At 43.7% G+C, this 139,871-nt stretch overlaps 5 protein-coding genes and 1 long non-coding RNA gene across 11 annotated transcripts; 2 read left to right on the forward strand and 4 right to left on the reverse strand.

The window, feature by feature from the left end:
• Positions 1-18,707: 18,707 nt before the first annotated feature.
• Positions 18,708-40,963, forward strand: DOC2A (double C2 domain alpha; the record flags this gene model as incomplete). The annotated part of the gene is made up of 10 exons (XM_083376886.1): positions 18,708-18,945; positions 26,278-26,357; positions 29,302-29,376; positions 36,035-36,144; positions 36,259-36,385; positions 37,195-37,254; positions 38,708-38,865; positions 39,342-39,423; positions 39,529-39,625; positions 40,824-40,963. Exons 1-10 carry the CDS (start codon positions 18,717-18,719, stop codon positions 40,961-40,963), a joined length of 1,158 nt encoding a protein of 385 aa, XP_083233012.1. The 5' UTR covers positions 18,708-18,716.
• Positions 40,964-44,534: 3,571 nt separating this feature from the next.
• On the reverse strand, positions 44,535-66,067 carry INO80E (INO80 complex subunit E). 2 transcript variants are annotated; one of them, XM_083376876.1, is made up of 7 exons: positions 65,963-66,067; positions 62,419-62,489; positions 59,443-59,495; positions 55,028-55,103; positions 53,501-53,618; positions 46,149-46,277; positions 44,535-44,917 (listed from the first exon to the last, which is right to left on the reverse strand). In XM_083376876.1, the coding sequence occupies exons 1-7, from the start codon at positions 66,050-66,052 to the stop codon at positions 44,714-44,716; spliced, it is 741 nt and encodes a 246-aa protein (XP_083233002.1). In that variant the 5' UTR covers positions 66,053-66,067; the 3' UTR covers positions 44,535-44,713. The 2 variants fall into 2 exon arrangements, with proteins under 2 accessions (XP_083233002.1, XP_083233003.1); XM_083376877.1 differs by lacking the exon at positions 46,149-46,277.
• Positions 66,068-69,247: 3,180 nt separating this feature from the next.
• Positions 69,248-85,230, forward strand: HIRIP3 (HIRA interacting protein 3). Its single transcript, XM_083376869.1, has 7 exons — positions 69,248-69,426; positions 70,732-70,852; positions 70,953-71,109; positions 76,604-78,186; positions 80,377-80,545; positions 81,705-81,803; positions 84,440-85,230. The coding sequence occupies exons 1-7, from the start codon at positions 69,347-69,349 to the stop codon at positions 84,583-84,585; spliced, it is 2,355 nt and encodes a 784-aa protein (XP_083232995.1). The 5' UTR covers positions 69,248-69,346; the 3' UTR covers positions 84,586-85,230.
• On the reverse strand, positions 79,613-84,458 carry LOC310648829. 2 transcript variants are annotated; one of them, XR_014494157.1, is made up of 3 exons: positions 83,300-84,458; positions 82,923-83,026; positions 79,613-79,911 (listed from the first exon to the last, which is right to left on the reverse strand). It is a non-coding gene; the product is annotated as an uncharacterized lncRNA (long non-coding RNA). The 2 variants fall into 2 exon arrangements; XR_014494156.1 differs by lacking the exon at positions 82,923-83,026.
• Positions 85,231-87,173: 1,943 nt separating the features above from the next.
• Positions 87,174-94,568, reverse strand: LOC310648998 (dual specificity protein phosphatase 14-like). 4 transcript variants are annotated; one of them, XR_014494196.1, is made up of 3 exons: positions 93,593-94,568; positions 89,175-91,034; positions 87,174-88,944 (listed from the first exon to the last, which is right to left on the reverse strand). XR_014494196.1 is itself a non-coding variant. In XM_083377221.1 (2 exons), the coding sequence occupies exon 2, from the start codon at positions 91,027-91,029 to the stop codon at positions 90,388-90,390; it is 642 nt and encodes a 213-aa protein (XP_083233347.1). In that variant the 5' UTR covers positions 91,030-91,034; positions 93,593-94,568; the 3' UTR covers positions 87,174-90,387. The 4 variants fall into 4 exon arrangements, 1 of the variants encoding a protein (XP_083233347.1); XR_014494197.1 differs by lacking the exon at positions 93,593-94,568 and adding an exon at positions 92,943-93,086; XR_014494198.1 differs by lacking the exon at positions 93,593-94,568 and having other exon boundaries at positions 89,175-91,399.
• A 7,936-nt stretch (positions 94,569-102,504) lies between these two features.
• Positions 102,505-137,457, reverse strand: SEZ6L2 (seizure related 6 homolog like 2; the record flags this gene model as incomplete). The annotated part of the gene is made up of 19 exons (XM_083376868.1): positions 102,505-102,742; positions 105,721-105,846; positions 107,258-107,360; positions 108,917-109,034; positions 109,887-109,925; positions 110,041-110,232; positions 113,200-113,391; positions 114,392-114,586; positions 115,815-116,011; positions 117,054-117,192; positions 121,371-121,565; positions 123,688-123,851; positions 124,516-124,687; positions 126,096-126,281; positions 128,185-128,377; positions 129,509-129,642; positions 131,054-131,371; positions 131,919-132,137; positions 137,382-137,457. The coding sequence occupies 18 exons, from the start codon at positions 137,455-137,457 to the stop codon at positions 105,817-105,819; spliced, it is 2,862 nt and encodes a 953-aa protein (XP_083232994.1). The 3' UTR covers positions 102,505-102,742; positions 105,721-105,816.
• Positions 137,458-139,871: the final 2,414 nt, after the last annotated feature.

Here is a 139,871-nt window from a genome sequence, read left to right on the forward strand (position 1 = left end):
TCACACTCAGGTTTACCACCTTTTTCCCATGGTTAAATAACTCATTGCAGTTGTTAAGTGAAGCACATGGTCGTTAAACAAATCTGGTTTCCTCACTGACTTGGCTTGTTGAAAGCCAGCTGGGAAGGTCACAAATGGTGATCACATGACCCCAGGACCCTGAACCATCATAAATGTATATGCTGATTGCCAAGCGCCAGAATTCTGATCCTGTGACACAGGATGTATAAGGGTCATAACTGTGAGGACCAGTGGTAAGTCACTTTTTTCAGTGCTGTTGTAACTTTCACTAAATGAATGGTTGTAAATCGAGAACTACCCATAACTGGAAGAGCTCTCTCTCTCTCCTAACTTGTGAACTCAGTATATCCATTCCTTCCTACCTTGAGCAATTTTTCTACCAGACAACTAACCATCTCCCTACTAAACAACTCATAGCAGCAGCTGGATGTTTGTTTGTTTGTTTGTTTGTTTGTTTGTTTGTTTGTTTGTTTGTTTGTTTATTTATTTGATTTATATACCGCCCTTCTCCCGACGTTTAAGTTGATCCTGCATCAAACCAGATTCTACCCACCCGTCACTACAACACACTTCATCTTAGTGGCATTCCTCTCTTCAAAACAGAGTTTTCCCCTGGTGTTGGCTATCCTCCCATCTCCTGCAATTAATATTGTCTTAGCAATATCAGGCATGTCACAGCAACAGCAAGCCTGCCTTTTCTGCACAGCAAGATGGAAGGGACTCTGCTTTTCCTACCACTGTACCAATTGACACATTTACCCTTCCAGTAATAACTCATCTTGCCATACAAGCCGGCCTGTCTCCTTATAAATCAATGTCAGAATCTAAACCTGTCTGTTGGAAAGCTGGTGAAGCTCATTTCAGAGATGACAGGGGTCACAAATTATATTCCAGGGATCTGCTTTACCGGTGGTCTATAAATTGCATTTGATCTTCTGCCAATTTTCCCACTCTTTGGTTAGGCTAGCCAAACGAAAACAGATATCCATCCACATGCATGCAGAAACACACGTTGCTCGCTTCTCTCCTGCTACTTATAGATTCTGCGTTGTAAGGAATTACAGTAAATGCAATTCTGCAAAGACATTACAGAGGTTTCACCTGGATAGGGGTCAGATTAAAGAAAAATTAAAGCAGCAGCAGACTCCAGAAACTCAGCTAATCACAGGTGGCAGACAAGGGCTAGATAGCTCATGTGCCTGATTTGCAATGCGATTCTTTTTTTTTCCAGTTTGCTTCAGCAAGCCCATTAGCACAGGAGTGTTAGGAGGAAACAGCAAAAGAACATTTGAAGATCAGCCATTAGTAGCACAGTTACCTTGTAATTTCCTGGATGGGCAGGTTAACACCTCACAGGGTCATATAGTCCCAGAGTCCCTAAGCAAAAGATCCTTTTGTAAGAGACTTGGAGAGGTCCACGAGGAATGGCACCAGTGAGCATCTAGCTAGATTCCCACTATTATTTATTTATTATTTGGATTTGTATACCGCCCCTCTCCCGAAGGACTCGTGGGCCCTGATGAGCAGGAATGAAGACACACAGCTGAGTACAGAGAAACTCATTCTTTTATTAAGCTGGAACTGTACTGGGGACTTGGGGCGCACTTCGCCATAATATATAGCCAAACCCTCTGGTAGCAACCAATCAGATTGAACCCATGCTTGCCGCCCAAGGTTGACCAATTGCAGGACCAGAGACGTCCTGTCTGGGTTGCTGGAAAGCCATTAACTCTCCAGCAATGCAAGTGGTGAGGTACCAAAAGCCCAGTACATAACACCCCTCCCTCCTAAGATCAGGCTATAATACCTTTGACAATAGTCAAGGCTTAGGAATCACTCCCAACAACAAAAATACATAATAATAAAATAATAACAATAATGCTTGTTAAGCCAAGGCAGTTAGAATGACATTACGTGACCTTTATAGACATGCCTTGTAGAATAGACTACAATAAGATTAAACAATGGATAAATGGCTAGTCAATGCAGTAAAGACTACAAAGAGATGAAACAACATCTCAATGAACATGCTTGTCAGCAGTTACAATTCACCCTCAATTTCTGTAGGTAGTGGTACAAGTGTCACAACCTAATATATCACTTTATTTTACAATATAGTCTGTAAGATATGCTGGGGGTTTGTGTGGTCTGGAGGAATGCCTTGGAGTTCCAGTCACTTTGTGGTCTACCAGCTTAACCGGTGGGCTGGGTAGACCCATGTCCCCTTGTGCTCCATCGTCCAAGGGAATTGGAACACTTTGGCTGGCCTCCCCAGGTTGGCCCACCCCAGAGTCAGTCTGTTCTGCCGAGTAGGCACAGCAGTTGCTGAAATTCGGCTGGTTCGCCTGGTCAGGGGTCCCATGTTGCACTTCCGAGCTTCCCTGTTCTTCCTCGGAATCAAGTTCAGCTGAGAAAGGAAAACCCTGGTGGTTCTGGTGTGGGCTGGCTTAGGTGCCAGTTTGAGAACTTTGGGAGGGACTTATGCCATAGTCCGCACTTAGTGACCGTTCTGGAAACCTCTTCCTAAGTTGGTCGATGTGTCTTCTGACCAGTCGCCCTCCCTCCAACCCCACTACGTAAGATAGGGGTCCGGATGCTTTGGTCACCTGACCAGGAACCCACAAATTTCCAGGCCCATAGTTTCTGGCCCAAACCCAATCACCCATTTGCAGCCCCCTCGGGGGCTTTGGCCTAGAGGCTTCGGATGCCACTCTGTCTGGATGCAACCTGTCCAGTTTAGTAATTAAACGCCTTCCCCAACAAAGCTCAGCAGGTCTTTTACCTGTAGCTGTGCAGGGTGTAGAATGTTGACAGAGCAAGAAATCTGCCAGTCTATGATGCCAGTCACCTGTGATAATGCGCTTGAGTGCCTCCTTTGTTGTCCTCACCATGCGTTCAGCTTGTCCATTCGAAGAAGGATGAAATGGTGCAGACGTAGCTTGTCTGATGAGGTTAACTCTAAGAAAAGCCTGAAACTCAGCAGCAGTGAATTGAGCCCCATTATCAGAAACCAAAACATCAGGCAACCCATGTGTTGCAAAGAGTTTTCTCAACACCTGGATGGTCCTAGCAGTAGTCATATTAGGGACTGGAACTACTTCCAGTCATTTTGAGTGGCTATCCACTACTATCATGAAAAGCTGTCCTTGAACAGTCCCAGCATAGTCTATATGAACCCTGGACCAGGGAGTATGTGTTTTCTCCCACCTATGAACTGGGGCCTGAGGCATTTCAGGCCTAGACTTCTGGCAGGTATAGCAACCATGAACTTGATCCTCTACAGCCTTATCCAGGCCAGGCCACCAAAGGTAGCTTCTAGCTAAGGCTTTCATGCGTACAATGCCTGGATGACCTTCATGTCAGGATTGTAAGACTCTGTCCCTCAATGAAGTGGGGATAATGACTCTGTTGCCCCATAATATGCAGCCCTTGTGTGCAGACAACTCATGTCTCCTGATAAAATAACTTTGAAATTCAGAGCCTGGACTTTTTTCCAACCAGCCTGTGTATACCCATGACAGTACTCTGCTCAGAATTTTATCTGTGGCAGTTTCAGCAGCAATATCCCCTGTGTGGAGGGGAAACTCAGGTAAGTCCTGAATGGACAATATTTTAGCTGCAGGAGCTGGATCAGGATCCATTAGTGGCAGTGGTAGTCTGCTGAGGCCATCTGCATGGCCCATTTCCTTCCCAAGTTTATGAATTAACTTAAATTTGTATGCAGACAAAAATATAGACCATCTCAGCATTCTTGGAGACAGTATGTGGTGAGTTTGCTTATCTGTTGTGAATAGTCCCAAAAGGGGTTTGTGGTCAGTGTAGACAGTGAAATCCCTGCCATCATCAGTCCAGGTTGGCCTGTTGGAAAAGATATGTCTTAAGGTCACAGCGAAAGGACCGAAGGTCTGGGGCCATCCAGAGCTCCCGGGGGAGTTGATTCCACCAACCAGGTGCCCCAACAGAGAAGGCCCTCCCCCTGGGGGTTGCCAGCCGACATTGTCTGGCCGACAGCACCCTGAGGAGGCCCTCTCTGTGAGCGCACAGGGTGATGGGAAAACGTTCCTGGCAGCAGACGGTCCTGCAAATATCCCAGGCCTAAGCCATGTAGGGCTTTATAGGTAAGAACCAGCACCTTGAATCTCACCCGGAGGGCAACCGGTAGCCAATGCAGCTCACGCAGGAGGGGTGTAATATGGGAGTATCAGGATGCTCCCATCACAACCCACGTGGCCGCATTCTGCACCAGCTGAAGCCTCTGGGTGGTCTTCAAGGGCAGCCCCATGTAGAGAGCATTGCAGTAATCTACCCGGGAGGTGACGAGCGCATGAATGACCATACGTAAAGCATCTCGGTCCAGATAGGGTCGCAACTGGCGCACCAGGCGAACCTGTGCAAATGCCCCCCTGGCCACGACTCCAACATCATCTTCTAAACTGAGTCGTGCATCCAGGAGGACGCCTAAGTTGATAATGGGGTTTTTAATTATGATTTTAAATGTTTTTATTGGTTTTAGTGGGACTTTGACACAATTTAATTCTTTTTTTAAATATTTGTATTTTATTGTTGTTAGCTGCCCTGAGTCCTTCGGGAGATAGGGCGGCATACAAGTCTCATTATAAATAAATAAATAAATAAATAAATAAATAAATAAATAAATAAATAAATAAATAAATAAATAAATAAATAAATATAAATAATCATGAAATTTCTTAACTCCAGCCACTATGGCCAAGGCTTCTTTATCAATTTGCACATAATTACGCTCAGCAGTGGACAAAGTTCTAGAATAGAAGGCAATAGGAACCTGTTTCCCATTCTTCTCTATGTGGCTTAAGACTGCCCCCACCCCTTAGGGAGATGCATCACATGCAAGACATACAGGTTTAGACTCAATGTAATGAGTTACAGTGGACTTTTCTGAAAGGAGGGCCTTGAGATCCTGGAAACTTTTTTCATGTAAGTTAGTCCATTTCCAAGGGGCTTTTTTATCAAGTAGCCTGTGGAGGGCTCTGCTATTGCAGCCTTATGAGGTAGAAATGTGTGATAAAAATTCAGGAGGCCCAAAAATGCTTGCAGTTCTCCTTTTGATTTTGGCCTAGGAGCCATTTTGATGGCCTTTATTTTTGAATCAGGCAGTGAATCCCACTAGCATCAATATGGAACCCCAAGAATACCGTTGATGAGACCCCAATACTACATTTGTTTTTCTTTAATTTGAGGCCCGCATCGCGGAGCCTTTGCAAAATGGCCCTGAGCCTATTGGCCAACACTTCTGGGGATTTCCTGGCAATGAAAACATCATCAAAATAAGGACAGACACCCTGAATACCCTTAAGTGTGCATTCCATAATCCCTTGGAAAATACCCGGTGCAACACTGACTCAAACTGCAAGCGTTTGACTTTGAATGCCCCTCTGTGAGTTACTATTGTTTGAGCTGCAGCTGTGGCCTCGTCAACCGGCAGTTGCTGATACACCTGCGCTAAATCAAGTTTAGCAAAAATGGTTCCCCCTTGCAAAGCTAGAATATGGTTGACTATAGGGACCGGGTATGCATGTTGATTTAGGGCCTTATTTAATGTGCATTTGTAGTCTGCGCAAATGTGAACTTCCCCGTTGGACTTAAGTGGGGTGACAATAGGAGTTTCCCACTCCCCCCCATCAACAGGCTGTAATACACCTTGCTCTACTGACTTATCAATTTCGGAATCGATTTTGTTTTAAACGAAGGAAACCCTGCGAGGCTTGACCCTAATCAGTACAATGTTCAGATCTAATTTAAAAGAAATTGGCGGGCCAGTATAAGTTCCCAGTTTTGACTCAAAAACATCCACGTATTCCTCACACACAGCCATGAGGTCTGCTGTCTGAGTCCGGTTAATGCTTGTAATTTGAATGCCCAAGGCCTCAAACCAATCAAGTCCAATAAGACTTGTTCTTTGGCCCTCTACTACGACATCCAGGTGCCCCCAAAACCCTTTAAATTTCACCAATAAGGTGGCTTCACCCTTAACTTTAACGTGAGCATTCTGAAAATCTGTTAAAATAATATCTGATGGCCTTAGTTTAGCCCACTGGTTACTGCGTCTGCACACAAAGTTGAATGTGTGATGCAAAATGATTGATACCGCCAAGCCGGACTCCAACTCCATCTTACATGGAACTCCTTGTTCCTTGCTTCTATCGAGAGCTTGAGTTTAGGCTTAAGGTGGCAACGAGCCCTGGTGCAGCAAACGCTTCTCTGGCTTCTGAAGAACCCCACATTAAATGGACCCTGGGCCCCAGTACCTCTCCTAGTCGGTTCCTCCGACTGGTGCTTGGGTGGCCAGTCTCTCTGGCGGGGTCTGCACACCACCGCAATGTGACTGGTCCTTCCACAAGCTCTACACGTGGCTGAACAAAATCTGTAATTGGCGCGGGAGTGGTTGCCTCTGCACCCCTTACATCTAGGTAAGAGAACTGCCTTGTAATCGTTCTCTCTTTGGTGGTTGCCACGGTTTTGTGTGCTAGGCTGTCTTTGGAGCTTGTTTATTTCGGGTTCTTCGTCTTCTGACGATTCTCCACCACATTTGGCGACCTCAAGGTGGATGGAATCTTCTGCTTTTTGAATATTTGGTGGGCTGCACTGTTTGTACTGCACCTCTGGCTGCTTCGTCAGCCATGACCTCGTCCTGTGCTTCGGCGAATGTGAGATTTGGTATGGCAAACAGTCTCTGCTGCAGGGTTCTGTCTCTAAGGCCACAGACGAGTCAGTCTCTCAGTCGTTCCTCTAAATTCGAAAACTTGCAAAGACGTGCGGCCTGCCTTAGGCCCGCGATAAACTCTGAAGCTGTCTCTCCAGGAAGCTGCACTCGTTGGTCAAATTTAAAACGCCATGCCATCTCTGACATTTTGGACTGAAAATGCCTGGTCAGCTTCTTCTTAAGGTCAGCAAACAATACCGCTTCAATGGGCGTTGGCGCGAAGAGATTTTCCGCTAGATCAAAAGTCACTGGGCCACACACACACAGCAACGTCGCAGCTCTTAGGCCTTCCTCTGCAATCTGGTTTGCTCGTAGATAGTTCTCCACTTGCGAGAGGTAAGACAGCCAATCTACTGGATGTTTAATGTCGAACTCTCTGAGTTTGCCGACCTTCGGCATCTTTTCCTTGATTTCTATGTTCTTGGATCCTGCTTCTTAGGTTCAGGGAATGCATCCTCTGAGCACACGGCCGCTAGTGTAGCTTTACTAGCCGGCCTAGGGAGGGGGGGAAGATGCCTCTTCCCTCCAGCGAGTAATGCTGACCCCTCGTGACGTCAGCCCTTAGGCGGTGAAGCAGGATCCCATCCTTGTCGCCACTATTATGTCGTGGGCTCTGGTGAGCAGGAATGAAGACACACAACTGAGTACAGAGAAACTCATTCTTTTATTAAGCTGGAACTGTACTGGGGACTTGGGGTGCACCTCGCCACAATATATAGCCAAACCCTCTGGTAGCAACCAATCAGATTGAACCCATGCTTGCCGCCCAAGTTGACCAGTTGCAGGACCGGAGACATCCTGTCTGGGTTGGTGGAGAGCCATTAACTCTCCAGCAATGCACGTGGTGAGGTACCAAAAGCCCAGTACATAACAAGATCCTTTTGTAAGAGACTTGGAGAGGTCCACGAGGAATGGCACCAGTGAGCATCTAGCTAGATTCCCACCTCCCCACTTCCATTAACTGTAAATACACTGTAAAGCCCCCATCTGGATGAGGTTTCTTGTAATTGGCCAGTTGGCCATTCGTTCCTTAGAATGTAGGTTTCCAACCTAATGATCAGTAAGCCCTTTGCTTGCAACCAAGTCAAGATTCTCAGAAACCCCCAGTGCAACTTGAGTTATCTCAGCCTGGAGTCTTCCCTGGGAATTCTCAGAGGTCTACACAGCCTCAAAAAATATCCATGGCATTTTCATCCTGTCCTTCTTCCCAAGTCCTGCCTTCCTCCCCATAATACCCTCATGAGATACTTTATATCAGGGGTCTTCAAACTTGGCCGCTTTATGACTTGTGGACTTCAACTCCCAGAATTCCTCAGCCAGCGTGCCTGGTTAAGGAATTCTGGGAGTTGAAGTCCACAAGTCATAAAAGAGCAAGGTTTGAAGACCCCTGCTTTACATTGAGAAGCAGCATGGATTTGAATCCATATCTCATTGGCAAACCTAATCTTCCAACTCTCTCTGATTTGGCAGAATGAGAAGACCGTCTTGAAAAACAAAGGGTTGGAGCGGATTGAAAATAAGATCTCTGCTATGTTTGCAACTTAGCCTGCCTTGTGTGGTCTGAAGTAGTCTGCTATCCTGACACCATCCTGGAAGTAAGATTTAATTCTTCCTTCAAAACCAAGCCGGTTGATTTTTATATACTGTGAGAAGTTTTATATCCAAATATATTTTATTCTTTATACTGTTTGCATCTTCCTTTAAAATATTAACTGAATCCACAATGGTCGGAGAATCAGTGTCTCCAAGTTAATCAAATTAGCAAACTTATTCAAACCCCAGATTAAAGTAACCAGTCCTAATCTACATATCAAAGGATAAGGTCTACAAAACAGAGTTGATTAAATTAGGTCTCCCAGAGGAACTGCATGTTCACAAGAATAAACATACCTACATACCCACACACCCTTCAAGTGTCACCCTTAAATCAGCACATAGACACTTTCACATCCTGGACAAGCTCCTCCTGTAAAAATCTGCTGCTGTATCCCATTTCACTGCAGCTTGCCCCTAAAAGCATTTCTTCTTTCCTCACAGCTGTCTGGATCTCATTTTCATTTATTGTTGTGCAACCCCAGCCGAGCTGGAGCTCCAAATTATTCTTCTGACAATACCAAAATGTCTCTTTCTGTAGCCCTCATACAAGGACTGAAACTAAAATTGCAACCCAAACTGGATTAGACCAGGGGAAACCACAATGCAATTTTTTGGAGGAAAAATGTTTGGAAAGACTCGGTAATGACAGCATGAGGCTGACCTTAGCTGAACTTAAAAAAAAAACAACTAAGTAGGATCAGATCTGGATCACACATGGAGGAAGATCGCCAGAAAATTTCAGGTCATATGCTGGATGAGAAGTTGAAAAAATATTCTGGAGAACACAGAAAGAAATCCCTTACATTTTCTGTTGGGAAAATTAATGGCTACCAAGATGAACTGGAGAAAATCTTTACTTTATCTTGGGGCAATTTAAGTGTACCCAAAGGGACAAGATTCTGGTGGAGATTTGAGCTTCAGAAGCTCGCCTTTGCTCACTTCCCTCAACGCCTCCAGGAACAGGTGTCAGCACCCAGATCCTCAAACCAAAATATCACACTCACACATAGGCACGTACCCAAACACACACCAGCTTCTGTGCAAGATGCTTCCCACCATAAACCTACCCTGCTCCTGCTTCCCCACAATAAACAGCCCCGGAGGCGGGTGTGAAAATGCTTCCAGGAATAGCAGCCAAAGACAGAAATGTGCCATGAAATTTTCACATGTGGACAGTCGGTGCGTGGCTGAACGGGGACTCAGAGAGAAGGGAGGCCAGAATGGAGCAGGGCTGGCAAAGTTGGACACGAAATCATCATTTTTGAGAGATTCCCTATTGCTCCCTCCCCGTCAGCCTGCCACTTCCAAATGCCAGGTATGTCGTGTGGAGCGGCTGGGACAGAAACAAAATGTCACTTGCCACTTAAGCGGCAGCTGCATTTTAATTAGGCTACTAATAATATAAAAGAGATATCTTAAAGATTGTCCTTTCTCCCCGCTTCCGCCTGCCATCTACAGCAGGACTTACGCGGGGGGGGGGGGAGAGTGTCTCACTTTGAGGAGGGGATAAAAAGTTGGGGTTCAAGACCATTGCCACAATGAGACCCCACTCCCCGTCCCTTCCACTGCTCGTCTGCTTAATTAAAGTCACGGAGCTCCTCCGGTCCCTGATCCCTCTCTTCTTTCAGAACTTGACAGATAGCGGAGAAAATGAATGGCTGGTGAGGGAATTAAATTGATCCTTCTTCTCACTGCGGCTGGGTGACAAATCCACCCATAGATTCCAGAGTTGTTGTTGTTAGAGACCACTGCAGCCACTGTCAGACAAGGCGGCTGGGAGTGAAATGATGCAGTGCCCCCTAGAGGGGAAGACCCTCCCAAATCTTACTTTTGTCCCTGCTTTTTCACACATGTCCGGTGCCCCTTTTCGTCTCTCCAAGAGTGCCGGTGTAAATGTAGTTAATGCAAGCTTCTGTCTGAACAAAAGGGGGTGCCATGTACAGACTAGTCAAGCAGTGTTTTTCATTTATTTATTTTTTAAAAAAATCCACAACTATAATATTTTTAAGTGTACCGTAGAAAAGATAGGAGCTTTATTGGGTGGGTCAAAAGCATTTGATTTCAGGGAAATGGGGTCATCCAGCTGTCTTTGGGAAGCTCAGAAGCAGGACATGTAATTAATCACGTGTGCAGTGCACGCACACAAGTAATAACTATCACAACTATGAGCCATAGTAATTTATTTATTATGTTTATTAGATTTTTCCCACCTTTATTACTTTGTAAGTATCTCAAGGCAGTGAACATACATAATACTCCTTCCTTCCCCTTTTTTCCCTCACAACAACAACCCTGTGAGGTGGGTTGGGCTGAGATTGACTGAGCCAAAGTCACGTAGACAGCTTTCGTGCCTAAGGCGATACTTGAACTCACCATTTCCTGGTGACTGGCCAAAAGTCATCCAGTTAGCTTTCATGCCTAAGGTGGGACTACTAGAACTCACCATCTCCTGGTTTCTAGATCTTAGCCACTAGGCCAAACTGGCTCTCCATAAATAAATAAATAGTTATTTTTTTTATTTTTTTATTCCATTTATATCCCGCCCTGCAGCCATAATTCAGCCTTGTGGAACGAAGTGCCATCATTTGAGTGTGTGTAGTGTGAAGTCATTCTTTTATCACTTTTGCAGTTCTTACTTTTTAAAAAATGTCCAAGTATACCAAAATAGCATGCTGCTTCCTCAGAGATAAAGACTTTCAGCCAAGCAATTCTTTAACTCCTGTTGATTCAGTCTGTTGGAGGAACAGTTGATTTGGCTACAGAAACAAATATACATGCACGGACTTGTTCCAGAAATAAGCTGAAGAATTTTCTGGGGGATGTAATGATACAAAGATTTGTATCATTAAACTCACACATATATATACAAAACAGTTGCTGGCATCCACACACAAAAAAGATCAATTTCTAAGGTTTGTTTATCCAGCTCTTTGTACCCTGAGATGATCTCAATGTCCAATCACTCTAAGCCAGTGTTTCTCAACCTTGGCAGCTTGAAAATGTGTGGATTTCAACTCCCAGAATTCTTTAGCCAGCTTGGCTAGCTAGGGAATTCTGGGAGTTGGTCCACATATCTTCAAGCTCTCAAGGTTGAAAAACACTGCCTAAGTAGCAGGTCCCATGATTGTCTTACTGGGGGTTATGGGTGTCACAATTCAGTCATATGCTGTCCAAGGAGTTGACTGATTTATACCGATTAATTTATATTGTTGCTTTTTTTAAAAAAAAAAGTGATTAAAAGCTTCAGTTCATTAATGCTCTGTTAGTTGTCTAAAGAATGCACCCTTAGCCAAAACAAAATATCATGATACATAAAACATATTTGCCTATCCTATATTTCCATTTTTATTTTTTGTAATAATTATTAGATGTTTATCCCTCCTTTATTACTTTATCAGTAATTCAAGGTGGCAAACATGCATACTAATACTGCTTCCTCATATTTTCCCCACAACAACCCTGTGAGGTAGGCTGGGCTAAGAGAGAGGGACTGGGTCCAAGTCATCCAGCTGGCTTTCATGCCTAAGGTGGGAGTAGAACTCACAGTTGCCTGGTCATTGGCACAAAATCACCCAGCTGGCTTTTTTGTCTAAGGTGGGACTAGAACTCACTGTCACCTGGCGATTGGCCCAATTGGTTTTGTGCCTAAGGTGGGACTAGAACTCACAGTTGCCTGGTGATTGGCACAAAATCACCTAGCTGGCTTTCTTGTCTAAGGTGGGACTAGAACTCGCTGTCACGTGGCGATTGACCCAATTGGTTTTGTGCCTAAGGTGGGACTAGAACTCACAGTCACCTGGTGACTAATCCAAAGTCACCCGGCTGGGTTTCATGCCTAAACCAGAACACTCCAAGTTTCTAGACCAGCACCTTATGGAGAACATGGGACTCTATTTTCCAAAGTCAACTAGCGTAAACTTTGGGAGGTTTGGGGCCTGTAGCCCACTTGTCTCAGAACCCAGGCCTAAGAGCAAATTCAAACTTTGGGCTCTAATTAAGCTTTACTTATCTACCAACTTGAGGGGGTGTATTCCAGTCCACCCTGCCAGACCCAAGGCAGGTTTATATGTTTGACTAACACTTGAAATGTCATTTAATAGCATATGCAGCATCACAAACATTTCCTGGTTTGGAGTAGGTCCAGGACAGTGTTGCCATAGTAACTGAAGGAGGGAGGGGGGCAGAGTGGAAAAACTTCAATGCCCCACACTCAAGGGAAGTGATGCTAGTGTGCGGCTTCAAATGTTTTTGTTTTGATTCTGGAAATGCTCCTTCATAGCGAGTGGAAGAAATGACAGCCAGGAGGGAGCAATTATGACTGGGTAACCCTAGTTGGAGCCTTAAGGAGAGGTGGCAGGGTGAGTTGTTGACCCTAATCTATCAGCCCTGCCAACTCCTGGAAATCCACTTATTGGAATAGAAAATTTTCCTTGAGCTCCGTTAGGCTCATCCTAACACTCTTCTGTCTTTCTTCAAGCCTGGCACCTCTTTAAAAAAATCCTGATTAACTACAGACTGCCAAACACATCAGAAACAGGAAGAAAGTAATATTTCTAGTTAAACTTGTGTTCCAGCAGAAGTACAAATAATTATTTCCTTTTGCAAGAAACCAAGTGATTTACTTTTGATCAGTTTCTGCCCAAGTCCTCCTCCTCCTTCTCTGTCCTCCCTTAAAACTGATCTCTGGATATCTTTGTAAATACTTGTAAATTCTCTCTCTCTCTCTCTCTCTCTCTCTCTCTCTCTCTCTCTCTCTCTCTCTCTCTCTCTCTCTCTCTCTCTATATATATATATATATATATATATATATATATATATATATATATATATATATATATAATTTATTTATTTGATTTATATACCGCCCTTCTCCTGAAGGACTCAGGGCGGTGTACAGAGCAATAAAATAAGAATACATTAGTTAAATAATTTTAAAACCCAAATCCATCAGGCCAGGCCAGCTTGTTCGAATAGATAAGTTTTTAGATCACGCCGGAAGGAGCGAAAGTCGGGGGCCATCTGGAGTTCAGCTGGTAATATATATATATATATTAAATGCTGATATTTGTGTAAATTTTAGATTGCTAACAAAGTGAGATAGAGCTTGTGGCCTAGAGGTTAAAACAACTGCCTAATGTGCAATCAGCCCAGGTTTGAATCTCAGAACGGTATGGCTGACTGATGAAAACAAATAAGTTTGAAATGCATATCAGTCTCCCTTTAATTCTTTGTTAGCAATCTAAAATTTACACACACACACACACGTGTGTGTGTGTGTGTGTGTGTACACATATATATTCATTCATCCTAGCATCTGCACACACACACACACACACACACACTTGTTTCCCCCATAGACCACTTTGGGAATACTTCCTCCCACCCTTTCCCCTTCTCCCCACCTCACTTTTAGCATGTTCCAGTCTCTTTTTCCTCCTCTTTTCAAAACCTCATTAACAATATCACATTATATAATCTGTATAATACAATTGTTATATTATGTAATTTCATAATCATAGAAATGCATTCCATTCCATTCCATTCCATTCCATTCCATTCCACTCCACTCCACTCCACTCCACTCCACTCCACTCCACTCCATTCCATTCCATTCCATTCCATTCCATTCCATTCCATTCCATTCCATTCCATTCCATTCCATTCTATTCTATTCTATTCTATTCTATTCTATTCTATTCTATTCTATTCTATTCTATTCCATTCCATTCCCTTATTCTGCCCTGTATTATTATGGATATGCCTTCAACCATGTTTTGAGTGTAGCTTCTTACTTTTTTTGTTTGTATTAAGGAAATGCACCCACCTTAAGCCCAAGGGATATGGCAGAAGTATTTAATAATTCATCGTTCTTTTACTCTCATCTTTCTCCTGTTCTCTTTAGGAGAAAGAATGAACAAAGCTTAAAATATATACCTCTCTTTGTCCAATTAAAACTGCAGAAGAGAGGGGGGGAAATTTATCATTATTCCCCCAAAGAACACACACACACACACACACACACACCTAGTTTATCTTGGTAGTTGATTTACCCGTGCTAGCCTCTGATTACTTCTCTCTTTCTCTCTCTCTTTTCTTTTTTTCTTTTCTTTTTTGCTACGGCTGAGTACACACACAAAGTCTTAATAGTTTCGCCTTTTATCCTCTAATCTAATCTATGTATTCCATATCAGATCTCTGCACCGTCCCCCTCCCATTCTCAATAGAAACAATAGTCTCCACCTCTCGACTGCAAACCCCCCCCTTCCCTTGTGCGCTCTCTCTCTCTCCCTCTCTCTCTATCTCTCTCTATAAGTCCGTGGGATCCCCATCGGTCCCCTCCGCTCATTCCTGGCGTCGCCTTCTCCTCGCTGGAACCTGTTGACGGGATCTGCACCCAGGTAAGATGGAGCGGGGAGCGGAGGGGGGGGGATCCCGTGGGACCGAGTGGGAGAAGGAGGGGTGAGTGTGCAGCCGTTGGAGGAGGGGTGTGGGGTGTGTGAGGATAGTTGCGGGGTGCAACTTGGGGAGAGACAAAAATGTGGGGGGTCACGATCTGGCAGAGTTTCCAAGAAGGCAGAGACTTGGCAGAGTTTAGTTCGGCAGGTGATATTCGGGAGATGGGAGTGGGGGGGGGGAAAGGATGAGACAAGTTGGGGGAGACTGCGATGGGGCCGAAAGGGGAGTTTGGGGGGCAGTGGCTGGAATGTGGGGGGGTGAGAGGGGGAGTGAAGATCGGCGGATATCAGGGTAGAAAGCAACTCAAACGTGCTTCTTCAAAGGATGAGAGGCATTCGTGGTGTAATCTGGAAAAATGGAGGGACATCAGTTGCACAGAGGTGGGATATTCAGGGGGAAAAGTTGGGGCGCAGACAAAGGTGTTAAGAATCGGGTAGATGGCTAAATGGATTCCCTGCGATGGGAATCGAGGCGGAGAGCAATTCTGGAAAGGTATGAAACTGATTGAGAACTGGTGGACCAAGGCAAGGTTGGTTCAAGAAAATACTTTTATGCAGATCTCTCTCCTTCTCCCCCTCCCTCTTTACAAAAAGAAAAAAAAAGAAAAGACAATTAATTCAGTTCAGCAAATTCATCCTGTGTCTACTGTTTAAGAAAACAAATTCATGTAAAATTAGCTCCCGACCAGTACTAATTTCAAAATATTCTGCTGTGTTAAAATGTCATTAAGTGTCCAACAGAAAGAAATTCCTAATTCACTAATAATCATCTCACTATTGCTAAAAATTGGGGAGGGGGGGGAAGAGAGAGAGGCCACTGCTGCAAAACATGCTCTAAATTGGAGTTGGAAATTTTGTTGACTGATATTCCATTTCTCAGGTTGCATTGATCTGGTAACCTTTGATTTCGTGCCTGTTTGCCCTTTTTTTCCTTGTTTTTATTTAAATGCAGATCTGTCCACCCAGAAATAAACCTTAGCTCAGTGAATTCAGTGGAACTTGATTCCTCTAAAGTGGGTAGACCACTGCAGTCTTGTAGCGCATCAGGCTATTTCAAACAGTACAGTTCGGATGTTTAGAATAATGAAAAAAAATTGTCGTCAGTTTTGTTCACTGCACCAACATTCTAACTTTTAACCTGCTTGCCACAAAGGAAATGGGAATTATGATTTTGAAAAGATGGGTTTGACAGTATTAACGGTATTTCAGCAACAATATCTGTTGAAATGTTTTCTGTTAGGAGAAAGAGATCAAAAGGAAATCTCTTTATAACACCATTTGTTTCATTCACCCAATCAGGGAAAGTTTTGGTAAATTTGGGAACAGCCAAAAAAGGGTCCCCAGCTCAAATTTTGGGAAGTGAGGAAGTGATTCACAGAGTGGATCATGAGAAACTAGGATGGGGAGAAATAAATCTATGTAAAATCATGGAGTTTGGTTCAGAAAAATATAACCAAAGGGCTTGGGTCCCCTCCCTACAAGAAAAGGCATATGGGTGAGGTAAAGTTATGTAAAACATAAAAAGATAAGTGGAGATAGAATCACTAGGATAGTCTCCTCGTTTATTCAATTTTTATGTAACATTTCCTGCATGCATTGATGTATTAGCTTTTTCCTAGAGACAAAGGTCTGTAGATGTTAGATTTACATTTGCAATAGAAAAAATGAAAACATCTTATTTCCCTGAAGTCATCATTCAGAATAGAAACATGAAGGTGCTTTTTTAATGTGACTTGTAACATCTAATTAATTGATAGAATTGATTGATACAGAATGTAATAGTGGCTTGGGGCATATATAGGAATACAACAATGTTGTGGAGATAACATACTTTTTGGGGTGAACTATAGACTTCTTCTTTGGTAGTAAATTTAATTGATGAGTTACTGAGAGGACTCCAGCTAAAGTAAATTACTAAGGACTAAATGTAATCTGTTAGTAGGCTGGGAGGAATCCTAAAATGTCAAAAAATAAAACAAGCAAATGAACAAACACAAGCATGCTTAAAAACATTGCAATGAAGGCTGGACAGGTCTTTAGGAAGCCCACAGTTCTACTAAATCAATTCTCAGTCATCATTCAAACTTTATATAATGTACCAAGACTGGCTGGGGAATTCTGGGAGTTGAAGTCCATGCATCTGAAAGCAGCTCAGTTTGAGAAACCCTTTCTTAGCCCATAACATCAAGGTTGCTGTGATTAAGAGAAGTGCATTTCCTACCTAGAAAATATCAATTTTTTCTACCAGAGTTTTTTTCCCCCTGAAACCTACTTGAGATACCTTATAAAGAAAATAATGAAATGTTCAGCTCAGAGCTTAAACATTGCTTATTTCTCCTGTGACCCAAACGGTAATAGATATTTCTTACCTAATACAAATTGTAGTTCACCATCACAAGCAGAAACACTTGTTCACACAAAGGAATTTTTTTATTTCTTTTAAAAATAATGCCTGATTGAATTTCTCAATTCTTCTAACAACAAAGAAATATTTGCCTTGCCTTTTGTCTCCCTGCGAAGTAGCAAATTTGACCTGCCAATCATTATAGTTTAGAGGGAAAACTAATCAATAATATTTATTTGCTCAATGACAAGCAAAATTTAAAAGTACAAAAACAGTGCAAAGTAAATGAATACAATAATATACTAACAAGCAGCAAAGTAAATCACACAGTATAACATTCACTCCTCTATTACTATATTAATACAATTGTTACCCAGATGATAAATCTAAAACATCAACAGGTATAAAATAAATATATATATATATCCCCTAACAATTCGTCAAACAACCAGCCACTTTGATTTAGTGGTTAAGGCTTTAGACTAGAAAGTGGGAGATCATGAGTTCAAGTTCTTCCTCAGCCATGAAAACCAGCTGGGCAGCTTTGGGCCAGTCCCTCTGAGCCCAATCCACCTCACAGGGTGGTTGTTGTGGGGATAATAAGAGGAAGAAGGTGTGTTGGACATGTTTGCCTCCTTGAATTAGGAGTGCTAGTTTGGTGGTTAAGGCACCAAGCTAGAAATTGGGAAAGCATGAGTTCAAGTCCTACCTTAGCCCTGAAAGCCAGCTGAGTGACTTTGGACCAATCACCAGGAGACGGAGAGTTCTAATCCCACCTCAGTCATGAAAGCCAGCTGGGTGACTCTGGGCCAGTCACTCTCTCTGCCCAACCCACTTCACAGGGTTGTTGTTGTGGGGGGAAATAGGAGGAAGAAGGTGTGTCGGATATGTTTGCCACCTTGAGTTATTTGTAAAAATAATAAAGGCAAGATATAAATAAATAAATATCAGTTAAGATGTATCAAAGCCAAGGTATTGCTTAAAACAAAGGTAATTATGTCTTTAACTAATTTTATCTTGCTTTGCTTGCAGCAGCACAAAATTTAGCTACTGCCCATGTAATGAATGGTTTTAAATCTTGAAGGAGAAGGTTCATGTAAAATTTATCTGACCTTGCAGGGAATTTATAAATTAGGAGCACAAGGTAGATTGACCTGATGTCTCTATAAAATTTATAATGCAATAAGGGCTCTGTGAGGGAGATAGGCAGCTTAAAAATGTGGTAGATGATTGATAGATAGAAGAGAGAGAGAGAGAGAATTTGTGAGATGTTTTCAACTTCCTTGTCACCACATGGGCAAATTTTCAAAAGTTTACATACAGTAACCAAAACATTAGGCTGCATTTTAAAGTTTCCCATTTCTGGAGAAGCTAGATGCCACTTATTAAGAACATACCTAGAGATGTATTTTCTTGAGAATCAAGGCCAATCTGTTTTATTCCAGCAAATTTGCTTAAGGCAGCTTTGCATATCAACATACCATTGAGCCTAGAAATAAAGGATGAAAATTAATGAGTGAGGTTTTCTCCCCTTTCAGCACAGTTGACTGTTCCTCCAATGACTGTCCGCCGTGGAGATCGTGCACCAGTTCCTATCCGAGAGCACATGGCCATCGATGTGTCCCCAGGACCGATACGACCCATTGCCCAAATCTCATCTTATTTTCCACATCCTGGGCTGGAAGGGGTGCTGACAACACAAGATAGGATGAGGGGTGAAGGAACGACTGTACCCGCAGGGACTGGGGAAGGAGAATCTACTGAAGGATATGATTCTGATGACAACAGTAAGTATAATTCCCCGTGTCTGTGACTCTAGAGAAGACTTGAGCTTTCATCAAACTATCTTTTAATCCAAGAGAAAACAGCTGGCTACATAGCACATTCCATGAAGATTCTCTTACATTGACTGTCACTTCACATATCAACTTCTCCTCTTCATCTACCGCATCCAGTTGTGGTCACCATGATGTAAAAAAGATGTCGAGACTCTAGAAAGAGGGCAGAGAAAAGCAACAAAGATGATTGGGGGTCTGGAGGTTAAAACATATAAGGAACGGTTGCTGGAATTGGGTATGACTAGTTCAGGGATAGGCAACCTCGGCTCTTTTATGACTCGTGGACTTCAACTCCCAGAATTCCTGAGCCAGCTATGCTGAGGGGAAAGGGAGAGGTTTCCAAGCTGAGCCATGCTGGCTCAGGAATTCTGGGAGTTGAAGTCCATGAGTCATAAAAGAGCCGAGGTTGCCTACCCCTGGTCTAGTTTAATGGAGAGAAGGACGATGGGTGACATAATAGCAGTCTTCCAATATCTCAGCGGCTGCCCCAAAGAAGAGGGAGTCAAGCTATTCTCCAAAGCACCTGAAGGCGGGACAAGAAACAACGGATGGAAACTAATCAAGGAGAGAAGCAACCTAGAACTAAGGAGAAATTTCCTGACAGTTAGAACAATTAACCAGTGGATTAATTGTGAATTAATTGTGAATGCTCCAAGTTGTGAATGCTCCAACACTGGAATTTTTAAAGAAGAGATTGGACAATGATTTGTCCGAAATGGTATAGGGTTTCCTGCTTGAGCAGTGAGTTGGACTAGAAGACCTCCAAGGTCCCTTCCAACTCTATTATTATTAGTAATAGTATTAATATTAGTATTATTAATTTTAAGATAGAGCGCATAGATGCTTGACAGCTGGCGGTTGGATGTGTACATTGTTCTATGTACCCTACTATAACTTTGTTTGATTTTGAATTAGCAGAATGTGTGAACTAACTCACTAATGGTCTGTTCAATTAACGTGAACACAACCATTATAGTTTGTCAGCTGTGGTTTACGACTTAGTAAGATGTATGATCTTAAGTCACTATAGTTTGTTCAATAATTCAAACAAGTCAAAGAATGTTGTGTGAATAGAATAGGTGAATAGGTCTGCCTCTTATACGACCATCTACTCCAGGGGTGTCAAACTCAATTTCATTGAGGGCCGCATCAGCATTGCAGTTGCCCTCAGAGGGCCAGATGGGCGTGGCCTACTGGGTGGGCATGGCTAGAGTGCGTATGGCCTACTGGGTGGGCGTGGCCAGCTCTACATCGTTTGAGTGGGACAGATCTGAGGGTCTCTGGCAGGAGGAGGGTCTCTGGGCCAGGGCCAAGGCAGTGGGGGCCGTTCCCTCACTGTTTCCAGGATGGCATCGCGGGCCGCATGAAACCACTTCGCGGGCCGGATCTGGCCCCCGGGCCTTGTGTTTGACATGTCTGATCTACTCACTCATATTTAGATTTTTTTTCACACATCTAAAAAGGCATATTAAAGTTTTGTGAATGGCCATCCAGAGCCTCATCCTTCACTTTAATGTCAACTTATATCGACACTGACATCCATATGCTCTCATATGGTTATCCAAACAATATGTTTGTCATAAGCAAATCTGTCTTACAAAACAGTTCTCAAAAATATGGACAATTGAATCTTCACTGATTGATTAGGTGCCACTGACTCAGCATTAGTTCCTTTCACAGATAAAAAAAAATGTTCATCTTTTCAGCTTGTGCCTAACAGAAACTCATAACTCTTTGAGGGGTATTCACTGGAGGTTTTTAAGAGGAGATTGGACGGCCATTTGTCTGGAATGGTATATGGTGGGGTCTCCAAACTTAGCAACTTTAAGACTTGTGGACTTCAACTCCCAGAATTCCCCAGCCAGCCATGCTTGGAGACCCCTGGTACAGAATATCCTGCTTGACTAGGGGACTGGATTAAAAGACCTCCAAGGATCCCTTCCAATGTTGTTATTCTATATTCTGCATTTCCTTGATCCCCTCCAACCATCATTTCCATTGTTTCCCCTTTCTTCTTTGTTTCTCAATCTTACCTGGAATACTGTATCTAAATCCACCATCACTCACATACACCTGCCCAATGTGAGATTCTGATCTTTTAGAGAGGTACATTCTTCAGTTCCACTTCTTTCAAAACATTCATCCACATATACCGTTCACTTGAAAGTGGTGTTTGTGTGAGCCCTTGTCACATTTATAGCCAATGTTCTGGGGAGAGTTTTGTGAACAGGTCTGCCATCGTGACATTTAAGGTGTAACCATCATGTTGTTCTGGATATTGCTCATTCTTTATCATATATGCTACAAAATGTCCTTTCCATTCCGACATCTCCTATCTCCTATCATTTGCACAGTGATCTGGGAATAAAGTCTAGTGAATCTCCTGAGGTTTTAAGCTGAGCGAATGCAGGCAAGAACTAAAAAACAGAATCCTATCTTTGCCCTGAGGCAGTCATACTTAATTGTAAATAGCCACACTCGGTGCACAATAAAATAATACATGCACACTGGTCCAGAGTAAAAGATAAACTTAAAAGGTCTGCAGAACATGACTTGGTAATTTCTCTTCTCTAAAGCACAACCGCAATGGGGAAAGTTGCACTTTTGAGCAAACCTACTTAGATGATTTTATAAATTATATATATAATATATATTTTATACTATATATTTTTATAATATGATTTTTTCCCCAAATCAAGCTATTTAGTATCAGGCAAGATTTAATTGACTCTGGTAACTGGGTTCACATCTGGAAGGACACACGAAAGCAACTTGTCTCAACCCTCTGGGCTCTTTTTGGACACAAAATTTGAAACAGGCATGTGCACAGACTCATGCTTATCTTTCTCAGAAGCAATTCTTGTGTTCTACCAGGCCAGCTTCTGCAATAATTGTTTCAGTACTTATAATCTACTATGATTAAATGCTCTAAATCAGGCATGTCAAACTGCCGGCCCGCGGGCCAGATGCATCATACTCAAACCGCGCCCAACCCATTGCTGGCAATGGGGGGAAAGTCACGTGATGTCATGAGTTTGACACGCCTGCTCTAGATTGTCAGGCTCAAAATCAAGAATGACATATAGCAATCCTTCCAAGCTGAGTTCTTTATTGTTTCACCTCTGTAGACAAAATCTTGCTAGACTGAGGACTCTACTGTTTGCATCAACAGGATATTCTGTGAAGCATCAGGGCGGGGCTGTCTTCACCCTCTTTCTCTCACACTTGATCTCTGGGCTGAATTGCCTGTTACTCCTCTGGAATGCACCTTCTCCCTCTTGGGGAACTACCTCCTCATTACATTAGATCACAAGGTATCATGAGCTTATTCTCCAACCCTGCTACCCATCAGAGCAGAGCTAACTTTAGGCTAAAATTGAGCAGGCATTGGCTTAGAGTGCTAAACCTTAGGGCAGGGGTAGGCAGCCTTGGCTCTTTTATGACTCGCGGACTTCAACTCCCAGAATTCCTGAGCCAGCCATCCTGGCTCAGGAATTCTGGGAGTTGGAGTCCACGAGTCATAAAAGAGCCAAGGTTGCCTACCCCTGCCTTAGGGCATACCAATGCCTCCTCGTCTCCTTCCAAAGGAAATGCAAATCTTGCATCACAGTTCTCTCAATACAGGGACTAGACCAGGGGTCAGCAACCTGAAACAGTGAAAGAGCCACTCGGAACCGGTTCCCTCACAAAAGGAAAAACTGGGAGCCGCAAAAAAATGTGTGCACATGCGCATACATGCGCGCATGCGCAGAACAGGGTTTGACTGAAGAGTGGAGCCAAGGCGAGATATGCACCTACCCTGCATATTTGAATTGATTGGTTGAACTTTTTTAGTCCCACTTTTTTTTTTTTTTTTGGACTGCACATGGCAGAGGACTGGGAGCCGCAGGAGATGGCTGAAAGAGCCGCATGTGGCTCCGGAGCCGCGGACTAGACAATGATACGCACCCGAGAATCCCAGTCACTCAAGCCCAGACCAGTATAGTTGGCACTTTGAAAGATGTTCCTTTGTAAATCCAGCTGTGGGATTTGGAGCTGGCTTGAGTGGTCAAAACAGCTGAGGGGAACCTCAAGGCTTCGTGGGATTATCATGTGCTGCTTGGGGGCAAACATGGGGAAAGGCTACTTGGGCTGCCTGTGAATCATCCAGAGACCTGGGATTGGCAAACAGATTCTGAACAAGAGTGCAACTAGCAAATCTGGGTTGCAAAGATCTGCCTAGCCACTAGATGGCAGTAAAACGATACAGAAAACTCTCTGCTGACCTCTAAGGGATCCTCTGAATCCCTGCAACCTGGATCTGGTAACTGTAGCTTTCAGCTGCATGCTGTTCTTCTCACAGTAGGATGGGGTGACCTGCTGCAGCTGGCATTCTAATGGGAGAGGAATAGATGAAGGAAAGAATTTGTTCCCGCGCACATTTGTTTTTAGGACTAGGAGGAACACTAGATAGCCATTGGATAACCAAATGTTTTGGAAACATGCTCTGCTCTCACCTTTTTGTGCTTGTTCTTGTGCCGAGACAAATAAATATGCACAGGCTTTGCCAAGATTCAGAGCCTCAAGCAGATTTGTGTCAGCACAAGCACAGGCCTACTGTACATGTGCAGAGGGTTCCATGAGCGACGGTATCAGCAGTCCTCAGAAATGAGTGCCGTGGCACTAAAAAGTCAAGATGTCAGTTTTTCCCCTTGAATCTGCACCATAAGAATTATTGAGGGCCCCCCCCATACTTTCTGGGACAACCCATGCATGCAAATGTCCACTCAGGCATCTTCTCTAATAAAAACAACCTCACAACCCCACGCCTCTCCTATTAACACAACCCAGCATAAAAGAGACATTACATTCATATGCTCTCCAACAGGTGCATGTACACACGCACACATGCAGACACTGACGCCCATAAGACGGAAGGGAGGTTTAATGAATAGTAAGTGCAGAGCGAGGGAAGGAAAAAAAGGTAGCTAGCATAGGAGTGGGTGCTGTAGATGAACGGATCACAAGAGAGAAGGAGAGATCTCCATGTTACCAGACAGAGGCATGCGTCGAAACGTAAACCCATCCAGAAACCCTTACAAATAAATGTATCCCGATACAAAGAGGTACAGTCTGATCAAACATGTGTAGGGACGTATAAGCCCTTTTCACTTGGGCTTTAAAATTACGCAGACTATTCTGAAGGCCAGGGGTGAGGGGGTGGGGAGGAAGAATGCATCACGTTTTTTGCTCTTGATCTCCATGCATCATTCATCAGCAGTTTGTGCATGCTCGCCATGCGCTCCGGAATCTAGCTTTTCTCAGGCATCGAAAGGAAGCCTAACCGCTGACCGCTAGCGCACACCTAGCGAGAAATGCCCAGAATTGATGAGTGAGGACAGAAAGCCCATCCTCATCCTCCTCCTTCTCTTCCGGTTGAGTTTTACTTAACTGCTAGATCCTTTATATCAATAACTAAACCATGGTTTATTGAAGAAAGCTCAATTGGTAGGGTGCATACCACCTGCTGAGCTGTTAAGTGCCATAAACAGGACACAGTGGCTATGCTTACACAACACAGCCAAGCCGGAAAGAATTATGACTTAGCACAGTGAACAAGCCCCATTTGTGAAATGGGGCAAGAATGATAGGCTGAAGGCTAAGCAAGTAGAAGTGAATTTCCTGCCAAAATTTGACAAAACACATGTCCACGGCCCAGGCCAAGAAACCTTTTTACTGTGGCAGACTATTGATCCATACAATTTATAGATCAATCACAACATCTTGGAACACATAAAGGAGAGAATGCTTTGTTCTTGCCACCGAGAAACTACAAATAGATCCTATATGGCTCAGATTAAGGCTTCTGGCTTTAAAAGATGGGACTTCTAGAGATGTCTGGGCTGGTTGGATGGATTTATTTGCTCACCCAAATGTACAGTAAAAATGCTTTTATGAAGACAGAGATGGTTCTAATTCACAAAGGCCGACGTTCTCCAGGTCTGGAGAAAAACAGAAGGAGAAGTAAATGGTGGGTCCCCAAGGTATGATCAAAAAGTCAATATGGCAAAAGCAATGATGTGATCATAGCTCTGCCTGGTTTTTAGGTGTGTCACACTTAAAAAAACAAAAAGAGCTTGAATTGCACTGTCACAGCCACCATCTTGACTGTTGTTGTTTTTTTTAAGCATTCCTTGCAGACACCCCTGTGGGTCCTGAATAATTAACAAGTGGGCAACTGTCCCAGAAAGAAGACACAGTATCCTAGCAACTTTACTTTGCAAGAAAAAAGAGGCAGTGATAAACAAAATAGACTTACCTTTGTGGAGTCCTTGGTCCTCTCTGAGCTTGTTTGTTTGCAGATGTTTCATTATCCAACTAGGTAACATCCTCAGTGCAAGAGAGTGTGGGGTTTGCGCCCTTTTTATACACAGTAGCTTGCCCTGCCAGTTTTGGTGGGGGGTATGATTTTCTCCTTGGTAGTTCCTTAATTAGGGTATTGTTTTTTGCTTGATTGTTTGTCTGGTGTTAATTCTTGCTTATCTGGTGTTGGCTGCCAGAGAAGCTGTATTCTGGTCTTTTTGTTTCCTTCCTCTCTTTTGAATGGTGTGTAAATATGATTTATTTTTATGTGTCTAGTGATGGCTGATTCCGAAACATGTCCCATGTTTCTCCGCTTTGTTCCATGAGACACAGAAGTTCAATTACTATGCATCTTTAGACACGTCTACTTTATTTCTGCAATTAATTCAGGACATCACATTCAGTTTTCCTGGTGCCTAAATTAGATTATCAGAGGGAAAGGGAAGGGGGGCACTTGAGATATTCAAAATGAAAGTGTGCACTCCTGTGCATAGCTCACAGACAGAGAACACTTACATAAAGATTTGCAGAATTTGGGGTAGGGGAAGATTTTGACAGCCATCAACATAAGAACACCTTTTGGTATTATTTGAACTCACAGTCGATCTTCATTCAATTGTATACAAGTGTGCAGATGCAGCAATACAAAGCAATTCAGAGATGGCTATGCTGGCCAAGCCTGATGGGATTTTTAGTCAGTTCATCTGAAGCAAGGTTGGCTGGGGAAGGTTAATCTGGATCATGACTGGCTGGGGAATTCTGGGAATTGAAGTCCACATGTCTTAAAGTTGCCAAGGTTGAGAAACACTGGTCTGGACAGATGGATGGCGCTGAATTTGCAGATTGTGAGTGGGATTGGGAAGACAGCTTGAAGGAAAACACTGATAAGATGGATCTCTTTTTAACATTTGTTTTCCTTACTGCCTGGCCTTTTTCTAGCATCACTTGGGACTCTTGAATTTGATATTCTCTATGATCCAGAAAGCTGCACCCTTGACTGCACCATCCTACGAGCCAAGGTAATCGTGTTCCTTTACCGGGCCTCAAAAACCTCTTCCGAAGCAGTTTCTCCAAATTGGTGGGGTTTGGACAACTCCTGTGATTTATTTATTTTTTTGCTAAAGGAGACACAGCCTGGGCTGGCAATGAGGGATTATGAGGGCTGCTACTCATCTTACTTGGAGCACAGTAGGCTGTAGAAGGCTGCTGAAAAGACACTGTTTTGCTTTTCTAGCACCCTCCATGCCTTTGGATTCAGCTTTTCTGCATCACATGTTGCGTTTTCACAATAAACGGCCTTGATTTAATAAAAGAGGCCACACTGGGGTGGAAAATCTCATTATGGAGCTAGCAATGTTCATTTCAGCCTCTCTTTTCTCCTGCCACACTCAGCCCTTTCTCTCTACCCCATCTACAAGGCCTTTAGAAGTCAGGCAAGTGCCCTTCAAGTGTCAAACCAAACCTCCGGGGTCTTCCCCCTGACCCTCAACTCACACATCAGCAATATACAACACCCCCCTCCTCCCTTTCTTCCTTCCCAGCTGGTGGGCTTGCAGCATCTTCAAGCATCTCGGCGGCGACGCGCCAGGCAACCGGGTATCCGCAGGCATCTGGCGTTGCTGTGGCAACAGAAGAGGGCAGGGGGGGGGAAGCATGGGAAATACTGCGGCAGTTCAGAACCACAGCAAAACTAACCCAGAGCCCGCCACTTTGAAAAGAGTAGATGACCCTTTTTCCCAACTGGCAGGTTCCTGTTTCCTTGGCGTCACCCTCTGCATCTCTAGAGATTGTGTGCAAACTATTTAGAGGATATGTTTACATGAGTGCTATTTTAAAAAATATTTTTTCTGACTACTGTATCGTTTTCCCTGTGGCCATTCACCAACGAAGCCAATTTAGCTGGAATTTCTGCAATGACTCTGAACAGGATTAAAATGCACGGCACCAATAGTTCTGGGATTTAAAGTGACATAAAGGTCGCCTTCCTAGCTTCTGAAAAGGGGTTTCAAAAAGTCCAGCTGCGATTTAGAGATGAATTCCCCACATCTGCAGTGAAAGTTAATCCAACTATCCTGCCTGGTGCACCGGTGCAAAGATCTCAGAGTTTGTAATCCTGGAATAGTCCAACAAATTCATTGCTGGATGGAGAATTGTTTGTAATCAGCAAACACCTGGAAAGTGCCACTGGTCAGTATGTGGAGTGAAGATATTTTACGAATGTGGAGGAGTGGATTTATACCATGCTAGTGAGGCCACACTTGACTTGGAATACTATGCACAGCTCTGTCACCATGATACCAGAAAAAAAATGCTAAGAACCTAGAAAAAGTGCAGAGAAGAGCAACAAAGAAGATAAAGGGAGCTAAAAACTGTACAAGGAACAGTTAAGGGAACTAGGTATGTCTTGTCTAACAAAGAGAAGAATTAGGGAGGATATGATAGTTATCTTCCAGTATTTGAGGGACTGTCACAGAGAAGGGGTCAACTTAGTCTCCAAAACACCAGAAGGCAGGACAAGAAGCAATGTTTGGAAACTTTTTAAAGAGGGATCCAACATATAAGTAATGAGAAATTTCCTGACAGTGAGAACAATTAATCAGTGGAATGGCTTCCCTCCAGAAGTTGTGGATGCTCCATTACTGGAGGTTTTCAAGAAGAGACTGGACAACCATTTGACCAGGATGGAATAAGGTTTTCTGCCTAGAGCAAGGGGTTAGATTAGAAGACCTCTGAGGTCCCTTTCAGCCTATGATTCTATGTTCTAACCCCCAGACCTATTCCAGGGTGGGAGTCTTAATCATTTAGACTCTAACGGACTTTGCAGTTTTGCTTTTTCCCTATGAAGGGCCCTCCTCCTCCAAGGCAGAGCTGAAGAATGTACAGGTGGTCCCCAACTTACGACCACAATTGGGACCAAAATTTCCATTGCTAAGCAAGGCAATCGTCGTGAGTCACGCCTCATTTTACAACCTTTTTTTGCCAGGCTTGTTAAGAGAATTGCTGCACTTGTTAAGTGAGTCACCTAGTCGTTAAATGAATCAACTTCCCCCCATTGGCTTTGCTTGTTGGAAGGCCACAAATGGTGAGTGTTGTGACTCCTGGTGCGGCAATTGTCGTAAATACATGCCGGGTGCCAAGCACCTGAATTTTGATCCCATGGCTGTGGGGAATTTTGCTGCAGTGGCTGTAAGTGTTAGGATTGATTATCACTTTTCCCAGTGCTGTTGTAACTTTGAACAGTAGCTAAATGAATGGTTGAGGCCTATCTGTAGTAGGTCGAACGGCCGGCCCCGCTACATGCAGACACCAATTTCTCTCTCTCTCTCTCTCTCTCTCTCTCTCTCTCTCTCTCTCTCTCTCTCTCTCTCTCTCTCTCTCACACACACACACACACACACACACACACACACACACACCCCTTCTGTTCCTTTTTTTCTTTCTCTGTCTTTCTTTTTCCTTTCTTTTTTTCTTTTCTTCTCCCTCCTAAATTGCAGATTGTCTTAGTGAAAAAACGAATGGCAAGAACTTCTTCCTCCAGAAAAGACTGCCTGTGGAGAAAAGACAAAGATACCCTTTACCAGAAATCTGAGCCAATCTCTTGCGGAAGGATTTTAATAAATAAATCCTGCCACCCTCCCTTCTAATCAGCAAGTCATTGCGAGGAAAGGATCAAGCTGACTTCGCTGCTGATCACGCTTACGGCTTGAAGGGAGGCTCAGCCAATCTCAATGTATACATGTTGCACTTTTAACAATAAAGGTTCACTCATTCATTGAATTGAAATTAGCCCAGAGTATCACAACCATAAAGTGGAGCGGGCACACCAATATCTACTTTTCAGCAGGAATTTTATAATTTTGAGAGGGGTAGAGAGCTTTCTACAGGCCTCTGAATAGGTGGAGATGTAAAAAGAACAAGGAAGTATAAATAGAGTGGAATTAATGCCTGTGTTTGTTTTTTCAGGGACTAAAGCCAATGGATTTTAATGGCTTGGCTGACCCTTATGTCAAACTACATCTCCTTCCAGGTGCTTGTAAGGTAAGCACTAGGGGGGGAGGTCTGTCGGAAGGGGGCCATAAAAGTCAAAATGGTGGCTACAAGCGTGTGATTGAAGCCCTCGCCCCCATTCATATCCAGCATGACATTTTGATTTTTTTTACTCTTTTTTTGATACCTTTGGTAAGCATAGCCTCAAATTTACATCCCTGTTATTGTGTCTTAATTCTGGTCCCACGTAGCCACAAAAGCTTATGTGAGTATATAATATCAAGTCTCCTTCAACACGAGCTTGACTCCTTACGTGTGTATTACATGTTGGCTTTGGGGGAGGAGCAATATGGAAGCAGCCTTGTCCTTCTCTTGGGATGCTTGTCCAACTTCCCAGATGCCGCAGGCCTCCTGGAACATGAAAGTGTGGACAATGGTTTGGTCTAGTGGGGAAGGCACCAGGCTAGAAACCTGGGGACAGTGAGTTCTAGTTCCACCTGAGACATGAAGCCAGCTGGGTGACTTTGGGTCAATCACGAGGATTCTGTGAGTTCTAGTCGCACCTTAGGCATGAAAGCTGCCTGGGTGACTTTGGATCAATCACCAGGTTTAGTTTTTAGTCCTGGTTTAAAAGCATGAAAGCCAGCTGGCACCAGCCTAGCTGGCTGGGTGACTTTGGGCTGTCTCAGCCCAGCTAATCTCACAAGGTTGTTGTCCTGGGGAATATAGGAGCAGGAAGGAGTATTCAGCCATTTGTCTGAAATGGTATCAGGATTCCTGCCTGAGCAAGGGGTTGGACTAGATGACCTCCAAGGTCCCTTCCAACTTTATTATTATTGTTGTTGTTGTTGTATGCTCACCTCCTTGAGATATTTATAAAAATAATGAAGGCCTAATATAAATAAAATCTCTCAAAATTACTAATATAACACATTTGCCCATTCTTCCTGCTGTCCAAAAAAGCACCTGCCTCCTCTGTCCATCGTACAGCTCTAGGAAAGAGAATTAAGAAGATTCTGATTTAAGGCACTTAGGAATTAAATGGGAACTGAAGAAAAAGTCTTCAGTGATCAAGATTTCTGCAATCCGTTGTTTCTCAATCTTCACAATTTGAAGAAGCGTGGATTTCAACTCCCCGAATTCCCCAGCCAGCTTTGCTAACTGAAGAATGCTGGAAGTTGAGGTCCATACCTTTTCAAGTTGTTAAGGCTAAGAAACACTGCTGTAATCTAATTCCCAGTGCTTTTTTTTTGTAAAAGAAAAAGGTGCCGGAACTCACACGTCATACAGCCCACTTTGCCTGCCCTACAAGGTTCCATCCAAAAAAGGTGCTGGAACTCCGTTCTGGGCGTTCTATGACAAAAAAAGCCCTGCTAATTCCCTTTCCTTTTCCATAAATCCAATTAAAATAGACTTCGTAAAATTCTTCTCCGTTGCTAGGATTTTGACTTAGACAGTTTAAACCTCAGCTGGAGGGGCAGAGAAAGTCAAAATGGCAGCAAAAACCATGCAATTGAAATAACTATCCCTTCTTTAGATATGTCACAGACATTTTAAAAAACACAGAACTTCAATTGCAAGGCGGTGGCTGCCATCTTGAATTTTTGACCTCCTCCTAGTTACAGTAGATCCGCCTGAACAGTTGAGATTGTCTCACCATTTCCCATCTGACCTGAACTCATCCTGCTTACATTTTCAAAATCAATTAAAGCGTAATAGGGGCAGCTGTCTGCCAGTGTGTGTGTGTATGTGTGTGTGTGTGATGAAAGCTGGTGAGGATAAAGTTTATCTTGCACATTAAACATTCTGAATGAGAAATAAAATTTGCCATGTTTACCTGTCAATAAGCCTATCCGCAGATAAGCCAATCCTTGAAGTTTTAACCATGAAAAATGCACCACCTGTGGATAAAGTGATGCTCAAAATGCTTATATGTATTAGATTTTCACAATTGGCTTATCCATGGATAATCCACACATTGTCTATTTCTCATGGTATTTTGATTAAAATTTCAAGGGTCATCTTATCTGTGGATGGGCTTATCGGTGAGCATATTTATTTCTCAAATTCACATAGCTGCCCATCTCACAAAATGTGATCCGGGGCAGTGTACAATTATCAAGTAAAAAACAATATGTAGATAAAAACGCATTTAAAAATACAAAGTGACAACATTAAGAAAATACATTTATTAATCAAATTCATATAGCTCCCGCCTCAAGAAAAATGACCCCATATGCAGGATATATGCATACTGTTATCCTGTACTATAAATACAGGAGATACAGATACTTTTTAAAAGTATATGTAAAAAAGGTAAAAATGCTGTAAAAAAAGTAGGATAAGTCAAACTCATTTGTCAGCTTATTCCTGAGTGTACAAGTAGTCCTTGATTTACGACCACAATTGAGATCAAAATTTCTGTGGCTAAGAGAGACATATGTAAAATGGGCTTTGTCCCATTTTACGGCTTTTCTTGCCAGAGTTGTTAACTGAATCACTGCTAAGTTAGTAACATGGTTATTAAATAAATCTGGCTTCCCCGTTGACTTTGCTTGTCAGAAGGTCACAAAAGGGGATCACATGATCCCGGGATACTGCGACCATTATAAATATAAGTCAGTTGACAAGCGTCTGAATTTTGATAACGTGACCAATGGGGATGCAGCAATGGTCATAAGTGTGAAAAATGGTCATAAGTCACTTTTCCGGTGCCGTTGTAACTTTGAACGGTCATTAAATGAACTGTTGTAGGTCAAGAACTACCTGTATAGCATTTCATATTAATGTTCTCATCGTATTGTATTGTTTGAAAGAATTTATACAGGAATTAATCATTGGGCAGGCCTATTGATTTAATTGCTGCCAAGAATCACAGGGACAAACGTCACTCACAGATTATGAAAAATGTCTTTTCTCCAAACTATCCCTGAACTGTGAGTGAGGAGATCACTGAGGACCATCTCCTTGTGAAGAAAAAGCTCATCCCCTGCCTCTTCTCCGCAGCAACCTACCAGAAATTCCCTCCAAGGCTGAAGTTTAGCGCACACAAATTTTGCATAACGTATTAGATAATAAGAGGCTTTTAAGCCACCTGTAATTGGATGTTTGGAATAAGAAACCTCTGATTGCCGAAATTACATTATCTCAGGGCCAAAAAAAAAAAGATGTGACAAGGGAATATGCGACCAAATCTTCCAAATTAATATTTATGAATATTTATGTATACTCAAAAAATAGCAGCGTACGCCTGATGGTAGGAAGCAGCTGGGAGGAGCAGGTGCTATAAGCCTGTGTTGCTTTCCAACTCTGAATCCCACCCATTTATCTTGAAGCAATTATTAGCCAAGCTGGGGGAAACGGAGAGATGGTCTAGGAAGATATTTCTGATCTTCTTCCCTCCGTGAGTCTAACACTAGCTCTGGGCTCGACCTCTTGAGTGTACTTTTCTGCCTCTGGTTGGCCAAAGGAAATCAACACTTTTCTATAAAATCAAAACCAAAATCAATCCACATCCAGTTCACCGTCAAAACTAGTCTCTTCTCGGGAGCTCCTAGCACACATCTGGGTGCAGCTGTTTTACCTATGCCAAGGGCAGAAGGGGCAACAGGTAATTGACTGGCGAAAGGAAAGAGATTCAGAAAGTATGAATCCCTACTAGCTGTATGAGAACAAGAGGCAGAGCCTGGAGGCAGAGTCAAGAGAGAACTCAGCCCAGAATCGTTATATGTCCACAAATGCTGCAAGTCCCCCCCCCCCCACCACACACACACACATACACACACACCCATGAATTCCATTGAGTCTTAACTGGCACCAATTCAGTGCTGGCCATTAGTTGACCAGATTCTTGTGTACAGCCTGAGCAATAAATCAGCTTAACTGGAATCTGTGGTCCTGATTCTTTGCCCCTGACGTTAGCACGTGTATAGGGGGAGCAAGAAAAGAAAATAACAAATGTATCATAAGAATCTCTTCTTAACAGAAGTTGTGATGTGGCATACTTGCATGAAAGGTGCAGAGTTCACATTACAACTGTGCAAGGCTACTTTGGTCATCTGAATGAAAACAATGGATCCTACAGATGCTCGGATCCCCAGCAACAGGATTCAGATCATTCAGAACCACAGGTGAACAAAGAACATTAGGCTACGTTTACCTAACACACTAAGCCAGAGTCCTTCTATTTATCTATATACTACTAAAACTCTGATTCTCGTAGCCTTTGACTGGATGAAACGGGGCATCTTAGAGCAACAATTGTTGAACCAAGGTACCTCAAGTGGGCTAACTTACAAAATGCATCCAAACCCAGGACCCATGACTCTTGTGGAATTGGCAAATCTTATAAAACATTTCATGACATCAAAATTGTCATAAGGCATTTTATTACATAATAAAAAAGGTCATAAAACCTTTCCTCTGCCGATGTTTGTGCTATAACAGTGATGGCGAACCTTTTAGAGACTGAGTGCCCAAACTGCCACCCAAAACCCGCTTATGTATTGTTGGGCGCCGGGTGGGCGTGGCCTATTGGGTGGGCATAGCCCATTGGGTGGGTGTGGCTTCAGTGGTAACGGCAGACTGGGTGGGACTAAAAAGTTCAATCAATCAATTCCAACTTTGCGAGATCTTTTTTTTTCCTGCGAGAAGCTGAAATTGATTGATTGAACTTTTTTTGGGGGGGGACACGGAGGCGGAGGCCTAAAACTAAAAGGTTTTATAAAACCCAGCTGAAGGCCTAGGACTGGGGCAACGGCGCACGTGCCCACAGAGAGGGCTCTGCATGCCACCTGTGGCAGGCGTGCCATAGGTTCGCCACCACAGTGCTATAAAGTTTTTATTTTTTAAAAAAAAATCTCAGTATAAAATACAACGGGGTGAGCTTCCGTTCCTTGCCCCAGCTCCTGTCCATCTAGCAGTTTGAAAGCATATAAATGTGAGTAGGTTAATAGGTACCACTTCAGTGGGAAGGTAGCAGCGTTCCGTGTGCCTTGGTGTATAGTCATGCCAGCCCCATGACCTCGGAAGTGTCTTCGGACAATGCCGGCTCCCTCAGATAAGAAACGGAGGTGAGCAGTGTATCCTAGAGTCACACACAATTGAACAAGGAAATTTTTACCTTTCAGAACAATGTGAAAAAGGGAAAGGAAAGGGATAGAGGATTAGCGTGAGGGAGGGGGGAAAGAAATGAAAAAAGAAAGAAAAAGCAGTGACTTCTGACTTTTTTTGGTACAATAAGATACATAACAAGTTATGACAGCAACTTCTTAGCTACACCAAATCGTAACTTCTAGCCATTTCTCTATCAATAACCCACTTGATTGTCAAAACCCAAAGTCAATTTTTTTCCCTCTTTCACACAGAAGGTCCAGAAACGGTTTCCAAGTAACCACAAAACTATTTACATTCTTATCCCTAATTAGCACAGTCAACTTTGCCATCCCTGTCTGTTTCATCATCTTTTCAATCCATTCCTTTATTGAGGGAGTTTAACACTTCTTTCCATTTCTGGGCATATAAAATTCTTGCAGCCATCAACATGTATAGCAACGAAGTTCCATTCTCCCCCCCCCCCCCGCATTTCTTTATCTAATAGTCCTAAAAGAAAAAGTTCAGGTTTCTACTGTACGTCAATTTTTAAAATATCCTAAATTAAACCATGGATCTGTACCTAATATTTCTTTGCCTTGTCACATGTTTACCACATGGAAAAAAAAGTACCCTCCTTAAACATGAGCTAATTTCAAGGTAGATATATTTCTGAATTTCTCCCTGAATTTTTAGTAACATTTCTAATACATTAGGAACTCTGCCACTCAACAAACTGGTAAGGACTCTGCTAAGGAAATATTTCTGAACGGATGACATAACATGAGGTAGCTCAGCAACACAGCTGCACTTACAGCCATGACTGCATTTTGTGATGGTTTTGCCAAAAAACAGCACTTACTTCTGTTTTGGGCAAAACTGTGCCCATAGTGAACTATTGGTTTGCTTAAAAACTGCAGTGTTTGCTTAACAATAGCAGCCATTTTATGACTGCCACATTCACTTATGTGACCACCATAAAAAAAGTTCATAAAATTGGGTCAGTCACATTTTTCAACTGTCACGACTTAACGGCTGCGATGGGCCAGCTCCATTATAGTTGTAAGTCGAGGAATATCTGTAGCTTAGCGGTTTAGCAGGATAAAGAAGGAAAAGCATTACAAATCGATTTATATCCTATGACACTGTTTCCCAGTCCTCAGAGCAGGGAACAGATTCAGCTGCAGGCTTTGCTGTACAGGTAGTCCTCAACTTACAATCACTCATTTAGTGACCATTCAACGATACAATGGCACTGAAAAAAAGTTTTTCACACTTAGGACTGTTGCAGCATCCCCATAGTTGTGTGATTAAAATTCAGATGCTTGGCAACCGATTCATATTTATGATGGTTGCAGTGTCCTGGGGTCATGTGATCACCTTTTGCAATCTTCCGACAAGGAAATTCAATAGGGAAGCCAGATTCGCTTAACAACCTTGTTACTTACTTGACAGATGCAGTGATTCACTTAACAACTGTGACAAGTAAGGTCATAAACTGCAGCAAACTTCACATAACAACTGTCTCACCTAGCAACAGAAATTTGGGGCTCAGTTATTATTGTGTAACCCTTCTCTACTGTTCTGTTCTTCCCGTTCAATTCCTTTTTCTGTTCAGGCCAACAAACTGAAAACACGCACCCAGCACAACACTCTCAATCCTGTGTGGAACGAGGTCCTCATCTACAATGGGATAACCGCAGAGGACATGGCTCGGAAAACGCTGCGGTGAGATAAAACCCACCTTTTGCTTCAGAACTCATGCCACAGCCCCATTGCCCTCCTGCGGCTCTCTTCCCTCAGCACAATTCTCCATTCTTCCTTTCTGTTTCTGCCTCCCAGAATCACTGTCTGTGATGAGGATAAACTGACCCACAATGAATTCATCGGAGAGACTCGGGTGCCACTGAGACGCCTGCGCCCTGGCCAAAAGCGACACTTCAACCTGTGCTTAGAACGGCAACAACCGGTGAGAGCTAAGTCAAAGAAGGTTGTATAACTTGCGATGACTCGGTGATTATCGGCATTTGATTCATAGTAAGACTTCTTAGACATTCAGAGACATCTTTAGTTACTTCTTTGCTGGTCACTTTGGATGTCTGCTATCCTCCCTCTTAAAGAATCCTGCCTTTCTCTAAAACTTTTGTGAGATTTCCCTCTGCCCCTACCCACCCACCCACCCCAAACCCAAATCTCCTATTTTTACCTGCATTTCACAACTATTTCTACCTTTTCCTCCTTTGGAATGACCGAATATTCCTAGTAGAACAACGCAAAGACAAGAAGAAGCTTACACACAGCAATCTATGAGCCAATTTATTTTGTAAATGAAGAGCTGTGCCTGATCCTCAGAGTCAAAAACTGTTGGGTGAGAGAGATGATAAATCGGGATCTTTCTCTTTGGGGGACAAATCTCCTCAGCCCTTGACAATGGCTAAAGAAAAATTGTCCAAGTAACCCAAGAACACGTACAGTTCCCTATCATAGCCAGTTGTGTTGTCCCACAAAACATCATTCCACATCAGAGCAGGGAAATCTGCATTATAGACTCAGTGCCACCCGTAGAATTCAGATTAGAGGCAAATTAATAAAGGTTAATTTTTTCCAGCACCACCCAGAGGCCCTTGTACAAAACATACATTGGTTCTAATGGGCCTATATTAGATTTCTTCACCAATTTCTCCTCTTCTCCCTCACTCCTCCGTGGGGCCTTTACACTCCTTGACTTTGCTGGGGCCCTTGTTTAAAAGTTCGCTAAATTCTCTCCTATCACAACAGCTGGCATCCCCTTCTTCCATGACTGCCGCCCTGCGTGGAATCTCCTGCTATCTGAGAGAGGTGAGAGTTTTTCTCCCATCCTACTCCCGCCCCAAAGACGGCACCTGAAATTCCTCAGCAGAAGGTTAGGTCGGGGATGGACCGCCTCTGCCCTGCCAAGGGCTGTTGCCCCATTGCGGGGACCTACGTGCTGAGTAGCAGGGCTGGACCAGACCCCAAACAGAGCCACCCCATCTGTTTCTTCCCCTTCCCCTTCTCTTGCCAACTTGCAAAGCAACAGCTCATTCATGCAAGCCACCTGAGCTTGTCCTACCAGGGTAGGCAACCTCGGCTCTTTTATGACTCGTGGACTTCAACTCCCAGAATTCCTGAGTCAGCATAGCTGACTCAGGAATTCTGGGAGTTGAAGTCCACGAGTCATAAAAGAGCACCGAGGTTGCCAACCTCTGGCCTAGGCTCTCCAATAACCCAAGTACCCGATGTGAACTGGCCCTCCCCCAATTTTCCTTCTCCACCCCCTTCCCTAGCAGGCCCTCCTCCAATGTGAAGTTAGGTTGAGGGCTGGAGGTGGCTGTCCCTGACAAGGCAATAGGCTAGCGAGAGGGTAGGAAGAGACTGTCTTTGTAGCAGGAATTGGCAAAAGAAAGCCCACCGTTGAGATAACATCCCAGGTCCAGTTTTCCAAATCTGATGCCTTCCAGCTGTGGGGGGAAAACTACAGTTCCCAGCTAGCATCACTGTTGACTCTGCTGGCTGGAATATTCCTTAGAGGTACCTCCCACCTATTTTCATTCAGGAGTTCAAGGGGTGAACGCAGAATGCCCTTGTCCAGTTCCCTCCTCCCCTCCAATAAACCTTTGGGGTACCTTTGGGGTCACCCACTGAGCTTCTATAGCTGTGGTGGAATCTGGGTCTCCCTGCTCTTAGTCCAAGACCTTAACCATACATCATCCTGGCATGTGGTTCAGAGCAGCTGGAAGATGCTAAGATGGGGAAGGCTGCCCCTGGGCTCAAGGAATTCAAAAGCCCAAGGCTGAATGCAAGGCCTTCTAAACGTTTCACCTGGGTCTCAGAATGTCCAAGGCCTAACTGAGGCCTAGATCACACAACCAGCTAAGCCCGGGGTCAGCAAATGTTTCGAGCAGTAGACACCGCCAAAATTATTATTTTTAAAAATGAACGGAAACATAACAAATTACATGTAATTATGGATAGAGTTTATGTTTTACCATTCTGCTCGCCTTGGAGGTCATGGTGTCTGCGGGACCCCTGCAGTAATCCATACAATGCTTTACTTGGTTTGTGTACTCAAGTTGTGGTGCTTAACAAACCGTGGATCGATCATGACCTAGCACTTTATGCAGAGCTAGGCCAATGTGGCTTATTCAGCAAGGCATGGTTCAAAAAAAAAAAGATGCACGAACCCAGTTGCAAAACTTTGTTTGGGAAGGCCGGAGGGCGGGGCATTTGACACAAAAGCATTCAATAGCCTTTCCTTTCCCCCACTGCATAGTTGGAACCCCCAGCTGGCTGGGCCCTGGAAGAAAGGGGTCGCATCCTGCTCGCCCTCACATACATCTCCGAACGTCATGGATTACTGGTGTCCATTCTCCGCTGCGCCCACTTAGCTGCTATGGATGTATGCGGCTACTCGGACCCTTATGTAAAAACGTGAGAAATGCGCACATACCAAGGGAAGAGAGGGGTTCTGATCCTTGATTAAGGTCAACCGTACTTAAGGATGCTTGGGGGAGCGGGGAGAAGTCTAAGAGTTTTGGGGAGGGAAGGAAAAGATGCAGTTTAGTCCCTCCCGTGTCTACTACGGACGTGAACGCCTTAGGCTCAAGAGGGGCTCTTTTCTTTAGCCTCCAGTCGATCAAGAGACCATGTGTAATGTTCCCATTTAGCAAAGCTTTTAGAGACTCGCTTTAACAACCCTGGAATTAATGTTCGGAAGATGTCCCATTTGCTGTAGTCATTTCACATTTTCTCTCGGTGCTTTGGATTTATGACTTCTTGTTGAGTTTTTATGGTGGCGCTTTAGCGCTTGCACAGGCTGGTTGTTTTCCTGAGAAGGAGGACGACTGTCTTTATGTACAGGCTTAATCTCCCATTCTCCCGTTCCCTCTTCTTCTCTCTTCCGGCAGCTACCTGAAGCCAGACGAAGAGAAAAAATCGAAGCATAAAACAACTGTGAAAAAGAAAACGCTAAACCCAGAGTACAATGAGGTAAATGAAGGAGAGCCAAGGAAGGCATTACTTGATTGGAGGAGCGAGGGGGCGGTGGTGACCCTGTATATTCCTAACTTTTAATCCTTATCTGCCCCATTGCAGGATTTTTTCTACGAGATTGAACAGTCAGATCTTGGTCATAAATCCTTGGAAATCACCGTTTGGGATTACGATATTGGGAAATCAAATGACTTCATTGGTGAGAAGACGGAAGAAGATCACCTAGTTTCAGGGAAGGGTTGTATAGTCTAGGACAGGGGTAGGCAACGTCGGCTCTTTTATGACTCATGGACTATGCTGACTCAGGAATTCTGGGAATTGAAGTCCGTGAGTCATAAAAGAGCCAAGGTTGCCTACCCTTGGTCTAGGAGATGCTGGGTGTGTTAATCTGGATTGAAAGCCTGGGGCTTAATTCTACCAGGATATGAGGGGTCCTTGGTGCTCTTTTGAGCTTGGTTGTTTTCTTGCAGAAGTTTCATTACGCAAAGTAGCTAATATCAGCAATGTTGCCCGATGATGTTGATGATGGGTAGCACTGGTGACGTTACCTAGTTTGGGTAGTGGAACGTCTGCAAGAAAATAACCAAGTTCAGAGAGTACCAAGGGCCCCTCATTTCAACCCTGAGCTACAAATATTCTCCTTTCTTGGTCTCTACAACGATAGCCAGGCATCTTTTGCACATTCCGAAAGTTCCCAGCATTCTTCTCCAGATGTTGAAGGGGAAGTTATAACAGTTACATGGATAGTAAGACAGGAGAATGTCACAGAAAGGATGTCTTGCAATGGAGATTCTTGACGCTCTCTAAGCTTGGCTGTTTCCTTGCAGACAGTTCGTGACCCAACTAGGTAACATCATCTGATTTCATCTGATGTTATCTAGTTGGGTAAAACATCATCTGATGATCTTACTTAGTTGGGTAATGACACGTCTGCAAGCAAATAACCAAGCTCCCGGGTCACCAAGAAGTCCACAACTCCACCTCGAGCTACAAATATTCGTTTCTACTGGATGTTTCCCTAGTTAACTAGAGCAGGGATAGGCAACCTTGGCTCTTTTACGACTTGTGGACTTCAACACCCAGAATTCCTGAGCCAGCAGCGCTGGCTCACGGATTCTGGGAGTTGAAGTCCACGAGTCATAAAAAAGCCAAGCTTGCCTACCCCTGAACTAGAGACTGCATTTTGCAGATTCCACAAAATAATAATAATAAAAGAATATCCAGAATCTCTCAAAGAGAATTTGAGGGTGAGATTTCCAAACTTCATAGCCTCCTCCATTGTACGCAAACACCTTATTGCACGGGGTGGGCTGCAGTATCCCGATGACAGGACTAGGAAAAAGTCAGCTCCGCAGCCAGCAGCTTGGTAACTGCAAGAACCTCTTGTCTCGTTGCAGGTGGGGTAACCCTGGGATTAGGGGCCAGTGGGGAGTGCCGGCAACACTGGCTCTCGTGCCTCCAGACCTCCGACTGCCGCCTGGAACATTGGCACACCCTCACCAACGAGCTCCCAGAATCCTCCACCTTTGGCCCTTGAGGCCCCCCCGTGATCCCCACAGAACTGCGCCCTTCTATTTCGCCTGCCTGCCAAAAACCAACCGGAGGGGCCCAGCACCCAAAGACCCCTCTTTTGCACGAGGACGTTTGCACGTTTCAAAACTACTTGTCGTGGGGGGACCATTTATGCTATGCTCTAGGAGAGGCACTTACTGTAGATGGAAGGCCACGCAGGGGTGGGAGTGGGGAAATTCCAGGCACATGCAGAAGGGCTGGAGAGCCGAAAAGAGCAGGAGGCATTTGATCGGCAGCCTTTGGAATTGCTACGTGTCCCAAGCGAGCATCAGACAGGGGGGGGAGTCAAAAACAGATCCCTCCGTCCTTCCTGTCTTTCTCTCCCCCCCCCCGACACCCCCCCCCAGCTCTTCTTTCTCACCTTGTAACCTAAGAGTGGTCGTGAAAGGCTTCTACTTTTATATAACTCATCGCTGGCTGCAAAACGTATTTTTTTTAATCTTTCAAAAAGAACAAACCAGTCGAAAGGACGAAGTAATCTTCATTTTAAAAGTCCCCGATATTATTATTATTATTATTTTCTTATTTTCTACATGGGCTCTTGTTCCTCTTAACTTAGAAATGTCAGAAGCAATTACTGTAGTATTTCTGCACCATAAAAAAAAAGGCATCTGCATTGATTTTCCATATGGCTCAGTTCTGCTAATTAAGTTGCTGTCTTCAGATGCATATTGGTCCATGCTATGCATCCTTTTGATTTCTGTGTAAAGCAATCCTCTTTCACCCACCACCCACCCCCGTTCCTCCCATTGTTTCTACGTTGTCCTCTTTATTTGCTTTAAGTTCAGTGCTCTGCCTTTTCCTTCAATTTACAAGATATTCAAATCTGAAAAGATTCTGGGCAAACTGAGAGTTGGGGAGGGGGAAACCAAAATGTCAAATCTGAAAGGAGGGTAAAGATAGAGCACATGGATGAATGCAGAATAAAGAACAGCAATTTGGGGGGAAAATATGAGTCTACCAACATATTTGAAATTTATATGGCCTTTTCTTGCACCTTCTTTAAAGTGCTACCTCAGGCTTAACTGGTGAACCATTACAGATACTTCTCACTTTTATTTGTACCATGAATCTCCTTTCTATAAATCTCTTTTTTTATTATTATTTTTTATTTTTGTTTAATAGCAAATAATTTGCATTAGTCTCTTTGAATTTCATTTTCGTAGTTTCAGGGCATTTTTCCACTGAGTTTTAATCCTATCATTCAGGAGAGTTAACTATCTTTTCCAGTTCTATAAGACTTGCAAGTTTATTAAGGATTTTATCACTTTATCATTGCCATTAATAAACATAGTTAGAATCGGCAGCATCATACCTCATGTCTGTGCTTTACAGGAGATTTTTGAAGTTTCCCAGCCCTGAATGCACCAAACGGTGGGAGCTCACACACGCTGAACACATTTGCCAATCTAAACACAATAGGGGACCAATCACAGAATTCCCAAGTGCCATTAAAGTAGTAAACTGGGAAAAATAATTAAGATTAGTGTGAATCAGTCAAATTTGACACGCTTCTCAGGAGGCCTAGAGCCTCTTTTATTATGTTTTACTGTGTTCCTGATATGGTTCCAGCAAACTAGTCATTTTTTTTCCCCTTTTCTTTCTATGGAGCTCCTCTCCTGACACCACAATTACACCCTGTGGTTTCTCAAAACGGTTCAGAGAACACCTATCAATCTACCTTAATGGGCAACTCATCCAGCCCACAGAATTAAGCTAGAAATGTTCTCATCCTCGGTATCAATCTTGAATAGGACTTGTGTTACTTAAAGCAACGTTTTCTGTAACTTTGCTCCAGACAAACAGGGATCGGACAGGTATTTTTTTAAACCAATCAAGTGGCAAGCCCACTATTGCCTTCTCCTTCTCCTAATGCAATCTCTACGATTCACTTACATTTCTGGACTATATACCGTTCTTCTTAGAGCTTTTCTATAATTCTCCCTTTGTTCCTAAAATGTTCAGCAACTTCTCCAATGTCATTTTCTCCACAGCCACATGGTTTTCTCAATATCTGCCACCTCTCTCTCTCTCTCTCTCTCTCTCTCTCTCTGGAATTGCTTGTAATTGTGCCTTTTTAGATGTTCCTAGTTTAGAATGTAAACAACCCTAGGTTGACCATCATATGTTTACAAAACAGACTTGGGCCAGTTCTAACCTGGATTGGGGAAGGGGTTTGTTAAAAGTCAGCAAGTGTGAGGGGCCTGACACATGTACAGAGTAGATTTTGCCTTCCTTTTAGCCTGAACAGACAACCAAGCGGAAATTAACTGTTAAATGCAGAAATGTCCATTTAGCTTATTCTTATTTTAATCACTATGTGAGCGGGAGGGTGGGGGAGAATTACCATTTGAATTTTCTTCCAGAGGGACCAAAAATATCTTGGACCCCCTCAATTAAAACCACTCATTTCCTCTCTGAACAGCATAGCTGTTCACCAAGAGACAAGCAGTACTCAAGTGACAAATCTGTTTGCTTTGTAAGAGGTGAATCAACGCCGCAAGAGAGGTAGTGTCTTCCATCTGTGTTTATACACAATTGTTTCACAGCCAAGTAAAATGAGCTCTTTCTTTTCTCTTAAAGCTGATTCACCCATGCCTGAAAAATATTCTCTTCTTTCAAACCGATAAAAGATTCTTCTTTTATCCTTACAATTTTTACTATGGGACTCTTTCTTACTGTATTCCCACCAGCACAAAAAAAAAATCTGTAGCAAAAACCATGAAGCACTGCAGCGAGCAGAACTTTTGGAGAAACCATCTGGTAAAATAACCTAAAAATGCAGTTACAAAAGAGGGGATGTTTTCAGCTCAGCTAAAACAGTCCCAAACATTTTGAAGATTAAACTGCACTTAAGTTGGGCGTGGAGCAGTGATAGATGTCAAATGTTTACATGTGCAGTAGAAAAACTCCCTAGTTATTGCTCTCTCTTCCAACCTGGACTATGGGTAGTCCACAACTTACAACATTTCGGCCCGGAACATCTGTCACTAAGTGAAGTAGTTAGGCAAGTTGTGCCTAATTTTACCTTTTTTGGGTCATTAAGCAAATCACACAGTTGTTAAGTGAATCTGGCTTCCCTATTGCTTGTCGGAAGCCAACCAGGAAAGTTACAAATAATGGTCACATGACTCTGGGACACTTTAACTGTCATAAACACATGCCAGTTGCCAAGTGCTCAAATTCTGATCACGTGACTGGGGGGGGGGCTTGAGATGGTTTTAAGTGCAAGGATCAATTGTAAGTAATTTTTTTTCCAATGCCATTGTAACTTTTGAATGGTGACTAAACGAATGGTTGAAAGTCGAAGACCCAGCTGTAGATTTGAAGCATTTTTTTTTAGAATCTTTTCTTTTCTTTTGCAGCAAAAGAGAGATTGGCTCTACCTCATCAACAGATGTAATTATTTCGAGCAGATTTTTCTTTTACCAGTGTGTAAACGATGGCATGTCACACAACAGGGTCAGGAAATGTCTCACCAAACTGTTAATAGCCCAAGGATTTCAGGGGAGGAAAGGAACGTAAGAGTGTAGAAATCGCAACTGGACGCTTTTAGTACAAAAACAAAATCCCTTTTATTGACTGTTTTGCATGTTTCCCCCCCCCCGAGTCTGTAAACAAAGAAATTACAAAATAAAATGGAGGGGCACCATCTCCCTCACACGCAACCGAGAGGCCTGGGTCCTTTCAACTGACGCGCCTGCTTTGCCACTTATCACTCGGGGATATCGATGACCAGCTCGTCGTCGCCATCCAGGGGGTCTTCACCGCTTCCCTCCCCTGTGTCACTGAACATCTGGTGGGGCACCGTGCTGAGGATTGTGGGGGGTGGCAGCTTGGGAGTCCCTCTGGGTGAAGGGAATGGCAATCCCACCACGACGGGGGAACAGTCCGAGTGGGAGGCTGGGGGCAGCGGGAGCTGCAGATGGGAAAGAAGAGAGAAAAACTGAGACGGATGTTGAATCCTGCGGCTTTTTTCTTCCTTTCTCCTCCTCCTCCTCCTCACTTCCTTTCATAGACCCATAAGGACGCTTTGGTTCTTTGTCCAAATCCATCTGTTGGCATTTGTTAGTGTGTGGTTGACGGCTTAAGCCAGGGATCCCCAGACTTGGACCTTTTTAAGATTTGTGGACTTCAACTCCCAGAATTCCCCAGCCAATCAAGCAGGAGATCTCATACTAGGGATCTCCAAGCATGGCTGGCTGGGGAATTCTGGGAGTTGACGCCCACAAGTCTTAAAGGTGCCATGTTTGGGGACCCTTGTCTTAAACATAGGGTCGAGTCATTCACAAACCACAGGAGTTCCACCATGTCCCTCAAGAGCATTCCAAGAATGTGCAGCACCAACAATTCTCCCGCCATTTTTCAACAGCTATGGGCTTAAGGGGTAAAATGGATGCTTTAGGGCCAAAGGCCCCTGAAATCTTCCCCAAGGGTCAGAACAGTTATGCTCCCTGCAATCTGAGTAACCATGTGACCATTGCCAACACCTCTACAGCTCCTGGCTTCACACTTGAGTTCCGTGCCTTACTTTATTCTATGGACCACTTAATGAGGGTTTAATATACCATGTTGCACAAATGTATCCTGGTATTTGTGAGCCCAGTCACGAAGATGCAAGGCAGGGTGAAAAATTCCATAAATCAGTAAGATTCTTTTCTCACAATGTAATGCTGGACGTCTTAAGAAACCCCTGAAAACCTGACAACGGCTCCGTTTTCATCTAGACACTTTTTGTGACTGTAGCCCAAAGCACGAGAATCCAAAGCAAGTTTGGATGAGTGAATATCTGCTGTAGGCGTGCAGTATTATTCACAGAACATTTCATAGAAGCCTCAAGCCACGACAGCGCAAGGGATCAAAGTTAATTTGAAGTTTGAAGCATAGCTGCATCGCTTCTTTTATCGTGGCTTATTCACCCCACTCAATCAGGGCAACTTCCCTAAGAACAAAAAAGTTTTTCAGTGTCTGTAAGCTGAAACACATCCATTCTTGCATATTCATGTCACCCACCCACCCAAATGCGAATGCGGTTGTGAATTTAATCCAGCGCTATATTTTCCACATCCAGCATGCCCCCTAAAGCAAGACTGCATATATAGACAGACAGCCCTCGTCTCCATCCACCCCCACCACCTTCCTTGAGGTACCTTGAGCGTGTGGGGCCTGGCTGGCCGCCGGGCAGAGCGAGTAGCGTTGCTGTCAGGCTGGGGGGGAACAGGTTCGGGCCCCAGCGCCAAGTAGTCAGAGGGGAAGGGAGCATAAGTGGGTGAATTCAGCTGGGTGGGAAAGGAATGGCAAGAGGGAAGAGATGGAATAAAAAAAAATCAAAATATGAATGATGAGCAGGTGATTCTCCCCAGTTGGAGAGGGTTGTATTAAAATTGATCCGAACACATCTGGAGGATATCAAGCTAGGGAAGGCCAAGAGTTCTTCTTCACACCAGCAATGGGCCGATCTACTGGCGGTCCAACTGGGCCCCTCCAGATGATTGACATTCTCATCACAGACAGCCAACATGGGTGTTGGTGAGGATGATGAGCATGGTAACATTTGGATGGTGCCAAGTTGGAAAAATCAAATGTAACCCATTTCTTTCCTCCTTCACAGCCCAACTGGATCCTTCCAGAGAATCCACAGCTCTCCCAATTTTCCATATTTATATATTTCTTGTATAGTTTCTATATTCCTTATATACTCACTCAAAGTTTTCTTTGTTTAGATTATTACACTAATTTTAAGCATTAGATTTACTCTTTTTAATGTAAGATGTTCTGGACTTGGGAAAACAAACAAACAAAAAACCTCAAATCTGGTTCCTTAATTATGTTTTTCCCTCAACAGTACAATGCCTAAAATGGAAACCTTTCCAAATGCTTGGATTGCTTGGTGCCCTCTTTTTAACCACTTGTGGAAATAGCTCTCCAGAGTCATCTTTTTTTCTGAGAAGTTATAAATCCACAATTAAATCCCGCAAGACAGATTAACACCAGCATCTTGCTCAGACTCTCATTCTCTACGTGTGTGCATCCGATTTGTACTACGTGGGCCACCCGGGGCTTTCAGATCCCTAGCCAAGATGATGAATGGCCTCAATCTCAGTCAATGACTAATACATAATAACACTCAGCAATGTAAAACAGGTTACATGCATAAGGGTCAGCGCAAATCATAACATTAACTGGATGTATCAGTTAGCTGCAGCTTTTATATATGACATAACTAAACCTAGCCACACTTAACCTAACAGAATTACGTGGATTTGAAAGTAAAACAAAAATGTGAATACAACCAGTCAGAATGACTGGGAAAATTACTGAGATGTGGGGTTATCAACCTGAATGTGTACTAGCAAAAAATAGGGAATATAAGAAGACATATTTCATGACTTCAAAGACCCCTTTGGTGCATGGGCAAACTTTAAATTTAAAAGAGATGCTCTTGTATTCACCTAAGACAGACATGTCAAACACAAGGCCCGGGGGCCGGATCCGGCCCGCAAAGTGGTTTCATGTGGCCCGCGAAGCCATCCTGGAAACAGTGAGGGAACGGCCCCCACTGCCTTGGCCCTGACCCAGAGACCCTCAGATCTGTCCCACTCCTGCCCAGGCCCCCATAGGCTTGATGCGAATGATGTAGAGCTGGCCATGTCCACCCAGTAGGCCATACGCACTCTAGCCATGCCCACCCAGTAGGCCACACCCACCCTGGCCATACCCACCCGGCCCCTTGAGGGCAACCGCAATGCTGATGCGGCCCTCAATGAAATTGAGTTTGACACCCCTGACCTAAGACTACTTAGGACAGACTTTCAGTTGTGCCAGGGAACTTAAATGCCCTTCTACATTTAAGGATTCAAATTTGGTTAAAGAAAGAGCTAAGCTGAAATAGATCCTTGGAAGAGATCTAGGCCTAACTAAATATTAATACCCCTTCATGGATTACTGCCTTGTTGTGGCGAAGGGGCTTGCGTAATTCAATGAAGCTATGAGCTATGCCGTGCAGGGCCACCCAAGACAGACAGGTCATAGCAAAGAGTTCTGACAAAACGTGATCCACTGGAGAAGGAAATGGCAACCCACTCCAGTATCTTTGCCATGAAAACCCTATGAACAGTACCAAAAGGCAAAACGATATGACGCTGGAAGATGAGCCCCTCAGGTCGGAAGGCGTCCAATATGCTACTGGGGAAGAGCAGAGGGCTAGTACTAGTAACGCCAGAAAGAATGAAGCGACTGGGCCAAAGCCAAAAGGACGCTCAGCTGTGGATGTGTCTGGTGGTGAAAGGAAAGTCCGATGCTGTAAAGATTTTTTCTCCATAGAAACCTGGAATGTAAGATCCACAAATCAAGGCAACCTGGACGTGGTCCAACAAGAGATCACAAGACTGAACATCGACATCTTAGGAATCAGTGAACTAAAATGGACAGGAATGGGTGAATTTAATTCAGATGACCATCAGGTATACTACTGCGGGCAAGAATCCCTCAGAAGAAATGGAATAGCCTTCATAGTCAATAAAAAAGTAGGAAAAGCAATACTGGGATACAATTCCCAAAATGACAGAATGATCTCAGTTCGAATCCAAGGCAAACCATTCAATATCACAGTAGTCCAAGTCTATGCCCCAACCACCGGTGCTGAACAGGATGAAATTGACCGGTTCTATGAAGCCCTACAGCACCTTATAGAACTAACACAAAAAAAATGATGTTCTTATCATCATGGGGGATTAGAATGCTAAAGTAGGAAGCCAAAGGATAACCGGCATAACAGGCAAGTTTGGCCTTGGAGTACAAAATGAAGCAGGGCACAGGCTGATAGAATTTTGTCAAGAGAATAGCAAACACTCTTTTCCAACAACCCAAGAGATGGCTCTACACATGGACATCACCAGACGGTCAACACAGAAATCAGATTGACTATGTGCTCTGCAGCCAAAGACGGAGAAGCTCTATACAGTCAGTAAAAACAAGTCCAGGAGCTGACTGTGGCTCAGACCATGAGCTTCTCATTGCAAAGTTTTGGCTTAAACTGAAGAAAGTAGGAAAAAGCACTAGGCCACTCAGGTATGAATTAAATCATATCCCCATTGAATATACAGTAGAGGTGACAAATAGATTTAAGGAATTAGATCTGATAGACAGAGTGCCTGAAGAACTATGGACGGAGGTTCGCAACATTGTACAAGAGGTAGCAACTAAAACCATCCCCAAGGAAAAGAAATGCAAGAAAGCAAAATGGCTGTCTGAGGAAGCTTTGCAAATAGCTGAGGAAAGGAGGGAAGCGAAAGGCATGGTAGAAAAAGAAAGATATGCCCAACTGAATGCAGAATTCCAGAGAATAGCTAGAAGAGATAAGAATGCCTTCTTAAATGAACAGTGCAAAGAAATAGCAGAAAACAATAGAATAGGGAGGACCAGAGATCTTTTCAAGAAAATTGGAGAGATGAAGGGAACGTTTAATGCAAAAATGGGCATGATAAAGGACCAAAATGGCAGGGACCTAACAGGCAGAAGAGATTAAGAAGAGGTGGCAAAATTACACAGAAGAACTATACAAGAATGAGCTTAACGTCCCTGATAACCACGATGAGGTGGTCACTGACCTCGAGCCAGACATCCTAGAATGTGAAGTGAAGTGGGCCTTAGAAAAGCTGAGCAACAACAAAGCTAGTGGAGGTGACAGTATTCCAGCTGAGCTATTCAAAATCTTAAAAGACGATGCAGTAAAAGTGCTACACTCAATTTGCCAGCAAAATTTGAAAAACTCAAACAGTGGCCACAGGATTGGAAAAGATCAGTTTACATTCCAATTCCAAAGAAAGGCAGTGCCAAAGAATGTTCAAACTATCGCACCATTGCACTCATTTCACATGTTAGTAAAGTTATGCTTAAAATCCTACAAGCTAGACTCCAGCAGTATCTGGATCAAGAACTACCAGAAGTACAGGCAGGATTTCGAAGAGGCAGAGGAACTAGAGATCAAATTGCCAACATACGCTGGATCATGGAGAAAGCTAGGGAGTTCCAGAAAAACATCTACTTCTGCTTCATTGACTATGCTAAAGCCTTTGATTGTGTGGATCACAACAAACAGTGGCAAGTTCTTAAATAGATGGAAGTACCAGACCATCTTATTTGTCTCTTGAGAAACCTATTTTGGTTCAAAATTGGGAAAGGAATCCAGCAAGGCTGTATACTGTCGCCCTGCCTATTTAACTTATATGCAGAGCACATCATGAGAAAGGCAGGGCTAGATGAATCAAAAGTTGGAATTAAGATTGCCAGGAGAAATATCAACAACCTAAGATATGTAGATGATACCACTCTAATGGCAGAAAGTGAAGAAGAGCCTCTTGTTGTGGGTGAAGAGGAAGAGTGCAAAAGTTGGGTTGAAATTTAACATTAAGAAAACCATGGCATCCGGCCCTCTCAATTCCTGGCAAATAGATGGGGAAGAAATGGAGGTAGTGACAGATTTTATTTTCCTGGGCTCCAAGATCACCGCAGATGGGGACTGTAGCCAAGAAATTAAAAGACGCTTGCTCCTGGGGAGGAAAGCCATGGCAAATCTAGACACCACACTAAAAAGCAGAGAAATCACCCTGCCAACAAAAGTGCGTATAGTCAAGGCTATGGTCTTCCTAGTTGCAATATATGGCAGTGAAAGTTGGACCATAAGAAAGGCTGAGCGCCAAAGAATTGAAGCCTTTGAACTGTGGTGCTGGAGAAGACTCCTGCGAGTCCCCTGGACTGTAAGGTGATCAAACCGGTCAGTCCTAGAGGAGATCAACCCTGACTGCTCTTTAGAAGGCCAGATCCTGAAGTTGAAACTCAAATACTTTGGCCACCTAATGAGAAGGAAGGACTCACTGGAGAAGAGCCTAATGCTGGGAAAGGTTGAGGGCAAGAGAAGAAGGGGACGACAGAGAATGAGGTGGCTGGATGGAGTCACTGAAGCAGTAGGCGTGAGCTTAAATGGACTCCAGAAAATGGTAGAGGACAAGACGACCTGGAGGAATGTTGTCCATAGGGTTGCGATGGGTCGGACATGACTTCGCAGCTAACAACAACAAATATTAATATCCTAAGTCCATTAAATCCATTGTGGCACACATTTGACTAATTGCAGAGAGTTAAGGAAAGCCCAAAGAGTTCCATTTTTTTAATCTATTGCTTTAGGCCAGGATGAAACAAAATTATCAGTAAGGACCCTACACAGACAAATCATATTTTGGCCCAATGTGTAAAAATATAACCAAATATTGGTCTTGATCTAACTCAGGCTGACCTACAGTGGAAGAACTGCATCTGAGACACAGCAAGAAGTTTGGAAAATGTTTCTAAGAAATTTAGTATGGACTCTTTCTAAAGAAGCTAAGGAACTACATGGACCTAACTGGACATCATATAATAACTATGCTTTAAGTACACTTGGGTGTAGCAGAGCTAAGTGACATCCCTTTAGTGCAAAACGGTATTTTTCAACTGTCAGTTTAAGTTGTATGGACTTCAACTCCCAGAATTCCCCAGCCAGCATGCCAAGGTTGCCAAGGTTGCAAAACCAGGTAAAAGTAAGATTGAAACACTGCAACGTATCTCAGGGTCTTTTGTGTGAGAAAAAAAATCATCATTGTGCCATTCTTCCCATTTAAGCTTAGATGTCTCCCTTCAGCCTCCAGATGATCCAGGACAGCAGAAACATGAAATGCCCTCAGTCCAAAAAAATTCAAAATTTAAATCTTTCCAATGCTTGGGAAGGGAACCAGGGATGCAGAAACAACTTACAGCTCTTCATTTAGGCTTTTTTTTAAAAAAGCAGTTTATATCCAAATGTATTAGAATCGTGTGTTGTGTTCTTCCAGGCATCCAATTACCATTGACTAAGATAAATGGAGGCCTAATTTTTATGCCTATATTCAGCGCTAAGCACTTGGAAATAATGAGGTGAAATGGAAGTGACATGGAAACCAAGCTAAAGAAGAAAACATGGGATGAAGCCAAAGCCTTGTGATACTAGTATCAGTTGGGTTAGCAGGACAAAGTAGAACTAGTAGACTCCCAGCACCTGCAGTTGTAAAACATGCTAATCGTGGTTGTGGGAAGTGGGCTTCTGGCTTAGAATGCCATGTATGCTCAACCCACTTTGGGGTTTTTTTCCGTTTCAATGATTTGTGCAAATCAAAAAACGTGAGTTAATGAAATAACTCAGGGAAGGAAGCACACTGGGCAAACTCAAGCATTCAGTAAATCTTTTTTTGATATTAAGGTGCCCTTTGGGGGGGGGCGTATATTATGGAACAGAACTATTAGGTTTGTAGTAGTAACACCAGCTGCCTGCAATTAGTGCAGGTTCGAGTCCCACCAGGCTCAAGGTTGACTCAGCCTTCCATCCTTCCGAGGTAGGTAAAATGAGGACCCAGATTGTTGGGGGCAATTAAGCTGACTTTGTAATAATGCCGCTTGGGGTGTGTGTGAAAGCCCTAATAAGCAGGCATATACATAGGATGAAGGCTACTGCTAAGCTTGTAAGCCGCCCTGAGTCTTCGGAGAAGGGAGGGATATAAATGGAATTAAAATAAAAAAATAAAAAAAATATTTAGCAACAGTCAGCAGTCCCACTCCAACACACCCATGCTGAGCATTGCACTTACCAAAAACTCCCTTTATTTCAAATGTGGTACCTTAGTCTAGGACAGGGGTAGGCAACCTTGGCTCTTTTATGACTCGTGGACTTCAGCTCCCAGAATTCATGAGATAGCTGTGCTGGCTCAGGACTTCTGGGAGTTGAAGTCCACGAGTCATAAAAGAGCCAAGGTTGATACCCCTGGTCTAGGAAAACTGAAGAAAACCATAAGGGCTGAGAATTCTCTTTGCTTTATCTGACTTAGTTTCTTGTGCAGGCAATCCTTGACTTGTCATCTTTCGTTTAATGACCATTCAAAGTTACAGCAGCACTGAAAAAAGTGACATGCCTGCTTTTTTTCCAGACTTATGACTGTGACAGCATCCTCACGGTCATGTGATTTACATTTAGATGCTTGACAACTGGTTCATATTTATGACGGATGCGGCATCCCAGGGTCATACGATCAACATTTGTGACCTTCTGATAAGCAAAAATCGACAGGGAAGCCAGATTCATTTAACAACCGTGTTACTGACTTAACAACTGCAGTTGATTCAACTGAACAACTGTGGCAAGAAAGGTCGTAAAACGGGGCAGAGCCCGCTTAACAACTGTCTCGCTTAGCAACATCAATTTTGTAGTGCTTAGCAATGGGGCTCAATTTCGGTTGTAAGTGGAGAACTACCTATAATAGATTACAACTTTCAAACTAGCAGAGTCAAAGCGAGAAGAGATCTGATCCAGCACACTTGAAGGAAATCAAGGCTGGGGAACCAATCAATCTCGGTTAAGTCTTTTCCCAGCTTCAGGGCCCACTTTGGACAACTATCTACTCAGCCCTATTACCCAGATGGAGACAGGATTACTCACTGAGGCTAAGTAGGGCGATGATGTCCCTGAAGCTGGTAGCCCAAAACCAGATGTTGGCTGCAGAGAAAGACCTGAGGAGGATGGTGATGAGGCACTGCCAAGCTGGGGGCTTTGTTTTCTGTGAGCAGAAAGAGATGTCATGGATGAACAGCTGCCAAAAACGTGCTCCATGGAATCAGCCTGTCTTGTATACATGGGAACCACCCATTGTGCTAAAACAGGGGTGTCAAACTCGCAACGTCACGTGACGTGTCGCGACTTCTCCATTGCCGGCAACGGGATGGGCCCGGTTTCGTTAAGGATGCATCCAACCTGTGGGCCGGCAGTTTGACACCCCTGGGCTAAAAGCTATATTTTTCAAGAAGGCAGTGGGCAAAAAAAGGCCCCCTGGCTTGCAAAAGAGATCAACTCACGACTGTGCAAAGCCATGCAACGGCTCCGAGGAACAGCTTCGAAAAAGGCAGGCACAGCCCTACCCCTCTGTGTATTAACGATTCAGCTGTGGAGGTGGGTTGGTAGCATCATGTTTCTGGGTGTGCAGCAAACGAGTAGGTTAGATTGGCCGCTCAACTATGAGACACTGGTGAAGCGGGCACAGCAGCGTCTGCATTTTCTGCGTCATATGAGAAGAACACATCGTCCTTCCCCTGTCCTGACCCCTTTCTATAAAGGGGCAAATGAAAGCATCCTGTCCTGTTGCATTACTGTGTACAGTAGTTTGGAAGTAGTACTGCTTCAGACAGGAAGGTGGTGCAGAGAGTGGTGAGGACCAGAAAAGATGGCTGGTACTTCACTTCCTTCTATCCAGGATGTGGCGTATAAGCGCTGCTTGACCAGGGTCTGCAGTATTGTCAGGGATGCTACACATCCCCTCCATGACCACCTCTCTTCGTTACCTTCTGGGAGGTGGCTTTGTGGTATCCTAACCAGAACAACTAAATTTTGTACCATCTAGTATCAACCTTGTTAACTCTCAAGATTCTTTTTTCCACTAGGTATTCAAAATGGACTGTAATTTACATGGATATGTATACATTTGTGTATGTATATGCGTGCATGTGTATATATACACACACATATACATATGTATATGTATACTCTCTCTCTCTCTCTCTCTCTCTCTCTCTCTCTCTCTCTCTCTCTCTCTCTCTCTCTCTCTCTCTCTCTGTGTGTGTGTATGTAATTTCATTTTAATGTGTGCCACTGTGTACACAGAAAAGTGACAGTGAAGGTTATCCTACCTATCTTATCTTTTCTAGCCCAGTTTTTCTCAATCTTGGCATCTTGAAGATGGGTGGACTTCAACTCCCAGGATTTCCCCAGCCAGCTCTAGCCTGTAGGCCTAGTCTGAATCTCTCAAGACCATCCACTTCACCCCACCACCACAGCACTGCATAAAGAAAGTCACTCTGGACGTGTGTTGAAAATGTCTAAAAAAATTCTACCTCTTTTGTCTGCTAAAGAGAACAGGCCCTTTTAGCCTCAGTTAGTCGTTTATCTCCATCCTGAAGCCTATCACATACTCACCTTTTGAGGGATTGAGGCTCTGTCCCTTTTGGCATCTCTCCATCACTGTTATCGGAGGAGGCTGTTGCTTCCGAATCTGATTCCGGAAAAATAAAATCAGACAAAGTCACTCCACCCACTTCTGCCAGAGATTATAGAGTTCATATAATGGTGCCGTGTGTGTTTGCCTCGTTTCCTTGGTTAGGTGATCTGATCCAGGTTAGGCTCCCCAGCGATTTTCATGACTGAGAATCCCTCAAATTTTCTGGATTCAAGGTCAAGATAGAGGTAGTCCTTGACTTATGACCACAACTGATGCCAGAATTACCATTGTTAAGCAAGGCAGTTGTTAAATGAGTTGCGCCCAATTTTATGACTTTTGCCACAGTTGTTAAGAGAATCACTGCTGTTGTTAAATGGATCAGGTGGTTTTTAAGCAAACCCGGCTTTCCTTATTGACTTTGCTTGCTGGATGCCGGCAGGGAAGGTTGTAAATGGTGATCACATGACCCCCGGGACACTGCAACGATTTCACGTACATGCCAGATGCCAAACAAATTATGATCGGGTGACCACGGGGAATGCCATGTCAGTTTTAAGAGCAAGGACTAATTGTAAGTCACGTTTTTCAGTGCTGTTGTAACTTTGAACTGTCACTAAATGAATGGCTGTAAGTCAAGGACTAACTGTATTGCATTGACTCCCTGTTCAGACACTAAATATAGTTTCCTTTTCATAGAAATCCACCTTTTCTTAGCTTGGCTCTCCAAACTACCCAGAATAACAGAGTTGGAAGGGACCTTGGAGGTCTTCTAGTCCAACCCCCTACTCAGGCAGGAAACCCTATACCATTTCAGACAAATTATTGTCCAATCTTTTCTTAAAAACATCCAGTGCTGGAGCATTCACAAGTTCTGGAGGCAATTTGTTCCACTAATTCAGGGGTAGGCAACCTTGGCTCTTTTATGACTCGTGGACTTCAACTCCCAGAATTCCTGAGCCGGCCATGCTAAGGGAAAAGGGAGAGGTTTCCAAACTGAGCCATGCTGGCTCAGGAATTCTGGGAGTTGAAGTCCACGAGTCATAAAAGAGCCAAGGTTGCCTACCCCTGTACTAATTAATTGTTTTAACCTTCAGGAAATTTATCCTTAGTTCTAGGTTGCTTCTCTCCTTGATCAGTTTCCATCCGTTGCTTCTTCCTGCCCTGAGTTGCTTTGGAGAAGTGCTTGACCCCCGTCTTCTTTGTGGAAACCCCTGAGACATTGGAACACTGCTATCATGTCACCCCTAGTCCTTCTCTTTATTATATTAAACATATGGTTTATCATCCAGCCCCCTAATCAACTTTGCTGCTCTTCTCTTTGTTGCCCCTGCACTCTTTCTAGAGTCTCAACATCTTTTTTACACTGTGGTGACCAAACTGGATGCAGTATTCCAAGTGCGGCCTTGTAAAGTGGTATTAGGATTTCACGTGAAGCAAACACTTATCAACCCTATTTACTGAACTATACACCTCCCTGAGGTAAACCGTGATACCGCCTGAATTCTCAGGTACCAAAATCTGCATTTATTTACACTTCTAATCTGCATAATTCTGAACAGTCAAACTGTGTTTTGGAACAAGTCACTCATCCAATTTATTTATACCTCACTTTTTGCTAGCAGCTTGCTCTTTTAACTGAGGTTATCAGAGACACCGCAACAGACCCATTTGCAACAAAATGAAGCCGTCTCCACAACAGCTTCAACATTCAATTTCTAACCATTCATCTTTACAGAGACAGCTTTCAAATAAAGAATGTCATGGGTCATTTATCCAATCTAGTCAAAATCACCAATGGGACTGAGCAGCAAAAAAAAAAAAGTAGATAAATTAGTATAATAGGGAGGCTGCACTGGGCAGCTAAAAACTCCCCTGGCAATTGGATATTAAAATAAAAAGCCAACGTCAGCCAAATATAAAATATAATAGAGAAATAAAAGTGCTTAAGAATAACATTTCCTGGCGGAATCAAATATTAACAAGTAATCAGCAGCTGTATCCTGAAGGAATATAGCAATTAAATTTTAATTTTTACAAGGACCAATATAAAAAGATGCTCTATAGGAGAACTGGAAAAGAGGGACCAGTCACACTAGCTCAAAGGAGGGGAAAACAAGCAAGGAAGATTAACAACAGAATGGTTCATGTACGGTACATAAATACATTTCCTTCTCCATGAAGAGAGATAGCAGCCTCAATGTACTCTCCTAGGCTATAATTTAGTTTTCCCTAGTTAATAGGGCTAGTAATTTTGGAAGTTGTAGTCCAGGGTTTCTCAACCTTAACAACTTTAAGAGGAGTGGACTTCAACTCCCAGAATTGAATGTTGAGAAACACTGTTGTATTCCAGGGATCAGGTTAAGAGAAAGCTCAGGATTAAACCACAACCATGGATAACTATTTGTATGCTTGCTTACACAGTTGGTCCACATTTAATGACCACTTGTTCAGCAACCATTCAAAACATACAACGACACGACATGCAGTACTTAAGACCGGTCCTTTGGTTTACAATCGCTGCATTCACAATTACAATACTGAAGCATCCCCAGTCGCATGAACACGATTTGTAGCCTTCTCTGCCAGCTTCTCACAATCACAAGTCAATGCGGAGGCCAGCAGGTGGTGAGGTCTCATCCCGCGAGGTCCTCATTTAACAACCTGCGTAGTCCTCACATAACCACAGCAACCCGGACTGCTAAAACTGCCATCCACTAAGCAGCACAGTCGTGTGGTTTTTTTTGATTTACGACTATGTCACTTAACGACTGAGTTTCTGAACACAGTTGCCGTTGTTAAGCGGGGACTACCTATAAAAGGTAAAGGTAAAGGTTCCCCCGCACATGCGTGCTAGTCGTTTCCAACTCTAGGGGCCGGTGCTCATCTCCGTTTCAAAGCCGAAGAGCCAGCGCTTGTCGGAGGACGTCTCCGTGGTCATGTGGCCGGCATGACTAGACGCCAAAGGCGCACGGAACGCTGTTACCTTCCCACCGGAATGGTCCCTATTTTTCTACTTGCATTTTTACATGCTTTCAAACTGCTAGGTTGGCAGAAGCTGGGACGAGGAACAGGCGCTCACTCTGCTACGCGGCACTCGGGATTCGACCCGCCAAACTGCCGACCATCTGGTCGACAAGCTCAGTGTCCTAACCCACTGAGCCACCTTAGGACTACCTATATACACTTGCAATATTTTTAAAAACACAACTGTCTGTTGAACCGACGAGTCTAGTACACCTTGAGGCCATTTTTAAATGCCAAGCAGACATAATAGCTATACAGGCAGACCGCAACTCGTAACAGTTCATTTAGTGACTGTTCAAAGTTACAATAACACTGGAAAAAGTGACACGACCATGTTTCAACTTACAACCATCGTACCATCCCCATGATCAAAATTGAGACATTTGGCAACTGAGTCGTATTTATAATAGTTGCAGTGTCCTGGGGTCACGTGGTCATCTTTTGCTTCCTTCTGACAAGCGAAGTCAATGAGGAAGCCAGATTCACTTAACAACTGTGTCAAGAAAGTCATAAAATAGGGCAAAGCTCACTTAACAATTGTCTCGCTTAGCAACAGAAGTTTTGGGGCACAATTGTGGTCGTTACGTTGAGGACTATCTGGTATTCAAGGGTATTTTCTACATGATTTAGCTATTAACTGATACCATCTTAAGCCAGAATCAGAAAATCGACCGCTGTGGAATTTGCCCTGGTTTGATTCCGTAATATCTATTAGCAAGTAAAATATGCCTTGGTATTTTCTGCGGAATATGGACCACCTTTATGTTTAAAGAACAGCAACAGCTAATTATAAGAATGTCAGATTCAGTTAAGATTTATTTATTTGATGTGAAATCTTTTATCCTGCCGTGCCACTGTTTTATTCTCATCCCACCTGAATAGCTGAAATTATATCCAGAACAGCCAAATTAATAGTATTAAAAGGTAAAGGTTCCCCCACACATGCGTGCTAGTCGTTTCCGACTCAAGGGGCCGGTGCTCATCTCCGTTTCAAAGCCGAAGAGCCAGCGCTTGTCCGAGGACGTCTCCGTGGTCATGTGGCCGGCATGACTAGACGCCAAAGGCGCACGGAACGCTGTTACCTTCCCACCGTAGTGGTCCCTGTTTTTCTACTTGCATTTTTTTTACGTGCTTTCGAACTGCTAGGTTGGCAGAAGCTGGGACGAGTAACAGGCGCTCACTCTGTTATGCGGCACTCGGGATTCGACCCGCCAAACTGCCGACCATCTGATCGACAAGCTCAGCGTCCTAACCCACTGAGCCACCGCGTCCCTTAATATTATTAAGCCCCTATATAAAAAGAAAGTGGGGAGGAAATCCTCCCCTTTCTCCCACAGCCATTGAATGGAGGTTGTGAGTCTCACTTTACCTGAGGAATCGTCATCCACATTCTCGTACTGGAGCAGGCGATCAAGCAGGAAACTAGAAAGAGGAAAGAGGTAGGAAAAAGGCATGATCCAATCTGATGCTTAATTGCCAGGAAGAAACCATGGCCTTCAGCTGGCTCCAAAGATTTGCCATTATCCTGGGCCATCCTCTCTTCCAGGACAGGTATCCAGAATTGAGCTGCAATTATTTCTTGGGAAACAATGCAGGTAGTCCTCGACTTACAACAGTTCATTTAAGGACCATTCAAAGTTACGACGGCACTGAAAAACGTGACTTTACGACCGTTTTTCACTTACGCCCTTTGCAGGATCCCCATGATCAAGTGATCAAAATTCAGACGCTTGGCCATTGGTACGTATTTATGACCTTTGCTGTGTCCCAGGGTCATGTGATCACACTGTGCGACTTTTTGACAAGCAAAGTCAAAGGGGAAGCCAGGTTCACTTTAACAACCGGGTTACTAACGGACCAACTGCAGCGATTCACTTAGCAACTGTGGCAAGAAAAGTCGTAAAACTGGGGCAAAACTCGCTTAAACAATGTCTCACTTAAGGCCGGAAATTTTGGGGTCAATTGTGGTCGTAAATCGAGGACTACCTATACTCTGAGCACTTCCTTCCTTCCTTTCTTTTTTTTTTCTTTTGCACTTCTTGTATCTAGAATTCAGCTCTGACTCTGAAGGCGGATTAAAGGGCCAAAGACTAAAGAACCTTGAAAATCTGGTGCAAAGTAAAAACTTCCCCAAACTCCTGGTGACTTTGTTTGGTTTTTTTTAGCAACAATGAAAGTGGTTTGTCAGATTTAGTTTAAAGTATTTTTTGACTTCGCAGCTTGTGCTGCAGCCTGGTACAAGTAGTTCTTGACTTACAGCCATTCATTTAATGACTGTTCAACAGAAATTCTGGCCCCAATTGTGGTTATAAGTCAAGCACTATGTGTGTAGGTAATCCTCAACTTGCAACAGTTTGTTTAATGACCGTTCAAAGTTACAACAGCGCTGAAAAAAGTGACTTATGACTGTTTTTCACACTTACAACCATTGCAGGGCCCCCCGGGGTCACGTGATCAAAATTTGGATGCTTGGCAACTGACTCATAGTTATGACGGCTGCAGTGTCCCCGGGGTCATGTGATCCCCTTTTGCAACTTTCAGACAAGCAAAGTCAACGGGGAAACCAGAATTCACTTAAGAACCATGCTACTAACTTAACAACTGCAATGATTCACTTAACAACTGTGGGGCAAAATTCACTTAACAAATGTTTCACTTAACAACATAATTTTTGGGCTCTATGTGGTCATAAGTCAAGGACTACCTGCACTCCCTGGCAGTCTGAGGAAAATCTGGAACTGGTGGCTCAGCGGCCTAAGATTCATAGCTACAGCTCTTGATAAGAGAGATTATTGACAGATACAGGAAGTCCTCGACTTACAACTAAAACTGGAACCAGAATTTCCATTGCAAACAAGGTGGTTGTTAAATGATCTACACCTGATTTTACGTCACTTTTACCACAGTTGTTAAGCAAATCACTGCACATGCGAAATGAATTGTGTGGTGGTTAAGTGAATCCAGCTTCCTCCACTGACTTTGCTGGTCGGAAGCAAAATCCGCAGACGACGGTCATGTGACCCCGGGATGCTGCAGCCATCATAAATACATGCTGGGTGCCAAGCAGCTACATTTTGATAATGTGCCCGTAGGGATGCTGCAGCCATCATAGGTGCAAGGACCAGCTGTCAGTCACTCTTTCAGTGGCATTATAACTTTGACAGTCGTTAAACAAATGGTTGTAAGTCGAGGATCACCTGCACTAGCAAAGCCATTAATGTGAAGAAAAACAGCAACTGCAATCAGTAAGTTTCAACTTATACACTCTACATGGCAGGTCCAAGATTCAAATCTAGGCATTGCAACTAACTCAGAGCCATTCAACTCTCAACAGAGATAACAGCTGACCTCTCTGTCCAGTAATACTGTAATGCAGAGGTCCCCAACCCTTTGGGCACCAGGGACTGGTTACATGGAGAGAGCTTTTTCCGCAGACCAGAAGGGACGTGGTTGTGTGTGCTGCCTGCATCCTGTGGATGGGGCTTTCCTTGTTTGTGCGGACCAGTTGCTGGCATACTGCAGCCTGGTACTGGTCCACGGACCGGGGGTTGGGGACCCCTGTTGTAATGGACCAATCTGGCTGCAGGCCCTTTGCTCGCTACTAAGACTTTACAGTCTCCACTGCAAATATTAACAGGTTTGATCTTACTTGGTTTCCAAGCCTAGGCTAGGTGGCTGCATATATCTCAAAGACACATTAGCCCTTCCTGGGATTTTGTTGTTTCATTTTGTGTCTTTAAGCCTGTTTTGACTCCCATCTGAAACATTCCATGCAGGGGTTTTTTGGCAGCATCTTTCAGACATGATTTGCCACTGCCACCTGAGTGGCTGGTCCAGCTGAATTTGTGTCCTAAAGCAGGACTAGAACTCCTAGCCTTCCAGTTTCTAGTCTACCGGCTTTAACTACTACACCAAGGCAGTGGTAGATTTCAAATATGTGAACAACCAGTTGTCTGTGTGGATGCCGCTTCCGGAAGTCCATTCTGGGCCTGGGCAATAAAAAATTAGCTACCAGTTCTGCCGATGTGGTGCAAACAAGCTGAATCCCACCACTGTACCAAGGGTGTCCGATCTTGGCAACTTTAACACCTGTTGCTGGCTGGGGAATTCTGGGAGTTGAAATTCATGGGTCTTGAAGTGGCCAAGGTTGGACACCCCTGTGCTCCACCAAATATTTCTATCTGTGACTCAAACTGCCACCCAGCCATCGAAGACTTCAGATGCAAGTGGGAAAGAGCGTTAATTCTGTCTTTCCACCTCCACATTCTGATTCTGATCAATCTCTTGGCTATTTGGTTTGCCTCATTTCACATACCTTCTATCCTTCCTTATCAGATCAGCTTACCTTTTATCCCGTGAAACTTTCAAGAGTTTTCTTTGTGCTTTTCTCAGCTCTTCTTGGAAACATTCCTGTTCCTGAGAATTGATTTAAAAAGGCTAAGCGTGAGCAAGGAAATACTGTAGTTCATTAAATAAATATCCAGACCATTTCAAGTATCCTAAGAGTAATAACAATATGTACATATTTTAAAATGAGACATTATTAAAATCTGATCCCATTACAGGCTTAAAATTTAAATCTAAACCATGGGTCGTCAAACGTAGCCCTTTTATGACTTGTGGACTTCAACTCCCAGAATTCCTCAGCCAGGGCATGCTGGCTGAGGAACTCTGGGAGTTGAAGTCCACAAGTCATAAAAGGGCCAGGTTTGAAGACCTCTGATCTAAACAATGCCATTAAAATCTCTGAATCTTTGTAACATAACACTTTAAAATGTTCAAGAAAATAGAGTAGGAACTTTAACACATCTTGTCAGACTTCTCATAAATAGAAGCATAACATAACTAATGTCAGGCAGAATCTACTACAGATAGTTCTCAACTTACAACCATGTTTAATGATCGTTCAAAAAAAGTGAAAAAAGTGACTGTTGACCGTTTTTCACTGATGCAGCAACCCCGATCACGTAATCAAAATTCAGATACTTGGCAACTGGCTCATATTCACAACGGTCGCAGTGTCCCAGGGTCATGTGATCACCTTTTGTGACGTTCTGACAAGCAGTCTCAATGGGGAAGCCAGATTCACTTAACAACCGTGTTACTTACAGAACAACTGCATAAGATTCACTCAACAACTGTGCCAAGCAAGGACCTAAAACAGGGGTGTCAAACTGCCGGCCCACAGGCCGGATGCCTCACATGGAAGCTCCGCCCACCCCATTGCTGGCAATGGCAAAACCGTCCCGATACATTGCGCGATGTCACATGATGTCACGAGTTTGACATGTCTGACCTAAAATGAAGCAAAACACATTTCACAACTGTCTTGCTTAGCAATAGAAATTTTGGGCTCAGTTGAGATTGTTGAGTCAAGGACTACCTGTATTCCTTTCAACCTTGCTGCCTTAACTGCAAAAAGTAGCAACTCACTAGGTCAGGGGTAGGCAACCTCGGCTCTTTTATGACTCATGGACTTCAACTCCCAGAATTCCTGAGTCAGCTATGCTGACTCAGGAATTCTGGGAGTTGAAGCCCATGAGTCATAAAAGAGCCGAGGTTGCCTACCCCTGCACTAGGTGGTACCTTGTAGGAGAAAATTCAGTTTATTTTCATCATTCCCTCATATCAAGTAATGGGGATCAATAAATGTTTAACATACAACCAGCATTTCAATATCTTTTATTTCACTTTTCCACATACATCTGGGATCTGAAAAGATTAAGCGAGTGCCAGGTGTCACCCCAGACAGTGGCTACCCCTGGTTCATTTTACCCCTTTTGGGGGTTGATCCTCTCCCTCCACAAAAATCATGCAAATAGGCACCGCAAAAATTGCAGCTTTTCTGAGCCACCACATAGCAACAAATTGCTAGTTGTTTTAAGTATCTGTGGAGATTCTCAGTCATCCAGGTCATAGTTATTGCAAAGGTGCTTTTTTCTTCAAAAGGCAACTGAACTGTTTTTGTTTTCCTTGAGGAAAAAGAAAACATTTCGCTTCTCATCCAAGAGGTTTCCATCCCCCACACATCAGAACTTCCATTCCCCCCTCCCCCCGCCATCAGAATTGATGAAATTTCTTGGATAAGAAGTGAAACATTTTTTTCTTCTCCTCAAAGAAAAAATAGTCCAGTTGCCTTCTGGTGAAAAAAGCACCTCTGAGGCTATTTGTTTAAGTTTCAGTTCTTGATTAGATTTTGTTTTGCTGTATTGGCTCCCTTGTTCATTACAGGTAGTCCTCCACTTACGACCATAATGGAGCTGCCCATTATGGTTGTGAGTCATAATGTGGGTCATCCAGTGACCAGCTTGTTTTTGCGACCTTTGTTTGCAGCAAGCGTTAAGCAAATCCATTGTTCGTTATTGGCCATTTTTTGCCAAAAACTGGAAGTAAATGGCGGTCCGGGCAAAAATATAATAAAACATGGTCATATAACCACAGGTGCTGCAAATGGTCATAAATGTGGTCCAACTGCCCAACATGCTCTCATCTGACAACCTCCAACAAACCAGAATCAGTTTATAAGCAGCTCTGGGAACACCTGTCATAACTTCAGTCACTAAGCAACCACTCATAAATTGAAGACTATCTACATCAGACATGTCAAACTCGTCATGCGACATATCAGAGCTTTCTCTCTATTGCTGGAAATGGGGTGGGCGCGGTTTCCTGATGACACATCCGGCCCGTGGGCCAGCAGTTTGACACCCCTAATCTTCTACATCATCAATATAATTATTCACGTTAGCTTTTTACAGTATTGTTTTGTGAAATATTCCCCTATAGGCAGAATTGCTGTTTTAAGAAAATAGCTCTTTAATGTGATAATATTGCTGAATTAAATGGAGATAAATTCTCCCCAAATTTGGGGAGGCCTTGGGGGGGCAGCTAATCCCAGCAACCTGCAAGGCAGATTAGTATTATCATCCTTTTTATACTACTGCTAATTTGATAGACAAGGTTCTTCTTGCACTAGGTTGTTTGCTTATTTTTGCCATAGCATATCATGTGAACCCAGTCATTGTGGTTTGGAAAGCAGGGTCTATGACCCAAATGGGCATACTGTGGGACCAACCCCCTCCTCAAATTCTGTAACCTGTTAGTTCAGTGTTTCTCAACTTTAGCAACTTTTAAGATGTGAATAAAACACAACTGCTGGGTTCACCTAACATGTGATACCTGAACAAACAGTAATAGTTTACCAGGATGGTCAGCAAAATAATCAGTCACAAATTGTAGATGTGTATATTACACGCTGGCCTGTAAAAACTAAAGTTAGTTGGATCTAACTAATTGCTGAATGGGTGACCACTAAGGCTGTATGGAGACAGACAACTCCAAAACACATCCCAGAATAAGGCAAGGGCAAATTATTTCTGAGCTGCTCCCAACAAAACAACTTAGGTCAATTAGGACCTGAGCTTCTGGAGCAGTGCTCCTCCAACCTGGGGAATTCTGGGAATTGAAGTCCACATATCCTTAAGTTGCCATGGTTGAGAAACACCAAACCCTATATTCACCGTTAAACATGTCATGCACCACTACCTTCTTATGGACCACATGGGCAAAATAATAATCTTTTTATAACACCCACCGTCCTAGAAGGTCTTGTCTCTCTGATCATCCTCATCTTACCTGTAATCACACCTAAATTTATTCAAAATCCACACGTGCTGCCTTTCCTCCTCAAATGACAGGATCTCTTTAAATGTTTCGGAGGCATGCGGTCACTATGACTTTTATCATTTATTCTTTCTTGTAAAACTCTCCTTATTAGTCTCGCCCCCACCATGCCCAGGTCTTCTTAAATTATTTGCTCCTCCAACCCACTCCCTTTCTTTCTGGCTGCACCAATTCCCACTCCTCCCCCCAAATTCCCTGCCGCTTACATAAATCAGGAATTTGAGCCTCCTCTTTAAGGCTCTATAACGCCTCTTGTAGCCCCCACCGCCCGGATCGGGCTCTCCTGCTCCGTTCATGCCCGGCTGGGGAAGTAACGTGGAACAGGAACCGCGATACAAAGCTAGAGTGGAAAGACTACATTTCCCGGCATGCTTCGGAAAGCGGGCACGTGGAGAGCTCGGAACTACATCTCCCATCATGCATTGTGAGGGAAAGAACTAACGGGTTGCGGTGAAGGTTTTCTTAATGTTCAGCGTTCTTGCTTTATTTTCTATCCTACCCACGTTTGTTAAGAAACAGTAGTAGAACTGAGTTTAGCCTGGTAATATCTCTTTCCTGTCTCGCTTTGGTTATGGATGAAGGCATTTTCTGCACTATTTTGCCTCATCTCTTTGCTTCCCTTTTTGCTTTCAGTGATTTACTGTAATCTTTGGACTCGTTTAGGAATGTTATTGGCCAACCATGCATTCCTATGAATGGAAATTTGGAGTCATAATCAAGGTAATGCAAAGCCAGGCTAGAAGAAAGCTACAGAACAGTTCTCCCATCAAGTTCACTTTTGCCCCCAGGCTGGGTAAATTAGCCTCAAGAGTTGTGCTGTTGGTCCCCACTCAAAAGGAATTGATGTCCACTTTGTTTGCTGTGTGATCATTTATTTGTTTTACATTTTTGCAGCTCGGCCGAATCAAGCTAGGCAGGCACCATAAAATTAAGAAAACACTATCATAATGCAGTAATAAATCACATTATTTTAAAAAAAACCTCACAATGCTAACAAATCAGATAGAAAGTATCAAGTAATTTCTTACTATTTGCCATATGATAACATGATAGAAATAAACATATACAGCCCATGTTACTAAAACAAAACTTTTAATAACATGCCAGTGGCCTCATAACTGGATATCCAATTCAGCTATTCAGGCAATCTCCTCTGGCATTGCTTCATGTAGATCTAGGGAATCAGAGAACATATGTGGTAGGCAATCTTGCACAATATATTTAATAGTTGGGACCTCAGCACCGTGACTGCAACAAAGGGAATCTTTCCATCCCCACTGATACAGGGCAGAGGCACTTCTTCCAGTGTCACATCTAATTCTGACCAATTTCGAGGTCAAAACTAACTGGTTTGGTAGAGGGATCACTAATGGTCAGGCCAGAACAAGGTATCTTGGACCATTCCTCTCTCTAGGCATTCTCGAGCCGCCCTGAGTCCTTCGGGAGATAGGGCGGTATATAAGTCCCAAAAATAAATAAATAAATAAATAAACTGGGTAAATGTTAACTGTATAGCTGTTTTCCAAGCTGGCCTTTGGGATATCAATCTTGTGATGGACTGTAAATTGTTCTGGTGAATAGAGTGGGCCTTATTGTTCAGCATCCTTGACCATAACCAAATTGGAACTTCTCGTCTTCAATGCAGAGTGGTATGATGTTGCTGAGTACTGGTAACCAATGCACAAAAGTGGGATGCAACATGCCAGAGATGATATGCATTGTCTGGGAAAGTTGGACATCAACCATTTGGAGGCGCCATTTTTTGAAGTACTCATCCAGTTTCTGAAAACCTTGAGAAGAGATTCCTCTGCATCACTGAAGTTGGGTTTTTTTGGACTGTGAGATTGATATCATCGGCATAAATAAATTTCGGAGAAACGGTTTCAGGCAGCTCATGGATGTACAAGATAAAAAGAGGAGGGACATGCGTGTTACAACTAGAACTGTCAACCTGCGGCTAGCCCTCAGCGGCAGCCGCAAGCTGTCAAAGTTGGCGCATGCGCAGTAGCGGCAGCTAGCTGTCAAAACGCCGGCCGCCCGCCAAAACCAGCTGACGGGATTCCCTCCCTGGCTAACCCGCTAGCGTTGTCGCTGGGGAGATTCTGCCCTGACAGCTGACCGATTGGCCCCCTGTTCTTGGCGGGAAGATCACGCCCCGCTGATTTGCTGTCACGTTTGACAGCTGCCTATATAAGGCATGTGTTCCCCTGTTCTGTTGTCCGGGCTGACTAAATAAAACTGTTAAACGAAGACTCGTCTCCCTCGTCCTTCCTGCCGTCAATCTACCTGGCGACGAGGATGGGATCCCGGTACTAGCTGAAGTCACGGCCCTGGAAGTCGCTGTCCGGTCAACGCTGAAGCCACTAGCTAAGTCACCGACCGGACCAGCTAACCATCCGGGCGCCCTAAGTACCGTGGACCCAGCATGGCGAACCTAGGACATGTGAGGGAGTTCGACATCCGGCACCCGGAAGGATGGGAGTCGCATTGGGGCCAGGTTGAGGGGTACCTCCTCGTAAATAAAATCACGGAGGACCGCCACAAGGCCGCCGCGCTCCTGTGCCTCAGCGGGCCGGCACTGATTCTTGTGGTAGTTCATTATTCAACTTGTCAGCATCCATTGTATAGAGCCTTGGTGGAGCAGTGGGCTGATGCCTCCTTAAGTAACACCAGCTGCCTGCAATTAGTGCAGGTTCGCATCCCACCAGGCTCAAGGTTGACTCAGCCTTCCATCCTTCCGAGGTAGGTAAAATGAGGACCCAGATTGTTGGGGGCAATTAAGCTGACTTTGTAATAATGCCGCTTGGGGGGGTATATGAAAGCCCTAATAAGCAGGCATATACATAGAATGAAGGCTACTGCTAAGCTTGTAAGCCGCCCTGAGTCTTCGGAGAAGGGCGGGATATAAATGTAATAAAAATAAAAATAAAATAAAATAAAAATATTCTGTAAAAACTTGAAATAATCTGTTAATGATAGCATGTTGTCAATCTATGTAATGGTGTTACAAGATATAACTGATTAGTTTGAGGAGCCGTCCTTCTCTCCAGACACTATCATAGGCCCCTGAGAGGTCAAGAAAAACGGACATTTTTCAAATTTCCTTTGGAATCCATTCTCCAGATAGGAAATGAACGAAGCACTTGATTGCTGCAATGACGTTTGGGGTAAAATCCAGCTCATTCTACTAGGATTACAGATTCAACTGTGGTTTGTCAAGTAATAAACCACGGAAATAAATGAAAGTTTAGCCAATCGCCTCTTTCTTTTCTTTAACTTCAGTTTTTATTTGCAGAACCGATTGCCCAAGGGGGCGAGCTTCGGAAAGACCCAGCAAGCAGGAGGACTCTGCAGCGTTTCCCAAAGGACAAACTACACTTCCCAAGAAGTCTGCAGGGCAGGCCCTCCATCGTCATTGGCTCATAGATGATTTCCCATGAGGCCGTGGGGTAAAGAGCCTCGGTCATGCGCGTTCCGTTTGTTGCCTTTGCCTCCTACGCCTCTTTACGCACGGTTTGGACTACAATTGCTATGAGACGTCGCAGAGGGAAGGGCTACGTTGGCTCGGAGGTGCCATTTGGCGGGAAAGGATGGCAGGAGGCGCTACTGGGCAGCCGCAAAGGATGCGGGATTTTGTCTCCAGCCTTTTCCAGGGAAGCCCTGATCTCAGGTGCGGTTCAGACTCCGCGTGGTCCTTGGGGCAAAGCAAAGGAAGGGAGGGAACTGAAGCGTGCTTAACCGAGATGGATGGCTCCTTTGCAGAATGCAATACCACTAGAATCGTTTGCCCCTGCAGGCTAGCCCGCAATCCCATCCTTGCCGGCTGAGAATTATGGGTGGTGTAGCGTCCCGTATGGCTGGAGGATGCCGAGTGGCAGAAGCAGAAGTAGTTGGCGATTTTTAGTTCAGGGGTAGGCAACCTCGGCTCTTTTATGACTCATGGACTTCAACTCCCAGAATTCCTGAGTCAGCTATGCTGACTCAGGAATTCTGGGAGTTGAAGTCCATGAGTCGTAAAAGAGCCGAGGTTGCCTACCCCTGGTGCTGACTCAGGAATTCTGGGAGTTGAAGTCCATGAGTCATAAAAGAGCCGAGGTTGCCTACCCCTGGTGCTGACTCAGGAATTCTGGGAGTTGAAGTCCATGAGTCATAAAAGAGCCGAGGTTGCCTACCCCTGGTCTAGTTAGTAATTAAGGCACCAGGCTAGAAAGCAGGAGACCCTGAGTTCAAATTCTGCCTTAGCCATGAAAGCCAGCTGGGTGACTGAGCCCGGCCACTTTTTCTCTCCCCAACCCACCTCACAGGATTGTTGTTAGTGGGAGGAGGAACTTGTGTTGGATATATTTGCCACCTTGAGCTATTTGTAAAAATAGTAATAAAAGGATACAGATTAAATAAAAATAAACCTTTTGGCAACGAGTGCTGAAGATGAGTATCACCTTAAGCATGATGAAAAATTAAAAACCCACCAGCATGTTGGTAGGAAAAAGACTTAGATTGGAAGATGTTCTCAGCATAATCTCCTGGGGTAAAATTGTGATCCCTGGATGACAACATTGGTTGCAGAATTGTACAGTCCTCAGCATGTAAATTTCCCTGGGGTAATTTACAAAGGGAGAACCAAAGAATTGCATCTCTGAAGAGTAAGCTTAAATAGAAGAGCAGATGCGGGAGATTGTGGCTTAAAAAAATCCAGGACTTTAGAGGACAGATTTGGGTGGGGCCCATATTGTGGCCTATAGATAAGTATTTGGGTGGATATGCCTATAGATAGAAATTTGGGTGAGACCCAGCTTGTGGCCTATAGATATTCAGAACTCCATCTCCCCTTATCCAATATTATGGGCAGCTGGAAAAGTCAATTTCTGGAGGACCACAGATTCCCCATCCTGGTTCTTCTTCATACATACCATATAAACAAATATTGTGTGGTTGCTTAGCAGATACTGTCTGACGTTATCATGGTCTGTTGCAGCATCCTCACTCATGCCATCATTCGAAAGAAGTATCTTGACCATGTTGGGCTGGAAAATCTATCTAAACTGGAGAAGGAGCAGCTAAAACAACTGGTGGAGGAAGAACTGGTGCAGATGAAGGTGCTGATTTTAGGAGAGGAGAAAACATACGTGTTATACCTTGGTAAAGAATGAAATGGATCTATATGTTTATAACCTTTTTTAATGTTATGCATCACAGGTTGATCAACCCCCAAGCAATGTAGAATTGAGGACTGAAGCCCAGGATTCCTTCAAATCTGGAGACCGCAAGAGACCCCTTCGTATCTCTCATAGTTCGGAGGAAGAAATTAAAAATGAACAGGAGCATAAAAGGCAAAAGATTGAAAAGAAGTTAGGTAATTGTATTTTTATGTGATGGTGCTTAGCACCTGCTATCTAGTATACCAAATATTTTCTGAACTGGTAGAAGCCTAAATATAAACTGGGCTTTAAAGTTATTTTCAAATTTTGGTAAATGTTCGTGAAAAGTGGCTTTCCTATCTTTTTCTGCAGCTGTGAAGAAATCTACCGTGATATCTGGTGTAATGAAAAGGTACAGAAAAGATTACAGGCTGCAGGGACTTCCCCATAAGGAAGGACCACCACAGTTTTGAGGCTTTGGCCTCTTACACTGAAGGGAAATGAAGAGAAACACCAGAGATATATGGTATCATGCATGGTGTGGAACATGTAGATTTTTTTCTCTCTCTTCACTAGAGCTCAGGTTAGCCACTAAAATTCCATCAAGGGGAATTTAGGACTAATAAAAGAACTTTATTACATGGTTAATTTGCTACTATCAGAGATGGTGATGACTGCCAATTCAGATGATTTTAATGCAGAAATAGGTTCATAGAGAACCAGACTATTAGCCTTGGGGACTCTATGATACTTACTGCTTTTTTTAAAATCCCATTTATATCCCGCCCATCTCCGAAGACTCAAGGCGGCTTACAATTTAAAGCACAAATCAATGTGCTTAGCACTAGCCTTCATTCTATGTATGTGCCTGCTTATTAGGGCTTTCGGGGGGGGGGGCAAGCGGCATTATTACAAAGTCAGCTTATTGCCCCCAACAATCTGGGTCCTCATTTTACCTATGTACCTCGGAAGGATGGAAGGCTGAGTCAACCTTGAGCCTGGTGGGACTCGAACCTGCACTAATTGCAGGCAGCTGGTGTTACTTAAGGAGGCATTGGCCCACTGCTCCACCAAGGCTCCTATAGACAATAGCATGGCATTAATGTTCTACACTTAACTAGAATAACCCTCAATTTACTTTTAAAAATCCATTATAAATGGAAGAAAAACAAAACTCTTTTAGTAAAGCAGCAATTGGTTTTCCATACTTTCCCTGAAAATTGTCCTCCCTACTGAGAGTTGACCTCCTTTGAGGCTCTCTCCATAATAGTATTTTGATGATAGATCGTGACAGGTTTATTTTTCTGTGAGAAAGAGCTGATTTATAATTTCTTGGGATTTTTACCAAAAGCATATGTTCTTCAGAAGGCATGCTTAAAAGGACCAGGAAATGAAGAAAAAAAAGCAAGCAACTTTCTGTGGATTTGTAGTACATACAATAATTCACCGGGAACTTTAAAACAATGGCTCCATACATATATACATACAACATGTTAAATTTGCTTAGTAACAACGGTAGTAATATTTAATCTGTGTTTATGACTAAGTGCAGTACATATAAATCAAGATAATAATAGCTGTAAGACTTTTTGTACTACAAAGTAATAAACAATTTAAACAATTCCCACAACTTTAGTATAAACCTAACCGTGAATAATAGGAGGCAAGATTTTTTTCTGGCTTCATAAAGATCCTGTGGGCAAAAAGTGCTGTAAGACTTTTTCAGGCTTCTAGAGATCAGATTCCATACACAATTGATGGAGTGGAGAGTAACAGCTAAGTGGGGGAAAGCCCTAAAACAGACATGTCAAACTTGCAATGTCATGCCATTGCCAGCAATGGGGTGGGTGCGGCTTCCAGATGACGTGTCCAGCCCACGGGCCGGCAGTTTGACACCCCTGTCCTAAAACATCAGGTGATTCTAAAAAAGGAAATACTAATCAATCTTGATTACAGATAATCCTTGACTTACAACCATTCATTTAGTGACCATTTGAAACAGCACTTGAAAAAAGTGAAGTTTTTCATAATTAAAACTATTGCAGCATCCCCATGGTCACGTGATCAAAATTCAGACTGTTACTAACTGGCATATATTTATGGCAGTTGCAGTGTCCTGAAGTCATGTGTGATCCCCTGTTGTGATCTTCTGATAAGCAAAGTCAATGAGGAAGCCAAATTCACCTTTCAACCATTTTGCTAACTTAACAACTGCAGTGATTCACTTAAGAACTGTGGCAAGAGTGGAGCAAAACTCAGTGTCTTGTTTAGCAATAGAAATTCTGGGTTCAACTGTGGCTGTAAGTTGAGGGTTACTTGTACCGTGTTTAGTTAGACACACAAGAATGTGAAATCTATAATAAAGTTTTTCCAAAATAATGGGGGTCCCTGAATACAGATAGTCCTTATAGCCCCATGGTGGCGAACCTATGACACGGGTGCCACAGGTGGCACGCAGAGCCCACTCTGTGGGCCCGCAGGCCATCGCCCCAGTCCTAGGCCTTCAGCTGGGTTTTAGAAAACCTTTTCACTTTAGGCCTCTGCCACCATGTGCAAAAAAAAAAGGTTCAATCAATCAATTTCAACTTCTCAAGGGGGGGGGAAATCTCGCAAAGTTTATTAATTAATGGGACTTATATCCCGCCCTATCTCCCGGGGTACTCAGGGCGGCTAACAACAACAAAACTTAAACTTTGGTCTCTGTACAGTAAATTAAAAATTGGAATTGATGGATTGAATTTTTTAGTCCCACCTAGTCTGCCGTTACCAGCGTAGCCACGCCCACCCAATGGGCCACGCCCACCCAGCACCCGATGATACATAAGTGGGGTTTGGGTTGCAGTTCGGGCACTCGGTCTCTAAAAGGTTTGCCATCACTGTTATAGCCATTTGTTCAGCGACCGTGCGAAAGTGCAGCACTGTTGAATGAAGGGACAGGACCTGTAGCCAAATGAAGGGACAGGACCTGTAGCCAAACTTACGACCGCTGCAGTACCCCCAAAGTCAAAGCAAAATTTGGCAATCCTCTCACCTGACGACTAACTGCAGGATCACTCCACCCTGCCCCCACCCGCCTGTATCTGATCACTACCCATACAAATTTGATTCTACATTTCATAAAAATTTCACAGAAAGCATTTGTGTACGTCTTTTAGATTACATGTTTAAAAGTACGACAATATATATATATTTTTAAAAAGCCCTCCATAGTTTATAGCTACTTTCCAGGTAAATGGAATGTTGCCTTTGCTTCGTTTTAACTTTGTTTGGCTTTCTTACAGTTTAACGTGATAGGCAGGTCGTCCTCGGCTTAAACCACAATCGAGCCCAACATTTCTGTTGCTACGCGAGACGTTTGTTAAGTGAGTTTTGCCTCATTTTACGACCTTTCTGGCCCCACACGTGAAGTGAATCGCCGCAGTTGGTAAGATGGTTGTTCGGTTGAATTTGGCTTCCCGTGCTGACTTTGCTCGTCAGAAAGGTCACAAAAGGGGATGATGGGACACTGCAACCGTCATAAACATGATCCAGTTGTCAAGCGCCTGAATTTTGATCATGTGACTTCGGAGATGCTGCGACGGTTGTATGTGTGAAAAACGGTCGTAAGTCACTTTTTTTCAGTGGTGTGACTTCAAACAGTCACTAAGCAAATTGTAAGTCGAGGACTACCTGTATTAATCTAGCCCTTTGCTTATGAGTCGTTGTGCAGTGTAAACCCAGATAGCAGGGTGAATCCGTGAGCGAGTTGAGTATATATGTCCAAAACCCTTCACCTCTGTCCAGGGCAAGCCAGGAAGTGAGGACAAAGGTGGTTTGCTTTTTTTGTTTTGTTCTTTAGGCAGACTATTTCTGCCTAATCCAGAGAGATGCATGTGAACTAAAGTTTGTCCTGCAGCGCTGATCTTCTAAAATCAGGCATGTCAAAACTCACGACGTCACGTGACTTTTTCCCCATGGCCGGCAATGGGGTGGGCGCAGTTTCGGCGTGACGCATCCGGCCCACGGGCCAGCAGTTGGACATGCCTGTTCTAAATCAATGCCGTAAGGCTGTGATATAAAACCATCCTCATTTGCATTTTGAATCAATATAGTACCACCCCATTTGCTTCTTTTATCATCTTTCTCCATCTGCTACAAACGAGCCTCTTCTAGTCAGGCTTCCATTCAGCAAATGTCAGGCTGCATTGAATCCAGAGATGGGCCAACTGTTTTCCTCCAATTATGTTGGACCAACAATCCTGAAAGCCTTGAATTTTGATTATGCTTTCTGGAATTTAAAGAAAATCTGGAGGGGGTACAGGTATCCTACCCCTGCTGGCTGAGCATTGCATTCTGGGAGTTCACTTCAATATACCCCAGAACACTTGATTGGGAAGGGCTGGTCTCTGGATGTTGGTCAAATCCGCTGCTTTCTTCCGCCCTTCTCATAAATTATTGTCTTTGCTTTTCTGTTATCCCTGTTGCTATTCTTGTATTGATTCCATCATACTCTTTTTTTTTAACCTGCTGGCTTTTCCATTTCCTCTTTGTTCTTAGAGGTTTTTTGTACGTGCTTTGCAATTTTAGAAGTGAAACAGAAATGGTGAAAATAATGAAAAGTAGGCTACAGTGGTTATGGGTAGGTACCAATAAGTGACCAATCATAATGATAGGAAAGCAGCATTGTATAGGCTATGTGTTTAATTTGGAGCTGAGCTTCTGAAATTGAAAATCTTTGTCTGGCTGCCTATCAACAATTGGATTGTTTGCCACAAGTAACCCAACAAATTCATAAGGATGTGCAACTTTTTTTCAGCCTTAGCTGGAATTCCAAGGAGTGAACCCCAGAAGTGGGCAAACCTAGGATAAAAAAGGGGGGTATTTTATTATATTATTTATTGGTATCCTGCCTTTATTATTTTTACAATTAACTCAGGACATATTAATAAACCTTCTTCTTCCTAGTTTCCCCACAATAACAGGTGCATTGGGATGAGATAGAGTGATTGGCCCAGAGTCACCCAGCTTTTATGGTTAAGGTGGGACTAGAACTCTCAGTCTTCTGGCGATTGGCCCAAAGACATCCAACCGGCTTTCATGGCCAACTCAGGACTTGAACTCATGGTCTCTGCTTTCTACTCTACTGCCTTAACCACTAGACCAGGGGTGGGGAACAAAGGCCCCTTTTATGACTTGTGGACGTCAACTCCCAGAATTCCTGAGCCCTGGGAGTTGAAGTCCACGAATCATAAAGAGGCCATAGTTCCCCACCTCTACACTAGGCCAAACTAGTGCTCAACATTGAGACAATTGAGGGGGAAAAGAATTTATTCCCCATGTTCTCAATATCCCTTTCTGTCACATTAAAATGGCAACTTTGGGGGCTCTCCAGATGGCGGCGTCCAAGGCTTTGGGATCTCTTGGGAGATTCAGGACTTCAGGTTGGGCTCTCCTACTTTAGAGTTGTTATGTATTACTGTTATGTATTAATGTGTGGTTAACGGTTATGTGAAGAGTTATGAGGTAAAACCAATCGGGAACAAACGGCAGCTTTTGACAGCTGTCAAAAGCTGCCGATGGCCATGCGCAGGCACAACCGCCGGTTCCTCACAAATAAAGTTGTTACCTTGAACCAGCTGTCTCAAATAATCCTTGCCAGGTATACAGCAAGAGTAACAGTTGCCCTTCCCCAACCTGATTTCTGTTTGTCACTTTCATTTTGTCTCTCAGGAATCAGTTCTGATGAAAAGGATTCTGGGATTGATTCCAAGAAGAGGCCATGCCACGGGAGTCCAAAACTTCTCAGGAACTTCTCAGAATCTTCCGACCAAGAAGACTCCGGAGCTGGAGACCACAGTGCTCAGTCTGAAAGCGATGTGGAAACTACAAAGAGCAAAAGAAAGCCACCCCTTCAAGAGGCAAGAGCGGAGAGAGGACGAGGCAGCAAATCACCCAAGGGCCAGGAGAACAGGAGCTCGCAGAAAAGGGTGGTGAGTGAATCTGAGGAGGCCTCCGACACGGGACAGAGCGACCTGGAAGAAGAGGTCGAAGGACCCAGGAAGGTCACAAAAGGGAACAGCTTGAAGCAAAGAGACGTCCAGAAAAAGACGGACAGGGGGTCTAAAGCTACTGACCCCAAAGGCAAAGCAAAAAATAGGACGATGAGTAAGCAAAGGGAGGAAAAGAGCCAATCAGAGGGAGGAAGTGATCTCTCTGAGGTAGAAGAGATCTCTGAAAAGAAAAGAGAATGGAGCGAAAGGGAGAGTGAAGAGAAAAAGTCGTTTAGTACTAACAAAGCCCAGGGGAGGATAGGGCTGGGAACCCAGAGGGGTTCGAAGGGGGACGAGAGTGAGGATGCCTCAGGAAGTGATTCCGATAAAAAAGGCGAGTTGCAGAAGATGGCAGGCAGCCAATGCAGAAGGAAGAGTAGAGTTATAGAGGATTCCGGAAGCAATTCTGAGGATTCTGCAGGTCAAAGTCTAGTGAGGAAGGTAGGAGCAAAGAGGGCCAGGGGAGAAAGAGGGAGCCAGCATCCCTCCAAACCCAAGGGGCAGCCTAAAGAGAGAGCGGGGTGCAAGAAGATGCAGAGGGAAGACTCGAGCAGGAAGAAACCAGAGGAAGAGAGGAAGACGACGCAAAGGATTCAGGAGTCCACAAGTGAGGAATCTGAAAGCGGGTCGGAGGAGCATAAGAGCTCAGAAGAGGAGAAGAAGCGGGTGCAGGAGCCCACCAGCAGTGCAGGGGAATCACAAAGCCAGACGAACCAAGGCCAGCCTAGCAAGGGGGCTCTAATAAGTCACTTGTCAGAAAGTGAGTCAGACAAAAGCAAGGATGGAGATCTGAGGGGGACGCGGAAAAAGGAGAGCGACCACATCTCTGGGTGTGACTCGAGTCAAGGGGAGGAGAAGCTGAAGAAGAGAGGAGCTCCAAGCGAGACCAGCCAAGGCCAGCCTAGGAAGGCGGCTCTGATAAGTCACTCGTCAGAAAGTGAGTCAGACGGAAGCAAGGATGGAGATCCGAGGGGGACGCAGAAAAAGGAGAACAACCACGTCTCTGGGTGTGACTCGAGTCAAGGGGAGGAGAAGCTGAAGAAGAGAGGAGCGCCAAAGTCACAGAAAAAGAGCATCGGTAAAAAAACCGCCGTGCTTGGTTCTGAGGGTTCAGGAAGTGAGTCTGGGGGAAAGACAAAAATCCAAAGCCAGCAGCAGAGAAGAACGAAAAAGCTCAAAAGGAGGAGTGCTGCCAAGGAGAAAGAGGGGGAAGAATCCAGCTCAGAAGAGGATGAGCCCACCTCTTCTCACCATCTTGGAAAGGTAAGGGACATCCGCACAGGGGCTTCAGAAAGGTGTGTGTTTTCTTACAGGTAGTCCGTGACTTAACAGCTGTTCACCTAGTGACCATTTGAAATTACGGCGGCACTGAAAAAAGTGACTTATGACCAATCCTCACACTTAGAACCGTCGCAGCACCCACCCACCCCTACAGTCGTGTGAACAAAATTGGAGCACTTGGCAACCAGCATGTATTTACCATTTTGGCAACGTCCTGAGGTCATCTGATTGCCGTTTGCAACCTTCCGAGGGGATTTTTGACAAGCAAGGTCAGGGATCCTCAAACCTGGCCACTTGTAAGACTTGTGGACTTCAACTCCCAGAATTCCCCAGCCAGGTACTCTGGCTGGGGAATTCTGGGAGTTGGAGTCCACAAGTCTTAAAAGTGGCCAAGTTTGAGGAACCCTGAGCAAGGTCAATGGGAGAAGCCACAGTCACTTAATGCGTGTAATTCACAAAAGGATGCAAAATAGGGCACAATTCAGTTAACAACTGAATTGGAATGCAATGGAAATTCTGGATCCGATTGTGATTTTAAGTCAAGGATTATCTATACAGGTAGTCTTCTACTTACAGCTGTTCCTTTAGTGACCAAAGTCGATGACTTACAGCCATTTTTCATACTTGGGATCGTTGCAGCATCCCCGCGGTCACATTACCAAAATACAGATGCTTGGCAACTGGCTCATACCTACGGCCGTTGCTGCGTCCCAAGGTCATGTGATCCCCCTTTTGTCACCTGACAAGCCAAGTCCATGGGGAAACCAGATCCACTTAACAACTGCAGGGACTCACTTAACAGCCGTGGCAAGCAAAGGTAAAATGGGGGAAACTCCCTTAACAAATGTCTCGGCCACAGAAATGTTAGGGTCAATTTGTGTTCATAAGTCGAGGGCTAGCTTCACTGCAAGGCTTGTGGTGGCACAACTTTGTATTGTGTAGCAATTCCACACATTTCAGACAACACAGTCCACATCTTCTGCTTTGATGAGGTTTCTCATCAGTATCCCATTCTTTGCTCTTCAAGCCATTCACCCACATTCTGATAGCCGCTTAGCCAAATTACGCAAACTGGTCCTTATTCCTGGGACGGAGGGGGTGGGGGGAATTCTCATACCAAATTTGGCACAGCCCTCCTCAACCTGGGCCCTGTCAAATGTATCAGGTCTCCAGTTCCAGAATTCTAAGGAAGTTTGCTGAATGGCTTCTTTCTGGTAGAAAATTTTGAGACATGTAGTCACAGCACATCCACAGGCTTCCCCACTGACTTTGCTTGTCGGAAGATCATAAAAGGTGATCACGTGACCCCAGGACACTGCAACTGTCATAAATACATGCCAGTTGCCAAGCACCTGAGTTTTTTTTATCTATATATAAAGTTTAAAAAAAAACAAAATTCAATAAAAAATATTGGAACAAAAACGTGTTGTCTGAGAATCTTATTCACTAATACAAATTAAATTCCTAATCCCTAAATCTTTTCTCTAACCATTGATAAAATAGGTCCCAAGTTTGAAAATATCCTGTTTCTTCTTTTTCTTTCAACCTTAAAGTAAGTCTGTCCATTTCCGCACAGTCTAATATTTTTTTAATTATTTCTTCTTTTGGTGGTATTTCTTCGTTCTTCCAATTTGTGCAAATATAATTCTGTTATCACGTGTAGAATCAAATATGCACGCTGCTTATCAAGTTTTTCTGGCGTTATACCTAGTAAAAAAAAATTCAGGTTTATAGTCTATGTGTTTCTCTTAACATTTTTTCTAACCAAGTGTGGATTATTGTCCAATAGCAAGCCAAGCACCCGAATTTTGATCACGTGACGATAGGGATGTGCAATGGTCACAAGTGTGAAATATGGTTATAAGTCACTTTTTTCAGGACCTTTGTAACGTCAGTCACAATACGAATCGTTGTAAGTCAAGGACTACCTGTACAGCAGTGTTTTGCAACCTTGGCAATTTTAAAATGGGTGGACCCGCTCCTAGAATTCCCCAACAAGCATGGCTCGCTGAGGAATTCTGGGAGTTCAAGTCCATCCATCTTAAAGCTGCCAAAGTTGTGAAACACTTCAGTACTGATTTAAAAAATAAAGGTTGCCTTTCTCTGATCATGATTGTTCATGGAAAGCTTAGTGTGAGCTGTATTGCTAACCCATCTCCTCATCTGCTGTAGGATAAGCATTCTGGAAAGAACGAGGAACATCCCTCCATCCAGCGACTAAAACGCTACATTCGCGAATGTGGTGTGTGGCGGAATTACAAAAAGCTCCTGGGAGGTTGCCGCTCTCGCAAAGCTCAGATAGAGGTTCTCAAAGAAGAGCTGGAAAGTCTCGGCATAAAAGGTCAGTAGCAGGTGATATAAGGCGTAGCTGGGCCCCAGGTTAGAAACTGGGAAACGATGAGTTCTAGTCCCACCTGGGGCATGAAAGCCAACTGGGTGACTTTGCACCAATCACCAGGACGCAATAGGTTTTAGTCCTGCCTTAGGGATAAAAGCCAGTTGGGTGACTTTGGGCCAATCACTGAGAGACAATGGGTTCTAGTCCCGCCTTAGGCATGGAAAGCCAGCTGGGTGACTTTGCACCAATCACCAGGACGCAATGGATTCTAGTCCTGCCTTAGGGATAAAAGCCAGTTGGGTGACTTTGGGCCAATCACCAGAAGACGTGAGTTCTAGTCCTGTGTTAGGCCTGAAAGCCGACTGGGTGACTTTGGGCCAATCACCAGGAGGCAATGGGTTCTAGTCCCATCTTAGGCATGACTTTGAGCCAGTCACAGACTCTCAGCCAACTCACCTCCCACGGTTGTGGTGGGGAGAAATACAACAGGAGGATGAAGGAGTTTTAGCTATGTTTGCTGCCTTGCACTGCTTATCAAAATAATCAAGGTGGGAGAGAGAGTGACTGGCCTAAGGTCACCCAGCTGGCTTTCATGACTAAGGTGGGTCTTGAACTCACAGTCTCCCGCTTTCTAGCCCAGTGCCTCAACCACTAGACCAAACTGGCTCTATAATTTGTGTGTATGCGTGTGTCTGCATGCACGCCTTTGAGTCAGTGTTGACTCCTGGTGACTTCGGAAGTGGCTTGCCATTGCCTCCTTCCTAGAGCTGAGAGAATGACTGGCGCAAGGTAGCCCGGCTGGCTCTGTGCCTAAGGTGGGATTAGAACTCACAGCCTCCCAGTGTCTATTTTTTTAATTCCTAGCCTCATATCTGCTACGCGAGCTAGAGTTTCATATCTGCTACGCAAGATAGTTTCCCCTTTTATCAGGAGAGGGGATGTTTGTGACTGGGCCATTTTGTAACCCCCTTTTCTTAGTGCTCTGTGACAGTGAACAACTATTGCATTTTTGCCTGCTTAGCAGCCTTTAAAACTCTTGGACTTCTGTTAGCAGCTCTCCTGTTTCTTTGGGCTTTCAATTTTGGGTCCCAGAATGGCAGCCATTTCAGAATATTGCATGTCCACGTTTATTGTCTCTTTATTTTCTGTTTTCTTTCCTCAGGAACTCCATCTCTAGCCAAGTGCAAAGCAGTAAAGCAGAAGCGGGAAGAAGCAGCCAAAGTGGCTTCTCTTGATATCAAAAATATTATTGCTACAGAAGGTAAGGTGGCAGTGGAGGGGAGGAGCTGGCTAATCTAAAAATCCAGGTGCTTCATTAGGATGCTGTAAACTTTCAGGAACCAACTTTGGGAAGACCCCTTGCACAAGATGGCAGCCCAGAAAATGGTGACCAGTACAATTGCATTCACAATCTAAAGACACTGATTGGGTTCCTGTTTTTATGCAGAGATCAAGGCGCTTGTTTGGTTCTTATTTTTTCCAATTTCTTAACTCCAAAGGTGCAGATCATCCCATTTTTGCATAATTATGCTGATGTTTTTGGGACTGTTTCTAAAATGAAAGAGAGAAGCAGCCTAGAACTAAGGAGAAATTTCCTAACAGAACAATTAATCAGTGGAATGAATAGCCTCAGAAGTTGTGAAATTGGAGAGGAAATCAAAAGAGCATAAGAAGTTTTACGGGTGTTTATTTAGAGGGAACTATGTACAGGTAGTCCTCAATTTATGGCCACAATTGGGGACCAGAGCTTCCATTGCTAAGCAAGCTGATTGTTAGTGAGTCGCACCTGATTTTACAAGCTTTTTTACCTCAGTTGTTGAGCGAATCATTGCAGTTGTTAAGTGAATCACATTGCTAAGCGAATCAGGCTTCTGCCCATTGATTTTGTCAGAAGCCAGCCAGGAAGGTCGCAAATGGTAATCACATGACCCTGAGATGCTGTAATTGTGGGGATGCTGCAGTGTTCGTAAGTGCAAAGACCCGTCGTGAGTCACTTCTTTCAGTGCTGTTGTAACTTTGAGCGTTCACTAAATGAATAGTTTAAAGTCAAGGACTATCTATTGTGTGTGATGGAAAAAGAGGGTCAAGACGGAAGAGGACTGGAGGGTGTAAGTCAGGGGTAGGCAACCTTGGCTCTTTTAGGACTCGTGGACTTCAACTCCCAGAATTCCTGAGCCAGCATGGCTCAGCATGGAAACTTCCCTTTCCCTTCAGCATGGCTGGCTCAGGAATTCTGGGAGTTGCAGTCCACGAGTCCTAAAAGAGCCAAGGTTGCCTACCCCTGGTATAAGTGAAATAAGGTAAAGCACTAAGGTAAACAATAGAGAAGAACACATTGGTGGCACTCCCATTTGCTGACTAAAGGGCTGACTGGACTGACCGTTGAGTTTTTCTTGAACACCAATGATACCGCAGCATCTCCCACTATCAGTAGTTCTTGGCTTACAGCCACTCGTTTAGTGACCAGTCGAAGTCCCAATGGCACTAAAAAAAAGTGACTTATGACTATTTTTCACACGACCGTTGCACCACCCCTGTGGTCACGTGATCAAAATTCAGACGTTGGCAACCAGCAATTAATTTTTGACAGTTGCAGTGTCCCAGGGGGTCATGTGATCACCCTTGTGACTTTTAGACAAAACCAAGTCCACGGGGAAGCCGGATTCCCTTAACGACCACGTTACTAACTTGGACAACTGCAGCGATTTCACTTAAGCCACTGTGGCAGGAAAGGTCGCAAAATGGAGCAAAACTCACCGAACAGCTGTCTCATTCCCAGAACATTTTGGGCTCCGTTGTGGTCATAACTCGAGGACGACGTGTCAGAAAGCAGCAGACAAGCTTAAAAGGGAGATGGCCTGCAGCTTTCTTCCTCTGGGGCCTTGTTACCGCCCCTCAGGATCCAGGCCACCGCCTCACAGAGGAGGGCTGATCCTGCCTGGGTCGACTTTGAATTGAGGCCCTTCACACTGGGAGAGTGTGAGAGACTGTAGATGCCCAGGAAGGAGGGAGGGAGTGCAAAAGACGGAACAAAAGACAGGGGAGTTTATTATATAGTTGGGGGGAAGGGAAAGAGGGTGAAGACAACTGCTCCCTAATAGTTCCCACAGTATGGATAGTCCTGGACTTGTGCCCCAAATTTCCGTTATTCAGGCATTCAGTGAGTTGTGCCTGATTTTACAAACTTCTTTTCCCATGGTGGTAAAGTTAAAGTGAATCGTGAATTGTGCGATCTTTTAAGTGAATCTGGCCTCTCCCCCTCTTTCACTTTGCTTGTTGGAAGCTGGCTGGGAATGGTGAACACAGGACCCTGTGGGCCGTGCAAATACACGCCTGTTGCCACGTGCTCGAATGTTGATTACGTGACCCGTGGGGATGCTGCCACGGCTGCAAGCGTGAAAACTGGTCCGAAGTCACTTTCTACGGTGCCCGTAGTAACTTTACAACAGTCACTAAATAAATGGCTGTAAATTGACCATTGCCTGTATATGCTTCATGGGGCTGATAGCCTGTTTTAGTTAGGCAAGATTCCTCTCTGGAAGTGAGGAACAATAAAGGAAGCTGCTTAGAAGAACCTCGATCTGTCTTTCGAGGCCTTTAAGGCCTGGCGGAGAGTGAGTGAGTCTAATCCAGAGATGCCCACCAGACTCCATGCAACAGAGCAGGGGTCTTCAGGCACCAGGCTATGGCACGCTAGAAACCTGGCCGGGCAAACAAACATAGCCCCATCTGTGGGATGCAGGCAGCACACAAAACCACACACACACCCCAGATCCTCAGAAAAACCTCTCTTCACGGAAGCAGCCCCTGGTGCCCAAAAGGTTGGGGGACCGCTGCAATAGAGGTGCCGGCCCAAGCGCATCTGGAAAACTTTCCCCTTCTCTTCTCTCCATGCAGGCCGTCCAAAGCGTCGTAACGTCTGGAGCCTTTACAATAAGCCCCAAGACTCGCCCAGTTCTCCGGAGGAGCCAACCGTTCGCCGTCACACCACAGACTGGTCCCAGCTTCGAGGAGTAATCAGTTCAGACGGGGAAAGCAGTTGACTCTGTGGTGGAAGAGAGGCTGGCATACATTGATTACACTGATCTTTTGGGATAAGGGGCTTAACTCATCCAACAGCCATGAGGGAACCTCTTTTATGCTTAATCTTTTTCCCCTTCTGCTCAGAATGCAAAGAAAATAAATTCCTGGCACGTTATCCTTATTTTTAAAAAATTATTATTATTATTGCACTTTCCCTGGGCAAAGGAAGAACAGAAGTACCTCAGCTGAAAGCAAATTTTCTGAGGATGGACACAGAAAGAAATCCGTTTTTTTTTCCTTTAATATCCCCAAGTTTTGTCACTGTTAGCATTGCCTCATTTTTGAACTATCTACATTGTGATCTCTTCTCTGAAGCGTAGATGTTCCTCAGCAGGCATGTAGAAAGCTATGGTATGAATTGGGACTTGTTTTATTTTCATTCCATGTAAAAATGGAGAGTATTATTTCCTTATATACATTTATGAGGCATTCCTCCCGTTTCGGGGTGGGGAGTTTTGTGAAGATGAACTCTTGTTCTGCATTTGATTTTGCATGCTTATTATGCGATCTATGAGTCAGTATCTCTACATGTCACATTTTTTGAGATTTTATGAAAACATAATATATATATATATTTGTTAAATAAAATATGTTTTGGACTTTAACTGAAGAGAATTGATCTTTTCACCAACACCCTTCTGCATATGCTAACTTCGAGGGGTTGTTATTTTTTTACAGAAGTGTCAGAGAAAAGCAACAAAAATGATTAGACTAGAGGCTAAGCAATGAATGGTAAAGGGAAATAAGTACATCTAATCTAACAAAGAGGACTAGGGGTGACATGATGGCTGTCTTTCGGTTCTTGAGGGGCTGTCACAAAGAAGAAGGGGCCGACCTCTTCTCCAAAGCACCTGAGGGCAGGACAAGAAGTAACTGGTGGAAACTTACCAAAGAGAGATCCAACCTGGAACTAAGGAGAAATTTCCTGTCAGTGAGAACAATCAGTGGAACAGCTTACCTTCAGAAGTTGTGGATGCTCCATCACTGGAGGTTTTCAAAAAGAAATTGGACATCCATTTGTCTGGAATGCTATAGGATCTCCTGCTCGAGCAGAGGGTTGGAGTAGACAACCTTGGCTCTTTTATGACTCGTGGACTTCAACTCCCAGAATTCCTGAGCTCAGGAATTCTGGGAGTTAAAGTCCATGAGTCATAAAAGAGCCAAGGTTGCCTACCCCTGGGCTAGAAGACCTTTAAGATCCCTTCCAACTCTGTTAAGTCTATATTCTGTTTGCTGATTAATTCGGCATCATTTCCTGTGTAACGAGCAAATCTATCTCTCTGGAATGGCTGCCTTGCTGTAGTTTATTTTAAATAGACTCAATTGCTAAGTTTAATGAAACAGTGGCACCATTTTCTTATTGCACGATTCCACAGTAGTCGATTTCCTTATTATGTAGTTGCATTATAGCATCAATAAACATGATCAGAGGGAACTGGGTGAGGAATCTCCTAGTTATGGTGTCTTATGGGATTAGCATACTGGTTGGGGAATTCTGGGAGTTGAAGTCCACCCATTTTAATGGTCTCAACTTTGAAAAAGTTGGGTACAGGGGAGTGGCTCCCACTTCGTTAGGTGTTTCCATGCATGTTACATCTCTACAGGGGTCTGGCCAGAACTACTTAGACCTTGCTAATTCAAATTCTATTTTACAGTCTCAATATTTAGAGAGAAGAATGTGGCAATTCTTACCAGTTTCAGTTAGGCCTGAAAGATAAGCATGGTCAGTAGTCCTCGGCTTATGACCACAAGCGCGACCAGAATTTCCATTGCTAAGCAAGGTGGTTATTAAGTGAGTTGCACCTAATTTTACAACCACTTTTTTTGCCATGGTGGTTAAGTGAATCACTGCAACTGTTAAATCTGGCTTCCCTCGTTAACTTTGCCAATCAGAAGCCACCTGGGAAGATTTCAAATGGCAATCACATAACCCTGGGACACTCCAACCGTTGTAAACCTATGCCAGTTACCAAGCAACCAGATTCTGATCTGACTAGGGATGCTGCAAGTCATAGGTGTGAGGACTGGGTCGTAAATCACTTTTTCAGTGCTGTTGTAACCTCGGTCACTAAACAAATGATTGTAAGTCAAGGACTACCGCTATCCATCAAAAGTGAATATATTCTGACAATCACAGGAAGAGAGAACTGAAGCTATCAAGGATTAAATCTGGAACTTTCTGCATAAACAGCTTATCTGCCCTGAGCTGTATCCATTCTCTATATCTGTCTATATATCCTATATAGATGTTTTAAACAAAACAAAATATACACCCACCATAAAACTGACAATAATGCTGCGAGAAGCTACTTGTTCACTTGTTTTTATTATTATTTTTATGAAGACCTTTTTGCCACTGAAGTCAAAAGACATCAGAAATTTTATATAGACATCGCTCTTTTCTATGTACAATGTATACAGACACCTTAGATCAATGTTTCTCAACCATGGCAACTTGGAGATGTGTGGACTTCCAACTCCCAAAATGAAGTCCATACTTCTTCAAGGTGCGAAGGCTGGGAAGCACTGCCTTAGATAACTTATTTACACACACACACACCGTTCGAAAGGAAAACCAGCTTGTGTGGAAAACCCTGGAGGAAATTCTTTCTTCCTTGGAGTCTCTTGAAGTTCTACTTGTGGATCCAACCCAAAAAATTACTTTGCAAGGAAGCTGTGCTCTGAACACCTGCACAATTTCTTAGGTTTGCTAATGCCACATTCAGCCTTAAAAGGGTTTTATAATTAATCACCCATTCAAATATCAGCATTTTGGGAAGTAAAAAAGTAACCTCCTTTGAGATGAGCTTGTCTTATGACTTCCTAGACATATCTAATGGTTAATGGTTTCTATCCAAATTTTACAAAGATCTGACCCTATTTAATCTCCGAACCCTGATAAAACGAAGCAGATACTATGAGAGAGAGAAAGAGAGGGAGAAAGATTGAAATTTGGGGAGATTTGTTTCCCTTCTGATAGATAAGAGAGGTGGATCAGTCATGGCTTTCAGTCCCAAACCCTTCTGTTAATATCACTGCTCGAACAACTAAAAACATTCATGGGGAAAAATGAAAATGTTAGATTTATGTGAAACTCTGTGCATTTATAGGCAACTGTCCCTTCACCAGACAAATTTAGAGGCACTAATAATTACGATGCAGGAAGTGCTAGAACAGCGTACAAGCGAAAAGTTAAAATTATCCATCTGAGTTTTCTTCCTCACAACAAAGTCATCCCTGTATTATCAGAACCCTGTCCCCATGTAAAATGCCAAAATATGACATATCCAAATTGCTATATATGCATTAAAAATAAGATCTATATAAGAAAGACAACTTTCAGTTTCTATATTATAAATGTGTGAAATGACTATTTTCTAGCTACATAAATGAAATAGATTTCTGAATTGCTTGGTTAGATAGCCTATACCAGGGGTAGGCAACCTTGGCTCTTTTATGACTCGAGGACTTCAACTCCCAGAATTCCTGAGCCAGCATGGCTCAGCTTGGAAACCTCCCTTTCCCCTCAGCATGGCTGGCTCAGGAATTCTGGGAGTTGAAGTCCACGAGTCATAAAAGAGCCAAGGTTGCCTATCCCTGGCCTATACCAATGTTTTTCAATCTCAGTTAAATGTGCACTTCAACTCCTATAAATCCACACACTGCTGGCCAATAGCTTATTTCTGGATTCTTCTGGGAATGCCTAAAAAAACTCCAATTATATTTTTCTGTAAGAACAGGAAGGCTACAGAATTTACCCATTCAATTCCTACCATAGAATAATTTTCCAGTAAACTATCTTTTTCACAGATAATATACGGTACTAATTACCAGCTGCATAAGTTACTGTTTTGTGAAAAGCCTAGTTAGCAATTGTATTGAAAATTCAATACAATCAACCTTAGATGGGAATGAACTATATTCTTTGTTCTGGACAGAGAAATAAGTTATGAAATGCTGTTAAGCCATTCCTTTTATAAGCACACTCATTTGTTGGTTATAGATAGACTATGTTTATGTGATATTTATGAAAAACACATCTGGGCCTGTTCCATTTAGGCCAGGGGGTCTTCAAACTTGGCCCTTTTATGACTTGTGGACTTCAACTCCCAGAATTCCTCAGCCAGGCATGCTGGCTGAGGAATTCTGGGAGTTGCAAGTCCACAAGTCATAAAAGGGCCAAGTTTGAAGACCCCTGATTTAGGCTGATGTTGTGCTCCAGAATTTGTCCCTAATAGAGTTCTTTTAAGACAGCTCTTTAAACATGGTTCTCCCTCTTGGTATGATAGAATGACAATTCCTGATCAAGGCCACACTGCCTACAAAAGTTGGGAGTTACCATTTTGACATATTTAAAGGGAATCAGATTCATTCTTTCTCCATTTTTATTACACCTTCTTATAATTGTTATGGAAGTATTGTCCAAAATCTTGCTTCAGTAATTAATTTTGATATGCTGACCGGTTTGGACACCTCACCTCCTATTTGATATCCTCTACTACACTAGTGTTTTTCAACCTTGGAAGTTTAAGATGTGTAAACTTCCAACTCCCAGAATTCCCCAGCCAGCCATGGTGGCGGGGGAATTCTGGGAATTGAAGTCAACATATCTCAAACCTGCCAAGGGTGAGAAACACCGTGGATACACTTAGACCTCACCTGATGTTCGCTCAACAATGGATACATCTTCCAATTTTATACCTTTGTATTAGAAAAGCTTCACTTTGAAATCCTCTTTGTTATAAAATACTGCAAATCACATAATCAAAACTACAGGACTACTTGCTCACACCAAATTGTGACTCTACTACTTGTTCACAGTGTAGCTTTCTCGCCCGACTGTGAATGTGTTAACTTTCAAGATGTAGTCTTTTTCTCTCTCTTTTTTTAAGGTGCAATGTGTTGAGAAAGTTTCCCTGCTACTGTTGAATCTTAGCAAGGGGTACGAAAAAGACTTGATTGGTGTATTTGTTCTTTAACCCCTTTTCAAGTACATATCTACCCTGAGCCAATAGTCAAAAATTCCTATCTCCCCCACAAGAGCTTAAATAGTCCTCAATTGGAGGATCCTAAAATAGTGATATATGGAATATCGTGGCCAAGTTGCAACCTGCTTAGTGAATATATATATGAAATAACATTCTCTTGTAGAGTTATCTTATACCTATTGTAGATAGTTTTGCCATCCTCATTCTTGGCTTCTGCCGTTTAGAGTTTATGGGCATTCCTCAAAACCCTGAATCTTTGGATGAATCGTCGTTTTAATTCACATCACCTTAGGGCTTAACCTTCCAGACAGGAAAGTATATTGTGCTTATTCAAATCAAAGCAAACCCAAGAAAGGATTTTTGAAACTCTTGAAGCAGAACAGGGAGGAAAGGGAAAGATATTTCTCCTTACTATGCAAAGATTAATGTATAAAGACCTTGGAGTCTTTGCAATTAGATAGTACAGTAATCTTTACTGCCTGTATGTTTCTGTTTAACCATTTCTCATCTCAGACTGTAAGCAAAATACAGGTTCTTAGCAATGGTTGACAGGATGATAACAAACAGCATCGTCTATCACACTGAAAAGTTCAATCAACTCGGGTCTTCCATGATCTACTGTACTCATATTGCAAGGTCTTAGAAAAAAGACTACCATAACAGAATTTCTTATTAAGATCCACCTCATTGAACAGTCCTGTTTTAACAACCTAACATGGTGGAACTTTTTCATTCTAAGTCAATGTGGCCCACAGCTCATTTCAATGATAGCCTTTATCTCAAATTCCACAAGGGGACCAGCCCACGGGTCTCCTTTTCATAAACATCTGGGATCAACCCAATGGGGGAAGGCACCATCTTGACGGTGTTCTTGCCAAACAACTTGCGTTCATATTCAATGAGCTGTCTCCAGAAGCCTACATTGGGCCTTACAACCGGTCGCCTGCTCTTCACCCACTCGTGAGCATCCAGGAGGCTCAATCGATGATATTTCATTAGGTAAGCAATGCAGAGGGAGGCAGACCGACTGACGCCTGCCACGCAGTGAACTAGAGTTCTTCCATTCTTCTTCCCTGTCTGGTGTATCCTATCGGCCACGGAGTCAAAGTACAAGGAGAGTGGAGCATGGGGAAGGTCTGGAACAGGGACCTTCACATAATCGATGTCTGGCCAGTTGGCGTTGGGGATTTCCATGGTAGCGTTTACTATACAGCTCACTGCCCGGGAGTACACCATGTGTCTATTTGATGCAGCATTGCCAGAGCAGAGATAGAGACAAGGAGAGATTTGAGCAATGCCTCCCAAGACCGACAATGTGTTCCCAGCAGCAGGAGATGGCTTCGCCACCGAAGTGGGCGGAGAACGGCGAAAGAACCCATGGTTCCGGAAATTCATGGTGGATGGTTCAGCATACATAACAACTAAGGGGTGGGGGGTGGAGGAGAGAGAGAGAGAGAGAGAAAAGAAGCAAAGTCTCAAGAATTGGTGCAATTTAACAGTTAAAGGTTAATATTTCTCATGTCTTAAACTTGACCTGCCCCACGAATGCAAAACTTTTAACTCTCTTTTTCATTCTAACAAATTGTTTTGCTGTTGCTTTTAGCGAGAGAGGAGCATGGGACCTTCAGGGATACAGAATGAGGCAGGGGGGAGAGTTAGAAATAGATTTGGGAGCCAACAAAATCAATGGATGAACCAGCTGCAGTCAGCAAATGATAGGATGAAGCAGAACAAAACTGGCAGAGGAACAGAGGAAGAAGGAACAGACAGGAATAAGTGCAAGAAGGCCTGAAATAAGGGTGACCGATCCAATCATCAGCAACTTCTCCACAAAGCCAAATAGTTCCCCATATCCTACCTCAGTCATTCCCCTGGAGCTCTCTCTGTGGATATCCAGAGGGAACCCCTGCTTCTTAGGCTAGACCGGGAGGCAAGGGGAGGGGGAAGAAGGAACTGGAAACTATGATGCTGCAAGAATAATGCGCGGGGAGGGGGGGGATGATGGAGATGATGGGAAAATGGAGGAATGAGGGAGGGAGAAGACAGCCTCTTAAAGGGGCAGTGAACTCTCCACTATCCCTAGGATTCTCCCCAGCCTGGACTGTTAATGCGCATTTCTCAACCACTTCTGTCACCCCTCCCACTTTCACCATCCCAGCCCCTGGGCTCAAAAATCAGGGTGGGGAAAGTTCTGGTGCTAAATTGTGACTCATACTCCCCCAAGATTGGTGCAAAGGGAGACAGGCCGTTTTGGCACCAGCTGTTCTCACCTTTCACCAGGAGAAAAGCCCACTTTGCTTTTAACTGTTCCCTGCAGATTTTGCTTTCCTGCCCCAATTGTCAACTAAGGATCTAAAGTAAAAAGAAAAACAAAAAGCCCTCCCTTTCCTAAAAGGAAGATCAGGATTTCTACTGCAATCTGGTGTGCTGGTGGGATGTAGAGGATGTCCCTGGATGGCCCAGGCAGGGTCTCTTGCATGTTTAACAATATGATACTATTTAGAATTCTTTATGAGGAGCCCTTGGTGCTGACTTGTTTGTTTTCTTGCAGACGTTTCATTCCCCTAACTAGGTAACATGGTCAGGACTAGCACAGATGATGATTTGACCTAGTTAGGGTAATGAAACTTCTGCAAGAAAACAAGCAAGCTCAGAGAGCACCAAGGACCCCTCATTTCAACCCTGAGCTACGAATATTATCCTTCGTTGGCAGAGTTCTTTATATAAGAATATACGGTAATATAGGATATAATGCAGCAAGCCAATTTGTCCTCCCATTTACCTTGAAACTTGTTCCTTCCACCCTAACCCCACAGCCCAAATTCTGACAAAAATTAGACTCCCCTTTTCATTTCAGGTATGCTTGCACTTGGGGTAGAATAAGGGTGATCTAATAAATATGCTCCTTCTAAAATTCCACTTCCAATATGACTTACATAGTTTTTCCTATCTAGTCTTGCCTCCTAGTTTCATCTATTAAAAGTCCAGTCTGCAGACACTCTGGGTATTCTGATTTCAGCTGCCAGCTACATTCCTTCATCTCCCATTTCCCTTAAAACCTCCTGCTTTCAAACTTTCTTCCCCACAGATGCTGAATCATCTAGTTTTCAAACTTTAAAAGATGCAGACCATACTCATTTGTGTATACATACTTGATTTTAACGCCTGAGTTATACATGATTTCCCCTACATAGAGCTATCCCTGCAATGTTGGGTAAATGCTAAACATTATAAGGAATAAAACAAAATACATTTAAGCTTGCCCAATGTCAACCGCCCATCTCTTTCAGCTCTGTGCCCTAGATGCCAGTTTGAGAACACAATTTCACTTCAATAGAGGCTTGCCAGAATCCATCTCCTTTATCACAACTTTTTGAGCAGTCATTCCAACTCCATTTTGACTTTTGCCCAGTCATAACTCCACTTCCCTTCCATCCCTCTCAAAGGGCACCGATCTTTGTATCTGGCTTCAGTTCTAAGCTCTCTTTAATAGCCCTTAAATAATGCTTCATCTACAATTCTCCTTCCTTGAGAACTCATCTACTCAAGATTTAGCTGAGTTGTGCTATTGTCATGGTCCCTAATAGCAACTGAGCAATTCTTTGCTCATATTTTGTACTGTAATTGCAAAGGCATGGTAGCTACTTTAGTTGACTCACAATCTTAAAACAAGCTAACTGCAACGTATTTTTTTAAATGTGATATATCCATGCATGCATCCCTCTTCTTAGCCCCTCTCTGCATTTGAGGGCAGCTCACTCTCTCTCACACACACCCCAATTCCTTCATTGGATGTTCTTCGGTCTCTCTCAAAGGGCACCCCACTCCCAAATATTCAATTCCTCATCCCTCCCCATCCCCTTCTCCTCCCCAAGGCCCCACCTAAGAAATAATTATTTCTGAATTTACAAAAACAGCAATGCCAACTCCAGTTAATCCTTGATGCCCAGTTTTGCTGGAGAAAGATGAAAAACATTACCAGTCAGTGCTGTTTTTCAACGGAGACTTTCAGGGCAGTTTCCCCCAACTCTCCCCTGTCAAGAAATCTGCTCTCTCCCTTTGGGGAAGAAGGCTGAGGCTTTCTCCGTTCCAAGATGCGCTTGCCTTTCCTTCCTCCTCTCCTCCTTCCAAAGAGGCCGCTCTTTATAAGCGGCGTCTGTACAATTTAATCAATCTAATAAAATCTCTCCTCTTCTGTCCTTCTGCTCCAGCTCCTCTCCCTTCCCGCAGGATTCTCCAGCCTTCCTCTTTTCTGGGTGGGGAACTGGAGGTTCCTTCCTTGACTCCCCCCACCCCACCCGAGCCTTGCCTATATACCGCCCCTGCTGCCCCCCTCCTCGGCTGGACCACTCGAGCGTTGGAGGCAACAAAAGGTTGCCATGGCGACGGGCTGCGGAGGAGGCTGCTGTCGTCAGCGCCCGTGACACAAGCGAGAGCTCGCCGAGGAAGAAGCGGCGGCGGACCGCGCAGGCGGGTGTGGGGAAAAAAAAGCCCACGGATTTCCCCCTCCCTCCTCGGCTTCCGGCCCAGATTCTCCGCCTCCCCCGGCTGCAAAAAAAAAAAAATGGAGCGTCAGCTAGAGGCACTATTGCTCCCCAAAAAAAGAAAAGAAAAGCAAATAGCCCGAAGCCTGGGTTTTAATCTGGAGCATCTGGAAATATCCGAAAGATTTAGAGGAACCGGCGGAGCGGGAACACCCACATCCAGCCCTCTGCAATTGATTTTCTGTTTTGTACGACTAACCTGCATGGGGGGCTTTCCCCAGACCGCAGTCTTGCTGCAGCTCTCCTGCGCAAAACACCCGCTGGCAGGGTGGACAACATTGAATTGATCCTTAGCTTTGCAGGGCCAACCTCGTTTAAGGCCAGCACGTTGTGCGAATCCCCCAAAGTAAGGGAACCACGATTCTGCCCTTCCCCCCGCCCCGCCCCCCGGAAGCAAGTTGTCGTCTGAATGTAGTTCTGTGCAATCTCCTTTGGGGGCACCTCACCCCCCACCCCCGGCAGCCATCACTTCACCCAGCCCTCCCTTTCTGATCCCACATATCTCACACCAGGAAGGTGCAAGTAACAGTTATGAGTCATCCGAAAGGCACCGGCTTGCAGTCCTTGAGAGCAGTGTTTTTCAGCGTTGGCAACTTGGAAGATGTACGGACTTCAACTCCCAGAATCCTTGGCTGGGGAATTCTGGGAGTTTAAATCTACACATCTCCAAGTTGTCAAGATGAAAAACACTGCTCTGGAGAATGGTGAACCAAGCTAACACCAACACTATCCAAGAGGCCCTTCCCAACTCAATGTCTTCTGGCCAAGTTGGATTTCAGCTCCCATAATTCCCAGCTCATATGCAATGGGAGTGAAAAGTGTGGGAAGTCAGCTCCCCAGAGAAGGAAATATTTAAAGGGCAGAAAAATATATTACCTCGAAAGATATTGAAGAACCAGAAAAGCATGCCCAGTTTGCTTAATAGCCCCAGCTCTCCCTCCCACAAGCTCTGTACAAATGCAGATGTAGGAGGCCCCAGCTAGAAGCTTATGAAGACAAAGACCTAAAATCTACATACCCTTTTGGACATAATAGGGTTAACCCATAGATGCCAAAGGGCAAACCCAGACTCAGCTCAGAATACCTGACACAGGAAATAGCCTCAAACAGGAACAGGAAATCACTCCAAACAAAAGGCTCAAGAGGGTATAAAAACCCACTCCCTACATGTGCTCAGTCCTTTGTCTGCTAGAACCATCTTTCTGTCTGGCTCTCCTCTGCAATAAACTGCAACCTTTTTCCTAAAGCAGTCTCCATGTTGTTTATCCCCGACTTGGATTGAACCATGATGAAGACTTTACTTTCTACAGAAGCTAACAGGTCTAGAATGTGGGCCTCAAAATGGAAGTTGATTCTGGATGAATGTGGATATTATTTCTAAATAATAACTAATCCTTGGAAGGGAAATCACAGGGTTGTAAACTACAATAGGAAGTGAAGTGACTGGGAAATTCTGGGTGCTGAAGTTCACACATCCTCAAATCTGCCAAGATTAAAAAACACTCCCTTAGCCACTGTACTACAAATAAAGATAGGATCTAGAGCAGGCACTGGAATTCTGGGAGTTGAAGTTCACCCATCTTAAACTGCCACAGTTGAGAAACACTTATTCTACAGGAAACCTATTGTAAGAATTGCCCATTTAAAAAAAAACATACTTAGCTGTATATACAGAGTTTAAAGCAGCAAAGGCCGAGGAGTGGGATTCAGTTGTTCTAAGCCCTAAAGTTTATTTTATCATAAATTCATTTTTCATGGGGAAAAAATGAGTTTAATGGAACCTCCAGGTTTAGAAGCAGTTCCAGAGAGCTTACTGTTCCATTTGTACCTGGCTTGAGGGCTTGCAAGAAGCAAATGTCGTGCTGTCTTTACAGGAAACAGGAAGCTGGACCTCAAGATAGTTTGTGAACTAGTTCTTGTGTAGATTTGTTGTTTACGTTCTGCTAGGTTTCTGTCTCTAGGCTCCACCTTCTCTGAGCAAACTTTGTAATTACTGTGGAAATACCCTGAACTGCAAAAGCAACTGCAGTTGAGCTATTCTAATTGCAGCTCTATCAATATATAGAAATACTGGAGGGTAGAACTGGAGTCAGAATAGCTCGCCTGCATTTTTGTTTTCCTTACAAAAATCTTTAAAAGTTTGCCTGGTGAGTTTTCATGAATATAAAGTCATATGTTAATAATTAAGATGGTTTTTTCTTTTGCTTATTACAGTAAGCATAACTCCGCACAGGACCTCTTTCTTCTCACTTCTTACATGAAGAAAATTTTGCCGTGTTTTACAGATCATAGGTCCCCTCCCCTTAAAATGTTAAAGATCGCTGCTGTATTTACTGGGATAAACTGCCTCCTTGTAAATAATATGTAAAATGCTGCTATGAGAAGGCTTTAAAATGTTGCTCGCGTAAGACGGAGTAAATTGATTCCCTGTAGGGACAAAGAATTACCATAATTATTTAATGCAGTGAATGGTCTACAGTACCAGTATTGTATTTCAAAGAATAAAATAAAATAAAAAGGTATTAAACTGAGGAGTCACAAGGATAGGATAATCAAAAAGTGGGAAGGGGGCTGGCGTAGAAAGAATGGCGTCATCAACGTCCGATTGGTCACCAACCAAACATGGTCCCTCCCACCAACCAACCAATCAAAAGGCGAGCCAGGTTGGCACTGGGACAGAATGTCATTCACCCTCAGACGTGCATGGGCTGGAACCTCTGACCCCACTGGCACCAACTACAAATATCTCTGGGACTATTACCGCATAATGAAGGTCAAGGTCGAATTCTTCCCAACTTACTTAACCACCACTGAAGAAAGAAGCCGGGGTACAACCTGTATTGATCTTGATGGCAATCTAAACGCCCCCTCCACCTCCCCCGTGGACATTGACCCATTTATAGACAGGTCAACTGCTCATAACTGGCTGCCTTATGTACGGCATTCCAGATACTTCACACCCAAACCACAACTAATTAGTGAGGCAGGGGGCACAGGTTCCCTCTACTTCCAGCCCAACTCTAAATTCAACCAAGTATGGATAAATTGTAAGAATGACGACATTGCCCACTGGGGTCTCGGCATGAGTATGTACATGCCAAAACCTGTTACCTCAACTGAGGTCAAGTATCAATGGTTAATAAAGACAACATACTACATTCAATTCCGAGAATTGTTGTTTCCATGTAAAACAACTTAACAATTTATTGGAAATAAAGTTGGCACTTTATGCTTTAATCCTTCTCCTGTTGTCATTATTTGATATGTGGTGATCCATCTGAACAATGCTTGCATGCAGCAATCTTCCGAATACCATTCTTTAACAGGTTTGTTTGATGTAATGTATATGGCCTTTGACACAAACTCCATAGTGCCCCCTTTCGTCTCGACTCTGTAAGGATAACGGTCACATATTCTTAACAGTTCATCAAATGGCAGCCACCCATAAAAGTCATCAATGACAACAGTCTGCTGGCCAGTATATCCATCCCACCACTTCCCACGTGGTTTCCAATACTTCTCACCGTCAAGCTCAGCACAGTAACGGGACTTTCCACTGCCGGGGATTCCCACGATCACGTGCACATCCGTTTTGAAATCTCTCATGCGTGCCAGCTGTGCAGTGACGACGTAATCCCTTAGGCCACGCCCATATCTGATAAAAGTGGAGGGATGTGCCCGGGCAACTTCAGACATTGTCGCTCCGGAGTTCAGCAAGGCAACAGCTTCTGTCTCCGCCTATGTTGACGTCGACGGCCGCCACGCCCCCCTCTGGTTCGGCCCCACCTCCTGTGGAATCTCATTCCCCCGAATGTCCAGCGTAGGTGTGGCATCCTAGTGGGAGGAGTATAGACTATATTTGGATAGCATGAATTTTTGTTTAATCAATAAACCACATTTGCATAGATACACAAGCTGATCAACTACTTCAAGACAAACCACATAATGATTTATTGCCATGTGTGAATACAGCAAGACAACTTTGTTTTGTAGTGTGATGTTTCAGAGTGGGGAATCTCCCTTAAAAATAAAAGCGTGAAGTCAGTTGTTGGAAACTTATTTTTAACAACATTTTTTTGCCTGATGAAAAGATCTAGGGGGCTCAAAATGTATTCCATTAAGATCTTCCCTTAATACGGTTCTGCAGATTTTTCTGATGACCTACAACAGTGTTTCTTAGCATGTTGGCTGGGGAATTCTCAGAGTTGAAATCCACACATCTTCAAGTTGCCAAGGTTGAGAAACACTGACATATTCCAAGCGGGGAGAAGGACACTGTAGAAATGAACTGAAGGCAGGCTGCATTTTGGAAAGGAGATTGTAATGTATTGGGCTTGCTTTGTTAAGGGAACGCCACTGGGTAATTGCTGGAAGGCTGTTTGAGCAGGGAAGCTGGCTAAAGGCTCCCAGCTCCTCAGACAACCCGTCTCCAGCGCCGCTATTGGTTGCCTCTAGGGCGGCAATAGGTTGCTTCAAACATATTGCCCGCCGCCTAGAGGCCAGGGTATAAATTGCTGCATCCGCGGCCCTGTTTCTCAGTTCAGATCCTGCAAGCAATAAGCAATGATCTTTGCTGAACTCACTCGCCTCGTCTTCGTTCTTGCATAACGAACTCAGTACATAACAGGTTTCTATTTATTTGATAGCCAGAAACTAAAGTGACAGCAGCATGTTTCTGGGGTGGCTGACAAAATGGAGTTGAGAGAAGGTGGGTTTTTATACCTTCTTTGGATCGTGTGTTTGAGATGCCTGTTCATTGTGAAATGTACTTTGACCTGTGCTTGAGTCTGCCTTTTTAGGATTCTTTAGGGACGCGGTGGCTCAGTGGGTTAGGACGCTGAGCTTGTCGATCAGAAGGTCGGCAGTTTGGCGGGTCGAATCCCGAGTGCTGCGTAGCAGAGTGAGCGCCTGTTACTCGTCCCAGCTTCTGCCAACCTAGCAGTTCTAAAGCACGTAAAAATGCAAGTAGAAAAATAGGGACCACTACGGTGGGAAGGTAACAGCATTCCGTGCGCCTTTGGCGTCTAGTCATGCCGGCCACATGACCACAGAGACGTCCTCGGACAAGCGCTGGCTCTTCAGCTTTGAAACGGAGATGAGCACCGGCCCCTAGAGTCGGAAACGACTAGCACGCATGTGCTTTACCTTTACCTTTAATTGTTGCCTGACTCCCATTGTGGCTGGGAGGTCATGCCCTGCCCGTGGAGTTGGATGGGGAATGTAGATTTTAGGAGTCTTTGTTTTTTTTAATCCCATCAGCTCCAGCCTTCTGTGGGAGCTGTGACTGAAGGCCTTTTGTTTATGAATACGGTGGCCCAGTCTTTCTGAATGGATTACAAAATCTCCATTCCTAAAGACTTCAGGCTTCTGCTTGAGGCTGTTTTTCCTATAGCACGGAGGTCCCCAACCTTTTGGGCAACAGGGACCAGTTCCATGGAGAGAGGTTTTTCTGTGGACCAGAGGGTGCATGGTTTTGTGTGGTGCCTACATCCCAAGGATGGGGCTTTGCTTGTTTGTGTGGACCGGTTGCTGGCATGCCACGGCCCGATACTGGTCCATGGAGTGGGGGTTGGAGACCCCTGACATAGCAGGAAGACTGAGACTACTTTCTGCCTTTAAGAACATCTCTCTTCTTCTCCTACAAGGGAAATATAACATCCTGCTTTTAATATTACCCAGAATATTTCATTCTCTAGAAGAGGAGGGGGGCTTCCCACAACTTTAAAAAGTTTTACAAATGTAATTTCTGCTAAAAACATGTTTTTTTCCACTACAAGAGAAACTGGACCTGTCACCAAGATGCTTAATTTTGCACATCTGAAGATACAACACAGTATACTGACCGGGTTCATACATTATGCTAAGTCATGTTTTATTTTGATTTTGGTAAATTGTGGTTTGCTGTGATACAATAATCAAAATGAACATAATGACCCCATCTTTCTCCTCTGCAGTTGAACCCTGTGATGAACCTGTGAGTCTCCTGCTATAGAATTGATTTTATAATCTTATATTATCAGGAAAGGAAATGAATATGAAGCCAATTAATTCATAAGATCAGAGGTCAGCTGGGATGGTCACATGATCACATGACCCTGGGACATTGCAACCGTTGTAAAGAAATGCTAATTACCAAGTGCCTGAATTTGATCCCATGACTGCGGAGATGCTGCAATAGTTTTTAAGTGTGGGTGCTTGTATGCCACTGCCATTGTAACTTTGGTCACTAAAGTGTTGTATGTTGAGGACTACCTTATTCTTATTGTACAAGCAAATGTTGAACAGAACAAAGTTTTATTTGATATAGTCAAGCTAATCTCCAAAGCACCTGAAAGCAGGACAAGAAGCAACGGATGGAAACTAGTCAAGGAGAGAAGCAACCTAGAACTAAGGAGAAACTTCCTGACAGTTAGAACAATTAACCGGTGGAACAACCTGCCTCCAGAAGTGGTGAATGCTCCAACACTGGAGGTTTTTAAGAAGAGACTGGACAGCCATTTGCCTGAAATGGTATAGGGTTTCCTGCCTGAGCAGGGGGTTGGACTAGACTACCTCCAAGGTCCCTTCCAACTTATTATCATTAGTTGTTGTTATTATTATTATCTGATTGTAGGCTTCTGGTTTCAATAGATAGAGATCTTCTATAACAGGAGTGGGGAATCATGGTCCTTTTTTGACTTGTGGACTTCAACTCCCGGAATTCCTCAGCCAGCCAACTCCCATTCTGGGAGTTGAAGTCCCCAAGTCATAAAAGGGCCATGGTTCCCCAACTCTGTTCTATAAGGAGGGAAACTAGCCCTGAAGTTTGGCTGGAACACCCAAAGGAAACACAGCAGCTGAAGGTTAAAGTGGGAAACTACCAAACCAGAACTATTCCTTCTGAATTGTAAAGGGAACTACCTGTAAGTAGACATATCTGTGTCATCACCAGAATCTGATCTCAATGAAGGTGGCTTTATTTTACCTTAATAGATGACCACTTTCCTACAAAACCATTTGTTTTTTAAGTCTGAATTAAAGTGCTTGTGATGGAGTTAAAAATACATTCTCAACTATTGATGCTGCAAGTTTGTCACTAGGCTTACCAATGATTTTTGGGCTATGAAGGTTCAGCTAACAAATCACATACATGGAATATTCTGTGGGCTGAACTGTGAAGTCCTTGGTGCTTAGTTTTATTATTTTTCTTGCAGACATTTTTTTACCCTACTAGATAACACCCTCAGTATTAGTAAGGGTATAAACAGGGAGCAAACTCCCACTCATTAGCACTGATGTTTCCTAGTTAGGTAATGAAGCATCTGCAAGCAAACAACCAAGCTCAGAGAGTACCTAGGACGCCACAGATCATGTACAAATAAAAATGATGTTGAAACAAAGGCCCAGAAGATAGGTGTAGGAGCCAGAAATAGATAAGTGGCACTGTCAGGACCCAGCCCAATCTACATCTTAGGAAATAACGAACTCTTGGAAACAGGCTTGTCCAAAAAAGGAGATTTTACTAAAATGGAATCGGTTGTAGGTAATAGAAGACGATATTATGGTACATTTGGCACTATATAAAGGATTCCCATTTCAGCCCCCTCCCTTAAAACCCCATTTGGTCAGACTAACATTAATTAAACTTAAGTGTCAAGCCCTTCCGTGGGAAAGGGTAATCTAATTGCCTTTCAGTTGCATTTGGAGATACAACCCGGATCCCTTCTTCCCTAACCACCCCTCCTTGTTGTCTCCAGTTCAAAAGTTTTCCTTGGTCTTTGAAGATAGCCTAAGGCAGGTTGAATAAACATTCTCTCCTTCCTCCTCCGGAAGGTGGCAGAATCCAGATGATGGCACAATATTTTAAACATACACTTATGACTGTGATATAAATGGATTCTGACAGGCACTGCCAGTAGGTGTTGCTAACATTTCAAGCAAAGCACCTTTTCTCATTTTTAATCCACAATAATTAGCAGCTGATTAGGTTCCTTTCCATAAATGGCTGCTAGCTCAATGCACCTTAAATTCTGCAAAACCGACAGGTTGCTTTGTAAATGTATTTATTTAATTTTTGCCTATGGGCTGCGTGATGCAATTTCTAGTTGCCTGAAAGAAGAATCAGAACGATAAGTCTATTAAAAAGTACTGAGAAACCAGTGGGTTTCTTCGTTAATATTCTTTTGGTTTTGGACCTTTTGCAACACCCAATTAACCACTGGCCTCTCCCCTTAACTCTGTTTCAAAACACAAAGCACGCGCACGCACACACACACACACAAACCAAAACAGATGTGAAAGTACCGTTTCATGTGTGTTAGCTCTAAACATTTCTTTGCTAAATCGGATGGACAGGCTTACCCATTGCCACACAAAGACTACACCCACTTCCTGTTGGACTGTAACAGAAGTACAGACACCACAGCTTTTACAAATGGTGCACTTTATTTATTGCTCCAAAATAAAAGCAAATGAGAAGGAGTGGGGGGGAAAGTAACCAAAGGCCAAAAAATAAAAAATAAAAAATTATAAATGGCAAGGATGCAAAGGAGAGCATTCCCCAGAAATTGCACTGTCATTTGGGGGGATGCGTCAGGACTGTCCTCCTAGCATGAAAAAGAGGAAGGATAAGTTATCTACAAAATTGGAGTAAATAATACTTTTCACCTTCTTCCAAAATACAAGACTGGCCACCAGGAAAGAGTTGATATAACAAGTCCGTTTCACTATTTGGGATAGGAGAAAGGCTTGGAAGTACTATTTTTATGCCCAGCTCCATACTGGCAGTAATTGGGTAGCTTTAGGTACAATATACTCATCTCCTACACATCTTACTGTGTGAGAGATGAATCCTACGATTCCATTCAGATGGTCTCATGTCCTAAAAGAAGGTCTCTTGAAGAGATGAGGTCTCTTGAACAGCTTTAAAAGTGTTATTTTCATACATTTTGGCACTAAGGATCTTTCTTCTTCTCAAACTTAAAAGAAAGAGCCACACAAAACTTCAGCATCCTGAAGAAAATTCAAGGCAGTCAGTGGCTTTCTGTGGTGTTACGTTAATTCAAGAGAGGCTATCAATGAACCGTTTATATCCTGAAATAATATTTAATCCTTAAAGCAATTGTCTAATACTAAGTGGGCATGTTTATTTTCTTGTTTGGATTCTGTGAAGTAGGAAAATTGATCTTTTCTAGACATAATTATACTACTTTTTTTAATCATTCAGAGGATACTGGGATGAATCAGACTGCAAAACCTCCAGCTATTATATCCTTTGGGTCAGTACATTAGACAAATGGGAAAAATATACACTTTCTTTATTTTAAAAGGGCTGCAAAGTACAATTTAAAAGTAATAAATATGGTCCTTATAAGCGTATATAAAATTAATGTTAACTTTGAAAGAAACATAAAATTATCAGGTGCAACTTTTATCATTTAAAAGTTATATGGATCCTAATCATTAGGGACCAGTGTTTTGATTATTAAAAGGCTTTGCTCCATATCTAAATAGCCATATGAACTTCATGGGAAATAGGTCCAGAGGAACTCAAATCAAAAGAGTTTACCAATTATTCCTCCAAATATTTGGGGAACTGTTAAAAATTATTTTTTAGTAGTCACAATGGCTGAACAAGATGTATTATCTGTACTAGGATGTCTTCTAGTTTTGTGTAGAACCAGAAACAACCCTTAATATATTTGTGTCTCAAATATAAAACTAAAGTGATTCCCCACAGCCATTCTGTATTGCTAAAAATATGGTAAATAAAGGGCCGATGTGGTCTAATGGTAAAAGGATTGGATCATGGAGATCAAATTCAAGTCCACCTGCAGTCATGGAAGTTGACTGGATGAAGTTGACTCCCCTTCTCTCATTTTTATCCCAATTCAATCAACTTCACAAAGTTTTTCTAGGGAAAAATCAGTGGAGGAAGTGCTATGGAAGCTGTGCCAAGCAGAAAGGAAGGGATAAACTGCCTAACAAACAAATAAGTAATGAATTTATTGACGGTAGGTTGTCCATGTCTTCCAGTCTACAAAAAAACCAAACTTGCTCATTGAAGTTCTACCAAGCCTCTCTTTTCAAGACCTGCGTTGTGTTGGTTTTATTTTACTATTATTATTATTTTTGCTTTCAGAGAGGTGGGATAAATATTAGAAAATTAGAGGAAAAACAACTAAAATATCAGTAGAAATCCCTTCATAGGCAGCACCCTTGTGTGTGCTTACCTGGGTGTCAACCCTAGTCCTGGGGTTGTACAAACATATACATACATATATATATGTCCATCACACTGTTCCATTTTTGGGGTAAGTAACATTAGGCAAAGCATAGAACAGGAGTAAGAAGCAGTAAGCCAAAGAAATTAATGGTACGAGAGGAAAATACAGCTAAATCTGGTAAAGCAATTACATTGTTTTGTCACTAGGTTATTTCAACAGCCTCTATAACACCTGACAACCTATTCCTGGAGGTTTTGGTCAGTGGCGTAGCGTGGGTTGTCAGCACCCGGGGCAAGGCAAGTAATTTGCGCCCCCTAACCAGTGGGCACGCCTGGCACCCCCCCTCCACAGTGGGCGGTAACCCGGCGGCTCGGATCAGATTCGCACAGCCAGCACTGCAGTGAGAGAGAGTGAGTGAGCCAGGCAGGGGCAGAGAGCTGCGAGTGCGAGCGCCCCCCCAGATGTTGCGCCCGGTGCGGCCGGCCCCCCTTGCACCCCCCATGCTACGCCACTGGTTTTGGTATTCGGTAATATAGAGGAGAAAGTGTGTCTATTACATCCAATGTGTCTATTATATCCCACAAATCTGTTAAAATTGAAGCCTGGTTCCTTTCTGATTGGGCATGTTGCAGCATCCAGAACTTGCAAAACTCCGATGATGTATGATCTGAACAGCTAAAGTCAATGGTTCTATGACTCTGCTTGTATTTCCATTTTTTATCTAATGTATTCCCAATTTTATGAAAGTAAATTCTCCTGAACAACATGAGACTTGCTTCCACGTTAAGAATTAGGGATCAATACCTTTTCTAATGTCTCTCAGAATTCGGCTATTTCTGTTGCCCTCATCCATTTGCCACTGATTTTAGGATTAAATATATCTCCTAGTGGTAAGCCGCATGTATTGTGGTTTAGTGATCCTACTGTACAACCTTGTTTACAGAGATACTTTTTTTCCCCCAATGGCAGCGCCTTTTAGAACTCAGGCCCACTTCCTTAAAAACAGTGATGGATAAAGTATGGAAGAAGGGATGAACCCTCCCCTCCTTTTTCAACCTCTTGGGAAATGATCATTAAAATAAAGGAAGAGGAAAAGCATAACATAATTAATAAATAAATAGAGAAATAAAATGAACAGATAAAGCAGAATAATAATAACTCTGTGAAGGGGTGTGTGTGAGAAACACATTTGGCACATTGAAGAGGGTATTTACATGGGAGAAGGGAGTGGTCCAAAGCTGAGAGTGGACAGTCAGGCAGCAAGATGGAGAAGAAGAGATAAAGCTGAATTTGTGGGGTATAAAGGATAAACTCCTTCTCTCCCCTCCATTTTCCCTTAGCCCCCTCCCAAAAACCACCTTCCACTATTTCCTCCAAATCAGGAATCATTCTCAGTCGCTGCTCCTCAGACCTAGCTGGGTTTGGGAGAAGAATGGCAGATCTCGTAACGTCTTCTAAATGGAAACTTCGTATTCTCTGGTGTCCTGTTAAGCAGAAAGAGGGGGGGGGAAACACTTTATTCCAGGGACAGAATCTCACCAGCTGTTTTCTTTCACCCAGTCGACTATGAATTACCCAAACATCAGAAGATCATCTTCATGCACTGTTGGTCTGTGTATGGTCCCATGTGCCAACCCACCAAAGAGGATAAATTCAATAAAGCATGGTTAAAGTAAATAAACAGGATTCATCTTAGCGTGGTCTCCTTTTCTCCCAATTCTAAAGGGGGCTTTTGTTGACCACAGCTGGAGGGAGTATATGGGTAGTCCTCGACTTACAACCGCAACTGAGCTCAAATTTTCTCTTGGTAAGCGAGGCATTTCTTAAGTGAATTTTGCCCCATTTTATGACTTTTCTTGCCACGGTCGCTAAGTGAATCACTGCAGTTGATAAGTTAGTAACCGAGTTGTGAAGTGAATCTGGCTTCCCCATTGACTTTGCTTGTGGGATGGCAAAAGGGGATCACGTGACCTTGGGATTCAGCCGACGTCATGAATTTGAGTCAGTTGCCAAAAATCTGAATTTTGATCACATGATCATGGGGAGGCTGGAAAGGTCGTAAGTGTGAAAACCCAGTCATAGGTCACATTTTTCAGTGCCGTTGTAACTTTGAACGGTTACTAAATGAGCTGTTGTAAGTCGAGGACTACTTGTACTCAGAAATGGGCAAAATTGTACACCTTCCCCCCAAACCAGCAGAAATGTGGCCAAGGGAAACCCTTGTTGGGAGAAACAGCAGAAAATCTGTAACGGCCTCATCCAGGTTGCAAAATGCCAGATGACCACTGGATGGCAGTATGGGTGGGAAAGGCTACATCTCTTCCAATATCTAGGGCCGTGGTGTCGAACCTATGGCACGGGTGCCACAGGTGGCACGCAGAGCCCTCTCTGTGGGCATGCACGCTGTCGCCCCAGTCCTAGGCCTTCAGCTGGGTTTTTATAAAACCTTTTCGCTTTAGGCCTCTGCCGCCATTTGCAAAAAAAAAAGTTTCAATCAATCAATTTCAACTTCTTGCAGGAAAAAAAAAATCTCGCAAAGTTGGAATTGATGGGTTGAACTTTTTTAGTCCCATCCAGTCTGCCGTTACCATGCCCACCCAATGGGTCTCGCCCGCCCAGCACCCGACGATACGTAAGTGGGTTTTGGGTTGCAGTTTGGGCACTCGGTCTCCAAAAGGTTCACCATCACTGATCTAGGGGCTGACCTTAATTTTACAGCCCCAAATCTGGGGAAAATCTGTACAGAATTGCAGTAAGATTGCAATAGGTTGGGGAAAAAAGGCAGTGAGAGAGGAGGAAAATGAGGAACTGGAATAAGTCAACCCTCTTTTTTTTTTTTAAAAAAAAATGGTACTCTAGATAAAACAATGGCTTGGCTGAGCGTCTGCAGCTCACCCCAGCCTCGTAGAGAGGGTTGTTGAAATCAGATTCCACAGTGATAGGGCTGTAGCTGTGAGAGCTGGAAAAGGAGAAGCCGAAGAGAGTTTTTCCTTGGAATCTGCAGGAAAGTAAAAGAAGGAGAAGAAGAGAGTGGATTGAAATAATCAGCCTACCGGTTTGGAAAATCAGATCCATTTTAATGGCATGACTCCACGTACTGCCTGTTACAGAAGTAACCCAGTGGAGGAGATTCTATACTTTGCCTTTGGGTGGCTCAAAGTTGGCCATCAGCATCTTCGGATGCAAAGGCCTTCTCTGGAAGAATTAGATCAACCCGTTGTCTGATTAGCTGCCAAGCAGCTTCCGATGTTCTGTGCCTATCCCACATTTCAATCACATTTTAATTTTTTAAAATGTTTTAACTCAAGTTTATTATAACACAAATGACAAAGAGAACGAGGGAGTGGAGGAAGGGAAAGAAAAGAAAGGAACGAGAGGCAAAAGGGGGGGGAAGCGACTTCCAACTTTTTTTGGGTTGCAGTAAAATACAAAAATACAATTACAGGGTCAACCTTTGGCTTTGCACGTTTAGTAAGCGCTAGCCATATCTATCACAACAAAATTAACCGTCAATCACATTTTTGTTCCTACGTTGACTTCATTTTATACCTGAGACCACGGCCATTCAAAGGAACAACTGGTAAACATTCAGGAGGTTACTCTAGCTACGCTTAATGGCAGGTATGGACAGTGGTTAATACTTTCTAGAACAGAGTTCTCCAACGTTTTTGGCTTTCTGGATCAGCGGGTGTTTTTTTTTGGGGGGGAGACTTCCACGGCCTGGTTCCGAACGGCTCAAGATCCGGCAATGGGCTGCAGCCCAGTGTATTGGGGACCCCTGTTCTAGAAGGTGGTAAAACTTAAAACTTGCTGATTTGCAGGATCAAAGCTCCTTCTGGCCATATATGGGGAGCTTTTATTATAACTTGATATACCAATGATCTTGGTTTTGAATTGATTATACAATTGCAGTATTGAGTCATTTTCCTCTCTTTTAAATGTATGTTGGGAAGGCATTATTTGCGCCCGAGTTGTTTTAATTAAAAGCAGTGAGGTATTCATATCAGACAAGGAAACTCAGGGTCATGACTGGAACACATTTTTATGCTACAGTTTAATCTTGGAAAGCCCGAATAAAATTACAATGACAAAGCTGCCTTTCTGTGCAAAATGCATTTCCAACATCACTAAGAAGACTAATTATTATAACCGTCTCCTTGCACCTGAGAATTTGAACTGTGTGCAGGGTTTTCAGGTCAAAAACTTCCAAATGGGATTAAATTCCAATGCGTCTCCATTTGCAATTAAACAATATCTCTGTCTTCCAGAGTCACATTGTAGGGATGATGGGCTAAATAATAAAATAAAATAAAATAAAATAAAATAAAATAAAATAAAATAAAATAAAATAAAATAAAATAAAATAAAATAATAAAATAAAATAAAATAAAATAAAATAAAATAAAATAAAATAAAATAAAATAAATAAAATAATAAAATAAAATAAAATAAAATAAAATAAAATGCAACTTAACTGGAATCAACCCACGGAGTCTAATGGCACTTCGATGCCCACTGAACAAAGCAAACATAAATTATTTTGATATCACTTACTTAGTGTAGTAGATGTAGATGCCTCCAATCAGCAGGATGACAAGAATAATGGGGAGGAAGATTGCCAGGGCAATGTTGCCACCTTCCATCTGGTGGGAAGGATCTGTGGTCTGGGTGACTACAAGAGGAAAGAAAAAAATGGAATGTATGAGATGTATGTATGCTCTACCTGGAACTTTTTATTTTATTTTATTTTTCAGAATTTATAGCCTACCCCAATCCCAAATGAACCAACCCCCCCCCCAAAAGTATAACAATAAATAAATTAGAACATTGTCAAAGATCCCAAACAGTCACAAAAAGCAAAGAGAACTGTGAAAGAAAGAAAGGTGCCCACAGTCAAATCAGCTGAGTTTGAAAGGTCATTAAAATAAAACAGACTTAACCTGTTTCTAGAACTGCAGCAAGGTGGAAGCTACATGCATTTTCTGGGAAAGAATATTCCACAGGGTGGGAATTACTACAGAGAGAACCAGACGGTCTCACCCGCGATCCTTGAGAGGGGAAGGTTTGCAACCTTCTCTGAACAAGAGAATGAAATGGGCAGATTACCTTCTAGCAATTGAAGTATTTTAGTGATGCACCATTTAGAGCGTCAAATGTAATGACCAGCACTTTGAGCTGAGCTTGGAAGTCTATTGGCAACCAAGGCAGCCACTGTACTATAAATGTAATTCTATACTGGCATGGTTGTGTTGGCAAAAATCTTGCTGCTGCATTTTATACCAGCTACAGCTCCTGGACTGTCTCCAAAGGCAGTCCCATTTAGAGCACATTGCAGTAGTCCTATCAAATGGACATAAGACCTACGTTATTGAGGTCTGGGATAGGGTCTGGCACACTTAGTCCCCTTAGCTACAACTTCCACCTGCTGTTTGAGCAGAAGGGAGGGAGGGAGGGAGGGAGGGAAGGAAGATAGATAATGTTTGTCACCCTCCCAGAATCCCTTCCCAAACTTCTTCCCACTCACCTTCCAGTTTCCGGTCATCCAATAACTCCTCATAGGCCACTGTGGTGGGGAGAAAGAGACCAAGGGACTATTTTAAAAAAATGTCAGGCAAACAAAACAGAGGGTCACAAAATAGTGAGTGAAAGCCACATACGATGAGGAGAGGGACCCATACCTTTGCAGAGGGGGGGCTGGCTGGTCCATTGGGATGGATGTCCAGGTATACAGGTGATCGTGACTTCCCCTATAAGCTCAAAGCCTTCATAGCAGAAGAAGCGCAGGGATTCACCTGCTTGGTAGTGATGCTTGTAAAGAGTTTGGTACCCATTCTCTGGAACTCCGGGGTTCAGACAAGGCTCATATTTCACTGGAAAAAGGAAATGGGGTAACGAAGACTTTCATGGAGTGCATTTGGCCCTGAGGCTACAGGTTGCCTACCATTCACAGAGGAGACATTGTTAAGTCAGACCTCGGCATTTTATGGCTCCCAGGCCAGGTCTGCCCCCCCCCCCGTGAGGTCAATCAGAAGTCAGAAATAACATGTAAATAAGACATGCATTCCTACCAGTAGCAGCTAATCCAAACTGTAATTTACTGCTTTTTATAAAGCGATAAAATTAATATTGAGCAGAACTGAGTTCAGTCTATTGCAGACATGTCAAACACAAGGCCCGGGGGCCGGATCTGGCCCGTGAAGTGGTTTCATGTGGCCCACGAAGCCATCCTGGAAACAGTGAGGGAAGGGCCCCCGCTGCCTTGGCCCTGGCCCAGAGACCCTCCTTCTGCCAGAGACCCTCAGATCTGTCCCACTCCTGCCCAGGCCCCCATAGGCACCCTTGATGCGAACGATGTAGAGCTGGCCACGCCCACTCAGTAGGCCATATGCACTCTAGCCACGCCCACCCAGTAGGCCACGCCCACCCTGGCCACACCCACCCAGCCCCCTGAGGGCAACCGCAATGCTGATGCGGCCCTCAATGAAATTGAGTTTGACACCCCTGGTCTATTGGATCAGCCATCCACAACAGTCCCAGTTTCTCACATGGTCCCTGGGTAAAATTAATTGCCCACCCCTGGTGTAAGTAAAGAGATCCAGAAGACAATGAGTTTCATTCTAAAGACGTTGAGACTCTACAAAGAGTGGAGAGAAGAGCAACAAAGATGATTAGGGGACTGGACGCTAAAATGTATAAAGAACGGTTGCTGGAGTTGGGTATGTCTAGTTTAATGAAGAGAAGGATGAGGGGGGACATGATAGCAGTGTTCCAATATCTCAGAGGCTGCCAGAAAGAAGAGGGAGTCAAGCTATTCTCCAGAGCGCCTGAAGGCAGGACAAGAAGCAACAGATAGAAACTAATCAAGGAGAGAAGCAACCTAGAACTAAGGAGAAACTTCCTGACAGTTAGAACAATTAATCAGTAGAACAACCTGCCTCCAGAAGCTGTGAATGCTCCAACACTGGAAATTTTTAAGAAGAGACTGGACAGCCATTTGTTTGAAATGGTGTAGGGTTTCCTGCCTGAGCAGGGGGTTGGGCTAGATCAGTGTTTTTCAACCACTGTTCCGCGGCACACTAGTGTGCCGCGAGATGTTGCCTGGTGTGCCGTGGGAAAAATTGAAAAGTAATTATAAAATACTTTCTTTGTGTTTATTTGATTCCTATTCAAGAGAATTACTTTATATATAGTCAATATAGGCACAGAGTTAAATTTTTTAACATTTTCTAATAGTGGAGTGCCTCGTGATTTTTTTCATGAAACAAGTGTGCCTTTGCCCAAAAAAGGTTGAAAAACACTGGGCTAGATGACCTCCAAGGTCCCTTCCAACTCTGTTATTCTGTTATTCTATTCATTCACTTAGAAAATATGCTAAGATAGTCAATAGAAGAAGAATGTGGGAATCTTATTTTTCTTTTGAATCCCTCAGTAGGTCATGTACTATCCTGACTTTGTGTCCAAGACTAAGACCAACATAACCTTTTATTGTGAATTAGGATACTCAGCCATCCTTAAGAATATCCATCTCTTGGTGGAGCAGTGGGCTGATGCCTCCTTAAGTAACACCAGCTGCCTGCAATTAGTGCAGGTTCGCATCCCACCAGGCTCAAGGTTGACTCAGCCTTCCATCCTTCCCAGGTAGGTAAAATGAGGACCCAGATTGTTGGGGGCAATTAAGCTGACTTTGTAATAATGCCGCTTGGGGTGTGTGTGAAAGCCCTAATAAGCAGGCATATACATAGAATGAAGGCTACTGCTAAGCTTGTAAGCCGCCCTGAGTCTTCGGAGAAGGGCGGGATATAAATGGAATTAAAAAATAAAAAAATAAAAATAAAAATAAACATGCAGAAGAACCTCAAGGACCATTTTAACTTGGTCTGATTCTGATAGGATTATGGAAAGATTAATTAGGCATACATGACTTTAGTGTATAGATATTTCTTTAAGTAGGTATGTGATAAGTAGAGGTAAAGGTTCCCCCGCACATGCGTGCTAGTAGTTTCCGACTCTAGGGGCCGGTGCTCATCTCCGTTTCAAAGCCGAAGAGCCAGCGCTTGTCCGAGGACGTCTCCGTGGTCATGTGGCAGGCACGACTAGACGCCAAAGGCACATGGAACGCTGTTCATTTGTGCTGTTCAGTATTTTGGCAAGCTTGTTCTACAGTATAAGTGATATATTTCCTGCTTCTGATATCCTTAGAAAAATGGGCATAGTTTCTGTTTAAACACAAAAATATACTGAACTGAGTGAGCCATACATTAATTAGAGGGGATCACACAAAGAAAAGTGGCAAATCCAATACAGATAGTCCTCGGCTTATGACTGCTTTGGAGCCCACCCATCATGGTGATGATGGTCATAAAACAGACAAGTGAAATAAGCAACCCAATTTTACTACTTTTTTTGTCGTGGTTGTTAAGTGAGCATTGCAGTCATTCAGTGAACCAGTGGTTGATAATGGGGGCAGTTTTGCCGAAAAGCAGACGTAAAATGCAGCTTTGAGAAAACCATCGCAAAATGCAATCCTGTGACTGCAGGATACTGCATATGGCTGTAAATGCAGCACTGCTGCTGAGCCCCCAACGTTTCATCACGTGACTGTGGGGGAGGGGACTCTCAGAACTTCGACTCCAGGTTGCAGGTTGCCTCAAGGTAGCTTCGCCGTAACTTTGAACAGTTGTTAAGCGACCAGTCAGAAGTCAAGGACTCCCTACAGCCAGACAGACCAGCTGAGCTCTTGTCAAAATGTGCCCTCCTGTGATTTGCTGCTTTAAAGACCCTCACAGTTCTAGCTCCCTCCCCTCCATTTGCCTTTTCCTTCCGTCTCTTTTACTTACGGACACACTTGGGGACCCGGTCACTCCATTTAGGGGTGCCCGTATCCCGATTGTAGCAGGTGAGCGTGATGCTCCCTTCCACTACGTAGCCTTCGTGGCAGAAGTACTGGACATGAGAGCCGATGGAGAAATGTCGGTCCGAGATGCTCCTTTTGCCGTTGCTAATCTCTCCGGGATCAGCACAATTTATAACTTGGGGAAAGAGAAGGTGTAGTTAAACAATGAGAAGAGGCCTCTATATTTCCCTCTGGTTCTCAATACAAGAATCATATCTGACTATGTGGGCATTCTAGAGTGTCATTCTGCTCCGGGAATATTTCAACTTTCCTTCTAAAGTGACACAAAGGCTCTAGAACTGCAAATGATAGACCAAAAGCTCTCCTTTTAGAAAATCTAAAACAGTGCATCAGAGTGGCCCACCCTGATGTTTACTTATTTATTTTAATTATATATAAATTTCTGTATCCACCCAACTTGCATATAGGTGACTGGACAGCTTATAAAATTTTTTAAAAAACCAAAACCCATTAAAAGAAAACCCCTCGTATGGCAGCAAATCAGGACATATTATGTCCAAAATGTTCTTCCTTCAGCAGAATTTAGTCTATTCCCCATCCCCTCACATAATATGCTCTACATAGCTGGCAACCACAAAAAATGAGAACCACGTGGATTCTAGAAAGACATTTTGAATGCTAGTTGGTTTAACGCTTACCATGTTTCTCCAAAAGTAAGACCTATCCCAAAAATAAACCCTAGCTTGATTTTTTTACGTGTGCGCCTAATATAAGCCCTACATCCCCAAAATGAACCCTAGTTAAGAGCCTATGCAGCTGGCCAGCCACCCATCTGGTTGTTCATGATGAGGCAAGGCCGGGGGGGGGGGGACAGGGTGGAGCTGCCCCATGCATCCCTCACCTACTTACCTCAGGGGCCCTGAAGCCAGGCCTCCCATGCCCCGACACCTGCTTCACCTTGTGGTGGCGGCACCGACGGCAGGAGCCCGCGTGGCTGCCGCCAGCCCAGTTCTTTAGCCGCTCATCACTGCTTGCACGCGAAACTTCTCACATCCACGAAACTTCTCCCCCTTTTGGACCTGCCTCCCTTTGTCTTTCACACTGCCTTCTTCATGCTTAGATACGTCCTAAGGTGGAGTATCCTTAACACCTATTTTAGCATCAGAAAGACTTACTCTTCTGACAAGTAGGAGGGCTGTTGCTCCATGATAGATCCCACTGACAGGTGAGAATGTCGGATCCCACAATATCATAGCCTGGCTCACATTGGTAGGTTACGACTGTGCCACGGATAACAGCGGTATGAGAAGCTGTGCGCCAACCAAATTCCACCTCTGGCAGCTCAGGACAAGTGTCATTTTGAGGAACCTCTGTGAGGAGAGGAGGGGAGGGGAGACGAGAGGAGAGGAGAGGAGAGGATATAAGGACCACCTTTGTGCCAGGCACTATCTTGTCTAATAGAAGAGAATATTTGTAGCTCAGGGTTGAACTATGGAGTCTTTGATACTCTCTGAGCTTTTTTTTTCTTGCAGGCATTTCATTACCAAACTAAGTAACATCATCCGTGTCCTGTCCTATCTCTCCTCACCAAATTTCACTTCTGTTTTTCCACTTTTCTACTTCATGTCAGGAGTTCATCTGTACAAGCCACTCGTACAACCCTACTGTCAGAAAGGACACAAAAGCCCTGTTCAGAAATCCAAATTAAATGACACCCAACTAACACCCAGTGGCACGATTGCAAGAATACTGCTATGACACTGCCGGAAAAGAACATACTCTGTATTTAAACTTTATACTGTCCTCCAGAACCGCATTGAAGCAAAACGGTCTGTCCCTTTTCTTCTTCAATCTACTGGTGCTAAAATTACAACTAGGCAAAAAAATATCGCCTGGGCTTTATTCAGCTGCATTTGTGCTCTTCCCTTTTCCTTCTTCGGTTTCTGATCTGAAACAAAGGCGTCATTGCTGGTGATGACCTATAAAGCCCTAAATGGCGAGGGTCCGGGATATCTGAGGGAACACCTGCTGCCAGCATCAAGTTCCCTTTGTCCAGTGCGCTCCCACAGGGAGGGTCTTCTCAGGGTGCCACCGGTAAGAGATTGCCGGCGGACGACACCCAGGGATAGGGCCTTCTCTGTGGGTGCGCCTGCCCTCTGGAACCAGCGGCCCGTGGAGCTGAGGACTGCCCCTGGCCTCCGTTCATTCCGCCGGGACCTGAAGACTTGGCTCTTCGAGCTCTCTGGCCCAGGCTGAGAATTTTAATTTTAGTTTTAATTTTAATTTTAACTAGGGTTTTACTTATGCAGGGACGAATATATTTTTTTTAATCTGTTTTTAACTTTTGTATCTTTGTTTTTAATCACCCTGTAAACCGCCCTGAGTCCTTCAGGAAAGGGCGGTATATAAATGTAATAAAATAAATAAATACAACATTCCCATCCACTCTCGGGGCCGAGCAACTTCTGGAAACCTTTTTGAAGACGGCTTGACTTCTTAAACCATCTTCACAAGATGAGTCGGCAGGCATCAATTTACATCAGGCTCTCTCTCCCGGCCCCCAGTTTAACCCAAGCGTATCGTAGCCTGTTCTCATACCCTTATAGCGCACCAAGAACCCTTGGCTGAGACCAAAAAGGGGGTCACCGGGATCTGACTGGAACTGCAGGGTGACTGCTGGGCCTGAAGAGTAAATGCTGAACCGTGGATGGGGACCCAGGTACTGGCCGAGGATCCGTGCGGTTAAGTCCCCTCCGTCGAAAACGGTCAACACATCAGACTTGCGGATGTTGAGGCTAGCAGGGGAATTGGGAAGAAGGAGAAGACAAAGAGAAAGGACTGTTGAAAGACGAAAAGAAAAGGGAAGGAGTTCACAGCCCATCGCTATGATTTGGTGCAATGAATCAAAAGGTAGGACTTCTCAGTAGCCGACCCTGTACTGTGTAAAACCTTGCACCCACACACATGACCACCACCACCACCCCTACGTCTGAGACTTCAGGAGGAACTTAAGAGCATTCGTTTCCAGCAGGACTTTGGCCTGAAACAAAGATTACAAATGGCCGCCTAGTCCTCATTCTGTTCTTGTTTTTCCTGTACTAATTTGCCTCAATTGTCTAGTATACCACCCAGATTCTGAAGACTGTTGAGGGATAACAAATAAATACATTATATCTAGTGCCACATATGAATAAAATGTCCAGGATTTTTTTTTAAAAAAATATCACTATACTGATGTTACCGTCATTTGTGGAGAACTTTCAAATTATTGAGTGTACGTCTTTTGAGTTAATGGTTCCCCAGAACGATTCTGCTATTCTGTGGCTGTAGACAGACATATGAATTCAGTGTGTTGGTTTGGACAAGCTTTCTCGTGTCTCTAAATTTTTGGAATCATCGAGAGGGAAATGATTCTAAGAGGGAACTTAAATAATCCCCTCCTTCTGTTCTATGTCCTCTGCTGTCATTTTAGCCTAACTTGGAAAGCTCTATGCAACAGAAAATAATTAGATCTAGCAGCAGAAATACTAGATTGAAGGTAAACCTCTCTTTCTTTCACTGAAATTTTAAGATGTTTCACCATCTAGGCTTTGCTAAGGAACTTGCTGCATCATCTGGTTGATGACCTCTAAGTAGGAATCCTATTTGTCACAGCAGATTATCTTCAAAGTACATAGACATCTTTCCATAAGTCGATGGCATGAATGATTACAACGATAAATGTAACGATGGATGATGGTTTCAGGGACCATGAGGACACACTGCTTTGGTTGAGTTGAGAGGCCTCCCTCAAGAAAATGGGATGGTATTGATGGTGGCAGTAGCAGAAGTACCTACATCTCAATGTCTAGCAGCACCCTCTTCTCCTCCTGCACCCGGATGCCCCATACGCAGTCTTGACCTTTTCCATAAGACTGGGGCCAGTCAGGAGAAAGTACAACACCTGTTGGCTCAGAGAGCTCCCCACCACACAATGCTGGAGAGAAAAGATGCATAATCAGGAGAAGACTATAGCTTGAATGAAGCAGTGCAGCTACTCAACCAGTTTAAGCCAGTTCTAAATCAATTTCCTTTGGTACCAATAAAGGAAAATATTTGTATTTCGGGGTTGAAATGAGCGGTCCTTGGTGCTCTTTGAGCTTGGTTGCTTTCTTGGAAATGTTTCATGACCCAGACTAGGTACAGTGGTACCTTGGTACTCAACTGCTTTGAAACTCATCAGATTTGGCACTCAACGCATTATGGCACAGAAATTTTTTTTTTTTTTTTTAATCCCATTTATATCCCGCCCTTCTCCGAAGACTCAGGGCGGCTTACAAGCTTAGCAGTAGCCTTCATTCTATGTATATGCCTGCTTATTAGGGCTTTCACACACACCCCAAGCGGCATTATTACAAAGTCAGCTTATTGCCCCCAACAATCTGGGTCCTCATTTTACCTACCTCGGAAGGATGGAAGGCTGAGTCAACCTTGAGCCTGGTGGGACGCGAACCTGCACCAATTGCAGGCAGCTGGTGTTACTTGAGGAGGCATTAGCCCACTGCTCCACCAAGGCTCCTGGTACTCATCGTTTGTTTAGTACTCAACGCACAAGCTAGAACCTGTTGGTGTCAGTTGCCTTTTGACTGACTACATTATTCTTTACAGGAAAAAATTATTTGGTACTCATTGTTTTTGGTATTCATTGTGCCTCCTGGAACCAATTAACGATGAGTATCAAGGTACCACTGTAACATCATCAGAGCTCTGATGATGTTTCCTAGTTTGGGTAATGAAACGTCTTGCAAGAAAACAGTCAAGCTCAGAGAGCGCCAAAGACCCCTCATTTGGGGGGGTGACGAAAAAAGTAATAGGGAAAGAGACATTGAACAGCCCCTTTACCTTCTGACCCTCCCAGAAACACACACCGTGCTCTGCCCTAGAATTCAAGAGAGGTAAAATGTGTCTCCCACCAAAGACGGTGACAGCCATCTTTCATCATCTCTGCATTGCAATGCTTTCTGATTTTTCCTCTTTCCCTCTTTCTGTGACTCCATCAAAATGACCTAATAATCAAATATGAGAAATTGGATTCTAGGTCATGACACCAACTAGCTGTGAAAAATGTTACTGCAGGGGTAAGGAAGACAATATTGGAGTTACCGTGGCATTTCTTTTCTACAAAGGCAGACAACATCTTGAAAACTGGATAGTTCCTTTGACTTGCTCCAAGAAGCAGGATTAAAATATTATAGAAATAAAGCTAACCAGCCCTTCCACTTAAGGGAGTAAATAGGATCTCTAGAGAAAACGCAAAAGGCAACATGGATAGAATAAGAAATAACAGGGAGTAAAGGATATCTTCAATGTACAGCAGAGAAGGGGACCCTGACAGTAAATGTTTTATTTGCTTTCACTGGAAGAGACTAACCTGAAAACTGGGACATACGAGAGTCGGGGATACAATTCTGCAAGGACTTGCAGAATTATTTTGACAACATAGGAAGAAGAAATCCATGTAGCAGGTCTGCATATGGACAACTCAGAAGATGTCACAACACGAAGGCCTGAAAACTAATTCCAGTCACTTGGCGCACAAAACAGAAATATGTATCATCTTGACAAAAAGTCAATGACGAAAGTCAAATGAAAGTCAACTAAGCCAATTTTAAGAGGTAAAACACTTCAGCATTTATCTGTATTTCCTGCCAAATCCCATAGAAATCACTGGGACTCTTCCAAGTTCATACTATCTGGTTCAGTTAAGACTTAGATAAAATGTCAAATATGCTTATGAAGAAAAGAAATGGCAAATAATTTATAATGCATTTCCACAGATGAATCCCTGGCAACTCAGGCTAACTCTTCTAAACTCCCCATAAGGAAAACAGTATTTAAATGTCTTCAGAATGAAGACAGTGGAGGGGGAGTTAATGTTTCCTGAACACGAGGTTCCAAAAGTTGTTTCATTCTCTTATCCCAATCAAATCTGATGTAGTGACTAGTGATTGGGAAGATCCCATTTTCCTTCCATTAAATTGAGGAAGGCCCATGCCCACCCTTGCAACTGGAAGGGGATGCTCTGCTTTCACATCCACACACTAGCAAGAGTTGAGGTGCTGGGCTGAAGCATAATGGCACCATGTCAAACGAGCATTACACGGGAGGGCCTTCGATGATGCTCATCAAAACCCTGCAATGGTTGCCTCCTGTGCCCAACTCCAGAATTCCTGGATTGAAGTGCCCTCATGATGGGCGATAGAGGAACCAGCTGCCTACTAGTGCCATGTTCTACCTAGCCCAGTTGCCTAACTCCTCAGCTTCCTGAAGAAGAGAACGTGGACCTTCCAGAGGCACGTGGCTCATTGCTGGGGGGAAGAAGGACTCGCTACCTGGAGAATCTCACCTCCTAGCCCTCAGTGTCCACGTGCTCTCCAGCCATTAAAGAAAAGACCTGAACTGGGATTAGCAGAAAGGTATCTTGGAAAGACAAATGGTGTTTTTTCTCGTTCCTGGAATTTTTAGAAATATTTTAGTCCTGCCTATTCGAGCAAGTAGAAGGTGGAACCCAGTCTTCAAAACGTGTAGATGCTGAAAGTCTCCACAGCACATTTAGTCATTCTTGCTGACGCCCCTGGGGTTCAGCGATATCTGAAGCCTCACAGATGTCCCACCTCTGCTGCGTTGGGGTGTGTGTGTGTGTGAAGGGGCATTACATTCCTTTCCGCACCAAATGTAGCTGTTGGTTTGTAAATCATTCTAATTTCTTTCAAAAGGCTGCAGCTGAGTCCATAGGATGGAAACTGAAGGCTTTGGCCATATTATCTTATATACAAGTATTTTATATTTCTGGATTAAAATAAGACTGGCCCCACAAAGTGTGGAGGAAGGATGTTAACAGTAGTATGTTGTGAGAACCACCAAAAAGGAGTCAGCTGACCTAAACACCTGGGGCAGGGGATCTCCAAACCTGGCAACTTTAAGAGTTGTGGACTTCAACTCCTCAGAGAGCCATGCCCTAGGGCAGGGGTCTTAAAACTTGGCCCTTTTATGACCTGTGGACTTCAACTCCCAGAATTCCTGGCTGAGGAATTCTGGGAGTTGAAGTCCACAGGTCATTAAAGGGCCAAGTTTTAAGACACTTGCCCTAGGGCAGACATGTCAAACACAAGGCCCGGGGGCCAGATCCGGCCCACGAAGTGGTTTCATGTGGCCCACGAAGCCATCCTGGAAACAGTGAGGGAACGGCCCCTGCTGCCTTGGCCCTGGCCCAGAGACCCTCAGATCTGTCCCACTCCTGCCCAGGCCCCCATAGGCACCCTTGATGCAAACGATGTAGAGCTGGCCATGCCCACCCAGTAGGCCACGGCCACCCAGCCCCTTGAGGGCAACTGCAATGCTGATGTGGCCCTCAATGAAATTGAGTTTGACACCCCTGCCCTAGGGGGTTAATTTTAGTCATAAACAAAGCCAGGCACGCATAGCCATGGTTCATCCAGTCAGTTGTGTTGTGAGAACACTTAAGTCCAGTCAACTAGCCTGGTTTGCATCTCTAGTCCTCCAAGAAAAAGAGTTAGAGAGAGAAAGTAACCCCATTCCCACACTCGGCCAAGGTCTCAGAATATACTTTCCAAACAACATTGTAATTAAGCCATACCCACTTCTGATCAATGATGAAGGGGACAGTGAGATTATTTTGCCTTTTCAGTCCCTTTCTGAAGGAGATAAGTGGGGCTCTAGTAACTCTAAAACCCAGTTCACGTGACTGTCTGCTTCCAGAACGGTTCAGCCGTATGCCAATAGCTTTCTAGATCATGCACACTGATCTTGCTCCTAAAGCGGCATTTTTAGAACCTGCAGCTGTCCCATTTTAATTACCAGACTTTGCACAGATCTTGCCAGGTCCACACTCTGCCACAACTCTCCTCTCCTTCCAATCCCGTTGGCTTCTGCCTCTGTCCCAGTTGGCCCAGCTGCGTAAACACCTGCCTGAATTCGTAAAACCCAGTACATAGCATCTTAATTTACTCAGGCCTGTTGCGCCCTGTCAGCGCACCCCATTACTCTTTCAGGCAGCAGGGCAGGAGCACAAAAGAGCAATCAAGAAGAAAAGAGATGATGCATCAGGCTCCAGAAGAAAATGGAGCGGAGAGTTTTGAGATGAAGAGTGATTACCTTTGCAGGTGGGCTCGCTTTCATTCCAGCGGGGGTCTCTTGAATCAATGCATTCAATGGCCGAAGGACCTTGCTCAAGCATGTATCCTGCACTGCAAGCAAACTCTACAATGGTCCCTGTACGGTACAGAGGGTCTGATGTGCTGAAATTTCCATGGGCCAGGAATGGTTCATAACATCGATCTTCATCAAAAGCTGCCACCAGGGGGAGCAACAACAAAAAAGTCAGAAAACTGCCCTTATAAAGGTTGTAGCTTCTGATCTCTCTCCCATTGCAGTAAAATATTACAATAATATCTCCTTGAAGATGGGACCTGCTATGTATGGGGTTTAATAACACTGCAAGCAACGGCTCTACCGATACCACCAGGTGGCGCTGGGCCAAAACTGCTGCGGCCAGGGAGCAGCGTTTCGGCGGGAAAGCCAGGTTTAAATCTATTGGCTGGAAGTGTACCTGGACTCTCGGCGGGAAAGCCAGGTTTAAATCCATTGGCTGGAAGTGTACCTGGACAGGTACAAATAGGGCACAGGTAACCCCTATTTCCCCAGTACAATCCACCTCCTAATAAAGACGGTTATGCTGTACTCCTGTGCCTGGCGTCATCCATGCGTTCCAGAACCCACTACACAATAGGATCAACCCTACATTTATTGTTAACTTGGTACAACTGTTACAAGTTCAACTATGACATTACCACATCTTGGTCAAATTGCAAGAAGAATGCAGTCAACTCAGATCTAAAGTTGTCTAAAGTTTTGTATCCATTCAGCAACCTCCTACGTCTGATCACTTCTTTCCTGCCAACGTTGCTTTCTGAGACTACCCTCTTTCTGCCTCCAATATTCATGTGACTGGAAGAGAAACCAGCTCTAGGTATTGACCCACAGCTTCTTCTGATCAGAATAAACCAGCGTTTCTCAATCTAGGCAACCTGAGGGTGGGTGGACTTCAACCTCCAGAATTCTCCAGCCAGCTTAGCTGTTAGGAACTGTTAAGGAACTTCTTTCTTTTTTTATTGAAAAGTTTTACAATACATTTTAAGCATAAAATTCAACAAAATCCTTTTTAATAAGATTTTGCTGACACACCTCTTTACCCTTATATTCTATCTTATCTATATTACATGATTTTTGTTTTTTCCTTAACAGATAAGCTAACCATCTACCTGGCTTATTAGCATTATAAAAAGTATTATGTTTAACATATCGTGAATTAGTTGCCACTTGGTCTGCCATCAACATATCAAACTGCCTCTTGACAAATTAATTGCTTCTTTCAGCCTCTTATTAGATGAGTTCAAAATAAAAGCCTTCTCTTTCATCTTTATTTCCTCCTCTAATTCTTTACGCTTATATTCCAATCTACGTCTATATTTATTATTCAAATATATTAACACTCCTCTCATGTAGGCTTTACTTGCATCCCAAACCATTTCAATGGCTGTACCCTTATGCGTATTTATAATAAAAAATTCTTTCATTTGTTTTTTGCATTCTTCCACATTTTCTTCATATCTAAATAAATTTTCATTTAACCTCCAAGAGCTCCTATTTAAGGAAGTTCTTTCTTATATTTAAACAAAATCTATCCAGCTACAACTTATACTTATTGTCCCTGGTCCTAGTTTCTTTGGCCATGGAAGATAGTTCTTGGTCATCTTCCTCAGTCTTCTCTGCACACTTTTCTTCCCAATTCCTTCAGTCTACCCTTGTAGGACATGTGCTCAGGTCCTGAATCAGCCCTATTTAAATTCATTTCTCCCTCGAGCTACCGCCAGCCTTTCTCCCTGGTGACCTCTTTTTTTTGTCTCGGTTCCCTGCCTCCGACCTTCTGCTGAAGTCCCTGTCTTTCCCATTCTCCACCCTTCCTCTTGTATCCTTCCTTGTGGGCTCTTTGCTTCTTCGCTTTCAATGTGTCTCAATCCTTTTTTTTTGTCCTAACCACACTGAAAACTTCTCTTTTCTTTACAGAATCTGGAGTGAAACCAATGAGTTCCCAGAACTGTTATGCATTCTGTAGCCCCACAAGGGTTTTATCTTCCGTCAGTGGCATGCGGCCTCATCACGGCACCCTAGTAATTTATCCAACCCCACATGACAAAGCGGAATTTTGTTTTACTAAAATAAGCTTCCAACACTTAGCTCACGACAGTATTGCATATTACCATGCCTGTTCGATTTGATGACTTTCCAAAGTTACCAATAGCAACTGTCAGAATCTACTGCTGAGAGAGAAGACAGCGTCACTGTTTTCTTGCCTCTACTATTTTTGAGCAAGTAAAATTCAGGGAGGGGTTAATAAGTTTTACATCCTCACCTTCGTAGCGCAGGCTAAGGATGAGAGGCATCGCGGGTCCCTCGCTGACCAATTCAACAATGAGGGACTGAGCATCACTTAGCAATCCCCGTTCTGGGACATCATCCATGTCAGAATCATAAATGATAGGGGAGAAAATGCTACTCCCACTGCGGATCATCAGCCTGGGAAAAGGAAAGGATTTGGGTAAGCAGATCTCCCCAACTCAGGGTACATGACGTACTGTGTGTAAACAAATTTTGAGCAAACCTTGAGAAAGGTATGAGTGAACCGTAACGGATTCAGATAAGAGTTTACACAATGCAAGATTTTGGTATTATACCCTCTAACAATAAAATAGCATTCCTGGAATCCCTGCGGTGTCATAGTCTTGAAAGGCTGGCATCAAACTTGAAAAACTGTCCAACTTTCTCACTTTGGCCAAATGAAGGCAAAGCCATTGTAATTTCTTGTTCAGGTTTCTCCTTAACAGTTCACTCATCCCTTCTCTAAGGACAGTTCTAAATTCCTTTGGACTTCCCTACTTCAAGTGTTTCATGAGAGTCCCATCATATTTTTATGGGAAAACAAAAATATCTTTCTCCTCTTCTTTCTTCCTCCTCTTTCTTCTATGCCCTACAGACTGATGGTTGCTCTCATCCCTCCTCCCTGCACCAGGCAAGGTTCTTGACGTTCTCTGAAATGTATCTCAATCCTTCCTGCTGGTCCTCAGCTGATGCCACCCCATCTTCTCTGCTCCCTTCTCCCCTCCCACTTCCATGGCATGCTTGACTGCCTGTCAATTTTCCATCTTCTCACCCCCTCATCCCCATTTTCCCACTTTCTCACTTGTCATTATCTTCATCCAGTGCCACTCTTTCAAAGTGTAGATGGAGCCTCTGGCCTTCAGGTGCTTCCACCAACCAGCGGCAGGTCAGGTTCCGACCACGTGGTCCTCCTGGGGCCTCTGGAGCCACAATGCGTCCACGAGTGGCGTTGTGAACTGTTCCTCCACAGGAAGCTAAGGGGAGGAAGGCTAGACGTTCTTTACAAGTCCCGTTTTCCCCTAGGATTCTTAGAATCCGGAATCCTGCTTATCGTTTCATGAATCCTTAGAAAGGTCCTTCAGATCTCATTTTGGCAGGAGAAATAGTAGTTTTACCCAGATAAAACTAAGTTTTATCCTGAATCCCTGGCTAAGCCAACCCCTGACACTTCCCAGGCTCCTTATTTCAACATTGCCTTTTGGAGTTCAAAGCCACTTTGCAAAAAAAAAATCACCAAATATCATTAAGGTCCTTATTCTTTGCAAATACATTTATCATGTACGTTGCAAATATGTTTATCATCCCTAGCCAAGATACATTTTCATGTGATTGGAAAAGAATATAAAAGTCACAGTTATACCTGACCATGGGTGTCTTGGATTGCCTAGGATTTTGCAGCTAATGTGGAAAATTTAAACTTAAATCCCAAAGATCCTGGATCTATAATTTAGACTTTCCATGGAGCATTTGCAATTGTTCAAGGAGCTCAAACTTACTGGAAAAATTAAGCATTATTGAAAGACCTATTTTGCCCAGCATTATTCTTCAAACTGAGGCCAGTTAGATACTCTTAGAAAATCACTAGAAGGATATTATTGTGTAAAGCCTTGGGTGTTTGCCCAGAATGTCTGGCAATACCTCTAAATATAAGGCTTCCATTCTAATGACAAAATAGCTATTGAGGCTTTATCCACTGTTAATTTGTCTAATTTTATGTCTTTCTAAAGCCATTGAGTTACTATCATCCCTGCACCTTGTGATAATAAATTATGCATTCTGCAAAGAAACATTTTCATTCTGAACATATTGGCAATCTGCTCATTGTGTAACTGCCTGTTTTAACATTTAGAGGAAAAAGTGTTATTTGCCTTGTTCTTGCATCATTCATAACTGTATAAATCTTTACACTTTAACTCCACAGAGTGGAGGAACCAAAATTCATCTGTCAGTACTATAAATGGCAAAAGAAAACAAAATAATTCTCTTTTCTTCAACAGTAAATTCTTAAATCGGTCCCCTGCTGGGCCAAAAGATTCTTAGCTTCCAAATGATAATTCAGTATTTGAGACAATCAGCCAGACAGATACTTTTGATTAGTGGAAAACCCATCCATTTTTAAAAAAATTATAATTCCGACAATTATTACAGCATTTTGAAGTTACACGTATACCCCCCCATTAATTGGGCTGTTGGTATCAGTGGATAAAAAAAATGCCAAAAAAAATAAATTATATTGTCATATAATGAAGGAAGAAAGGGTTCTTCAAAGAACGTTCTGCCCCTGGGACTCAGAAAGCTTTACAAATGCTCTCCCTTTTGTCCATTCCACTCCAATCTTTTGTCAAGGCCGCGTTTCCTAGTTCATTTGATTCCTTCACTCACCCACACATGCAGGGCTGGTGCCACTCCACCGAGGGCGGCTGACGTTGAGGCAAATGAGTATCTCTTCACCCCTCAACTGGAAGCCTGACTCACATTTGAAAGTGGCAGAGCCCCCCGGATGGAGATCGGTTACCATGACATTCCCATTTTCCGGCCTACTGGGAAATCCACAGCTGAGCAGGAAAGCTGGGGTTGGGAGATAGGAAGGTTAGACAGTCAGGGAAATATAAACAGGTAATTATGCTCAACCAAAGTGCCTTCAAGGAACGACATCCCTCCAAAGGGAACCTGCTCAACTCTGCCAGTGCTCGATAAATATTTGTATACCTAGAGAACAGTTAATAGGTTTTTGTTCATTTTCGGCACACTGGCTGCCTCCAATTAGTCTTTTTAATGTGTACCATATAACATTCAGAGTAGATGAGAACTTCTATGTTATGATACGATGGACCCAAAGAAGTTCTCATCTACTCTGAACGTCGTTGGGTGCATGTATCCTTAATTTGTAAATGGATTTATTGGCTTTCTTTTTGTTTGTTTGTTTGTTTGTTTTTTGTTTTTCCCAGTGAGATATGGTTCCTTCTGGTTTGGATTTACAGGAAGGGTTTTCTTTCACTCTTATGTAAATTAGTCAAGCTGTAAGGCAGATAAAGCCTTGTTAAATCCACTGCCATCATCTTTGAGAGATTTCTTTCCAGTGCTTCTGGGATTAGAACACATCTAAGGAAAAGAGCTTCTGGAAATCATATTATATGTCCCGTTTGCTCTCCAGATGAGGCCTCCCCTCCCCATTTCATGCCTAAAGACAGTAGCCTGGATTTGGAGAAATGTGCATGTAATTAGATAGGGCTACGCTGAGACAAACCCATCAATCCTAATAATACATGAAATATGTATAGTATAGATATAGTGCTATCCTAATGTCCAGTTTTGTTCTGAATGACCCAGGTGAGACTCAGCTTTTACCAGATCTGGCTTTGTGACACAGGTGCTAGAACAGCCCAAAACCTCAGTCCAACCCTGAAAAAATAATTATAATCCTCCACCTCATTGCTTTCTCGGTCCTCAGGTACTGGGAAAATGTCCCACTGCTCAATGGGATGAGAAATTCCCCATCATTTTATTTAGGTATGGAACTATGCTTCCCACGTGTCTATGGGAATTCTCAGTCATCCAGGTCATGATTGCCCCAAAGGTGCTTTTTCAAGAGGCAACTGAAAATGCAGCCGCGCAAGTCGTGATGGGGGTTTCCCGATACTCCCATGTAACACCTCTACTCCGTGAGCTGCATTGGCTTCCAGTTGCCCTTCGGGTGAGATTCAAGTTGCTGGTGATGACCTATAAAGCCCTAAATGGTGAGGGTCCGGGATATTTGAGGGAACACCTGCTGCCAGCATCAAGCTCCCTTCGTCCAGTGCGCTCCCACAGGGAGGGTCTCCTCAGGGTGCCGCCGGTTAAAGATTGCCAGCGGGTAACACCCAGGGGTAGGGCCTTCTCAGTGGGTGCGCCTGCCCTGTGGAACCAGCTGCCTGCGGAGCTTAGGACTGCCCCCAACCTCCGTTCATTCCGCCGGGACCTGAAGACCTGGCTCTTCGAGCTCTCTGGCCCAGGCTGAGAATTTTTTTTTTAATTTTAATTTTAACTGGGTTTTTATTTTTCTCAGGGTTTTATTTAATCTTTTTTAATTTGTTTTAACATTTGTATTGACTTTCTTTTAAATGCCCTGTAAACCGCCCTGAGTCCTTCGGGAAAGGGCGGTATATAAATCTAAATAAATAAATAAATAAACTTTCTTTGTTTTTCCTTAAAGATGTTTAGCTTCTCATCCAAGAAGCTTCTTCAGTTCTGATGTCTGAAGACCGAACTGAAGAAGCTTCTTGGACAGAAGTGAAACATCTTCAAGGAAAAACAAGAAAAGTCCAGTTGCCTCTTGAGAAAGCACCTTTGTGATAAGCTTCCCATAATGTGCAGTCTAGGCAACCATAATCAGCCTGGAAGGTTTTGAGTTGGAGTCCCAACTCTTTGAGGAAGACTAAGCAGGGAAAGGTCACTTAAAGGAAGGTGAAATGAGGAGGTAGTTGTGCCTTACCCTGGTAGTGGAATCTGAAGACCCCAGGGGTGGTGGTGTGGTAGCTCTGGAAATGAATCAGGACCTGATTGGTTGGACTACGGATCACTTGCCCCTCAACCATCAATGACTCATTGGCCAAGACAACAGGCTTCTCCCCTCCCAGACCTTCCACGGTCAGTGAATCCTCCTTGGACAAGTTCAGAGTCTGCACCTGGAAGTCGTGGAAGTTGACAAAGGAAGGGAGATGAATATGAGGATGGACACACTTGCTTATGCTTCACATATGTTTAATATTGTTCAAGATTCTAAAATTGAGAGCAAATATTATCAGGAAGCTATGGGGAATGGAGGAGGTGAGTGGAAGCCCATCTGCAAAACAGGACTTGAGCCAAATATTCATCTTATGGACAGGGTTGGACATGCTTCAGAAATGTTTCCAAAGTCCTTTGATTCTTGTACAACTATGTACGTGTATGGGTAGATATATACTATCTTTTGACAGCAGGAAACAGAATTTCATTTTTAATCTGGGTCAGTATGCTATAGTAAAAAAATGACAATAAAGGTTATATTATCACTATAATATCACTTTGATGTTTCTTAAAACAGCTGGGTTGTTTTTTTCCTAGCCTTCAGTGCAAGCCTGGTGGGGGGAAAAAAAGAGGATGCTGCTTTTAAAGAATCCATTTACTAAACGAACGCAACTCTTAAAGCATCATCATCTTTTTTTTACAGCCTGGCAAAGATTCCTGAAACAGACAGCTTTTCCAAACAGCAGGGAGGGGCTGTGCTCCTGTTTTCAAAACATGCCAAATGCCAGTAAAGCCTACAGATAGTCCTGGACCTAACCACAGTTAGGTCCAGAATTTCTGTGGCTAAGCGAACTGCACCCAATTTTATGGCCTTTTTGCTATGGCTGTTAAGCAAAGCACGGCAGTTCTTAAGTGGATCATGTGGCTGTTAAGCAAATCTAGCTTCCCTATTGACTCTGCTTGTCAGAGGTCAGCTGGGAAGCTTGCAAATGGTGATCACATGACCCCAGGACACTGCAATAGTTGTAAATACCTGCCGATTGCCAAGCACTCAAATTTTGGTCATGTGACCGTGAGGATGCTGCAATGGTCGTAAGTGCAAGGACCAGTTCTAAGTCACTTTTTCCCAGTGCCGTTGTAACTTTGAACAGTCACCAAACAAATGGTTGTAAGTCGAGGATTACCTGTAATGTGGTCAGCTATCACTGATCATTTGTCTATTTCTAAACACTTTTGAAAAAGAATGATCAGTCCCAACTTCAGACATACTTTTAACTTCTTCGATGTTGACCCAATTCATCACCTCTCACCTGTACTTCTATGCCATAGCCCACGTACACTGAAATGGTGTAAGTACAATCCAGGCCTCCATAAAAGGTAGTACCAGCGTAATCAGGAGATTCAACATAGCCTTCGATGTCGGTGATGTTGTTGTTGCAAAGCACTTGGGGAGGGAGGCAGGAAAGGACACAAAGAAGAGTGAAGTCAGTTTAGTCCAGGATGGTCCATATTTTTCAACCATGTTCAGCCTACCACTATTTGGTGACCCATTGTGGGTCATCCAGGCTTTTTGGCTGGGGAATGATAAAGGTAAAGATAATAGTTTACCCCGCCCAGCCATCTCCGACTCTAGAGGGCAGTGCTCATCTCCATTTCTTAGCCAGGGGGGCCAGTGTTGTCTAAAAAAGCAGAGTTCCCCAACTTTTCAGGGTTGGCGGCCCTAGCTGGGGGGGAGGGGGGAAAGAAGGGATGGTTTGGGGCAGGTGAATGCATGCATGAGAATGTGCATGCGCACCAACATCCATTGCTCATGCAAGTGGGGCCACAAGCACCCATTACGTTTGTGGCGACGTTCACACAAGTGGGGCCGCAAATTACTGAAACCCTCACAGTGATGCTTGCACAAGTGGTGCTGTGCGCACACATGCACACACACACACACACACACACACACACACACACACACACACCAGCCAGCCACTCACGTAGCTCGCTGGCCAATAGGCCGGTAGTAAGCCGTAGCCCACAGGTTGGGCACCCCTGGTCTAAAGACACTTTGGTGGTCATGTTGTTGTGATTCAGTGTCAGCCTGTGATATCGGCAGCTGAGTCTGATGATTCTGAAGAGGAGGAGGAAGAGGGGTTTGGAGAGCCTTTGGTGTCAGAGGGAGGCTCTGATGCACTGCAGGACTCTCAGCCTGGCCCCTCCCATCATGTTCCTCATCAGACTCAGCCATGTGAGCACGAGGTATTGGACATAGATGATTCACAGCTGGATCTATTCAGGGACGCTAGGAGCAGGAGGCAATCCAGCAGAGTAGAACAGAGAAATGCCATGAGGCAACTCGGTGAGAGGAGGAGAAGGCAATGAGAAGCCACGCCTTGGGACTGCTGATAAAAGGGAAAGGTGTGGGAGGTGCTGGTTGCTGAAGGCAACCGTTTGAAGATCTTCTGCTAGAGTCTTGGTCTGTTATTCCTGTTTAACTCGTTTGAACTTTTGGTTTAACTCTTGTTTGAACTTTTGGTTTAACTCTTGTTTGAACTTTTGATTTCTTTGTAAATAAATTTGGTTGGGTTTTTCCAGCCTGTTGACTATAAAAAGGGGTTGTCCCTGACATTCAAACAGGGCCGGTCGTAGGCTGGAACAGAACACATGTGGCCAATATGACTATAATACAGTGGCGCATGGAACGCGGTTACCTTCCCACTGAAGTGGTAACCTTTTTATCTACTCGCATTTGCATGCTTTCAAACTGCTGGGTGGGCAGGTGTTGGGGCAAGAGACGGGAGAGCATCAGGAGGAAGTTGTCTTTCTGTCCACTTCTGAAATCTTTGCATCTCACTCATATCGCTTACCAGGGGTGTGTACTGTCGTGATGGTCGTTGTAGTAATCAAGGTGGTGGTCGTCTCTTCCTCACCTTCGGGAATGAAGGCTGTGGTGGTGGCCGAGATGGGGCGGTTGGCAGAACCCATCTCGTCCGGCGGAGGCGGCAACCGGGGTGGAGCAGCTGCGGTTGAAGCTGGAGGGGTGGTGAGTAGGAAGCCAGTGGGAGGGGCAGCGGTGGTCAATGGGGAGGGGCCGGTGGCTGTGGCCTCGGAGGTCTCAAGGACCATCCCACCATCTAGATGCTGGATGGGCGGATGGAATGGGGGCAAAGTAGAAGACTGTCCTCCTAGGACCAAGGAGGACACAGTTAAAAAGAAGGGGTGCAGGGAAGTCAGAACAGAGGAGGTCAAAACACTGCAACCCTCTCATACCCTCCCTCCCCCACAAAAAAATGTCCTGTCTGCCACAAAACTGTTTTTCTAGCAGAAAAACCAATGTGCAATTATCAAACTATCCATTAACCCCTTTTTAAAAGTGCAGTGCCAAACTGTCTGATTCACAATGACGTCTCCCCTTATAATAGGCCAGGGGTAGGGAACCTTGGCTCTTTTATGACTTGTGGACTTCAACTCCCAGAATTCCTGAGCCAGCCATGCTGAAGAGAAATGGAGAGGTTGCCATGCTGAGCCATGCTGGCTCAGGAATTCTGGGAGGTGAAGTCCACGAGTCATAAAAGAGCCAAGGTTGCCTACCCCGTTATAGGCCCACAATCTCCCTCCAAGAATCACCCCTGCCCCTCCATTTCTCTTCAACCCGAGCCACCCTCTCCTATACAAATAGTCCCATCCCAGACACAGCCTTTTCCCTTCCCCAAATTCTTTGCTTTTTCTCACCAGGAATTGGTTCTTCCACCACCTCACCCCCAGAAAACTCCTTTCTCAGCAGTGTCCCCTGCAGCAATTCAGAGAGGCCTTCGGGACTGGGGGGAGAGGACCCCGGCACCTCTGCTGAGACCCCCATTTCCTCCTCCTTGGGCCCCTCCATGGGCTCTGATGAGAGGGCCTCCAACAGCGGGGACGGGGTGGCATCCTCATTTTCCCAGAGAGGCAGGCCTGTAGGAGACAAAGGGTTAATAGTGGCCTGTCCTCCATGTTCTTCTCACATTGGCCTCATAGGTCCACAGAGAAGAAAATGCACTGCAAATTGTACATTTGCTAAATTTAGCAAGGCTATACTTTCCCTCCCGGACCAACATGCATAGCACTGTTTCCCACCATTTTTCCTGGGACCAGCTTTTCTGGGCTGCAAAATCCCAGACAGCCACAGATGGCAGCAAAGACCTACAAAAAGCTAAGAATGTATGACCTTCTAGGTCAGGCGGATTCTACCCACAGTCTGTGGACCACATTTAGCCCTGAACATCTATTAATGCAGCTCCCAAATATCATAAACTTTATATATTTTTATGTGATTTATATACGTTAACTATGCTATGTATATTATATATGCAGCTCAAGGCAACTCTTCATTCAATGCGATCCAGGCAAGCCAAAAGATTGGACACCCATGTTGTAGTTTTTTGTGGCCCAGATATGGCAGCACAACAACCAGCTTTGTGAGATAGGTTGATTGTACACACACACACACACACACACAGAGAGAGAGAGAGAGAGAGAGAGAGAGAGAGAGAGAGAGAGAGAGAGAGAGAGAGAGAGGCACAAATCACTTAAGGAGTTTCTATAGCAACAGATAGGCCTACATCTTAGTTGTTTATTTATGCTTTACAACCTAATGTCCATCCAGGCCTCTAATCTTGGTCTGCCTTCCTTACACATTGGTCCAATCCTGCACAACTGCAGTAGGTCCTCAACTTAAACCACAATTGAGCCCAAAATTTCCGTTGCTAAGCAAGACCGTTGTTAAACAAATTTTGCCCCATTTATGACCTTTCTTGACACAGTTATTAAGTGAATCACTCCAGTTGTTAAATTAATAACACAGTTGCTAAGTAAATCTGGTTTCCCCATTGCATTTGCTTGTCCAAAGGTTGCACAAGGTGACCACGTGACCCTGGGGCACTGCAACCGTCATAAATACATGCACTTGCCAAGCATCCAAATTTTGATCATGTGACCATGGGGATGCTGCAATCGTTGTAAATGTGGAAAAACTGTCATAAATCACTTTTTTCAGTTCCGTTGTAACTTTGAACAGTCACTAAACAAATGGTTGTAAATCAAGGACTGCCTGTCCACCGAATGCTCTTCTCTGTCCATCAGCCCCCTTGGTTCCTCTTCCTCTGACAGCACATTAATAGAAAAAAGGAGCCTTCAACAAAAGAATTGCCACCATGCTATGGTTGAGCCTAGCCATTTATCAGATAGTCTTGACTTATCATTCATTTAGCGACTGTTCAAAATTGTGACAGAGCTGAAAAAAGTGACGACTGGTACTCGCACGTACAACCACCACAGCATCCCTGTGGTCACAGGATCATGAATTTGGGCCCTTGGCAACCAACATGTATTTATAAAGGTTATACGTCCTCTGGTCATATGATCATCCATCGTTTGTGATCTTCCCAACTGGCTTCTGAGAAGCAAAGTTAACAGGGGGAAGCCAAACTTCATTTAATAGCTATGTAGCTCACTTAACAAGTTGGTGATTTGCTTAATGACCACAGCAACAAAGGTCATAAAACTGGGCATGGCTCACTTAACAACTGCTTTGCTTGTAACAAAAGCTCCAATTGTGGTCGTAAGTCAAGGACTACTTTATAATGCTGTGTGTAGTCTTGCCAGGTCTTTCAACAGCAGCTAAGCGTCTTCTGGGCATTTATTTTGTATAATTTCTTAAGATGAAATTACATAGGTAAACTATGCAATGCCTTATATTGATCACTGACTATGCTAGTTCTTCTAACTACATTCAGACCTTCTCTTTTGCGCTATGAACGCTTCCACGGTTATTTTACAGCTGTTATTTTAGATTACCCCCAACGCTGGCTGAGGTATTCTGGGAATTGAAGTCCACACTTCTTAAAATGGCTAACATTGGGAAAGGTTTTAGAGGGCAGGCTTCTTTCAAGATAGCATTTATAAACTGCATTGAGACCACTCCATCTATTACAACAGGGGAATTGGGCCACATACATTTTTCTTTTTCCAAATAGATATAATCTGTTTTTCCAGGCAAATAGTTGACATAGAAGTAAGAATCAGAAACATGATTCTACAAACTTAAATTCTCTAAGGCCAAATCCTAAACATGTGTTAAGGTAAAGGTAAAGGTTCCCCCGCACATGCGTGCTAGTCGTTTCCAACTCTAGGTGCTCATCTCCATGGTCATGTGGCCGGCATGACTAGACGCCAAAGGCGCACAGAATGCTGTTACCTTCCCACCGTAGTGGTCCCTGTTTTTCTACTTGCATTTTTACGTGTTTTCAAACTGCTAGGTTGGCAGAAGCTGGGAGTAACAGGCGCTCACTCTATTACGCAGCACTCGGGATTCAACCCGCCAAACTGCCGACCTTCTGATCGACAAGCTCTGCGTCCTAACCCACTGAGCCACCGCGTCCCTAACATGTGTTAGTAGCCCCTTAAAAAATGTGGCATATACTTTTACCATCATCACCCCAATTTATTTTCCATGTTTCTTTGGCCAAATTAATTGAAATAAACAGTAACAGTTACAAACTTAAATGTAGTTTAAAAGTGTTGACTTCCCAGAGTACAATACTTTGAACTGCAGTTTAATCACATTTTTATTGACAATCATAGTTGGGGATAATAAAAAATGTAAAATGTAAAATAATGGATATATCCTCATAATCCAAAGTGATCTGTATGTTGTCCTCAAAAAGTGACTTGAGCTGTTCCACAATCATAAAAAAGACAAATCCATTATTATTATTTATTATTATTATTTAGAGAGAGGGAGAGAAATAAATTCCTCTTTATCCATGCCAGCTAGATAAGCAATTAGATGGTGAAAGAGTACAAAATAGAAAGTTTGTTAAGACTCAGGCAATTTAACAGAACTGGTGATTAAAGTGAATTAAGGTGGAATGATTTGTCTAAATTATGTGGTCTTCTCAACAAACTGGATAGCTCCCTTGTGAAAAAAGAGGCAAATAATTTATAGCTATGATGTCTTGAGGGTAAATCGGGTAGCTCAGATACCCACTGGAGACCTACATGTGTAAAAGTGATCTTGTGAATGCTGCCTCCCTTCTCCCTGCTTTTGCTGCAGAAAGCTGCGTCATTTAGCTTCATATTTATACATTAAACTTTGCTTCATGCTGAATAAATAGAAGGGAACAAGGAGCTTAGCAAAAGCCCATGGCTAGGAGGCAGGCTACTGATGGAAGAGCAATAGCCGACTTGAAGAGGCCATTCCTGCTTGGAAGAGCAGAGAAGTCTGCAGATCTGATCAGGGACCTAAAAGGCCTCAAATGATGAGTGCCACACATCACTTGGGTTGTCTGGATATGACAAGTTCAGAACTGACAGCTGTAGCCGCTGCAGGCAACTACCAGCATGTGGGATCTGGGCAGCTTCTGACAAACCCTTAATTGCTCTGAGCTCTCTCTATTAAGAAGGCCAGCTGCCTCACAGGCTTGGGTGCACAGTGCATTTGCTATTCCCTCAGTCAAATGGCTGGTGCTCTGAGGAGTGGAAAGGCCTGACTTGGTGGTCCTGAGGTAAAGGGGTTTCCCCGCCTTTGTTTGCTCAACTGGTCAAAATCCAGTGGTGATGCCTCTGGAGAGGGCAAAGCTGCTAACAGAAAGTTCTGTGAGGTGACATCTTGCTGGGATTTCATTTCCCACGTTCAGCACCATCTGGGTGCTGTATCACAACCTCTCTCATCCCACGTCAACAAGGATGATGGTGATAGGGGTGGGGGTGTAGGAGGAAAAGAATACACTCTTAGCTGAAATCCAGGGGGGGGGAACTTGTGTCCTCACAGCTAAGTGGAAAATCTATGCATCTTCCTGCCTCAAGAATGACACCCCTGTCCCTACTTCTGGGTTTCCTAGGCCTAGCTGCTTCCTCCTCCTCCTCCTCCTCCACCACCACCACCATCACCACCACCTTCCATCCTTGTGCCCCACAAAACTCTGGCTCTTGAGACCTTCTTCCCTACCACCATCCTTCTGAATGGCCTTTGACAGTGTGACTCCCTGTTGCATTGTTTACCCTAACCTATCCAGCAAATTTGAACTTCTTATCTTTCACCGAATTTGCAGAGCTGCAGGAGTGCCAACCTCCTGTTCAGGAAATGTGTTGCCTATCAGCTTGCCCTTTTGCATGATTTCATAATGCCGCCTCCCCCCCCCCCGCACCCCGGCTCTTTAGTCCTTGCCATTATGCTTGCTATCCTTCTGAGTGGTCCTTTATTGGAGCACCCTCATTTTGACCTGGACTCTGCTTTTTTGGTTTAGCAATGCATGAATATTGCATTTGTTTTTCTTGGCAGCATTACATGCAAAACCCCAGGGATTTTTTTTCACCTCAGTGGGGGAACATTGTTCTTTGCCTAGTTCGATTTATTCACATTTCATCCCACTCCATTTCTTGGACCCCGGTGCTCAAAAATTGAGGTCAGCTTTCAAACCTATCAAATCTTCAGTCATATCTGTAACTTCCCATCAAGGGTCAGCCTCAAATTTCTGCTTCACTTGCAACCTTTTGCAACAACCTGACAACCCTCCCTTTATAAATAATCACTTCCCTTAAAATCACTGCCAACCTTTATAATGCCTTAAAGATATTGTATAAGGTAAAGTGAAGATGATTCCAGATCTCTCTCTAGCAGATTTTACAGCCATTTAAATAGGATTCCTCTCCATTTTCCTAAGAGCACCTTAAATTACATCCTCCTTGCTATTGATCGTGGTCCTCATCAGATTTCTACATTCTGCTTCTTACTACCACCCATAGAACAACCCCCCTATTTCCCTCCTCCACCTTTTCCACCTTAGGAGATATCACAGACCATCAAATACCGATTCCCTTCTTTTATCCTCTTGCAACCATCATTTCCCCATAGCTGTTTAAAAATGTGTGCATCCCCAAGCAATGAAATAAAAATTCATTTTTTTAATTTATTTATTTTTTCTCCACATAAAGGGGTATTTTCAAACAGGCTTCCCTTGCCTACAACACCATCTTTACAAAATGCCCACCTGCCATTTGCACTGGGGAAGGGGAGGGCTGGTGGTGATGAAGATGGATTTTCAACCCCCCCTCCCCTTTTCTTTAATACAAAAGATGGTTAAATTGAAATAAGCCCCTTCCGTTTGGGTTGCCAGCTGCCCCGTCCCCAGCTCTCGTGCTAAAAAGCTTCCCGCTTACCTTGTAGAAGAGACGGGGAGCAAAGCAGCAGCAGAAGAAGAGGCATGTTGGGTCCTGCTTTTTCCAAACAGCGCATTTTGGATTTCTTCAGACCTGCAGAATACCTAGTCTGGCTATTTCCTTCTCCTGCCAGGCAAGGGAGCCGTGGAGCTAGGAGTCTGCTTAGCAAATGAAAATGCAGTAGCTTCTTTGCAAGGGCTAGTTCTGTAGGATTTTTCTCTTTTGCCTTTCCAAAGCAACCTAGGCTTTTTCTATTTGTGTTTTGGAAATGTGCCTTTTCTGCAGTCTGCTCCTGCTTGCTGCATAACTGATTAACTGTGTTATCTGGACCCCCTCTTCCCTTTTCGCTTATAGAGAGAGAAATGCAATGGACTGCTTCCTGTCGGTGAAATTATTTTTGAGAGGAGGCATGATGCCAGGCCTCTTTAACCCAGAACCCCTCTTTTTCTCTCACTGAGTGGAGAAACGGGGGAGGCCAAAATGAATTTCTTTGCGTAAGAAAAGGCATTGGATCCTTCTTTGTCCACCACCTACATACCTGTCTTGAAAGTCACCTATAGATATATTGCCATTGCCATGTAGTTTCTCTTCTCCGTTCCTTTTTTGCAACAGATTCTGGTACCAAACCAAGAAAAACTTGAATAGGAATTGAAGGATATCGTGAACGATTCTTTTTTAAAAAATGTAAAACCTTTAGGGGTTTGGCAAAGCAACTCTCTACCCCTCCCCTTCTGTCCTTGACAATGAAACGCAATGTCTTTTTGCAGATGCAATTTGGATGGGATCTACACATTATTCTGAATATTAGAGAGAAGGGGGAAAATAAATCTACACCCCCATCCTAGCAGATGCCCATAAATATGGGTTGAAAGCGCAATATGGAAAATAAATTACGTGATTTTTTTTAAAAAAACAGCTGAGGAACATAATGTACGTAACAATCCGTTCCTATAAAAAATACAGCTTCCTGATTTGCCAAGCTAATATATAAATAAATCCCCTTTTCTAGATAATAAAGGAAAATTGTTCAAGGCCTATTCTCTTACAGAAAATAAACCCTCTGTAGTGGAAAACAGATGCAAACTTTATTAGGGAGGTTGCAAATCTTATTTCATGATTTGTAACCTTACCTCCCATAAGAGTTCTGAAAATAAGCTATGCATTTTGTTACAAAAATAACCAATAATATTTTGGTCATTCCTCGTAAAGAATCAGATGAGAAGAGTAAAACACGACAGGCTCCTTAGATTGCCTATAGATACTTTTTTTTTCCAAAAGAGGTTCAGCAAGAAATTATCAAATATTTATGTTGTCATTTTGAGGAAATTCAAGGCAGGCATCTAGGCAAAATCTCTGACTACATTTGAGTTTATGCATTTCTCAGTGTGGGTTTGGGTTTGATGGCTTGTTTTTTGTGAACTTTCATACCCTTCTAATTTTACTGTAGATATTTGCAAACCTCAGGCCCCAGCAATTTTAAGGCAATATTTAGCATTGCACAGAAATGTTATGTTTATTATTAAAATGTTCCCATATTGTGCCAGATTCTTTTGTTTTTCTCTTCCCTTCCACAAAATCCATCTTAAAATTGCTGTTCTTTCTTCCTCTCTCTGCACCAACATTGTTTGTGACTTTTTCCATCCTTCAACTTCCCACTTCCCATCAGGGCTCCTTCATCCCTTACAACTCCAAGGTTTTGCCTCCCAATTTATAACTCTCCTATAAAAAGTCTACCATCACCGACATGACCACCGTCACCCCTCCCATCCTGGGCCTTTTTGTCTGAGGCTTCAGAAGCCAGGCACACAATCAAGATGGAAAAATGTATTCTTGAAACAATTAGGGAGGGATAGTTGTAGAGATTGTAGGGGTGAGGATGTGATCGCTCTTCAGGGGCGGAGGGGGGGTGACAGAAAAAAGAACAGCCCCCCTTTTGGTGGCTTCAACTTAATCTCCTCTCACAATGGTTACTATGAAAGTTGCTATGGGAGGATGGTTGCTAAGGAGGCAGTGTGGTTGCCAGGCAGCTGCTAGGATATAGGTACCAGCAGCTGCTAAGGAAGATGCTAAGGATGGTTCACAGGAAAGGTCCGATTAACAGTAACCACTGGTGTGCAGCTTAAAGACTTATTTCAGAAATGCAACTGATGTAGCAATCAGCTGCTGCCTGAAATGCATGGAGGGGGGAAGGGGAGGGGAAAGATGGCTGTGCTGCAGGCAGGGGGTTGCCTCCAACGTGGCTGAGCCGATGCTGCAGTTAGACGGAGGAGGAGCCCTACTCTAAAGCAGACCTAGCTGGCAGCTTACCTTTTGCAGCCCTAAACAATTCATCACTCAATCCTACGCCCACCCCCAAACCCTAGAAATGATTGCTTAGTGATGAGATCAATCACTCAGGGTGACCGTATGCCCATTCGAAGACTGTTGATACAGTGGGTTCCGGGCTGTGTTTGGGATGGCTGTTTATGCAGCTGAAGACTCGGCTTGTGC

The sequence above is a fragment of the Vipera ursinii genome (genome assembly GCF_947247035.1).
Source record: "Vipera ursinii genome assembly, chromosome: Z".
NCBI classification, from domain to species: domain Eukaryota; kingdom Metazoa; phylum Chordata; class Lepidosauria; order Squamata; family Viperidae; genus Vipera; species Vipera ursinii.

What these genes read in the sequence shown, in the direction of transcription:
- INO80E (XM_083376876.1), bottom strand. Translation starts at nt 66,052, where the DNA reads ATGAACGGAGCAGGAGAGCCCGATCCGGGCGGTGGGGGCTACAAGAGG. An exon ending in GGCTCAAATTCCTGATTTAT is followed by an intron (nt 62,490 to 65,962) that starts GTAAGCGGCAGG and finishes ATCAATTCTCAG; the next exon opens with GAACAGGAATGTTTCCAAGA. An exon ending in AAAGTTTCACGGGATAAAAG is followed by an intron (nt 59,496 to 62,418) that starts GTAAGCTGATCT and finishes TCCTCTTTCTAG; the next exon opens with TTTCCTGCTTGATCGCCTGC.
- HIRIP3 (XM_083376869.1), top strand. Translation starts at nt 69,347, where the DNA reads ATGGCAGGAGGCGCTACTGGGCAGCCGCAAAGGATGCGGGATTTTGTC. An exon ending in CAGGGAAGCCCTGATCTCAG is followed by an intron (nt 69,427 to 70,731) that starts GTGCGGTTCAGA and finishes GGTCTGTTGCAG; the next exon opens with CATCCTCACTCATGCCATCA. An exon ending in GGAAAGTCTCGGCATAAAAG is followed by an intron (nt 80,546 to 81,704) that starts GTCAGTAGCAGG and finishes TTCTTTCCTCAG; the next exon opens with GAACTCCATCTCTAGCCAAG.
- LOC310648998 (XM_083377221.1), bottom strand. Translation starts at nt 91,029, where the DNA reads ATGTATGCTGAACCATCCACCATGAATTTCCGGAACCATGGGTTCTTT.